The sequence below is a fragment of the Pelmatolapia mariae genome, linkage group LG17, assembly GCF_036321145.2.
Source record: "Pelmatolapia mariae isolate MD_Pm_ZW linkage group LG17, Pm_UMD_F_2, whole genome shotgun sequence".
NCBI lineage: Eukaryota > Metazoa > Chordata > Actinopteri > Cichliformes > Cichlidae > Pelmatolapia > Pelmatolapia mariae.
In genome coordinates, this window is record NC_086242.1 from 24,927,161 (window position 1) to 25,047,500 (window position 120,340).

General features: G+C 41.0%; 6 protein-coding genes across 11 annotated transcripts in view; 4 read left to right on the forward strand and 2 right to left on the reverse strand.

Annotated features, from left to right (window-relative positions):
• Positions 1-23,172: 23,172 nt before the first annotated feature.
• On the forward strand, positions 23,173-29,192 carry s1pr1 (sphingosine-1-phosphate receptor 1). Its single transcript, XM_063460181.1, has 2 exons — positions 23,173-23,550; positions 25,054-29,192. The coding sequence occupies exon 2, from the start codon at positions 25,164-25,166 to the stop codon at positions 26,292-26,294; it is 1,131 nt and encodes a 376-aa protein (XP_063316251.1). The 5' UTR covers positions 23,173-23,550; positions 25,054-25,163; the 3' UTR covers positions 26,295-29,192.
• Positions 29,193-36,593: 7,401 nt separating this feature from the next.
• Positions 36,594-53,925, forward strand: zbtb37 (zinc finger and BTB domain containing 37). Its single transcript, XM_063500833.1, has 4 exons — positions 36,594-36,938; positions 42,808-43,746; positions 43,876-43,975; positions 46,219-53,925. The coding sequence occupies exons 2-4, from the start codon at positions 42,827-42,829 to the stop codon at positions 46,738-46,740; spliced, it is 1,542 nt and encodes a 513-aa protein (XP_063356903.1). The 5' UTR covers positions 36,594-36,938; positions 42,808-42,826; the 3' UTR covers positions 46,741-53,925.
• A 959-nt stretch (positions 53,926-54,884) lies between these two features.
• On the reverse strand, positions 54,885-65,099 carry serpinc1 (serpin peptidase inhibitor, clade C (antithrombin), member 1). Its single transcript, XM_063460293.1, has 8 exons — positions 65,033-65,099; positions 62,186-62,552; positions 59,304-59,519; positions 58,487-58,624; positions 57,432-57,650; positions 56,653-56,827; positions 55,640-55,704; positions 54,885-55,061 (listed from the first exon to the last, which is right to left on the reverse strand). Exons 2-8 carry the CDS (start codon positions 62,549-62,551, stop codon positions 54,885-54,887), a joined length of 1,356 nt encoding a protein of 451 aa, XP_063316363.1. The 5' UTR covers position 62,552; positions 65,033-65,099.
• Positions 65,100-67,313: 2,214 nt separating this feature from the next.
• On the reverse strand, positions 67,314-76,634 carry stil (STIL centriolar assembly protein). The gene is made up of 16 exons (XM_063500527.1): positions 76,570-76,634; positions 75,676-75,783; positions 75,221-75,336; positions 74,930-75,105; positions 73,312-73,559; positions 73,153-73,236; positions 72,740-72,826; positions 72,527-72,668; positions 72,364-72,444; positions 72,141-72,287; positions 70,789-71,517; positions 70,464-70,566; positions 70,159-70,378; positions 69,830-69,905; positions 69,062-69,342; positions 67,314-68,175 (listed from the first exon to the last, which is right to left on the reverse strand). Exons 1-16 carry the CDS (start codon positions 76,632-76,634, stop codon positions 67,599-67,601), a joined length of 3,240 nt encoding a protein of 1,079 aa, XP_063356597.1. The 3' UTR covers positions 67,314-67,598.
• Positions 76,635-78,542: 1,908 nt separating this feature from the next.
• LOC134646869 (polypyrimidine tract-binding protein 1-like) lies at positions 78,543-106,749 on the forward strand. 5 transcript variants are annotated; one of them, XM_063500866.1, is made up of 15 exons: positions 78,543-78,599; positions 82,479-82,512; positions 93,370-93,430; positions 93,948-94,120; positions 94,336-94,482; positions 94,565-94,693; positions 95,194-95,304; positions 95,385-95,562; positions 96,116-96,193; positions 96,634-96,776; positions 98,669-98,702; positions 101,508-101,600; positions 102,901-103,117; positions 103,213-103,290; positions 103,733-106,749. In XM_063500866.1, exons 1-15 carry the CDS (start codon positions 78,592-78,594, stop codon positions 103,863-103,865), a joined length of 1,617 nt encoding a protein of 538 aa, XP_063356936.1. In that variant the 5' UTR covers positions 78,543-78,591; the 3' UTR covers positions 103,866-106,749. The 5 variants fall into 5 exon arrangements, with proteins under 5 accessions (XP_063356936.1, XP_063356938.1, XP_063356940.1 ...); XM_063500868.1 differs by having other exon boundaries at positions 96,652-96,776; XM_063500867.1 differs by having other exon boundaries at positions 78,551-78,599; positions 82,482-82,512.
• Positions 106,750-115,489: 8,740 nt separating this feature from the next.
• Positions 115,490-120,340, forward strand: part of b4galt6 (UDP-Gal:betaGlcNAc beta 1,4- galactosyltransferase, polypeptide 6) — a 27,733-nt gene continuing 22,882 nt past the window's right edge. Inside the window, exon 1 of one of the 2 annotated variants that reach the window (XM_063501324.1) lies at positions 115,490-116,226. In XM_063501324.1, coding sequence (XP_063357394.1) covers positions 116,112-116,226 — 115 coding nt within the window. In that variant the 5' untranslated portion in view covers positions 115,490-116,111. Of the gene's footprint in view, positions 116,227-118,533; positions 119,073-120,340 lie in introns of those variants that run through there. The other variant, XM_063501326.1, reaches the window with a different exon arrangement.

The window sequence follows — 120,340 nt, forward strand, 5'->3', positions numbered from 1 at the left end:
AACAGCCATCCAAGTGAACAACACTCCCCAGGGAGTATATGTATCCATATCCAAATCTACCATAAAGAGAAGACTGCATGAAAGTAAATACAGAAGGTTCACTGCAAGGTGCAAACAACTCATAGCCCTCAATCAGAGTAGCTGGAGAGAACCCACGCAAACTGCACACAGAAAGGCCCTGGCCAGATGGTGGGGTCAAACTGAAGACCTTCTTCCTGTGAGACAACAGCGTTAATCACTGCGCCACCATTTTTATATACATTGCTATATAGACCCCAGTTAAACCTAATCCTGTAGCATGGGTGTTCTGCAAGAAACTGATCTGAAAGTGTTTTTGCAAAATTATCTGCTTTTGCAACTTTTTTCATCCATTCACCCAAAAGAACGAAAGCATTAGCAGATACTCAGATCAGCAAATACACTGGCCACTGACTACTTGTTGGAATTTTGAAAACATGCCATTTGTGAATGCTGTTTGGAAGAAATGTGTGGATGTCAAAGACTGTCTGCATAAAACAGTCTTTGAGATCCACATGTCTGGACCAAAATGGGATGGGAACATTACTATACATAAAGCTTATGGCTATTTCCATGTATCTGGATGGATAATAAATTTGTATAGTGTTGTAGTTTTGATCTAATGCCAGTGGTTGATAAAGCAGATGCAATAGCACATAAGAAGAAGACTGGAAAAAACAATAGTGTAATGTGCAATCAAAATTTGGCCAGGTGCAAATAAAGGTAAACTAGAAACTAACCTGGGGTATTGGGCCCGGTATCAAGTCTCTGTACTATTGTAGTGAGAGCTTGGTTCGAGTTTTCCCAGAATTCCTCTCTCTCTCTTCTGATGGATATCCAACCTGTGGGGCATACACACTGACCACATTTCATCACATATTCAATTTTCAGCTTCAAACTCGTGATCCTGTCTGACACTTGCTTCACCTCCACAGTACTGTTCACATCCTCTTCTTAAAGATGACCCCTACTCTATTTTTTTTCCTATCTACACCATGATAGAATAATTTGAATCAACATTCAGTACTCCTGGCCCTGCTTTCACTATATCTTGTCTCTTGCACATACAATATTCCTACCTTCTTTCTCTCCATCAACCAGCTGTCTTTCTTTACCAGTCATAGTTTCTACTTTCAAAGTCCCTACACTACTCCACCTCCACACTACACACACTGCCTTCCCTTCTCTCTCACTGCCTCCAAACTTTTGTCTTTGCCCAGCAGTAGCACACTTTCCACTGGAACCATGTTGACCAGTTAACCTAGGCCCCGACCAGTTCTTGATGATTTACGTGTTTGATTTAGTAAAGATCTTCTTGGCACTAGGATTAGATGGGCTTGTGGCCCAGCAAAAACCTTCTGGTGTGTGTTTTGTTCTGGTTTTGTACCCACAAAAATAATCCATAAAGCAGAGCGGTCTTATATGCTCTGAAGCCTCTTATTGCTGTGTTTTACTATGCTGCTGTCAGCAAAAACTATGAACTTCAAATAAAGAAATTCAGAGTTTAAGTATATAACTACACTGTTTTCAAGAATTTGACACATTTTTAATGAAATTAATATGTAAAATATTTTCAGTTTCATGCTTTGATCCTCAGACAAAGGTGATCTTATCAAATATAACAATACAAATCTCGCTTCCACTTAGCAGCATTTGTCCATACGTGTACATTGCATAGGAAATAATATCAGAATGAATGAATTTTATTCAAAATGAATGCTCATTTGTGCTGTTAAAAAGATGTGGTGTCTGCCATCTGCAGGTTCACAGGTGAGAACGTCAGAGTTACTTTAAATATCACAGACTTGACCTGTGATGCTTGGTTGCTTCTCTACTTTTGAGATTTTACTTGGATCATTTCCTGGAAACTGAATCTTTGTGCCACAAGTTACACAACAAAGTGAGGAGGAAGGACAGGATGGATCAGAGAAAAGTGGAGCGGGTGAGGAGGCCCTGCTCTCTTTGTGGCTCCCACAGAACCATCTCCAATTACAGGACAAAGGCAACTCATTCAGGCTTCAAGCGCCAACTCTGCAGCTTTGCATGTCTAATGAGTGTTTTGCTGAATACTAAGCGGACCCCTGGGTGCTGCAGAGGCCTCACCCTCCCTCCCCCATGCAGCACCTACATCACAAAGTTGCTCCTGTACCGCTCTGCATCGGGACATCTCAGCTTCACCTCCTCTCTCTGAAGACAACAGTCCCAGTTCTTTCCATAACAGAGTAAAAACATAGGCAAACAAAACTATGAGATGCAAAATAGGGTCGTAGTACAAAGACTAAGGAATAGTGGATGCTAATGTTGCTTAAGCTGGCTGGATATTTAGAAACTGTGGGCGGGGTTTAAAACGAATATAAAGGGCCCACCTACAATACAACGATTCACAACATGATGGAGTGAGTGTCTCCACATTACAGTGAAAATATAACAGTTGTTCACATCACAGACGCGTGTAGGTTGTTCCAAGTTAAATAGAACAATGCAATCTGAAATGAATACAGGTCTTCTGGTTTTGTTGCTTTAGCTTTTAGCCATACTGCAAAACAGCCAGAAGCAACAAATTTCTTCATGGGAACTCCCACTTCATGGACTTCCTGGTTCCTAGGATGCATATTGTAAAGAAAGGTGGGCACAGAGGACTGGAGAAAGTAGATTTGACTTGGGAGACATGAAACATGTTGTGGAGCTTCATGTTACAGGGCAATTTTAACTGGACGGAAACAGGATGGACCAGAGACTCGAATTCAAAAAGACTGATATAGCCGGGGTTGAGTTTTTTAGGTTCTGACTTGAAAGGAATGTGCTTTGTGGACAGCCAGACCTTCTGGCCAGGGTAATAGCAGGGCACAGAGGTAAAACAAAGGTCAGTGAAGTGCTTATTTTATTCCTTTATCCGTAAAAAGGCTGCCTGGGTGACCCTCCAGATCCTGCGACAACGGCAGACAGATGGAACAAAAATCTCACCTTCCAACGCTGGAAGATGAAAAAAAACAGTGCAAAAACAAACAATTGACACTGAAGTCAACAATTTGATGAGTTGATGAAGAGTTTGCTATGCATACAAACTCCTTAAACACAGACTAGTGAAGTTGATTCAAGAGATGTAGTTGAATGACAAACCCAGATAGATCTGGAAACATGTGATGTCGATACACATGGGAAGAGATTAGAATCCCCCATAGACACCGGTGAGTGACATTCTGGCAGGGCAGGAAGAAAACTGTCAAACCATACGCCATCCCCAGAGAGACCGAAAAAGCCCACAGTACCTGAAGGACTACGAGTGCAAAGTGAATTGTGGGGATGATACAGCAATACATGTTGACCACCGCTACAGAGCAAATTTTAAGATGAAAGGCTTTGGAAGAGTTAAACATTTCCTCGCCATTGACTTTAGACAGAGAACGAGAAGTGAGAATGAACCAAGATACTGGAGAGGTTTGAAATGTCTGACTGCAAGGGTAGATCAACTCCATGTGAACAAAAACCAAACTGTAATGGTGATTGAGAACCTGCTAACCCAAAGAAATATTGGGAGATGATAGGCAGCTTGATTTATGCAATGACATGTACAAGACCTGATTTCAGTTGGATTGTCAGGAAACAATCACAATACCTATCAGGACCAAGGTACTTAAACGGAAATATGAAACAAGATTTGTGTTATGAGGAAAGGGAAGAAAAACGTGCATATAGTGATGCTGATTTGACCACAGACCTAAATGACAGACGAAGCACAACAGGATACTGTTTTAGTCTGACTGAAAGTGGTCCTATCATTTCATGGATGTTTGAAAAGCAGCCAACCTTAGCTTTATCTACATACAGTGACTTGCAAAAGTATTTGGCCCCCTTGAACTTTTCCACATTTTGTCACATTACAGCCACAAACATGAATCAATGTTATTGGAATTCCACGTGAAAGACCAATACAAAGTAGTGTACACGTGAGGAGTGGAACGAAAATCATACATAATTCCAAACATTTTTTACAAATAAATAACTGAAAAGTGGGGTGTGCGTAACTATTCAGCCCCCTGAGTCAATACGTTGTAGAACCACCTTTTGCTGCAATTACAGCTGCCAGTCTTTTAGGGTATGTCTCTACCAGCTTTGCACATCTAGAGACTGAAATTCTTGCCCATTCTTCTTTGCAAAACAGCTCTAGCTCAGTCAGATTAGATGGACAGCGTTTGTGAACAGCAGTTGTCAGATCTTGGCACAGATTCTCGATTGGATTTAGACACCAGACAGGTCAGGGATAAAGTTATTGAGAAATTTAAAGCAGGCTTAGGCTACAAAAAGGATTTCCCAAGCCTTGAACATCCCACGGAGCACTGTTCAAGCGATCATTCAGAAATGGAAGGAGTATGGCACAACTGTAAACCTACCAAGACAAGGCCGTCCACCTAAACTCACAGGTTGAACAAGGAGAGCGCTGATCAGAAATGCAGCCAAGAGGCCCATGGTGACTCTGGACGAGCTGCAGAGATCTACAGCTCAGGTGGGGGAATCTGTCTTATTAGTCGTGCACTGCACAAAGTTGGCTTTAATTGAAGAGTGGCAAGAAGAAAGCCATTGTTAACAGAAAACCATAAGAAGTCCCGTTTGTAGTTTGCCACAAGCCATGTGGGGGACACAGCAAACATGTGGAAGAAGGTGCTCTGGTCAGATGAGACCAAAATGGAACTTTTTGGCCAAAATGCAAAACGCTATGTGTGGTGGAAAACTAACACTGCACATCACTCTGAACACACCATCCCCACTGTCAAATATGGTGGTGGCAGCATCATGCTCTGGGGGTGCTTCTCTTCAGCAGGTACAGGGAAGCTGGTCAGAGTTGATGGGAAGATGGATGGAGCCAAATACAGGGCAATCTTGGAAGAAAACCTCTTGGAGTCTGCAAAAGACTTGAGACTGGGGCGGAGGTTCACCTTCCAGCAGGACAACGACCATAAACATAAAGCCAGGGCAACAATGGAATGGTTTAAAACAAAACATATCCATGTGTTAGAATGGCCCAGTCAGAGTCCAGATCTAAATCCAATCGAGAATCTGTGGCAAGATCTGAAAACTGCTGTTCACAAACGCTGTCCATCTAATCTGACTGAGCTGGAGCTGTTTTGCAAAGAAGAATGGGCAAGGATTTCAGTCTCTAGATGTGCAAAGCTGGTAGAGACATACCCTAAAAGACTGGCAGCTGTAATTGCAGCAAAAGGTGGTTCTACAACGTATTGACTCAGGGGGCTGAATAATTACGCACACCCCACTTTTCAGTTATTTATTTGTAAAAAAAAGTTTGGAATTATGTATGATTTTCGTTCCACTTCTCACATGTACACCACTTTGTATTGGTCTTTCACGTGGAATTCCAATAAAATTGATTCATGTTTGTGGCTGTAATGTGACAAAATATGGAAAAGTTCAAGGGGGCCGAATACTTTTGCAAGCCACTGTATGAAGCAGAGTATATGGCATCGGCTGCCAATACACGAGAAAGTTTATATCTTTCACAGTTACTGACTGAGATGTACAACGGGGGTCAATATACTCCTGTAAAGATCTTTGAAGACAACCAAAATGCAATTGCTTTGTCAAAGAAACCAGTTGTTGTCAGAGATGTAAACATGTCGACATCAGATATCATTATATAAGCTCTGCTGTCAGTGACAGAAAGGTAGTCATTGAATATTGTCCAACAGCAGATATGGTTGCAGAGGTTTTGACTAAGCCTGTGAAAGAGTATAAAGTTGAAAAATTTGCAGCTTATACAAAGGATGTATGTTTAGTGACACTCTGAAATTAATGCACGGATGAAGGGACTCGTCCTTCTTCTCAACCAGAAAAGAACCCTGCACCCAGAGGAGAGGAGGATGGACGAATGATGCCTGCAGAGAGAGATTCGGTAATCTATGTTTACATTGTATCGAGTTCAGGTTTGAGTACCACCTCATTGTGCTTGGGGTTATTATGGCAAATTGATTGAAAGCCCCATGAGATCATTTGTATGCCACACAAACAACACAACAATGGATGACATCAAGGCAATGGTACAGTATACCTGCTGCTAAAGTGATGGGTCTGCACCTCACTTTCGGTTGTTGCCAGGTTTCAAAAATGTGTTAGACTTTTGTGAAGGAGTCGCTGTCATTATTATTCATCAATTAACACCAGCGACTGGCCAGTTGGTGGTAAGAAGTTACATATAACACATCATGGCATGTCAAGTTAGAAAAAGATAGTCTTAGTCCACCCACCCTGTCCTCCTGGTGTCAACATGTTCCTTAATGCTCCTCCACAGACAATATGCATATGAGTATAGCCCTACCTTTCTTACCTATCTACACTCACTGTTTAAGTCCTGGTCCCACCCCCATCTTTTCTTTTGTGTCCGTTTCCCTGTTTTCAGTTATTGCGCTGCATTTAATTAACTCCTTTTGTCTTAATTTTTTATAGCTGCATCTCATCACCCTGCTGTGGTCATTACATGAATATCTAAACTATGAAATCATGACTGACACAATGAAAAAAAAGTTAGATTTAATATCATTAGTCAGATAAACTGTTTGTTTTTGGTTTTTTTTGTTTTTTTTAATTTCTTTATTATGAAAGCAGGACATGGTTTTACAGCAGGACATTAGTGATCAGAAAGGTTTATTGCCAAATGTTGAGCAGGTTTACAACATTAGGAAATTGCTGCGGTACTTAGTGCAAACATACTGTTATACAACTCTTAAATAGACATAAAATAAGAATTAAAAGTGCTAAGTAGTTAGATATGTACATGAGTGCAGGTGGTGATCAGTGCCAAACATGGAATGATGCAGTGAACACAGTGTAGGGTCATGTGTTAGTGGTGGGAACAGTCATATGGTTATAGTTCATGAGTCCAACAGCAGAGGGGAAGAAACTGTTCTTGTGGCGAGAGGTTCTGGTGCGAATGGACCGGAGCCTCCTGCCTGAGGGGAGCAGGTCAAGCAGACTGTGTCCAGGGTGAGAAGGGTCAGCTGTGATCCGAGCTGCACGCCCCAGTGTCCTGGAGGTGTACAGGTCCTGCAGAGATGGGAGTTTGCAGCCAATCACCTTCTCAGCAGAGCGCACAACACGCTGCAGTCTCTGTTTGTCCCTGATAGTGGCTCCAGCGTACCACACGGTGATGGAGGAGGTGAGGATGGACTCGATGATTGCAGTGTAGAATTGAATCATTGTCCGTGTTGGCAGGTTGAATTTCTTCAGCTGCCTCAGGAAGTACATCCTCTGCTGGGCTTTCTTTATGACGGAGGTGATGGTGGGCTCCCACTTCAGGTCCTGGGTGATGGTGGTACCCAGGAAGCGGAATGAGTCCACAGAGGTGATGAGGGTGTCAGTCAGGATGATGGGGGGGAGTGGGGCTGTGTGCTTCCTGAAGTCCACAATAATCTCCACTGTCTTCTGGGCATTCAGCACCAGGTTGTTGTGGCTGCACCAGGACACCAGACGTTCAACCTCCCTTCTGTAGGCAGACTCATCCCCGTCGGAAATGAGTCCAATAACGGTGGTGTCATCTGCAAACTTGATTAGCTTGACAGACTGGTGGGTGGAGGTGCAGCAGTTGGTGTACAGGGAGAAGAGCAGAGGAGAAAGAACACAGCCCTGAGGGGAGCCGGTGCTGATGGTCCGGGAGTCCGAGACATTCTTTCCCAGCCTCACATGCTGCTTCCTGTCCGTCAGGAAGTCAGTGATCCACCGGCAGATGGGATCAGGCACATTCATCTGGGAAAGCTTGCCTTGGAGATGGTCTGGAAGGATGGTGTTGAAGGCAGAGCTGAAGTCCACAAACAGGATCCTGGTGTAGGTTCCTGGGGAGTCCAGATGCTGCAGGATGAAGTGTAGAGCCATGTTGATCGCGTCGTCTACAGACCTGTTGGCTCTGTATGCAAACTGCAGGGGGTCCAGGAGGGGGGCCGTGAGGGTCTTGAGGTAGGAGAGAACCAGGCGCTCAAATGACTTCATGACCACAGATGTCAGAGCCACAGGTCTGTAGTCATAGTGTGTATGGAAGCAAACTCTGTTTATTGTCAGAATTAGAAACTGATGATAGGATCAAAAGATCCCGAATGGCAGATGGTTTTGGAGCATTTCCTCTGTGGTGTTTGTTGTGAACACAAGATTTTTTGAAAAGATCACACAGATCACCTACATAGATTTTATTTCGTGTTGAAGGACATGGGAGTCTGAAAGAACAGCAACAATTATACAACACTCTATGAGCAAGCACTTTGCAATGGTTTTAAAGAAAACTTTTCACTCACAGGAAGATATGTCCCTTTTTTGTAATCTTGTCCTTTCTGGCAACTTTTGCAATCAGAATTGTGATCTGAATGCAAGGTGGTGCCGAACACGTTATGCTTTGCAAGAACTGCTATGTAAAATTTCTACAGGCTCATCTTGTATATGTCAATCTTTTATCTGTTGATTTATTAATTTCTTTTGTGTTATTTCAGATATTACATTATATTATATTTCAGATAGTACATTATATGTACTATCTGAAATAACTTGCTTGCTTAGACATCATATTACATGATGATGTCTAAGGTAAGACAGACAAGAGAAAAAAAAGAGGAGGTGGGTAGAAATGGGTGATAGAAACAAACAGAAATACACAATGTATCACCAACTGCTGCATCTGTAAGAGACAAAAAAACAAAACAAAGCAAAACAAACATATCACACCAGGACGGCAAAAATTGAGAAAATACACAGATATATAAATCAACAATCTTCCTATAGTGTGTGTGAGAGACAGAGAGAGAGAGAGTGAGTTTGAGTGTGAGAATGCCTGTGTCTTGTGGGGCAAAGATTTATTTGCTGCTTTGTATATTGTTTGTGCAGTTCTGAGGTCAACCAAATCCCTAAATGTAAGAATATTAACTCCTCAGTCTTTCTGGGAAAGTCTATACCAGGGTGCTGGAAAGGAGGGTCCATCCGTTATTTGAACCTCGGATACAGGAGGAACAATGTGGTTTTCGTCCTGGTCGTGAAACACTGGGCCAGCTCTTTATCCTCTCAAGGATACTTGAGGGTGCATGGCAGTTTGCCCAACCAGTCTACATGTGTCTTGTGGCCTTGGAGAAGGCATTCAACCGTGTCCCTTGGAGTGTCCTGTCGGAGGTGCATAGGGAGTATGGGGTGTCCAGCCCATTGCTACAGGCCATTTGATCCATATACAACTGTTGCATGAGCCTGACCTGCATAGCCGGCAAGAAGTCAGACTCATTTCCAGTGGGTAATAGACTCCACCAGGGCTGCCCTTTGTCACAGATTCTGTTCGTAATCTTTATGGACAGAATTTCTAGGCATGGCCATGTGGTGGAAGGCTTTCACTTGGGTAGTCTCAGAATCTCATCTCTGCTTTTCGCAGATGATGTGGTTATGTTAGATTCATCAGGTGATGGCCTCCAGCTCGCACTGGAACGGTTCAGAGCCGAGTGTGAAGCAGTGGGAATGAGAATCAGCACCTCCAAATCTGAGGCTGGAAAAGGGTGGAGTGCTCACCCAGGGTCAGGGACGAGTTTCTGTCCCAAGTGGAGAGGTTTAAGTATCTTGGGGTCTTGTTCACTAGTGATGGGAGAAGGGAGCATCAGATCGACAGACGGATTGGTGCTGCTGCTGCTGCAGTGATGCGGATGCTGTACCGGCCTGTCATGGTGAAGAGAGAGCTGAGTGTAAAAGCAAAACTCTCAATTTACCGGTCAAGCTACGTCTCTACTCTCACCTATGGTCACGAGCTGTTGGTAGTGACCGAAAGAACGAGATCGCGGATTCAAGCGGCAGAAATGAGCTTCCTCAGAAGGATGGCTTATCTCTCCCTTAGAGATAGGGTGAAAAGTTCCGCCATCTGGGAGGGGCTCAGAGTAGAGCCGCTGCTCCTCCACATCGAAAGGAACCAGCTGAGGTGGTTCGGGCATCTGATAAGGATGCCTGTTGGGCACCTCCTAGTTGAGGTGTTCTGGGCATGTCCCACTGGGAGGAGGCCCCGAGGCAGAACGAGGACATGCTAGAGAGATTATATCTCTCAGCTTGCCTGGGAACGTCTTGGTGTTCCCCCTGACAAGCTGGAGGAGCTGGCCGAGGAGAGGGAGGCCTGGGCTTCTCTGCTTAGGCTGCTGCCCCAGTGACCCAGCCCTGGATAAGTGGAAGAAGATGGATGAATGGATGGATAAATTTAATAAAAAGTGAATTCTCCTGAAGTGGTTTTATTTATGATCCTTATTGCTCTTTTTTGCAGAATGTATAATGGATAGGTGTGTCTACATGTTTCCCCACACTTCCACACAATATATCATGTAAGGGAGTATAATAGAACAATACAGAGAATATAACGGTGTTTGATTTCTAAGATCCTTAAACTTGTAGAGAATTGCGAGAGACTTTGATATTTTGCCTTTAATATAAGTAATGTGGGGAATCCAGGATAGTTTGTGATGTATTATCACAGCAAGGAATTTTATTTTAGATACGCTGTCTAATTCAATGTTATTTATTTTGAGTTTACTATTGGTAGAATATATGCGATTCCCAATTATGAATTGTGTTTTACTCAGGTTCAACGTAAATTTACTATAGTCAAACCAGGTCTTTTGATTATTTAATTCATTTTATGGTTCATTCAGAAGTTATTCCAAGTTACTTCCACAGCACAGTAAGTTTGTATCGTCTGCAAATAATATTCTTTTTAAAGACTTTGAAATTGCACATACCGTATGTCATTAATGTACAATATGAAAAACACTGGTCCCAAAACTGATCCTTGGGGAACCCCACAAACAACAGGTTTCAATTGTGACTTTATGGCATTTATTTTGATAAATTGTTTCTGGTTTTTAAGGTAACTGTTAACCAGTGATAACACCACCCCTCTGGCCCCATATGTGCACAGTTTGTTAAGTAAAAGGTTGTGCTTGACTGTATTTAATGCTTTTTTTTTTTTTAATCTAAAAAAACTCTGACATCCATGTGTGGTGGTTCTTTTTGGGCCTAAATCCATACTGATGTCCATATAGTGCATTATTTTTGTGATAAAGTCATACAATCTATTATAAAATATTTTTTCCAGTATCTTAGAGAACTGCAGTAAAGTAAAGAGATGGACAGATAGTCTGTGGGAAGATGTTTATCTCCAGCGTTATATATTGGAACTGCCTTTGCAATTTTCATCTTGTCAGGGATTAAACCATTTTGTAATGACAGATTCCACATCTAGGTAAATGGTTTCACAATACATCCAATAATATTTTAAATTAAATCCATATCAATGCCATCACAGTAGGTAGATTTCTTGGAGTTAAAGGATGTAACTACAACAATATTTTCCTCTTCATCTACTCCCATCATAAACACTGAGTTTGCTAGATTAATATTTTTAGTTTTAGGAGGGTGTGCAGTTTTTACAATTTCTTTCAGGGTCCTGGGTCTTGTGACCCAGTCTTTTGAGTTTTCTGGTATTTTGATATTCATTGCTTATGTTTCACTGTCATTTAGTTTTCCAAAGCTCATTCTAGGTTTCCATGTTAGTTATTTTGTTGATGAGGTTCCCCTTGTGTTTTCACCCGTGTTAAGTGTCCCTCACCCTTCAGGTGCTTAGTTATGTCCTTGCCTGATTTTCAGTTTCCCTTTTCCCTCTGTATGTTTCTACAGTGTTCGTGCTCCTCGTTAGACCACCATGTTAAGTCCACGTCATTACCTGTCTTGTGTTTTATGTTGTCTAGCTCATGTCATGTCTGTGCCTTACTATGGTTCCTGTTTTACTTTGAAGGGGTCTTGTGTTTCATGTCAGGGCTCTAGACTAACTTTTTGCCACGGTTGCACTGGCAAAAAGTTAGTCTAGAATTTGAAGAACTAAAGAACTAAATTTTTTTCTTAGGCGCACCAGCACAAAAGTTAGGCGCACCCAAATTTTTCAACCGCATCGCTTAACACCGCAGTTTTACATGTGCACGTTTTGGGGGGGAATTGCTGTCCATACAGACAATATTGATTTGTAAATGATTAACTAACAATCTTGTGCTTCTACTTAAAGTGCTTTGGCACTCTTTGGCAATATTGTAGACAATGTTAAACTTAATCATCATCTCGGCCTCCTCTGACGACCTGTTTGCTGCTGCCTGCCGCTGAAAGGCAGTGGGGAGAGGGGACACTTGGGCAGTGCATTTATGACAACATATAATGTGTTTTCTGGATATACTGTGCTTTTTCAGCGTTCAGAGATTGATGGCTCCGTGTCAGAGCACTGGCTATGAATTTCAGACGGATCAGGCCTTAACTTAACAAAAAAGTTATCAATCGTTATTTTCATTTTTTCTTATTACCCACAGCTATATCCACATCTATCGGGCCTAGGCTGCTCACTAGGGCTGGGCATCATCACTGATTTCTATAATCCATTCGATTCTGATTCACAAGGTCCCAATTCGATTCAATTTTGCCTCAGACAGTCAGAAATATTATAATTCTGATCATTTATCAGTACTGATACATGTGAGACTTCATCAGAATTGTGAACATCACAGCAGTTGCCTTTGTGTCAAAGCAACTGAGGATAAAACACAGAAAAACATGAAGGAGATTTTCCTGGCCTGGCTTTTTATAGCAGATAACCTTAAAAATATTCTGCAATATTGTGCAATTTTGCATAGTTTTAAAAAGTTTTAATGTCTTAAGTATTGAAAGCAGAAATTAGCCTTTCTTGTCGGAGGAAAAAAAGAAAAAAAAAAAGACAGACAGCGACTGTAAACAATGGTAGACTGGTGGGTAATAAGCGAATGAATAATGCAGAAAACAGATTTGAGATGGGAAACTGTTCTTGAAGTACACAGAGAGCGAGAGAGAGCTGTGCATGAAGTGTGATTTTTATCGTGGTGGAGGCAAAACAGCAAAAGTCAGAGGGAATTAATGACCATGTTTATCAAATGTGAAGTGTAGTTTGCTGTTGGTTCAGTGAATTTTGGTTGGAGAGAGACAAAACCTGCAGCTCAGAATCTAGCGCAAAAAAGACGTAAACACAGCGCGGACCCGACGCATCAGAATCGGCGAGCTGTCGGCTTTCAGCCCCGACAGTGTGTCCGTGTCCGGGCCGTCGGGTGAGAAAGCCGAGAAAGAGAAAGCTGTGTCTGATGCGTCGGGTCCGCTCTGCGTTTACGTCTTTGTGTGGAGTCCGTGTACCTGCTCTCATTTGTTGTTTGGTGGTTGTTGAAATAGTTTTGTGAGCTTTAACCTGAGATTCTGGCATTTCTGGCAAAATACATTTATATTTAAAAGTCGTTTCAGGATTTAACTAATTGATATCGCTTTATTCAAGCTACTCACATCTCTCTCTCCGCCCGCCCTGCACTTTCAAACGTACACACGGACTACACGAATATCTGGACCACGACCAATCAGAGAGGTCCCGCCCCTGACTATCTCTGATTGGTTTAGACCACGATAGGGGCACAATGTGCGTCTGCTGTTGACCACATGGAGACTTCCAGAGTTTTTTTTGTTACTGAACAGTTGGTCGCACCATTGCGACCTAAGATTTTGTTTTAGTCGCACCCTTAAAAAATTTGGTCTCATTGGTCGCACTCTAGAGCCCTACATGTTCATTGTTTTAGTTTCGCTTTCACTGTGGCTTCATTATGTTCATTCTAGTCAGCTGTTCCCTCATGTGTTTCCAATTCTGCTGATCACTCCTTATGTGTATTTAATCTGTGTGTTTCCATTTGGTCATCCTCAGGTCATCCGTTGTACTTCCCCTATGTCATGTCAGTGTTTCTAGCGTTTTTCACATGATTGTGTTCAGGGCACGTTCATGTCTTAAGTTTTGGTTTTCCTCACAGTTTCTATCACGCTCCTGCTCACTATCATGTTCAGGTCAGGTATCATTGTTGTCACAGTTTTGTCATAGTTAATTCATGGTTGCTATAGTCTAGTCTCGCCCAGTTTAGGTTTAGTTTTAGTTCTCACCACTGTTGATTTTGCCTTGTATGTTCTGTTTTTCATCAGCTACAATAAATGGCTCGCTTTTAGTTTACCACAGTTTTGTCTTCCTCCGTGTCCTGCTTTTGTGTCCACTTCCTTATCACCGGCGTATCCTGCCTTGACAATTTCTTCAGCCAAGCCAGGACCAACATAGAGAAAAAAATCATTAAAACTATTTGCAATTTGTTTTATGTCACTGATCATTGTATTTTGTATTTGGAAATTATTTGCATATTCCAATCCTTTAGTTCCTTAATTTGAAACATTATTTAGTATTGTCCATGTGTTCTTTTTAATATTATTTTTTATTTTCATCTAAAAGTTTACTGTAGTAATTTCTTTTTCTGATCTTATAATTCTTATCAATTTATTCTTATTCTGTGTTCTGTTCTTAAAAAAAATATACGACAGATTCTTTTTCTTACATACGTTCAGTATCCGCCTTGTTAGCCATGTTTTCTTTTTTTTCACAGTTAGGTTAAACAAATCTATATTGAAAACACCACAAATAAATGTCATTTTCTTGTTGTTAACAGGATTATACATCTTCAGCATTTCCTCTGTGAACACTTTTATACATGATCCAGGGGTCCTATAAATGCAGCTGATTTGCAGATTCTTTGACTTTTCAGCTTCTGTTTCAATAGTTATGCACTCCATTATGTTATCCTCTGCTAGTGACAGGTTCACTGATGATTCTACTTTTTTAATTATTGTCAGTATACAAGTCAACCCCCCCTTTTTTATTTCTGTTGATGCAAAATGTGTCATAGCCATCAAGCTTTACACATTTTTTTGATCCCCATCTAACCAATCTCTGAAACTGCAATGACAGTGAATTTCTTAGAAAACTGTGCTAGATAGCCTAGGATTTTTAAATGATTTGAATTGAGGTTTCTACTATTAAAATGTATGATTGATATTACATTATCCATTATTATATTTTGATTAAACTGCTCATTTGATCATGTTTATGGGTATAAAAATTATTTTCAGGGTCTATATCGTTTTCCAAGTCCCAGGGTCTGTCCGTATACTCAGAGGGTTTTAGCCCCACATCCATTGATTTTCTATTCACAAAGCGTATGATTATAGATGGTTTTCCATTATTATTATTTTTGGCAGAGAATGGCAAGCCTTAACATCTTTACTATTAATAGTAATTCCCTTGCCTCTGAAGAAATTTACAATTTGTTGCTCCAAAGAGTCGATATACTGCTCTAGCTCTGCCACTCATGACTCATGAAGCTTTTGCAGTTCTTTAATCTGTCCCATCATATCCAATAGCAACTTCTGTTGTTTGGAGATATTAGAAAGCTCTCCTGACATTTAATTTAGAGGCTTCTCAGTCTCCTTAGAGACTTTGGTGGCATTTTGTATGCAGTGTTGGGAAGGTTACTTTTAAAATGTATTCCATTACAGAATACAGAATACATGCCCCAAAATGTATTCTGTAAGTATTCCGTTACGTTACTCAATGAGAGTAACGTATTCTGAATACTTTGGATTACTTAATATATTATCATGCTTTTTACAACTACGTGAATGTACTATTGCTGTGATTTATTACTGTTACTGAAGGTCCGCGGCTCCGAACCGTAGTAAAGGGACCTCTGACTAATACGGTGGGTTCCATGTCGAGCTCGTAGCCGAAAAATAGCTTTACTTTGTTGTCTGGGTCAACTTTGCTAGAGACAGAGAGAGGCGTTGAAAGGCTGCTCCAACGGAACTTATTGTTTCGGAGGAAAACACGAACACAGCGTACAGTCGAGTCTTAATAGCTTACTTACAACTGGGCTCGTCAGGCACTCTTCTTGGCTGCAGTGGTTATTATTATATTTACATGCTTCCAGCTCCCGTTTTTGCTCGATGACAACTCGTACTTTTCCACTCGCCTTTTTCTCCCTCCTCGGGCTCACAGACACATAACGAGTATGGCAGTCCATTCTCCCTGCAGCACGGACTACACTGCCCATGATGCTACATTCTTTAGGGCGATGCCTGTAGCATTCTGCAGCTTAGCACAACAACAACAAAAAAGCGCTCTCTCACCCAGGAAACACGCAGAGAGAGAGCGTCACCCTGTAACCATGGCAACCGTAACGCTGCCGCCTGGAACAACAGAACATAGCTGTCAAACAAACCCAAACAGTCCTGACCTGCGAGAATATGAATCAGGAAAGTACCGCCGTGTAATCCATTTATTTCAACGAAGTAACTGTATTCTAAATACCACCTTTTTAAACGGTAACTGTACCAGAATACAGTTACTCATATTTTGTATTTTAAATACGTAACGGCGGTACATGTATTCCGTTACTCCCCAACACTGTTTGTATGTAGCCCGACTAATATGTAAAAGAGTTAACCTTTTTAGTTGTTGGTGGCCGTTGGAGCCTGGTCGTGGTGTCTGCTGGAGGATCCTGGGCCTAGAGAAAGATCCCACCCAACATTAAAGTGGTGGGTGGGTTCTTTTACATTTTGAAAGAAGCCTTTTTTTCTCAGAATTCTGACTCTTTTTTCCCCTCAAAATTCTGACTTTTTTCCTCAGAATTCTTAGATTAAAGTCAGAATTCTGTCTTTTTTCTCAGAATTCTCACTTTTTGTCAGAATTCTGATTTTAACCTCATAATTCTTTATTTCTCAGAATTCTGACTGTTTTTTTTTCTCAGAATGCTCACATTTTCACAGAATTTTGAGATTAAAGTCAGAATTCTGACTCTTTTCTCAGAATTCTGACTTTTTTTCTCAAAATTCTGACTTTTTTCTCAGAATTCTGAGTTTTTTCTCAGAATTCTGAGTTTTTTCCTCATAGTTTTGGCTTTAATCTCAGAGTTTTCACTTTTTTTCAGAATTCTTTTTCTCACAATTCCAACTTTAATCTCAGAATTCTGACTTTTTTCTCAGAAATCTGGAAAAGAAGAAAAAAAAGACTTTTTTTCCGCCTTAATCCTCTTCCATGGGTTTGGGAGTAGACAAAGTCTCTAGACGGATTTAGGTGGGATAACCAGAAGAGAGAAGTTGTAGAGAGGTGCATATGACTGCAACTCTGCTTCCTGGTACCAACCCTGGATTGTTACATTTTTTTGGGGGGGATGACGGCTGCACCATCCAAAGTCTTCTTTGGACACCACTCAAACAGCCAGCAATTTAAGGTGAACATGCAGCTAAACATGTCACTCCTGGTCCGTTTGGGGAGGTGATGAGAGAAAACCACAGAATTCAGCAAGCTAAACAGCATACACACTACCCCAAAAACTCTAAAACCAAGTCTAGCCAAGAAGGCACAAATGGAAATGGACTTTTAGACTACTATGACCTGGAGGACTGAGAACCTACAGAAAATGCAACACTGACTACTGACTATTAAAATTCCTTAAATACCAACAGGCAGAGTAAGATCATGTTGGACCATAGCGAAGAAAAGAAAAGATGGACAAGCAGTACTGAAGAAACAGCGGGACTTGATGCAAAAAAGGACAAGGTGCAGGGCTTACACAATAGAGAAAATAGAGAAAAACGCAAACATGAGAACCAGTAGAACAAGGTGTAAAAGGGACCTAAAGGGGCCCAAGACCACAACCAAAATCAGGAGCAGTATTTTGCTGTTAATGTTTCAGAACCAAGCCCACTCACTGCTAAACAGACAGACAGGCAGGCAGACAGACAGACAGACACACACACACACACACACACACACACACACACACACAATCACACGCGCACACGCACACACACACACACACACACACACACATGTCTGGTTTGCTATCCTCGTGGGGACATCCCATTGACATAATGCTTTCCCTAGCCCCTTACCCTAACCCTAACCATTAAAAATAAATGCCTAACCCTAACCCTTACCCTAAACCTAACCATAACCTAATTGTAACCCTGACAGTAAAACCGCATTTTGAGTGTGAAAATTGCTTTCAACCCCGAGGGGACCTGGATTTTGGTCCCCACGGTGCAGAAAGTCCCCACCAGGATAGTAAAAGTCAGATTTTGGTCCCCACCAGGATAGTACGAACCCGTACACACACACACACACACACACACACACACACACACACACACACACACACACACACACACCAGAAGGTCAGTCTGTCAAAACCATAATTGCAGGCTGTAGATGAAGACCAGTTAAAATTTCACTGGAGCAGAATGTTAGAGCCCTAACAGGGCCAGCACACTGGAGCTAAGAGCACTCTGTTTTTCATTACTCATCAAAAATTTGAAATCCATTTAAAAAAAAAAAGTCCATATCCAACAAAAGGATCACGATTTGCTGTAAAATCTCAAATTTCATGTTCAGCCCCTTTGATCCACTGCATTTGAAATTAATTTATTTCGTTTGGACTGTATTTTTATTTTTTTTTGTTTGAGGGCTTGTTGGTGATTTCTCTTCCACAGTTTCAGAGTGCTCCTTCTCAGTTCCCGTTTCCCTCTAGCTGTCGTCATGGTGATGCTCAGCTATGCAGAGCCTGAATACAGTTAGCAGCTTTGAGGAAAGAGGCCTTTGTTACCCTCAACCCCCATTACCTCCTATTCTGTCCTCCCCTTTTCTCCCCCTTGAACACTTTCTGTTAATGTCAGCTTCGTCTTCAGCAAAATAAAATCGAACCTCGGTCATATGTCCAGCAGCAGCATTTACCAAATACACCAATACAGCCCCAGTATGGTCCAAAAACATATATCCAGTAACATTCCTCTTTTCATGAGATAAGTAGTATGATTTCTTAGGTTCAACATTCAATTTGATGTTTTTGGACTATTTTATATTAAATGAAATGAAGGCTTTAAATTATTTCCAAATGATTGCATTCTGTTTTTTTGTACATTTTTTTATTCATTTCTTGTTTGTTGCCAAACAAGAAATGCGTTGAAGCCATACTGGAATTTAATTTGTAATAAACAGTCATTAGAAAGGAGTCCAATCTAATTTTAAAGCCAGAGAGCTGGATTTACTCTAAATTCTCAGAAGCTCATCCTTTACATGTACTCAGTTTTCTAGGACATCAATCAAGTATCTTACAAAAGTGCTAAGTTGGGTCGAGATCTGGTACCTGTGGAGGCAACACCATTTCATTCACATCATTTTCAGTTCAGTGAGAAGTACACTACACACTGCCTCAAGATAGAAGTTTTTTATCATATGATAAAGTCTAAATTCTGTTTCAACATGCTGTGCTCCTTCATTCTAGTACAAAATGTATGCTATCAGGATTTTATCTATGGAGAGGGTTTTCAGCCATGCTGCTCCCATGCAGTACTCCAACATCCTAACTGCAAATTGCTTAATGTATAAGACACTGTGCATTGGTCAACTGTTTAACCAGTGGATGAGCACATTGAAGGGAAGCAACAGTGCAGGTCACCAGAAAATAATGTCAAAAATAAAAAAAATATGGTATGAAAAGCACAGATAATCTCTGCAGTGGTCATTGTTTTTAACACTCATTTTTCATGTCAGCTCTTCATAAGAACTTTATGTTTCCCCACAGCTGACTGACGTTCCAATAACAGCACAAACAAGAGCACAGACTGTCTGTACCACATATTTTAGACACTGTCTGAAAAGAGATGTTCTCTGCAGGGAGACAGACAGTCTGCCGTCTACCTGGAACACGGTACCACTGCTGTCCCTTTAAGGGGGCACCTGGAACCAAAGCATGCTAGCAAAATGCGTCATTCAGCATAACAGAGCTACTAGATAGACCTACTGTAGGGTCCCAAGGTTTCATGCATTTTATATAATTTGTCATTATCTTAATATTCTTATAATGCCCCCAGTTTAGTAAGCTGTATTGGCATACACTTGGTGCCAATACAGCTCCTCTAGAGCCTCAGTAGTATTATCCTATTATTACATGTCTATTTTTTTTACTTAATATAATATATGTATGTCATCTGTAAGTATATCTTACTTTGTATTTATAGTCATTTGAATCTCAGTATATAGTGTATCCTTCAGTGTGTCTCTGATACAGTCTCAGCATTCCCAGTTTTTCATTAAGACATTAGCAAAAAAAAAAAAATCTAAATCTATCTCAGAGGGGATTTTGACCTCACTCTAATTACACTTATCAACAGTTTCTGTATGACCGGTTGACCTGCAGATCTCAAACAATGGCAGTGCCTGGACAGGAAGTAAGGTCATCATGCAGGCATCTCACAGAAATGATCCCAATGATGGCGCCTTTCAGAGCTATTGTCAGTGTCTTTCTTGGTAAAAAAGATAAAATCTTCACTATTCTTAAGAGGGGTAAGGTTTTTGATGTCATCGTGTCCTTTTGTGATGTAACTTTGTGTTCTGAATCATCAAGGTTTCTTAAAAATATCTACAGTCCCAAGAACATTGCCGGGAAAACATGAACAATCAGACAATCCCCCCATGACCAAGTACTTAGTCACGGTGAGAAGGAAAAAAATCCCTTTTAAAAAGAAAAAAACATCCAATAGAACCAGGATCAGGAAGGGGAAGTCATTTGGTGTGACTCATTGGGGACTGGAAAAAGACAGACCACCCATCCATCCATCCATCCATCCATCCTGCTTATCCAGCGCCAGTGGGCAGCAGCCTAATCAGAGAAGCCCAGACCTCTCTCTCTGCCACCTCCAGCTTATCCGGGGAAACACCAAGGTGTAGGCCAGCTGAGAAATATAATCTCTCCAGCATGACCTTGGCCTGCCTCGGGGCCTCCTCCTCGTGGGACATGCCCGAAACACCTCACCCAGGAGATGCCCAGGAGGCATCCTTTTCAGATGCCCGAACCAGCCCAACTGGCTCCTTTCGATGTGGAGGAGCAGCGGCTACACTCTGAGCCCCTCCCAGATGGCCAAATTCCTCACCCCATCTCTAAGAGACAGGCCAGCACCCTTCAGCTCATTTCCACTGCTTGTAACTGCAATATCATTCTTTCGGTCACTACCCAAAGCTCGTGACCATAGGTGAGGGTAGGAACTGTCTCAAGGGGCTCTCTCTTCACCATAACGGACTCGTACAGCGTCCACATCACTGCAGCACCAATCTATCTGTTGATCTCTTGTTCCCTTTTCCCCTCACTCGTGAACAAGACACCAAGATATTTCTCCACTTGGGGCAGTAACTCATCCCTGACCCAGAATGGGCATTCCACCCTTTTCCAACTGAGGACCTGATATTTGGAGGTGCGATTCTCATTCCAGCTGCTTCAAACTTGGCTGTGAACTGCTCCGATGCAAGCTGGAGGCCACCACCCAATGAAGCCAACAGAACCACATCATCTGCGAAAGCCAGAGACGAACTTCTGAGACCACCCAAGTGGAAGCCCTCATGCCATGGTTTGCTGTGACGCAGGCAGTGGCAGGAGTTGGACTCAAATGCAGGGCTCAAACACACTAGATACAGGAAAACACAACCTGAAACTAAAAACTTAGAACAGACTAGAAATAACAAGGAAACCGAGGGGCACAAGGAAACACACAGCAACATGGGACGACATGACATCAAGCAGAGGAAGACAGAGGACTAAATACACCCAGGAAAACGAAGGGATGGGAAACAAGAGGGAAACACAGCTGGAATCAATCAGACTAACAAGAAAGGGAAACAAAACTGAACACAATGCACACAGGACAGGAGATTTTCAAAATAAAACAGGAAACATGAAACACACAGTAAGATACAAGAGAGACACAACTAGGAAACAGATGAATAAACATGGAGACAAAACTTGGCACACATGATAGACATGGCAGACTACACAGGGAAGCACAAACGGGAACAGACTAAAATGAACAAAAGCCTAAGAACTAGAAACTAAACTGAAACTAAATGCCACATGAGAACATAAGAAACATAGAAACACTGGGTCATGAAACCAGTACAATGACACTTCTGCCAGCTGGCTACACCTAGAAATTATGTCCATAAAAATACTGAACAGAATCAATGACAAAGGGCAAGTCTGGGAGAGTCCAACACTGACCAGGAATGAGTCCGGACCAAGCTCTTACAACGATTGTATAAGGATCGAATGGCCGAATGGAGAAAGATAGGAGGAAAAAAAAATGTAAAAAGCCATCACTTGTACCCAGCTGTCTTACCCTTACTCCTATCCCAAACTAAGATTATTGTACTCGGAACAAAAAAATTAAAAAATATAGTGTCTAACCAGATGCTTACTTTAGATGGCATTACCCATCTCCCCAAGATATGTTCGGTGATCATATTAAACAAATCTCTAAAACTAGAAACATCCTGTTCATGCATTTATTATTTCTAGGATGGACTATTGTAATTCTGTATTATGTGCTATGATTCACTTTAAATCCTTACTAAAACTCTTCAAATAAACCATTCTTTTGCAAGTGATCATATAACTGCTTGACAACTACTCTAAGAATTTTGAAATAAAAGGAAAACAAATTAGGATGATGAAGAGAGATCTTTCCACAAACCCAGCAACAGACAGAAGAAAAGATATACATAATGTCTCAGGAAATATCTAACAACAAAGTGTTTAATGCAATTGGTTAGACAGATATAAAATCTACTCACTCAGTTAAGTGTGTCAGTGTGTCTTATACAGTATCTGCTATATAGAAATTTTAAAGCTATGACACAATACAAGCACAATATCAAAATAAGGCGTCAATAAGAGATCTTACACCCACATCCCGTTACTATGTTATGTGTAAGAAAACTCCTAAAAAGTGCTATGCTAGTGCTAAGTGCTAAAAAAGTGTCTTCATTGTTAGATGCAGGAAACATAATTAATATAATTTGACCGTTAACTGAAAGTGTATGAATCCATGATGAATCCATGACAGCCCCCCCTCTACACACACTCACACACACCATGACATGAAAGATATGATGTAGGTCACAGAGGCTACAGACTCATCATGGGGCAAACCAAGTCTGGATTGAGGGGGGATATGGTATAGGGAGTGCATATGGTTGATTCCCACATGCTGTATATGATAACTAAAATGCTATTATATTTTTCAGAATGTTGTTTCTGCATCTAATTAATTTTTACTCTTTTATTTAATCTAAACTTTGTTTACTTGAATTACATCTCAGATCAATTTTATGTTTGTTTTGTGTTCACTCTAATGTTATTTACTCTCAGGTCTCTGTTAATAATAATCTTTATAAGAGTTTTATTCATTTATTTGTTTGATTAACGATAATAAGAAGGCAGAAAAACGACGAAAAAAGAAGCGAGGATCCGAAGGAGGGAAGTATCGTCATCATACCATCCTCACCTTCAGTGTGTGTTTCGGATAGAGTGTGCGTGTGTTTCATTGTGTTTGTGCGTCTCTGGTGTCTTTCACTCCGATGCGGGCTGTTTTGCTTGGGACTCTGACTGAAGATGTAAAAAGAAAAAGGGGGAAAAGTGTCTGTGTTATCAACCTTGTCTTCAAGCAATAGAAACTTTGTTTAGCTGTTTTAGCTGAAATTAAACCGAAGCGGATCGTCGTGAAGTCGTTTTGCGTTCATTTGGTGTGAAGAGGAGAACTCCGTTCATCTGAACTCAGGTCAGTTTGATCAAATAAATGGAATTTTAGAGATTTAAAAAATCGCAGACAGTTTTTATGAAAATCCTCAAAAGGCAGTCGTGCAGTAACTTAAGTACTTTATAATATGAACAAGGACTAACCAACCGATTTCACCAAACAGGGAATCACCGAGAAAATATTTCATTAATAATTTGAAACCTTTTCTATAAGTAGTCTTGTAAGGCGCGACCGTTAGAAATGCGAGGACTTCTCTTAAGACGAGCATCTCTTTAACACTGACAAAACACATCTGAGAGACGAGTTTCTGAACCAAAACCAATTTCTGGGCTTTAAAGTGTTTTTTAAAAGGATGTTTGTTCGCTTTTGAGCTACAAGACACCAACATTTTTTCCATTTCCTTTATTAAAGCTATGCGTTCAGTTTGCAAACAAAATCACCGTTTGCAAATAAATGATCCGTCTAAACACAAATCCGGACGAATGTAAAAATCCTCAGTTTATGATTCTGAACAAAAAATAGGAAAAACATATCACCATGCCTCAGTGCATTTAGAGCGTTCAAATCACCAAAATGCTAGTTAGGTTACAGTTATAATTCCAATAATTAAACAACATGTGACCTATAATATATATATTGTCATATGTTGTGATATGCTGCTGTTTGTTTGTTTGTTTGTTTGTTTGTTTGTTTGTTTTTAAGCTTTTTTGGGGGGTGGGGGGGGGCGGTGATGACACAGCAGAAAAAAGGTAAAGTATTAGTTGTAAAGTAAGTTGTAAACAAAAAAAAAAAATCTTTTGACACATCAGGAATGACAGATTACTCATTTGGTGGTTTCTTTTATTTGGTGTTCCATATATTTTTGGTTAAATTAAAATCAAATCTCAGACTCAAGAAAGCAAAGTTTATACAAAGCTGCACAATTCAACATTTCTTTTTTATTTAATGATTAAAAGGTAAATATAACAAAATATACTGTAATGTTGTGTTGTACTGTATTTTAGGCATCTTTCTCTTAACACATCAGACTGAAGAAAGACTTGAGATTTGCTGTTCATTTTTGTTTTCATTTGTTGCATTTTTTTTAACTCTAAAATGAAAGATTTTCTTACAATATATATTAAAAGTAGTTTAGTTTTTTTCTGATCTTTGCTCTCAAACCAGCTGATTAGGAGCAGCTAGGTTGATGAAGCAAGCTTTGTATGTCATCTGAGGTTTCATTAGCTTATGATTCTAAAGGATACTTTTAGTTGAGTATTTGTATGGACTTACAGTTTAAATGACTTGAATTTAAGTTGCTTACTAAAGATTAGTCTCTGTTTTGCTGGATCACTATTTCATCACAAACTGAAGTGACATTTTTTTTTTTTGTTCTGGCTCTCAGTGAACAGTTTATAATCAAAGTGCATGAGAAGGGTTCTGTAGAAGAATATTTCTGTAGTGTAGACTCTGCTTTAAGACTATTTGTTGTCTAATATGCTGATGTGAGACCAGTTATTTATGTTTTTTTGTTTCTCTCTGTAGGGCCATGTCACCATTCAGCTGGACTCTCTCTGCTGTTCTTCACAGTTACTACCAAACATGAAGGACTAAAGTCTGAGGACGCGGTGCCCCCTGCTGGACTAGTGCTGCAGATGGAGGCCATGGCTGAGCCCAGCTACTCTGATCTGATTGCCAAACACTACAATTACACCGGCAAGTTCCGGAAGACGGAGCAGGACTCAGGTCTGAAGGCTGATTCTGTGATCTTCATCATTGTGTGCTGCTTCATCATCCTAGAGAACATCCTGGTCCTGACTACAATCTGGAGGACCAAGAAGTTCCACAAGCCCATGTATTACTTCATTGGGAACCTCGCACTGTCTGATCTTCTGGCTGGTGTCGTCTACACTGCCAACATCCTACTGTCGGGTGCCAATACCTACAAGTTGACACCCACCCAGTGGTTCTTCAGGGAAGGCAGCATGTTTGTGGCACTGGCGGCCTCTGTCTTCAGCCTACTTGCCATTGCCATTGAGCGCCACCTCACCATGCTGAAGATGAAGCTGCACAACAATGGGAACACCTTCCGCGTCTTTCTACTCATCAGCACTGTGTGGATGATCGCAGCCGTTCTAGGCGGTCTGCCGGTGATGGGCTGGAACTGCATCCAGAGTATGACACAGTGCTCCACCGTGCTACCACTCTACCACAAAGCCTACATCCTGTTCTGCACCACTGTCTTCAGTATCATTCTTATGGCCATTGTGGTGCTCTATGCCAGGATCTATGCATTGGTCCGCACTCGTAGCCGCAAACTGGTCTTCCGCAAAGTGTCCAATGGTCGCAGCAATGCCAGTGCAAACAGTAAGAGTTCAGAGAAGTCAATGGCACTCCTGAAGACAGTCATCATCGTTCTCAGCTGCTTCATTGCCTGCTGGGCACCACTCTTTATCCTCTTGCTGCTAGATGTGGCCTGTGAGACGCTAAGCTGCCCAATCCTCTACAAGGCAGAGTGGTTCCTGGCGCTTGCAGTCCTAAACTCTGCCATGAACCCACTCATCTACACGCTGACCAGCAACGAGATGCGGCGTGCATTCCTAAAGACACTGTTGTGCTGTACTGCCTTCATTCGACCAGGCACCAAGCTCACAGGACCAATAATGGGGGCGGAGTTTAGCCGCAGCAAGTCTGATAACTCCTCTCATCCCAACAAGGAGGAAGTGGAGTACTCACCAAGGGAGACAACCGTAGTGTCTTCGGGGAATGTCACCTCATCATCTTAAACATGCAGGACAAACAAGCAGATGTACAGGGTCAGATGAGGAGTACGTGTTTGTACACAAAATACATGTGAACTCTGCCATGTAGCCAAGTCACGAAACCTCCAGCTGACCAAGACTCACAGACTTTCAGACTGATTGGAAAGTAAAAGAGGTCCAGACACTGTTTGTAGTTCAAAACCGTCATGTCACAGCACCTACTGGAGAGTCAGTGGCTGTAACTCCTGTATGCTGGGATGGATTGTGTTTCATCTCATCTGCTTAATGTGGATCATTGTGGTCCTGCGTCATTCAAGACCTGGTCAGAACATAAAGTGCTTCTTCAGATTTTATACAGATATCCAGACATGCTGATACACAGCATTTCGCTGCAAAATACACTTTACCAGACAGTCAAAGCATGATAAAATAGTGACTTATTGATGTGTTTTGATGCATCAAGGTTAATTTTACTGAATAACACTTACAAAATACATAGAAAGTGATCCACATAGAGGAATCAGACTTTATACTCACCTTCTAAGAACAACTAGAACATGTAGCACTTACTATCAGATGTTTAAAATATGAAAATGAATGAAAGAAAACTGTCCTCTATCCCCTTTTACCTTCCCATACAGGGACACACTTATGAATGCAGAGCTCAGCTGCTTTAAACAACAGTTCATTTTTCTTTAATCATCATGAATAAATCTTTCACCAATGCTTTATTATTGTTCCACATATGAAGTCTACTCTGCTCAAAAAGAAAAATAATATTGAGGCAAACTTTACTTACCTATTAAAAAAATCACATAAGTCATGATTATAAATAAAATCAGTTTGTTACTTAAACAAACTATTTTTAACCCCAATTTTCAATTAAACTGTAATTGTATTTTCCTGTTAATCATAAGTAACTTGCCTTCCATGTATTTTAAATTCAATTTTAAAAACCTCAATAAGGTGGAAATGTTCAGATAAAGGGTCAAATATAATTCATTTGTCAACTCTTTGAATTTATTTACTTAAAAAAAAAAACACACATTTTGATCATTTTTGATCTTGTCAAATTTTCTTTTCCCAAAATGATGCGATTCTGTCAGAATTTTGTTTCTATTTTTAGAATTTTGTTTAATTTTAATATTGTTATAGAAATGAAATGGTCTTAAAACCACAATAGAGCCTTACCAGAAAATGGCTCGAAAGGCAAATAACTAAATAAACAAATAATCAAATAAAGAAGTCAGAAGTCTTAAAAAGTCCAAATTTGTTCAATCTATAATAACAATAATAATAATTAATAAAGACAAAGCACAGAAATGTGAAACTTAGAGTTTTGTCTTGGTCATTATAAAAAATACTTCTTTAAACCATCACCAATATTGTTATTTAGACTATTGAGTTTATTGTAGTATAAAACAAACAAAACATTTGGAACATTAAATATTTGACAAAATATTGTTATAAAAATTATATTAAAAATACTAGCCTCATCTAAAACCCTTCAATAAACACTATCTATTAAAAAAAACCTCAATTAGTTAAAAATCTATTTTCTGTCCAAGAAGCAACTGAACTCTGAATTCATGAATATTTTTGATGTGACAAGAATTAACTGTGCAAAAGTTGTAGAAAACTTTGGGTCAGAATGTATTTTCTGCTTTCCGTCTGTGTTCCCATTGTTATTAGTAGTGATGTCAGTGTATTTTAATTATTTTAAAGCTGAAAGGAAAAAATGTAATTTCCACATTTCCTGTAAATTTGTCGGGTAACTATCTTCAAAAGAACATATAATCTTATTGAAAGCTATGAGTAGGATGCAAACTGGTCTCTGTGATGAGACGATTTTTGCAATTTTAGGATTTTTCTTTTAAATTTGCTGCTAAAATGCTTACAGAGAAATGTGCCATTTTTATCATAATGATTGTGTTTAGTTATTGACAGGAATGGGCGTTCATGCCAGTCGTTCTCTGTTACCAAGATCAACGGTCCCTTCCAACTTCTCTCATCCTTTATCAGGAGCAGATGAATTAATTAATTAATTAAATTTTGTTTTATCAAGAACATTGACACAGTCCAAGCTGACCTGTGCATTCTTTAACTCCCAAATGTTGAGTTGATGGGTTTTTTTTTGGTTTTGTTTTGTTTTTTTAGCAATTAATAAAGACAGAAATAGAAACATGCTGTTTTTGTTCTTAACAAATAACATCTGAAAGGCTGCAAACTGATGTTACAATTTCCAAAAGAAATTCATATACAGACAATACAAAGATTAGGGGTTAGGGGAGGAAGACAGGACAAAAATATGATGTAGAAGAAAGCCAGAGATGATCAATAACTAATAATTAAATGCAGTGAGTGAAAAGAGGTGGGAGAAGAAGGAATGCTCACTGCAACAAGGGAAGCCCCCCAGCAGCTTAACTCCCATTCTACTTTTAAACATCCTGGGAACCACAAGGAAGCCAGCAGTCTGAGGGTTAATTGGGGTGATATGGTACTATGAGGTCTTTCAGATAAGATGGGGCCTGATTATTCAAGACCTTTTATGTGATGAGAACAATGAAAGAAAGGAGAAGGAAGAATTATTTACACGAATGTGATTGAAATTTTAACCAGTTGTTCAGTGATAGCTTTTTTTTCTGTAACAGCTGTACTATACTGTGTTGTCAATGTAGCCACCACTCTCTCTTTTTTTAATCATTCATTTTAGAATGAAAAGGGTATTCCTAATTTATCAGTTTCCTTTTTATCATGAACCACCAACATTTCCACTTTTCTTGAGCCATTAATTTGAGGTTGTTAATTAGTTTTTACCAGTTAACAGCTATCCTTATTTTAACAAACAGTTACAACCCTTTGTTCACACACCAGTTTTAGTCATGTAAACCATTTATAATTAAACTTTGAATTGTTGTTTTATCCATGATTGTTGCAGTCCTCTTGCCTGAGAAGTCTAGGGGAGCAATGGAGCGTAAAACAGTGTCAGTAACACAGTAACAGTAAGTGTTAACAGACCAAACCATAGACTTAGCCTCCAAACGAATTAGCCATTGTGTCAAAAGATTTTTTTAAATTTTATTATTATTATTATTATTATTATTAATATTTTTATTTATTTATTTTACAATTTTACAATTAACTATTTACAATTAACTTACACAATGAAAATGAATAGGAGAAGAAAAGGGAAGCAAATTAACACCAGGGTCTCCTAGGCCAAAATCTCCGACTGTTAATAGAAAGTACACAAACACTATTCTCAAGATTGAAACCAAAGATATATTGCCTGAGGTCCTTGGGTGGCCTCAAAACAGGAGAAAAAAGTACATAAATAATAATGTCAGACAGCCCCTAACAAGCTTCCGCTAATAAATAAATGAACCACTTTACCAAACCAGCTGAACAAACAGGTCCCACAAATGTGCTGCCTTTATCTTGTAATATCACTTTAAGTAAAAGCAGAACTACTACAACTACTATTACTACTACATGCACGTAGTGGGGGACAAGCAGAGGAAGACAGCCGTAGTGGTAGACGTAGTGATACCGAATGACAGCAGCATCAGGAAGAAGGAAGACGAGAAGCTGGAGAAGTACCAGGGCCTCAGAGAAGAGCTCGAGACGAGAAGATAACAGGTAACATGGGTGCCAGTGGTAATTGAAGTGCTATATATATATATATATATGATGGATTGATAGATTTTTGATCCCTTTCGCTCTGTCTAGAGAGACAGAGCGAAAGAGAGAAAGGGAGGTAGAGAGATGGATAAAAATCAATTACACTTGATGTATAGTCTGGTTCTCAGCTTGTCTTTTGCTTCAGAGTGTCATTGTTAATGAGATTCACTGACTATCCCAGCTGCTGATCCCTGACTTCTAAGAAGGGGGTTGTCTCTGTGAGCCTACAGGGAGAGATAAATATAACTAAAACCTTTTCCTCTGATTGGAGGCCCAGTCGATGGTCAGCTGGTGCCCTGCATCTAATCCAGACTGATCTGAAGTCTGTTAGGTCAATACTTAATGTTATTTTTCATCCATAAAAGCAATCATGACACAGAACATTACAAAGCATTTATTTTCTCAATCACCCAGGAATGGGCCAAATAAGGTTTCACAAACATCTAAGATTAGGGTATAATATGGGCTGAAATGATATTGAGGAAGTGCTTTGCTAGTCTCTAAAAAAGAAGTTTTACCTCCATCATGGAACCACAAACCATCACATTTCATCATCATGTTAGCACATCTATAGAAATTTGACAGTATTATTGAACCTTAAAAGGTTAATGGTCCAGAAACTAAAACATGTTAATATTTCTTGAGCAGAAAAACACTTTTTGAAACCAGACCTATTTCAGTGATAAGCTATCATTAATTCTTTCAAGAATAAGTCTAAAACTATTTAAAGCAGATGTAGGCCTTATAACACTAACACTGATTAAAAATTACAACCACTATCTGAAAAACCTTTCATTTTAAATTGTGACTTCATTCATCTTTTCTACATCCATTTTGGGTCTTCTAACTAAAATAGGAGAGTAGGAACATAAATGCCATCATTGCCAGACCTGACCCACATCTGGCTGACATACACCCTGCCATGACACCAGTCAGTCAGAAGTGCCAGTATGATGCCGGATCTGGGCCAGACCTGTTTTCTGTGAGCCTGGGCCACATAAACCAAACCACAATTGGGCCAGATGTGGTATGCCATCACATAAACAGAGCCATCTACGGCAGGCCTGGCCCATATCTGGATGACATACCACTTACCATGCCAGAAGTCAGCCAGCAGTGCCGGCTTGACACCAGATCGGCCCAGACCTGTCTGCTATGTGGGTTACCTCTCATTACATCTGAGAAAAGGTAAAAAGACTTAACATCCAGCCTTTTATGTTTAAAGCAATACGGAGTGCTTAACAGAGTTTATCTAAATGTGCTTTTGCTAATAGTAAATCATTTCTGTTCTTAATAAAAGATATAATCAAAGTATAGTTTGAATTAATATTATGAATGAGAAATGCAGTTTAAGTGATGAAAATGTCTTTTCTAATGTCTTGATTTTGTTTGTGTAGACCTGATTCATAGACCGCGGAAGATTAGTGTCTGTGTGTGGCTGCAGGAATGTGAAAAGATAAGAAATGTGTCTGCGGCCATCATTATACATGATTCTGAATGAGAGAAATGGTATTAAGTGTGTTGTAATTGTTAAACACAGAATCATAAGTTGTATGTCATTTTGCTGATAGTTAGTCATGTCCAGAATCAAAGACTGACTGACCCAATATAGACAATATCTGCACTATCCAGTGTCCAGTGTTTAGTGGGTGAATATCAAACACTTGTGCTATTTAACTCACCAGATCAAAGTCAGAAAGTTTAATTGTCTGGATGCTTTAAGATGATTAAAAGGGGAGGGGGAGTATTTCTGATATCTGTTACATCATTCATCACTTCTGACAGTAATTTTGAATCTTAGCAAGGTCAGATGACTTTGAATGAATTAATCTGTTGTCAGAGGAAAATATGTTGCTTATTATATTCAGTTTAATCTGCCTTTATTTCCAAAAACAAAGAAGAAGAAGAAGAAGCAGGAGAACTAAAAGATAAAACCAATTTTTTGTGACCTTTCATGTCCAAATACATGAACTACATGGTGGGTACTGGATGTACGTTAGGGGCTGAAAGCACTCAAGGGGCCAACCACCCCTACATGAAGGCGAATAAGCAGAAACTCTGCCTGATACCCTGTCACAGAATTCTCCTCTCTAGACACAATGTAGATCACATTCTTCTCTTGCATAAGAACACAAAGCCTTAATCTGGTTTTCCCATCATATCCTGATTATGAAGACTATATGCCTTTTTGCACCTCCCTATCTTTATGTGTTCAATACTTTTTCCCTGTGTCATTTCACATTATTACGCATAGTTAAATTTATGGACATCTATGGTTTCATTTGTTTGTATGTTTGGATTTGAAAGTCTGATAAGAAGGACCCAACACACAGGCATTTTTTTGCCAGGCATTTTACAACACAGTCTGCTCATGCAGCTTTCCAGCTGCACACTACACTGCTCTCCCACTAGGCTCTAGGGTCCTACTTGAAAGGGAAGGCATGATCAGATGATGGAGGTCAGCTTTGTAGGTCAGCCTCCCCTGATACCACACCCTGAATCACTGCTCCACCAATCACCTCCAGCTGAGGCACAAACTACACCTGCCACAGAAGAGTTGTTACCTATGGATGATCATGCCATTGAGATAGCCATCAGCATATGGAGCATGCAGACCCAGCACCCAGTCCAAGAGGCCCTGGAAAGTGGCTGGCTCTAGACAAGCCGAACTGAAGTGTCACAAACTGCTACAAACCATACCCCACATAGCAGACGGGTCTGGCCCAGATAAGGTGTCAAGCTGGCACTGCTGGCTGACTTCTGGCATGGTAACTGCTATGTCATCCAGATATGGGCCAGCCCTGGTGTAGATGGCTCTATTTATGTGATGGCATACCACATCTGGCCTGATTATGGTTTGGTTTATGTGGCCCAGGCTCATAGAAAACAGGTCTGGCCTGGATCCGGCATCAAGCTGGCACTTCTGACTGACTGGTGTCATGGCAGGGCGTATGTCAACCAGATGTGGGCCAGGTCTGGCAATGATGGCACTATTTATGTTCCTATTTTAGTTAGAAGACCCAAATACCATGTTGCAATACTATACTGCTATGGTAGCCAACATTTCAAATGCAGGTTTGACGGGTTTGTGAGTGTACACTTATTTGTGAGAGTTTACTCATGTTTGTGTTTGTTAGTGGTTTGATCCCTGGCTCTTCCAGTCTGCATGTCAAGTATCCTTGGGCACGATACTAACCCAAGCTGCTCTCCGATGCATTCATCGGAGTGTGAATGTGCCTGAATGTAGTTAGGAAGCACTCAGTTTAGAGAAAGTGATTGGGCGACTGTGGATGTTGTATAGAGCGCTTTGAGAGTAGAAACGGCGTTATATAAGAATCAGTCCATTCACTGTCCGAACAGTTCCAGCAGCAGTATTAATTGATATATTGTTAATTATAAATTATTAAAATTATTCAATTCAAAATAAATTTGCTGCATTACCTTTGTTGAGACATTTTTAATCTGTGCTAAATACGGTACATGTTGTTATTACATGGCTTGATTAAGGTACACATTAGGCTGACATCTGGAGCCACAGCTGAAACTGTTCTGGGCCAGTACAGGACCACCAGTATGTCTGCAACTGACCTTGTGCTGGCCCACCTCTGGCAAACCTGATCTGGGCCACCAAAAGGCCGTCATTCTTTGCGGTATGTGGACCATGTGTAAGCACATTGTGTGGGCCAGATCTGGGCCATACCAATTTTGCTATGTGGGACAGAGTGGAGAAGGCCATTTTTTCCTTTTTTTTTCTGCCAGTAGCCTTTGGTTTATCCAACTTATCACTAGCGTCAGAAATGGTTTTTGCGACGTTTTTTGTTTTTTTTCAACATCTGTAACTCCTGTAACTTCTGAACCATTTGCTCAGTTGAAAACATTCCAGCGGTTCCTGAAAGCAGCAGCTCTACGCTTTTCTGTGATATTTCTGTAATTATGTGTTCGCTTTTTCTGTGATATTAGGGTCATTACGGTAAATTCAGGTCTCGCAGCAGCCCAACGAAGGCAAAGGTCACTTGAGAGAAGAGAGAGTGAGTGTGAAGAAAAGAGAAAACGGACATTTTATCAGGCATTTGTCTGTTTTAAATTGTTTTTGTTTTGTTTCGTTTTTGCTGTTTGCTATGTTGTCTTGTTTTATTTGCAGACATTTGGATGTTGCACCCCGCCTAGGATTACTGTAATGACCCTAATATCACTGAAAAAGGACGGAGTTGATGGCTTCAGGAGCAATTGGAATTTTTTTTAATTGTGCCAGTGGTTCAAGGGGTCCTGAAGTCATCATCACAGCAGGGGCCTTGGTGCTCTATGAGAATAGTAGAGCCAGGCGGGGGGAGAACACATCCACAAGATGCAGCAACATCTGCTCTCTGGACCTGTGTGAGATGGTTATCACAATGGAGGGAGGAGAGAATTGTGGAAATTGTGCACCTCTGGCCTTCAGCCTCTCTCCATGCTTTTGTCAGGTTGAGGTGAAATATCTCTGTGACTCCTCCCCTGTCCAAAAATACCATCGCATGAAGTGTCCTTGCCACTTGGCGAGTAACTTGAGTTAGAAGAAGGAAGTAATACAAGTACTATGTCTCTCAGTGAAAATTGCCTGAGCCTAGTGCCTCTATTGTACAGGTGCCGCTAACATTCCTAGGCCTTGGGCAAATTTCCTCCTGATATAATCTGCTCAATGTGTGCAGCTTTGCTCTCAGGTCCAGAACATATTGAATCTCATGTTTAGGTGTTGATTGATGCTGGCAGCTGCAGCCCGCAATGCGGATGCTCAGCAGTCGGCCTTCTCTTCCTCAGGGCCAGGGTGCAAGCCATAGAAGAAGGGTCAGTCTTCTGGTCCCATCTGCCCCTCCCTGAAGAGGCAGTGATGGTCCTCCCTGGAGAGGCCCAGCCTGTCCAACATTGTTCGCCCTACATCAGGGCCATCACCTTTTACACTCACTATGTGAGTGCATTTAATTATTTGTTATTATTATATGTCTTTCTCCCCTCACTCCAACCTGTCATGGCTCGAGGTTTCTTCCTGTTAAAGAGTTTTTCCTTCACACTGTCGCCAAAGCTCTTGCTCATAGGCGGTCATATGATTGTTGGGGTTTTCTCTGTTCTCTTTGTATTATTGCAGGGTCTTTACCTTACAATATAAAGCACCTTGAGGCAACTGTTGTTGTGATTTGGCCCTATATACATAAAATTTAATTGAAATGAACTGAATGACATGGTTGCTGCTGCAGGGAGGCTGAGGTCCTCCTCTGATAATAATGGCAGCAACCTCAGGACCCATTCTTCAACTGGATTGGAATGCCTAGGGGTCGACCTCTTCCCCCATCCGATGGAGTGTCACTGCCAGGGCAGGGGTTAGTAGAGGGGTGTCGGCGACGAGCCAGACTGAGCAACCAGGTCCTCCAGCACATTTGTCCGGTGCTCAGCCTGGTTCTACAGCCAGACTGTCCAGTCTGCTACATCTGACTGACTGTTTACATCATACCTTTTCCTCTTTTCCAGATAGTGGTGAGTTCTGTTTTATCTACCAGTTCCACTTACAGGTTTCACTAACTGAGTACTCTGCTTTGCCCTCGTATGTTCACACCTGCTCCTCCCATTCCTTATGCTCAGTCATTCTCATTGCCCATTTTCTCAATTATTAAGCCAAAATTTAAGATAAAATGACCTGGTTATGATAGCTCACCAACCTCATATTTTACTGATACTACAGTTTAACCTATCACTGTAATAATGGGCACAAAATTAATAGTCTTATTATTTTTTTTAAATCAAATTTCTAAATCCAGAATTAATCATGTTATTTATGTGCTCTGTGAAACCGCCAAAACCTGACAGTTCAGCAGTTATTTCCCTTCTTAGCTTCAGGTCCTTGTCCAGTAAATTACTTTTTTATCTCTCAGAAATCAGACATTTTTGTACCATTGATACTTTAACCAGGGCACCGCTGCCCCTTGTGCCCCCCTTAACTGCTCCACACTCTTATTTTGAAACCACAGGAGATCGCGCTTTCACTTTGTAATGGCCAAACGTCAAAACTGCCTTCATCAGCCATCAGGTGTGCTAAATCTGTGGTTCGTTTCAAAAAAAACAATTTCTGTAGGTTAGCTTTTCTTAAATCTGTTGCCCATTATCTGTGCTTTTTGTTCTCCTAAAATTCCTGCATGCAGGGATGAATATTATATTATTTATTATTATTATATTATTGTAGACTCACTACGGGTGTCAACAAAAATGTAAAAATAACTTTCAAGTCTTCATACCTTGCCATAATACATTTTCATTATGATGATCTGGTGTTTATAAGTTGTACATTTGACTTCCCATGTCTGAAAAAGTTGTTGAAATGTACAAATGTAGAACTTTGAATACCTAAAAGGCTTTTTATCACATGCCGGGGTTTATGAAGTTTCATATCTTATGAAAGCAGAAACAGCTTTTCTGAATCCAGCTGTGAGCATGTCCGGTTGTTTTACTTTAGGTCTGCTGAAGTCAAACTCCAAATACCAGGAGATGGTCTCTGGGCGAATGCACGCAGGGAACCGTAGTGTTTAGGCTGCACTGAAAACAGCGCTCTGCCCTGCTAGGACTACATTTCCCATCGCGCCGCGCGCTTTTTCTTCCCCCTTTCCTTCCTTCCTGCAGTCTCGGCCCTTCTGCCGTGAAAAGGAGGCTGTGAAGTCTGGGCTGTCCGCCGTCACTGAGCCGATCCTGAACCATCTCGCAGGTACAGTGGAATGGCAGCAGAGCGCCTGCTGACGGACCGGAGCCCGCGCTCAGCTGTCGTTCCGGGGTCTTGAACAGCTCGCTACCGCCGCTGGAGCCTCGGAGCCTGGAGGAGCCGCGGGTGGAGCTGCAGCCTGTCAGGCCGAGCCGAGCCGAGCTGCTGTCATCTCCCGTCCTGTTAATGATGCTCAGCAAGCTGCAGAACTGAAGTATCGGCAACCCGAAAGCAGACCAGAGCATTTTTCACTGCTCCCTCCCCCTCAGGTGAGAATCCGGCTGCACACCTGGAGGTTCACCTGCCCCCCCGAGACACACCGACTCACATCGGTTTGGTAGTTGTCCTGTGAGCAGGCTGGACCTGATCAGAGTACAGGTGATCTACCCTGTGACCTGTCATTTCAACGCGATTCCTCCATTTTGATCGGTTAATCAGTTTGAATCAGGTCTTGATGTAACTTGAGGTCCTCTGTGTCTGTCAGCCTTTTGTACAGGCAGGTTTGGGGGGGACTGTGGTGCAACATGACCCTGACTGAAGCACACTTTGTGTGATTTTGGTGCCTGGACTAAATTTTCCTTGCACATCGCAATGAGCCAGTGCAGTGAGTGTCAACACACTGTACAGATTCATACAAATTAAAAGCGTGTGAGGCTGCTTTAGGCAAAGCCTGGCAGCAGATAGAGTACTTGAGTTTCTATTGAGGAGGTGGCGTAAATAGACTTCTCACTGGAAGTGCTCCTGATCACAGAAAGTGCTGAACAGAGGGGTCACACCAAACTGAACATCCTGTACAAACAAAACTCCTTTTCCAAAAAGAAGAAATATGAAGAATGACTGCAAAACAACTCCAGAGAGGCAAAACAACAGATGGAGGATGAAACTCAAACCCAAACTTAAAACCACACAGACATGCAGTAACAACCATGCAGACACAACACTACACAAAAACGCAAATCAACCACCAAGGATCTGGGTCCCTGTGTGGTAGAGGTAGGCCTTTCACATGTCTGTACCTATGAGCATGTTGGTCTATGACCCTTCATACCTACAGAACACAGCATCACTGAATGCGACAGGAAACACAGAGAAAAACTGCAGTTATTTAGTGAATAGTAATTGTTGATTAGTGTAATATGTGTAAAGTATATCTAACATGAGAAAACTTTGATGGGATAACTCGATAGTTAACTGAGTGCTGCGGGGCAGTTTAACACAGCCAAGCCTTCTTTCTTTCTCTGCATTAGCTCAACTGACAAAACCTAAAAGCCCAGCCAGCGATAATGGTTATCAGCATCCTTTGTTATCCAGGGCTTTCAGGTCCAGGCTCTGTGCATGCTCACAGAAAACAGGGAAAAGAAAACGTATCTTTTGACTCTTCTTCCTCAGCAGCTGAGCACTGCTTATTCCAATAGGTTTCATCAGCAGACAAACAGGCGATAAAGGTTACAAGAAATATATTAAAGTATATAACAATGAACTGCAACACTGGCTCTGCAAATAAGAGAGAAATGTTTAGGAGGACTGTTAATTTTGTGAACTTATAATCACCTAAAACTTGCCATGTATTTTTGGTGACAGCTGCACATTAGAGCTCTGAAACATTGAATGTTAGTGTGTTTGCGTCTGACACTCCTCCATCGCCTATTGTACAGGAGACATGGAAATCACTTAAGTTTATCACCAGATCAGAGCAAAATTAACCTTACTAATTGAAAAGTATTGGCCTACAAATGTAGATGATGACTTTTCTAGCCTTAGCTCTGTTGACTGTAATTCCAGCAGTGTAAAAAACACTAAACATGTATACGTTTTCACATCACTAACTGAATGCATTCAGATTTCAGTGACCGTTTGTGCTGCTGTAACTTCACAGTTGGGCTTCATTTGATGATGTTAGTAAGGCATGGCTATTCCCTACTCCCCAACATTGAATCGCTGAAAACATGCTGTAAGTAAAAGAATAAAACTGTGGAGGGCCCGGCTGATTTTAAATTGAAAGTTGGAACATAACCTGCTCCATAACCAGGTTTTGTGTTCAGCAGAAGTTGCCATGGTAAAAAGAGACCTCTTGATGACACTAAAAACTCTGACTTTAAACTTAACATAGCTTCTTCCCGTTAATCTCACTTTGTGGTACAGCCCTCTGATCTTCCCCGGACCTGATTCAGCAAACAACACTCCAGTGCACCATAAAATAAACCAGAGGGTTCTTATTCTGCTGCTCATCCGCACACTCTTCTCCTCATTCTCTTCATTGTGACGATGATGACAATGCACCATGAGAACTTTCGAAACTTGCTGACACTGAAAATAATCTGTACCTAGACTGACCCAGGGACATTTAGTTTTTACAGAAACTTCTAGAAACAATAGTTTGTCTTTCTTACACACCTTCACATCAGGTTTTAAATAAGTGCATCTCAATAGAATTTAGCTTTCTGACATGAATAAAATCAGAGTTTTGTCAAATCAGCATGTCATTATCCTCATGAAGATTGAAAATCATCTGATGAATAGGAATAGTCATAGATTAGACTTGCTGGAGGAGCTCTGCTGTTTGGATTACTTCTGGCTGTATCTGATTAAACCCTTCCCTGACCATTAGGTAGCCACGGGCATACTAGGCAAAGACAAACACAAGACTGGTCAGAGACAAAAGTGAGAGACTTGGCACTCAGAGAATCGTGAAATAGAAATCTTTGGAAATAGCAAATATGAAGCAGAATGCTGTTAATAGATGCAGTGCCTGATGACTATAATCTAGTCTAGGGCTGGGTATCGTCACTGATTTCTAGAATCGATTCGTTTCCGATTCACAAGGTCCCGAATCGATTCGATCCACGATTCGATTCAATTCGATTCGATTAAATTAAATTCGATTTGAAACTGGGAAATTTTGACAGTCAGAAATATTATAATTCAGATCAGTACATTTACATATTTTTGTATCTATAAAAAGGAAGCTGACACACGCAAGACTTTATCAAAGGTGTAAGCGTCACAGCAGATGCCTTCGTGTCAAAGTAGCTGAAGATAAAACACAGAAAAACATGAAGGTGGTTTTCCTGGCCTGGGATTTTATAAAAATATTCTGCAGTACATCGAAAACGAAAGAAAACCATTAATCAACATATGAACGTTACCTCTGACGTTACAGCGGTTTTATTAGAGACACGGCTAAGCGTTTTGCATTTTGCATAATTTTAAAAAGTTTAAATTTGTTCAGTATTGAAAGCAGAAATTATGTTTTCTTTTCGGAAGTATGTAAAACGAAAAAAAAAAAACAGCGGCCGACAGCGCTGTAAACAACGGTAGACTTGTGCGTAACAAGCAAGCGAATAATGCAGAAAACAGATTTTTAGACGGGAAACTGTTCTTGAAGTACAGAGAGAGAGAGCTGTGCATGAAGTGTGATTTTATCGTGGTGGAAGCAAAACAGTAAAAGTCAGAGTGATTTCATGACGATGTTTATGTGAAGCGTAGTTTGGATCTTCTTTTGCTGCTGGTTTGGTCAATATTGTTTGGAGAGAGATAAAACTAACAGCTTTAGAATCAGCGCAAAAAGGGCGTGAACACAAAGCGCGGACCCGCCGACAGATCAGAATCAGCGAGCTGTCGGCTTTCAGCCCCGACCGTGTCCGTGCAGTTGTTGTGCCAAAAAGTGATTGTCTGCCAGAAAGTGATTGCCGTCCGCGGGAGCGCGCGCAGCCGCTTAAAGCTGCAGCGCCCGTCGGGTGAGAAAGGCGACATCTCACTGATTCTGATCCGCGGGTCCGCGCTGTGTGTTTACGTCCTTGTGCAGAATCCGTGTACCTGCTCTCATTTACTGTCTTAGCTGTTTGGTGGTTGTTGAAATTTTGTGAGGTTTCACCTGAGATTCTGGCGTTTCGGGCAAAATAAATTTATATTAAAAAATCGATTCAGGATTTTAATGATTCGATTTCACGTTATCCAAGCCAGAATCGATTTTAATCGATGAATCGATTATTAAAACCCACCCCTAATCTAGTCCTACTGATACCATAGTATGTTCCTGTTTTTAAATTAAACCTGTGTCTATGGGAGTTGTCAGCAGGTGGATGGATGAGGCTGTGGAGGCATAGCAGTATGGGTTTTAAGAGTTTGACTGGCTAAAGAATAGAATATGTCAAATTTTGTGAACACACCATCATACCAGCCAGCACTGTGCTTTGTGAACAGTAAGCCTTCGATCACTAGTAACCTGAAAGAACAAAGAGACGAAAAGGTCCAGGAACAAAAGAGCTGAGGAGAGTGCCGTACGACCTAAGGGTGAAGCTAAGGATATGCAAGAGCTCGTACAGGAGGAAGCTGGAGACCAAATTCAAGAAGAACAACACAAGGGATGGGTAGAGGGAGGAGGAGCTGAGGTTTAGGTTCTGAGGGTTGATGGTCCTCGGGAAGTAGAAAGATTTCAAGTAGGGATGTTCCTGGCGACTGATTTAATAGTCCACTAATGGTGGAAAAAATTCGACTAACTCACTAGCCTAAAACTAAGAAATACTCACGTATTAAGGTAGATTTGAGAACTGTTTAATTGAAAATTGTCAAACTCTTATAACATTTATATTCTTCAATAATGAATCATGCCTTAAATGTGCGGCACCTCGAATGGTGCATTATCAGCATTACACGTTATAGCCCAGACAGACAAGGGGTTCCACTATGAACCTCTCCTGAATGACTGAACTCCTCACTCTATCGCTAAGGGAAAGCCCTTGTCCGCCACTTGTATCTACTATCATTAACAAAAAGATGAGACCAAGATTAACAGATTTATGGCATTTCTCTACAACAATGCGCCAACTGGTGACAGATGGGTGCAAACATTTAGGACACAATAATTTACCTTCATTGGGTAATTAACATTTTAACAATTGGATTAAATGACTAGTCTGTATCGACCAGTGAGAAGGCATCAGCATTTAGTCGGCTAAGTCCCTACTTTGAAGTATTCACTGGGCAGTTATGCAGGATGATGGGGTCTGTGCGCTCTACTACAAAGTGAGTGTAACATATCCAGGGTATCTTTCCATTTTCTGGATTCACTTACCCTAACATTGGTTGGTAATCAGGTTACACAAAGCTGGTTATCAATTCGATAAGTTAACCCAGAGTTTCCACAGAGACATTATCAAAGCATTAATGGGAGAACTTCTTTGAGCAGTCTTATTAGAATGGGGCGTAATCGACACTTTGAAGGAAGTGATTGTTGAAGTTAACTCAGAAAAATTAATTGGAGAGAAAAAAGTCTAATTGAATATCAATGAAAGTAGCTGTAAATAGTAATACGTCTATGACATGGTTATTATTGATTTATAATGGTAACAATTTTATTTGTCAAGAAATTCACAAAGTCATTACAAGTTAAGGTTAAAGCGATTCTTGGCTCAGCAGAGCTCTGGCCCTTTGTCAGCCTGGCTACAGTGCTGAAGAGAAATCTTGGGCTGTTCATCTTTTTGTCAATCAGTGATGAATAGCACGATGTTCTAGCGTTACAGGGGGGCTTTATTTTGTAGAACTACCAACTTTAGGCTAATCGATCTTCTAAATTTCTGCCATTTCCTCTCCAACTTATGGGCTATTTACTTTAAGGTGTGCCTTTGAGAGTTACACCAGGGAGTTTAGTACTTCTGATTTGAGGCTTTCTTGTCAGAGGAGCTACAGTATGTTGAGTTATACGCAGCAGGGGTGTAACACTATTAACAAGATAATCGACTCTGTAGGGGCAGAGTTTACTTGCTGTCTTTGCACTACTTTAGCACATGACATTGAAAAAGATAACAGTGGAAGAACTTGAACTTAATTATGCACTGCAAATTCCATATGGCTGTAACTTGTTTTTGCTTTTTACGGATTTGCTTTCCATGATAAGGTAGCATTAGTCACAACACCCCCAATCAGTAATGTCACTGTTTCATTGAAGATTGATGAAAAAAAAATCCTGTTTTATTAATCTGGAATCAGATTAATAAAACAGGGTGGTGCTGATGATTTTCACGTTACTGGCATGACAAGGAGCTCCCATATTATTAATCTGGAATCACTTGCCAGTTTTAAGCAAAAAGCAAAAAGGTCCTGGTGTGGGTCAGCACTGATGTGTTGCTGTGTTTTCAGTGTCCCTGCAGGCTGCAGCATGGAGCGTACCGGCAGCATACAGCTGGACATCCCAGACTTCAGTAACTCTGTTCTTTCTCACCTGAACCAGCTGCGTGTTCAAGGCCGTCTCTGTGACATTGTGGTCAATGTTCAGGGCCAAAGCTTTCGTGCACACAAGGTCGTACTAGCTGCCAGCTCGCCATACTTTCGGGACCACATGTCTCTGAGTCAGATGAGCACTGTGTCACTGACAGTGATCCGTAATCCGTCAGTGTTCGAGCAACTGCTGTCCTTTTGCTACACGGGCCGTCTCTGCTTGCAGCTTGCAGACATCATCAGCTACCTGACAGCTGCCAGCTTCCTGCAGATGCAGCACATTATTGACCGCTGCACCCAAATTCTTGAGGGTATCCACCTTAAGATCAGTCTGGCTGACCTGGACGAAGAGTCCAGGGATGAGGAGGGGGCACGGGGCTCCAGGAATAGTAGGACATTGGAGGCTGTGGTGCGAGGAGGGGGTCACAGTGGTCTGCGGCTGCTTGGCCCACGGGGAGGTGCAGAGCCATGTGAAGCAGTCAGTCCAGCAGAAGAGCCACTTAGCCCAGCTCCAGCGGTGGAGCACAGTGGGCTAGAAGGGCCAGGGACCACCAGTGGAAGAGCAGGGAAAGAACCGATACTACGCATCAACCGAGCTGGTCAGTGGTATGTGGAGACCAGCAGTGAACCAGAACGGACCGGCAGCGCTGAGGAGGGCAGCATGGATGGGATCAGGATAAAAACAGAGAGGATGGAGGAATGGATTGGAACAGAAGAGAACCAGGAGGAGGGAGGGCCAGTGGAAGAGGGGGCCACGGTGATGATTGACACATCAGGACGCAGTACACTGGTGACTGGACCGGTAGGAGCGCTGGGGACCCGTAGTATCCAGCCATCCTCCAGCTTCAGCGAGACAGACAGGTGAGTCATAGCTAAGATATTCCTCCATGGTTCACTGACTGGTCTGCAGACACCTGATGATGATGATGATTTGTGTGTGGTTTTTGTTCCCCTTTCCTTTTAAATTAATTAACTGATTTTTGATGTCAGGTTTAGTCCCACTGGCAGCGTGGTCGTCCTCACAGAACGTCAGAGAGCAAAGAGCGAGTCTCCTAGCAGGGCAGATGAGTTGCGGCAGCCAAGCTCACAGGTACAAACACAAACTGTCATAGTTAGTAAGCCAGTAGAGACCAACCTTTTTTTTTTTTTTACAGACAACTGAAATTATAAAAACACCATGTTTCTTATCCACTAGCATGGATAAGAAACATAGAGGAAGTTACCAGGAAAGAATCAGCAATATGGAGATCTGTCACATTTGTCCCTGTCACTCTCTTTCACCTTTTCTTGCTCTCTTATGTTACGTTTGACACCTTATTGGGAATGTTTTGTTACACTCATGGCCAAATGAGGAAGTGAGGCGTTCACACTGAAAGTGAGAGCAATGTGGACTCTTCTAGGGTGGACATAAATCACAGAGAAACACAGTAAAGAAATTTAGATATATGAAGTGAATAGTAAATACTTTCTTTTTATTTATATGCGTCCTGTTGGTATATGTTATTTAATTATTAACTACAACTTCACTAAGTTTATATAGTAATATGTAATAATTTACAAAGAAACTGAAAACCCAGTGGCTCGTGGTTACTGGCTTACAAAGTGGTTCTTAAATAGATACAGAGTCTATTTAGTGATTACCAGCCTAGTCATGATAAAGGATCACCAGACTCTTCCTGTAGATATTCAACAACCTAAAAGAAAAGGACTGTTTTTTTTCTGAATCCCATAACAACAAAAATTAAAGTACTGCGTGATCATTTTGTACATCATTGAAAAATGGCAAAAAGTCATATTTTGGTCAAATCTTAACAAGGTCCCAAGTAGAGCTTAAACATTCAACTAGAAGAAATGGGAGTGAGACAAAACATTTTTATTGAAAACGCTTAGTTTTTACTAAGCTGTTTTACAGCTGATCAAAAGTTTAAGACTGCCAAAAACCAGAACCCCCCCCCCCAAAAAAAAAAAACAGAAATCAACATTCCAAACATGAACTCAGTAATGAGTAGCTCCACCGTTATTGTTGATCACTTCAAAAATTTGTTGCGGCATGCTTGATGCAAACGTTTCCATGAGGTGAGTGGGAAGATTTCTCCAAGCGGTGAAGACGGCTGCACAAAGGGCATCTACTGTCTGGAACTGTTGTCCATTTTTTTAAACTTCCCCTGCCATCGATCTCCAAAGGTTCTCAGTTGGATTTAGATCAGGGGAACATGCAGGATGGTCCAAAAGAGTGATGTTATTCTCCTGAAAGAAGTCCCTTGCCCTGTGGGCATATGTACTGTAGCGTTGTCCTGTTGAAAAACCCAGTCGTTACCACACAGCCGAGGGCCCTCAGTCATGAGTGATGGTCTCTGCAACATCTGGACATAGCCAGCGGCCGTTTGATGCCCGTGCACCTCCTGAAGCTCCATTGTTCCATTTAAGGAAAAAGCACCCCAGACAATTATGGCGCCCCCTCCACTGTGGTGCGTAGAAAACATCTCAGGTGGGATCTGCTTATCATTCCAGTAACATTGGAAACCATCAAAAACGCTTTGTCTCTCTCCCATTTCTTCTTGTTGTATGTTGAAGCTCTACTTGGAAGCTTGCTGAGATCCAACCATGCAAAATATGTTTGGTTTTTTTGCCATTTTTCAAGTGGTCTTAAACTTTTGATTGGACCTTTCCTGCTGAATAACCCTTCTAACCTTTTAAAGGACTTTTAAAATCTCCTTATTGTGAAGTAATACAAAAAAATAAGGGTACATTTAAATCACATATTGAATTAAATTAAGTTGAAAGTCTTTACTGATATACGTTATCATAAATGATACAACTGTCAGTGTGAATGGAAAAACTGATCCACCCTTTGAGGGCTTGACGCACTAAAAATAAAAGATAAAAAATATCATCACAGGCTTGCGTCATAATGCGGGTTAGTAGTGTGTATGGCCTCATTGTACCCATATGCACTGCTAACAACATCTGGTCTTTATCTTGATGAGATGATGGATGTCCCGGGGAATCTATTATAGTTTGAATTTTCAATTCAGTTTTATTTATATAGCACCAAATCATAACAACAGTTGTTTCAAGGTGCTTTATATTGTAACATAAAGACACTACAATAATACTTTTTTTTTAAAAAGAGAAAACTGTTGGCAATTTCTTACGGACATTAACATACTCAGGTGACACAAATTTGACCGACAACAGAGAGCGTGATGAAGGAGGACAGTACAATTTGTTCAGGGCACGTTTATTTAAAATGATCTAAAGTCTTATTTGATTCATTCTGTCATGGTGTCCACTATGTTAACGTTTAATTTTGCATTTCATTCTACCCATCAGGGAGAGGAGCATACAACGTTTGATATGGGCGGTTATGAGGACTACTTGAGGGAGCAGGTAGGAGATCGCTGGTTCCGCTACAATCCACGCCTCACCTGCATCTACTGCTGCAAATCCTTCAACCAGAAAGGGAGCCTAGACCGTCACATGCGCCTACATATGGGTATAACACCATTTGTCTGCCGCATCTGTGGGAAGAAGTACACCCGTAAAGACCAGCTGGAGTACCATATCCGCAAGCACACTGGCAACAAACCCTTCCACTGCCACGTTTGTGGGAAGAGCTTCCCCTTCCAGGCCATCCTCAACCAGCATTTTCGCAAGAACCACCCAGGCTGTGCACCCCAGGAAGCCCACAGCGCCTCCCCTGAGACCACCACCGCTTCAGTTACATCCAGGGGTGGTCCCAGTGATGAGGCCTCCCCTAGTCAGGAGGAATCTGAAGGTGGAGGAGGTAATAGTGCTGGAGGGCAATATGGAGAGGGTCCCCAAGCCTCTGTTTCTACAACAGGACCAGACTGACCCCAGTGAAGGAAGGAACATGGGGTGGGGGGTGAGTGGGGCAGCATGATCCTGTTGTAACCAAAGCTAACAGGATGTTAAACCCGCTGAAGTCAAAGGACCCCTCAGAGTCTGAAATGAGATTTATCCGCTTTAAACCGCATCTACCTTCACCTACTAAACCGAACAGATTAAGCTAAAATGAAGAAATTCCACACACTCCAACAACCTCATATGCCACAAAATTCAGTGGTTCTCGTTTGCCTCCGTCTAGTTTATGTTACAGATTTCTACTTTTATATTTACAGGTATTACTGGTCCACAATGCAGCATCACAACAGTATGTCTGGTTTGCCAAACTACTCAGTGCCAGTTAAACAATTCAAATCCTTCATATTTGCCTTGAGACAATCTGGAGCCGTTGGATGATGATGATAATAATAATAGTAGTAGTAATAATAATCTTATGCGTTTTATAAGTGCCATAATGGCGTTAAAAGGTATAGTTGCACAAAAAGGTTCAATGAGAAACTTAAAACTATTTAGCTGACGGTGCATCCCAGTGTGATTGGAGTTTCTGGTCTTTCCCCATTTTCCTGCATTTGGCACGATTCAGGATAGATAAAGGTATTACACTACACACTTTGACACTACGTACATACCTCACTGTACAGCACAAAAAACTGCAGGCACAATCTTCTGTTTCACAATATGACCATCCATCAAAAATTGTAAAATGCATTGCGAGACGGTAGAACGACGATGTAAGTGGACTGGTTCTTATGTAGCGCTTTTCTACTCTGAGCATTCAAAGCGTTTTATACAACTTGCCTCATTCACGAATTCACAAAAACACTTTGCTGTGTGCTTTCTGTCTAACAGTCACACACATTTGAGCAACTTGGGGTTAATGTCTTGCCCAAGGATATCTGGATTGGAGATTAGAGCAGCCATGGATGGAACCACCGACCTTCCAATTAGAGGGTGACTTGCTCTACCTCTTCAGTCATAGCCACCTGTGTGTGCCCAATGGAAGAATTGCAGGTGTAGATGAATATATACTTGGCCGATAAATATCTGCAAATGTTTAATGTTATTATTTTTGATCGAGAATAGTCAAAAACCCAAATACCTGCATTTTAAAAGAGAGAAGATTTGCCTTCGTCACTGTGAACTAAATTTTTCTTTGGGGAGTATTTTGGGGTTTTGAACTGCTGTTCACAAAGTTTTTAACTATTAGTGCATCTCACAAAAATAGAATATGGAGAAAAAGTGTGGCTCTGCTAAGATGCTATTGAAGCTGCTCTGATGCCAACTTCGTGTGGATTTTTGGATCAGGTTTTCACATCCTCCTCGAAAATACTCCGTAGAGTGTCTGTGGGGTTTAGGTCATGTGACTTGGCTTGCCCATTAAGTAGAGTAATAGCATTGTTGGTAACCATTTGGTAGTAGTTTTGGAGCTGTAGTCGGGTCAGTCCTGTTGGCAAAGGAAATTTGCACCGGCATCACTAGATAGAAACATGAAGTCTGTTAATGCAGATGTCTTCCTGGAAGTTTATCCTTTGACATATTAAAAACTCTCCACTCAGCCGACCTTTCCAGCAGTGACCTGTGGCTTACCCTCCTTGTGGTTGATATTAATGATCGTCATGTGGAGAGCCGTCAGGTCAGCAGTCTTCCCCATGACTGTGATTGTGTACGAGTCTGAGACAGATGGTGTGGTTTGAATAGAAATTTCCTAAAATGATAAAGACCTCAGTGCAGTGTCTCGGACAGTTTGAAATGCTCCTTTTCTAATTTTCTTGAGCTATAAGCGATCTTCAAAAATGCTTGAAAATATTGACTTTGTGTGTAATTAATATAGAATATATGAAAATCTACCATTGTGAATGAAATTGCCAAAATAATCACTTTTTCACTGTAATTTTTTGAGATGCACTAGTATATCCCATTGCCTTCAACAGAGAATGCAACATAGGTCATGTGACTTATTTGTGTCACATGAAAACTATTACATGCTTTCATGTGACCCTGTGATAAAGTCACAAGTATGCCCCTGAGAATTCAAATGTGGACAGCTCCATCAGCTTTCCGCTTCTGTGGATGTGCACGGGATGTGTCGTAGAACAGATATTGGGAGGGATTCTCACGCTTCATGAAGGCAAAATGGATGGAAAAATGTCTGTGGGGACTCCAGTCACACTGGGTTAATGAATTTGGCATGAATTGAATAGAACTTCCTTACAATAGTGTTTTTATTGTGGCAGTTGAACTCCGTTTCTACAGCAGGTTTTAGATCACACTTGACCACCAACAAACTCACAGCAGGAAAACTGGACATTGTCCAGCCTCAGATAAGCTACACAGCTCAATTACCTCTCATCACTACGCAATACAGCTGCAGCACAGCACCACCAGGAAGCGCTCTGCTCCACTCCCACAGAGATCTCAGTCACTTTTCTCAGATATTTTTATAAACAAACATGTATTTATTGTTTTTCTTCAGTTTTCTTGGACACTTTCTTGCTCTGACAACGGGTGTGATGGAAGACAGCTTGTTGTTTGAGGAGAACAAGATATTTGGGAAGACCCGATCAGTATCTTGTGTGACAGTTAGTGACGCATTTAATCTACTGCACTTACCAACAAGCCTGCGGGAAAAAAATCAGACTGAAACTAAGAGTGAAAAACAGGTGAAGCACAGGTATTCAAGACACCGACACAGTAGAAAGGTCTGCTGAAGTGACTCCAATTATAGTCAGCGCACCGATCAAGTCTAATCAAAATTTATTGCCATTGCCACTGTAAACACAGTGTACAGAGAGACGAGACGACGTGGCTCCAACAGCTGTAGTGCAACAAAAAACTACAAATATGACTCGTAGATTAAAAAAACAATATAAATGGGTAGAAAGTCTTATATATAAGGGGGCCAGACCCCACTGACATAGCTAAACAAATGCATTATTATATTTAAAAAAAAAAACCTCTCACCATAAAGTGTCAGGAAAAGGGAAACGATCTCTTCTTGTCTCTTTGGGGAATACCTCGCCTTAGAACAGGGGTGGGAAACTCCAGGCCTCGAGGGCCTGCAGATTTTAGATGTGTCCTTGATCCAACACAGCTGATTTAAATGGCTAAATTACCTCCTCAACATGTCTTGAAGTTCTCCAGAGGCTGGTAATGAACTAATCATTTGATTTCAGACACTGTTGAGGATAAATGTCTCTCCATTCAGAAATGGAGTCTTCACATAAAAAGGTAGACCACAAAATATATACATTTGAATACATAAACAGAACACGTGTTACCCAACCTTGGCTTCGTTTTTGTGTATAGAGTGCAGTAGAGGTAATGCGTCACTGACAATAGATGGTTCTGATCTGGATGAGCGTTGATTGGATATTGACAAGCCAAACCCTGATAGACCAGATGGATGTAGTGGCCAGGCCATGGAGCTGAACTTCAGAAGCCTCCTGTGATCAGAGTTGACCTGTTGGAGGGCGGGAGCAGGTCGGACTATCTGGCAACCAAAGGAAAGATGGCGTGGCCGTGTGGGCCCCTCAAAACGCCAAAACAACTAAACCTCTTATCAATGAGGGAGAACGAGAAGGTCACAAAGTTTTTGTAACAAGAGAACAATAAGAAATCTACACACATTATAAGACAAATGTATTTAAACTACTAAGATGTTTTTGTTTCGTTTTTTAAATATGATTAATGTAAACAAGCTAGGAGTAGGCAGGTAGCACACAGATGGACTGTTACTGTTTTCTTCTACAGAGCTGTGAAACAGATTCTCAGTGGATGGTCAATTTTTTTATGCAAGTGAAGCCAGCGGCTCTGTCCTCAATCGAGTGATTGGAGATTTTGTCCCAGATGCCACTGCAGCCACTGCCGCTAGGCTCACACTTCAGGCTAACCAGGATATCAGGTATACAAACTCTTTTCTTTTATTGAAAGAATTGGATGTTTACCTTTCCCACGTAGCAGTATGCTAACAGCTAAACCTCAGTGCAGTATGCACGCTGCAGAAATAAAACTTACCTGTAAACAAAAAAAAAAGCAGCAGGGAAGGCATCCTCACGAGTCGCCGTAGAGGTCGGCAAAACCAAGACTGGGAAATATGAAACAGAAATGAGCATGGTGACCTCAAGACCTCTTTCCACAGAATGTGTGGATGTCTCCCACAGTCTGGGTCGGTGTATAAGTATGTGGTGATCTTGCCTCTAACAGATGTTTAAGTTTTGTCTGCTGTGTTGGGCTGGAACGTGACTTTGAGCAGGTGTTTTGAGAGAAATCGCGACTTTTAGAAGCAACCAAAAGGGGCTGAATACAATGACTCGTGCAGGAAATATTGTGTAAAATTAAGCAAACATTATTCAATTAAGTTCCATTCAACAGTCACCCCAAGATGCTGTGTATTGTAAGTTAAAGACCCTACAGAATAACGGGGAAAAGCACATTTATAAAATATTTCATGTTCCATAAAGTGACAATCAAATGATTTTAGCTGCTAATTGATAATGAAATTCTTTGAACAAAATCCCCTAAATGGACATTACTTTAGGAAGGTATTTAGTATTTCATCATGGCTCGAGCATTCAAATCAGGAGCTGATTAAAAACTATTTAAAACCTGCCGTGATTATACAGATTAAACAGAGCAACGTGCTGGGAGGTATGTGACATGACAAAGAGCAGCTCGAGTCATTTGCCTGAACCCGCATCTAGCAGGAGCCAACACGTGACTTTACAGTACATTTGTGTATTCGTGTTATTTTCTGCATCATTTTTTCAGGTCAAATGTATCCATTGTAATGTAGACTAAGTCTCAATTTCAATTCGGTTTATTTATACAGCGCCGAATCGCAACAACAGTCGCCTCAAGGCACTTTATATTGTAAGGTAGACCCTACAGTAATCCATACTCAGTAGGTATTATAGCAGTTGAGGACTTTTAAGTGTGGAACTCTTTAGTTTTGTTGATATAAGGCTAAAAAGAAGACGTTGGCTGTTACCTGCTATTTCTTCTTGTATTTAAACGTGAATTAAAAATCCACAGGTACAGGGCTTTCCTGCCACAGAGTGGGCCTTTTCGGGGTAACAACTAGATTGGTCTGCATGGAGTTATATAGTATAGACTGTTTCAGCATTGTATTGCTGTTTCTGGCCATTGGCCAACAAAAATGCCTTTTATTTCTGAGAAACCCCACCCCCCAAAAAATGAAAAGAAATGGGTGTGCCACCATTTTTGTAAAATCCCAGATGCATATACTTGTTTTATCATATATAAGGTCGAGTACCAGAAAGCATAGCCCAAAACACTTTTTCAGCTTCAATAATATTTTCTGCACAGGTCGGGATTCAGCCCCTCTATTGATTCAATTACCGACATCATGTAGATGATTTAAGACCCGAGCGTTTCTTCATATGTTTCATAAGAAATCTGGTTCATTTTGGTTCACTTTGTGTTTTACATTTATCAGGAATTATCCAATGTATAGAAAATTTTTTAGAGCAGTGACCATGAGAAGTACTTCAAAGAGACATTTCTGACAAAGAACAAAAGATTCGAGTTGCACATGTTGACCTGTTCCAGCATAAAGACATTAACTTGGGGTTTCCAGCCACCATAGATCCAGGAACAAATAGATTGGCCTTCTTTTCTGTGTTTCACATTCTGTTTCTGCTTCCTCCTCCTTGCTCTGAGTTGTAGGAAAGCAGGGAAGACTTCATGTTTTCAGTCAGCAATAGATCATTTCAAGTTATTGTTGGTAACAAGCTGCTCCCTTCTGGTTCAGTGTGGTCCTACTTGAGAAATCTACAGAAGGAAAAGTTGGCTTAGAGCTGCATTCAGAAACAACTGCATTTCAAACTTGATCATAAGAGAATTGCTCAGTCAAGTCTTTCTCTGCTCAAACATGCAGCATTGGGTTGTTGTTGGTGCCTTATAGGCAAACTGTCAATCTTCATGAATCTGTCCAGTGGAAATAGATGTGACAGATTTCATTCAAATTATCATTCTGTTGCACATCAGACTTGTATAGCTATACGCAAAAATATTAAGAAAAACTTGGTAAAGCAAGCAAATGTGTCTCAATTCACCCAAAATGGGTTGTGAAGTGTAGTGAACACTGAACTGTAAGAGGGAAGGTGCTCAACTGAACCAACCTCTGTGCAGTGAAATGGCCTCGCCTAGCATTCTTAAATGTTGTTCACTCGTTAGTTTTTGAAGTAAACTGGCCTGTATCTGCTGTTTGCCCAATCCCTTGGAGTCACAGACATGACAGTCTCTGTCATTATGCTCAAAAACACGAGCGATGCAGTAATGAGTCAGACATGAGTAAATGTTAAGGCTCATCGCAGTGTTCACCGTTACTTCAGCTGCGTTTGCTTTAAACACAGACGGCCCAAATCAGACTTTTCCTCCTCAATGATTTCTCATGTTCTGATCCGCTTTCATCCTCAAACTGTGAAAAACAGCGGAACCTCCTCATGATCATCACGTCTTTGTGTCAGTCAAGGTTCCAGCTCATTTGCTTTATTCAGAATGCTAAACTTTACTTCAATTTTCTTGTAATAGGCGCAGTCTAAATTTTCTTTTTCCTTCCTGGATAAATCCAGTGTTTAGCACATGAATATCCAGTAACATTGACCACAACATGCCTAACCATAAATCAGATCATTTAACTATATTCACGTAATAACTCTTTAATGTTGATTCCTCAGAGTATATCCTAATATATCAATGCAGAAAATAAGTCAAAGTAAACAAATTTTAGATAGTAAATTAACTTTTAATACTGTACTTTTTTTTTCTTGAAGAGGAAGTACTTATGTTCTGTAGTAGATGAACCTAAAAGGTTTTATGTGAACATCTTTTATGTTGCATGTCTATTGCTAAATCATGTTGGTGGAGGGTGTGGGAGGGTGGGGGGATGTGAGGCCAAAGGTCAGTTAGTTTAGATAAATGTGAAGATGCTTACTTTCACTATGACCACTAGATCACTCACAGGTTGCATCTCCTTCAAAGGAAATAAAGCACTTTAAGTGACAAATGCCACCGACTCGCCTCTGTCTCCAACAGCATTCACAAACGTGCGCGTGTGAACGTGACACACACATCTGGAATTCAGCGCTACTCGCTCACCTGTTTTCCATGAACATGTTTAGAAGTGCCTCAAACTGAATACTGCAACTACTCCTACTACTACTAAAAATAAAAAAAATTGTATAAAAAAAGTTTGTTGTTATTGCAGCAAAACACCTTCATCCAAAACGCTCAGAATTAAAGTATTTTAATGCGTTAAGATTTTCTGCTCTTTAATATCTTAAGTTATTGGATGTAAATCCTCTCGTTTCTTGGAACTGTGTCAGGTGTGGATAGGGTTTTTTTTCCGGTTCTTGTGGAGAATCTGGATGGTTTTCAGTGACCTGAGTTCGGGCTGACAGGGCAGATGCTCCTTGTCCTTCATGTGGTCTCTTTTCATGTTCAGTTCTTTTTCTTTTTCATCTGAAGCCACGGTGAGTATCTCAAGGCGGAGATATTCAGCAACACTGTTATTTCATTTGTTTTGCATCAATTACTGTGGAAACACTTTTGAAAGCTGCATCTTTTCTAAGTCACCCTGATCGCTGATTTGAGACCGGGAAGAGGAGACATGAACCCATCCTCAGGGGTGATCAGCTAGTGGATTCCCGGCGCCGGTCCCAAGCTTGGATAAATCTAACTGCTGTGACGTGTTGTTGGGAAATGAGGGAGAAGCACCAAGGCACCATACGCCAGCGGGCTGGCCTGGGAACGCCTTGGTGTTCCCCCGGACAAGCTGGAGGAAGTGGCTGATGAGAGGGAGGTCTAGGCTTCTCTGCTTAGGCTGCTGCCCCGACCCGGCCCCGGATAAGCGGAAGAAGATGGATGGATGGATTTAAATGAAATGAAGTTGAAGTACAGAACAAATGTCTAAAACTTTGGTTAAAAATCAAACGCCACTCTTGAGTGCGTGTGTAGTGTATAATGTTGCAAAATGAAGTTTGCATTAGCTCCACATCATACAGCACAGTGCTGAATTGTTATGCAGTATATTTACATTTTGAAATATTTATTACTATATTTTTACGATTTGCGGCTTTTAATACAGCAGTGATCGCTTCATGTGTAGGGTTTTATTCGTTGCAGGGATCAGCCACACGGCCAGTGAATAGCAGTGTGTTGATGGTGGTCTCTCTGATGAGCAGCAGAAACGGCCGGTCGGCTGTAAAAACCTCCCTGTACGGATTGAAGGAGCGTCCAACGGCCACCACAGCGGTGGCTGCTGCCGCCTCACTGCCCTCCTCATTCACCTGCAAACAGCACACACAGTTGCTTATTAACTAAAATTAAAACCTGTGTCTGAGAGATGAACTCGTATAAATGCATCTCTCTGAATTTATATCAACTGTCAACATACCAATATGGATTTAGACGTTTATGTTTTAATACCAAACGAAATGATATACAAAAAAAGGTCCAAAATAACATTTAAGGGAAAAACATTTTTTCCAAAATTTTTTCTGGAAATTGAAGACAAATTGTTCAAAAACCATTTAAAATGGAAACACTACCACTCAAATGTGATCATTCATTACAGAAGCATCCCCTCACCCCTTAGTCCTGATCATAGGGTGTTTGTAGAAATGTATGTAGCCATTACCCACCAGTTTGTCATGTTTTTTACCATCTCAGGACTGAAATAACCAAGAAAACCTGCAAGCTCATAGGAAAACAATTTCTTTTCCTACTTCTGCATTGGCTTTGCTTCTCAGACCTGGAAGCCACGCTGATCATTCAAATACAGTCAATGGTCCTGACCCACACTTGGAAAAAAGGACTTGTATAATGTAAAACATACTCTAAGTGATGTGGATAGTATTTGACTGACCTCCAGGAAAGCTTTATGGAAGGCATCTGAGATGTAGAGGCCAAAGTTGCTATCCTCCAGCATCCCTGAAACACAGACAGAAGGAATTTTGTGGGTTTTTTCTTAACTGTTCATTTATAACTGCCATAATCAAAACCAACAACAGGTCAAGTTGACTTTTTCTGCTTCCCTTCTATATTCAGAATAAAAACGCAGACCACTTAATAGAAGCCATCAAAACACACCATGCTGCAGGGTCTCCTCCATTTATGTTTGCATCAAAACTTGATTTAAATGACATGAATCTTCAGTAAATAATATAATTTGGTCTTTGGACAGTTACTCTCTACAAAGTGTCCTGTGGTAAAAAAAAAAATCAAAATTAAAACTTCCTTTTTTTCTTGATGCATGCTCAATCATCCAGGTAAGTAAATCCCCCAAAGTTGATTCTGTTCATCTGGACGAAGCGTTTTCAGTGGGAGAAACGTTTCGTCACTCATCCAAGTGACTTCTACAGTCTCTGCTGACTGCAGGTTTCCCCAATCTTATAAACAGCACATTTGCATAAGGACTGAAACTAGCACCACTGAGGGAACAATGGACTGGGAGGTCAGTTCCTTGATCATTAATATGCAAATTCTCATGACCATTGATCAACAACCACTGATCAGAGCTCATTGATCAAATGACTGATCAATGAGCTCTGATCAGTGGCCATGAGTACCACACACAGAAAGTTGGGGAATGGCTGCAATCACAGCATCGTAAGATGGTGAAAGATGTACATAAGGTTGCATCTTACGATGCTGTGATTGTAACTTCCTTTCATTAATTATAAATTCCAAAAATGTTCAGACTGTTAAATGTTTGGACAAAATGTATCGTGTTTGACCAGACTGACTAAATATAATTGAATAACATGTATATAATTATATTTGATTATGTAATGGTATAATCAAAAATAATACTCAAATTCACTTTTAATTCAGTTGATGTGGACTTTGGACTGAGATCCAAAGTTCAGGTTTAAGTACCTGGCAGGCTGGCCTTGTCAGAGCTGAATAGGTCAGTCAATCCCATTTCCTTAAGCTTCTCCTTCAAGCTGAAGCTGTGCTCCACCTTAAAGCGAGGGACCTCAACAGATACAGTTGTTTCCTTCATCTGATCCAACCAACTGTTCAGTTTTGCCAGGTCCAGACTCTCCTCCACCTCAACAAACAAGTACACATAGCACAGAGGTGAAGTACAACAGCAATGTAATATGCACCAGTCAACATTTGACTCTTAAATTACAACATATCTTTAAAAATGCTTTTTTTTTTTCTGTAGCTCAAAAATAAATAAAAAGTAGCAGGACAAAAGACCAAAAGTTTGTATTTGTTATTTACATTCTGCATTTCTGTTTAATGTAATAATAATTCCTTATTAATTAGTCTGGTATGGCCAATTTAAGTGTAAAATAACTAGTAGGAGTAGCAGGGGCCCTAGTTCAATTCTGACCTGAGGCCACTAATTGTGTGTCTTTCCCCATCTGCTTTCTCCCTGCTTTCCTGTGTGTCTTCACTGTACTATTCAATAAAGGCAAAAGAGCCCAAAAGTTTCATTAAAAACAATAATAAGCAGCATCAATGTAGGTCTGATAGCAATTATAATTATCTTATCATTTTTAAACTGCTCTTTTCCATGTTGTGTGAAAGGGACAGAAAATGTTATGGTTGTATTTTTCTAAGTCATTTATAACTGATACATAATTATAAACAGTAGACAAGATGAGCTGAAAACACAGAAGAATGAACCTGCTGGTCAGGGTTACCTGACTGAGTGTTGTTTCTCTGCTTGGCAGGATGATCACCATGGTGATGTCGTCTCCACGATATGGCATCTCCAGCAGCTGCACATGGTCATCAGGGAAATACTTGTACCTGAACTTGGTCTGCTGGTACATCATGTTGACGGAGCAGGTGCGACTCTCACTGACATGGAAGTCTGCGATGAACACCTGGTCTTTATCAAACTTGTTCTTCCACTGACCCTAAGAGGCAGAAAGTGTGCTCAGTTTCTTATATTATATAAGCTCCCTGTTAGCTCACTCCAAGTCTGACAATTCTGACGTTCCCACCTGACCCCTGACCCATGTTTAATGAATGCATATCCCTTGATACTGATACTCAGAGTTTAGAGAAAGCAATTATGCTGCGTGTTTTCCTCCATACCATCACCCCCAACGATTTAGCGTTCTGTGCCTGTAGCTGAAAATGTATGTGGCTGTACTGAAAACATTAGGAGGGTTCAAAAATTCTAGAAAAATAAGACCACTTAAAAGGCTTCGTAACTTCACTAAATCAAATAAAGTAAATGTCCAAAAAGAAAAAGCCGGTTCATAGACTGGTCTGGAGCGTGCCTTATCCTCACTACATGAAATTTACTCACTGAGACATAAGCAGACTCAAGAAAGTGGAAGCTATAACGCGCCCATCAACCACTAATCCAAGCACTGCACCAATGTGCTGCCCAGAGATTAAATTCCTCAGTTATTTTATGTCTTTAAAAATCTTATTTCAATCTCAGATCTTAATCTTAAAATACAAAGTTTCAATGGGTAAGGTGTTTTAGAGTGAGAAAAAAATGTAATATGGATTTTAGGAAATGCAGCGATATTTCCATTAGAATTCCATGTTTTGAGATGATGGTCCTGACTAACATATAAATATTCCCTTCTGGTTACTTTCTATAAGGATATTAGAAAGTGTAAAAACAAGGAAGAACTTTTTACATTTTGATCAAATTGCAGCATTCATATAGCACCAAATCACAATGACAGCTGCCTCAAGGCACTTTACAGGTACAAACCCTGCAATAATGATGTACCTTAAAGTAGATGGTGTTCACAAGCACCAGGACTGTGGTGCGATCCAGTGACCCAGCTGGCAGCGTGTCCTGTATTCGGTTCTCTGTCTTGTTGGAAATCCAGTTATTGATGGTGACCCGGGCGCTCTCTGGGTTCTCCTACACCACAAACACAAGGTTATCAGTATAACTGGTGTAAGACAGATCAATGTCCTTTTGTGAATAATGCTAAATTGGCAATCTCAGCCTCCCTAGACATTTAAGGAAAATGGGATTTTAATGTTAACTATTTAAAGGTGCAGTATACCTTAAACTGAGCGAGGCAGTTTCTGTTTCACACCACTCCCAATCCTAATCAGTACAAAGTTTTTTTCTAAGCCTGACTTTCCTGAATATTAAAGCATCCAGATGTTCAAACTAAATAGTTTACATACATACTATATATTGATACAATATAAAGGTCCACCCACTATCTTTATAAGCTTACAGTGTGAATACTTTTGCTACACTGGGGGATCTGCATCCAGGCTTATTGGCTGGTTCATTTAATCATCTCATCAGTGTAAACTGTTTGTATGTGTGCGACTGGCTTTCTGGAAACTCGACAGCTGTCGTAAGTTGTAAATCGGTGTGCTCGAAGTCAAACCTAAAAGTGTTTGACCTCTCAAAAATCAACCTGAAGAAAAGACAAAGGCCATAACCACCAACCACTCTAGTCTGGGCTATTGTAGGATGGCGATTCTTTGACTATTATTATTATTATTCATATTTGGCAGCACCATAAATTCTAGGCTCCAGAGTTCAAAGTTGCCTCAAATTGAGTTCTTTTCATTATTACCTTGAAGTTGAGAGGCAGCAGTTTGGCTCCATACACTGTCTCGCTAATGTTCTGGTATGTCTCGTTGAAGGTTAATGATTTGTCTCCAAACAGTCGGTTGGCAGATATTAGTTCAGTGGTTTCATCCTTCTTTCTGTACAGACGGCAGTTGAGTTTGGCAAAGAAGAAATGGACCTGATCCGATGTCTTTTCTTTGATGGTATCAAACTGGAATACCTGCAGAAAATAAAAAGTTTATTTTGAGCTACAAAATTGGGATAGCTGTGGCTCTGGAGGTAGAGGGAGTTATCTACTAACAAGAAAGTGATTTGATCCCTGGCTCCTCCAGCCTGAATGGCAAAATATCCTTGGGCATGATACTGAACCTCAAGTGGTCCCCAGTGCATCCATCAGAGTGTAAGTGTGTGAACGTTGGGTTAAAAGTGCTTAGGTATAGAAAAAAATGAGTTTTCTCTGAAGGTTGGCTGGCCTTTCTCTTACAGATAGCATGAGTAGTTCAGAAAGTTTGGAGGGACTCAGAGTACAGCTGCTATTCTCCCACATTAAAAGGAGCTAGGTGAGGTAGTTTGGGTATCTGACTAGGATGCATCTCCTGCGTGAGGTGCTTCAGCTTCGGTCTACCAGGCCATGTACAACCCTTTTAAATCAACAATCAAGATATGATTGTAGTGCAGACTTTCAGCTTTAATTCAAGGAGATCAACAAAAGCATTGAATTAACTGTTTGTGAATTACAACCATTTTTATGCATACTCTCCCAATTTTTACAGGCTCAAAACTTATTGGACAGTTTAATGAAAAGCATTTTCATGGCCCAGCAAGACCTCTTCCCCTGGTATTTCATGACAAAACTAGGCAGATTTTTAAAATCTGGAGTTGATACCCAGTGCTAAACTTCCATTTCATAGTTTTAAACTGAAACTTTCAATATGTGGTCTGAAAGATATCTGAAAGATAGCAAAAGCTCTACAGGTTGCCAAACAAACAGTCATGTGCTTAAAAAGGAATGCTCTGGCCAGCTCAGTAATACCAAAAAACCTAGAAGACCACGAAAACCCAAGAGTCAAGAATACTTTTTGGTATCTACCCTGGTTAAGTGTGGGACCCTGGGTTTGATTAAACCCCCAGACCATTTCCTACATTCACACTCGCTATCGCCACACTTTTCATACTCTCTAGTATGTAAGTAAGTATCCTGGGGTCTTGTTCACGTGTGAGTTAAGAGGGCGATTGAGGACGGTCCTCTCTACGGTACTCTCCCATAAAGGCAGACAGAAGAAACCAGGATGAACTGGTACCAGAATGATGGAAAGAAAACATTATAAAGAAGGAGAGAAACAGCTCATGATCTGAAGCAGACTGTCCCCTAATGGCATGGGTATGTGGTGCCAATGGTAAATGGACTGGTACTTATATTGCTCCTTTCTACTCAATTGTGACCCCTCAAAGGATATTCTAATACAAGTCTCATTCACTCAATCACATACACACATTCATGCAGTGCTTTTATCTATACTTAAGCACTTTTATCTAAACTTCAGAGACACACTCCAATGAATAGGGGAACTGAGGGGTATCTTGCCCAAGGACACTTCAACACATGGACTGTAGAATAAAGGACTGATTCACCGACGTTCTGATTGGTAGACAATCCACCTGAACCACTCCAAACAGAAACTGCTATCACTGGTAAGATTACAGTTTCTATTCAAAGACTGAATTCAGGCAAATATAGTGGCTCACTGAATGTGTGAGTCTGTCTGCTGCAAAGATTTCACTGATGATGTGTCTGCTGTTTTGACTCGTCAACACATATATTGTGTGAAACATATTGCTTCTTGTAGCTGTTTAGATTTTTGTTCTTATCTTCAGTCCTGTGTAAAAATGGACAGACTAACTTTCAAAACTAAAACAGATGAAAACAGAATTATTAGTCACCCTACAAAAATGTAATAAAAAAAAAGTATTTCCCAAGTGTCCTTTTAACAGAGCAGATGATAACATTTCCAACATACTAGTTTCCTTCAGAAAGCATAAATTATTTCTATTTGCACACAATAACATCATTATTTCAAAGAAAACAAAAGTTTATTATTGCAGTGCTAAAAGTCAACGTGTATCTATTTTTGCTGGATAACAGCCTGCAGTTTTTGTTGTACTTTTTAGCAAGTCTCACACACATCTTCTTACCAATCCCAGCCCATTGTTCTTCAGCAAATCTCCAGCTCCTCCATATTTGATAATCTTCTTGCACTGACCTTGGTCTTCAGTTCACCCCAGAGATTTTCAGTCAGAATCAAGTCACAGCTTTGTGCAGGCCAGTTAATAACATTGGAGGTAGTTCTTCACCAGAAGCGGCGTATGTTTTGGGTTGTTGTTGTGTTGGAAGGCAATGCAATGACTGAGACCCAGTTTTGATGCGGATTCTTTGATGTTTTCTTTCAAAATCTTCATATATCCTTTCTTCATAATTGCCCCCATCTTGATGAGATTCCCAGTTCAAGACACAGAGAAGCATCCCCGCAGCATAACACACCCACTATTGTTTCACTTTGCAGGTGGTGTTAAATTAAAGTTATATTTTGATTTATCTTTGAAATGCTTCATATTAGAAAATAGGGAAAAGCTCTGTTTTAGCACGCTGATCATTTTAATTCACATAAAGCTGGATGTTAAGACCTACCAATACTGGTAAATTTTGTTTTTTTCTGAAATTATCTTATTATTGTGTGCAAACAGAAATGATTTATGATTCAAAATGCTATATTGAAAATCCCTTTGTCTGTTAAAAAAGCACATGGGAACATATTGACAAAAGCTTTGGGGTGGGGGTGCGGTTATCTTCATCTACAACTAAAGAATCACAATGATGCAGCATTTCACCTTCATGATCTGCTTCAGCGTTTCATTGCAAGCTCCGAGTTTGGTCATGGCGAATGCGGTGGAGACGCTGATGGGGGACATGAAGATGTTAGACTCGGGGCTCCTACCAAGAGCCAGCTGTTTGTACAGTGACAGAGCAAAGCGTCCATTGGCCTTTGACAGTTCCCATACTCGGGGATTGGTGAAATTAGGGACTGCCTCAGGCTCCAGCGCTGGGCCCTCAGAGAGCTCAGCTTCAGGGCTGCGATAGACACAGTATGGCTCCAGAGAGAGGTCTTTGGGTTTGGCAGAGCAGATGTCTATAGCGATGGCAACAGAGAGGAATGGCAGGAACACCAGAACCAACAGGCAATCGGCAAACCTCATCCTGGAAAAAGGACGAGCAAGAAGTGAGCTTATAATATTGCAGCTCAGTCCATTTGACTTCAGTTTTCTAAGTTTTCATTGGAAGTCTGTCAATTTCAAGCATAAGACCTTTTTAATACTACATACAATTGAGTGCATTTTTCATAAACACTTAAGTCAGAATGAAATCAACACTGGAGAACTCTCTTGAAAGAGTAGTTGCAAAACAGCTAACTGATCATACGCATAGGAATGTTTTATTTGAAGAGTTTCAGTTCAGGAAGGTTACAGATGATCTTCTTATGGCCTCTGACAGTGGGGGTCATCTCTGTGCTTGTCCTGCTAGACCTCAGTGCAGCGTTCAATACTGTTGACCATAATATTTTATCACAGAGATTAGAGCACGCTGCAGGTATTACAGGTACTGCGTTGCAGTTTGTACCATATCTATCTAATAGACTCCAATTTGTTCATGTAAATGGAGAGCCTTATTCACACACCGAGGTGAATTATGGAGTTCCACAGGGTTGAGTGCTAGGACCAATTCTGTACACATTAAACATGCTTCCCTTAGGCAGTATCATTAACGGTATAGCATAGCATAGCATTTTCACTGCTATGCAGATGACAAACAACTGTATCTATCCATGAACCCAGATAACACACACCAATTAGTTCAATTGCAGGAATATCCTAAAGACATAAAAACCTGGATGAACTCTAATTTCCTGCTTCTAAATTCAGACAAAACCCCTAAACGTCTAACCAGTGTCTAACCAGATACTTACTTTGGATGGCATTATCTTGGCCTCCAGTAACACTCTGTGGAACCTTGGAGTTGTTTTTGACCAAGACATGTCCTTCAATGCACATATTAAACAAATATGTAGGACTGCTTTCTTCCATTTGCGCAACATCTTTAAAATTAGGAATATCCTGTTTCATGGTGATGCTGCAAAATTAGTTTGTGCATTTAATCCTTCTAAGCTAGACATTTGTCATTATTATCAGGGTGTCCTAAAAACTCTGTGAAAAGCCTTCAGTTGATCCAAAATGTTGCAGCAAGAGTCCTGACAGGGACTACAAAGAGAGAGCATATTTCTCCCATACTGGGTTCTCTTGTTGGCTCCCTGTTAAATCCAAAATCAAATTTAAAATCCTTATCCTTACAAGGTCTTAAATAATCAGTCCCATCTTTTCTAAAAGACCTCATATTACATACAACCCCAACAGAGCATTTCACTCTCAGACTGCAGGGTTACTTGTGGTTCCTATGGGATTTAAAAGTAGAATGGGAGGCAGAGCCTTCAGCTTTTAGCCCTCTCTTCTCTAAAACTAGCTCCCAGTTTGGATTCAGGAGACAGACAGCCTCTCTACTTTTAAGATTGGGTTAAAATGTTCCTTTTTTGATAAAGCATATAGCTAGGGCTCAATCAGGTGACCCCGAATCCTCCCATAGTTAGGCTGCAATATGCCTAGGTTGCTGGGGGAGTGTTTCTTTTTCACTCACTGTGTGTTTATACACAACTTTGCTTTTAGTCATTAGTTATTATTCATCTCTGGCCCTTTTCCACAGCATGGCTTTGTCCTGTCTCCCTCCCTTCACTCCCAACGGGTCGCAGCAGATGGCTGCCCCTCTCTGAGCCTGGTTCTGGCAGAGATTTCTTCCTGTTAAAAGGGAGTTTTTCCTTCCCAGCGTCACTAAGTGGTTGTTTATATGGGATCATTTAATTGTTGGGATTTTCTCTTTTTTCTCTGTATTTTTGTAGAGTCTTCACCTTACAAGAGAAAGCGCCTTGAGACAACTATTGTTGTGATTTGGTGCTATATAAACAAAATTGAATTGAATTGTAGTTTTGGACTCTGTGATTGGAATATAGTTTTTGATGTACTGTATGTACATATATGGATGTATATACCAACTTATCCACTGATCTATTATTTTGTATGAACATACACTATTGGAATAACAACAAGACAAATAGAATAGAGTTCCTTCCATCTCTGTCATCTTCAACTGCTCATTTGTACAAAGCTGGATCTTCTATCCACCATCAGCTCTTTTAGCCAAACTTTCCAAACACTGCTAGCACAGAGCTAGCACAGAGACAAAAAGCAATCTAAGAGAGAACTAAAATAATCTCAAAGCCAATGAACTTCATATAACACAAAACACCAGGAACATATTCTTACACATGTTGAGCATTAACTTTGCTAAAAACAGCAGCCAGGATCAACAAAAATACAATATACTCTTTAAACATCAATACTGAATACAAGGCTAGCATAAACGTAATCAGATTCAAGTCACAAGCGTGTAAAGTTCAAAACAACCAGAAACATTTTCCCTATCAAGCACCAGATCATCAACATTTTTAAAATAAGACATTTCCTTCACTAAAGCATGTTTGCTGTATGGCATCACAAACACAATATTCTAGTCTAGTCTACCAGTCTTACTGTTATAGAAGAAAAAGAATAAAATTAAGCAGTGGGTCTTACTTGACCAGGTAGAGCCGTGAGTGTTCACACAGGCAGATTTGTGCAGTTTGAGCTGAACTCAGGTCAGTGTCCTGCAGAGCACACAAACAACAAATCAACCTTTGAGACATTGATCCACTGTTAGTTAGAACAATCTGCAGCCATCAACAGAAAGACGCATTCGCCCACACACTGATGACTGGAGCAGTCATCCCACAACAAAACATCCTTAGAAAAACAAATTCTTTACCACTACTGGAACAAAATGTCTTCTTATGATCACAAATCACATATTTAAATATTAGATTTTATGAAAAATGTTTAAGAAACAATTCTTGGAAAATGTTACATTTGAATTAAAACAGGCTTGACTTGGTGAGGTACCTCAGTTCATCCTCTGTCTGATAAATGATCTTTAAACTCAACTCCACAATCTCTTTGAAGCAGCCTTCTTCTCCAAATACTTTGGGACTCTTTTAGTCTTTACCTTAACAGCAAAGCTGTGTGAGAGAGAGCAGGAGGACAACACAACAAAAGGCAACACAGGGCAGATTTAAACCCGCGCCACTTCGACAGCAAATGGGCCAACTGCTCAACCTGGTGAGTTAAACCATTGCCCGAAAACCCGATTACTTCTGACTGTCTGTATGTGAAAACAGATTTCAACAGCAGGTGGTTGGACAGTCGGTGTTCAAGGTCAGAGCTGTGTACTATGAAAAGGCCATGTTAGAGATGTACTCTGAGCTTCAAGGATTACTTGTAAAAACATTGGCTCTCATTTCCTGTAGTGGGTGTCATTTACGAACAGTTCATAGGCACAAATGTCTGCATAAATTATGCATACAAACATTTCACGGAAAAAACAGTTATTAATCTGTTATATTTTCATACCTGGATTCATTTGAACTTAGCAAAGAAATCAGCAGCCTGGCTGCCTTAGAAATCTATACACAAGCCTTTAAATTTACTACCACTACTACAATAAGCAGTAATAATTATATTTATTATTGCCTTTCAGTCATTATTTACAGTTTTCCAAAGTACCATAAGCCACAAAATGCTCAGAATTAAAGTTAAAAACAATGAAGCCTGCAAATGAAGCTAACTAACCTGGAGGGCATACAAGAAGGTTTGGAAGGAAACAACATCCAGCACCATATAGACAACTTTATTAAAAGGAGCTGGTGCCCCAAGATGAAGTGAAACTCAAAATACAACAATGCCACAGAGCTCTCAGGCCAGAGTAGTGTAGCCTCAGTCAATGGTTTGTATGCTTTCAAGAATTTCAAACCAAAGAGCGATGCTCCTCACTGCATGGAAAAAGAAGGGGATACTCTGTGGTGACTGGAGGACACATTTTGAACATGATTAACCCACAGAAACTCTGGCAAAGAGAGAGCCTTAGGCACCAAAAAGGAGAACGTTGTGGGAGAGGGAAAACCGCCTCCTGCCAAACTACATGTGTACAACAGCAGGCTGGTAATGTACAGCAGCGCAAGCAAGGCAGCAGAGGATTTAAAGGGGATCCTGATTAGTCTGGAGAAACCAAATGGACCTGCTGCACAGGATACCGCAGAGGTGAGACAGAAGAGGGGTTGGCTGCAAGCAGGGAGATGACAGCCAACAGTCACCAGGAGACGATCAGAGAGACTGCAAAGCTTCACGGGGCACCACTAAGTGACAAGATTGTTACTGAAGGCAGCAGGTTGAACTAAATGCATTACAGTAACGAGAACTTTGTAAAAGATGAAGCTAGGAGTTAGAAAACTTTATCAAGTAACGAACATGCTGACTACTATTTATGTGGAGTAATGCCATAGCTAATATGTTTACTAGGTGATGGTTAGTTTAAAAAACAAACAAACAAAAAACTTTTCTAGAATGATCACGTTTCCTTGGCTCCGGCACGGGCAGAGTTCTGGTTCTGAAGCTCTGGTGGGTGTGGAAACACTCATTTCTAACACAGCACATTTCCAGATGACGTCTGAAGTAAGCAACACCATCAGCTGCAGTTTTAATAGAATTTCCTGGGAAAACTTTATTTGTGGATTCATAAATACTAAAACAAATTGTTCATGAGACATTTTACAGAAGAGGAAAATATGACACAAAAAGTCCATCAAACACACAAATCTGATCAACTCAATAGACTATTAGTTCATTAACACACTGAGCACACCATTCAAACTTTAATGGTTTTTAAAAAGAAACCAGGTTTCCAGTAAAAAAAAAAAAAAAAAAAAAAAAAAAAAAAAAAAAAAAATCGTATTAGCAACAGTCCTGAGCTCCTTGAGCAAAGCAAATTCCACTTAAAGTTTAAGAGGTTTGTTTAGTCTGGTATACACGGTGTCATAAGAATTTGAGCAGCTATCTTAAATAGTTTAGCCTCCAGCATTTTTCTGCATCCCAGAGAATTGCTAGGACTAAAGACGGCAAATTTCCAGTGACAGCCAGTGTCCATGGAAACCAGGACACTGGTTTATCAGACCAGCTGAGAGTACCTAGGACACACCAGGCTTCAACTATTTATAAAGGCTTAGTGCATATTAGAGTTCAATATGGGGTTGCTTTACTGGTAATGTGGGCATCAGAAGAGTTTGGGCAGCTGTCTCAGGCGGCTCAGGTCCAGGATATTTCCCAGTGATCCCTCTGTCTGACGGAGGTTTGTGCTGACAAAAGATGGCTGCCTGTTGGAATGGTTCTTTTTGTCACTGGTATGTGGTTCAGTGTGGTTGGCTAATAGCTGCATTTTGGGGCGCAGATCCTGGATCAGCTGACTCTGTGGGAGGAACCTGGCATTCACAGCTTCTGTCAGGGGCTCACGATCTGATGTCTCCTGAACTCCCACCTCCTTTTGCTCCTCCTCATCTTCACCATCCTCTTCCTCGATCAACCCATACTTTCTCATGTACTTTCTGGTGGCCAGAGACATGTTACTAGGTGATGGCAGAGAATCACTGGTGGAGGAGGGAGTGAGACTAGAATGAGGAATGTGGCCTCCCAAGGACAGCCTGCTGAGCTGAGAGTCACTCAAGTAGTGCAGGGCAATGGCGTTGGCCTCCAGGCTCAGATCCACGCTGCCTCCTGGACACAGAGTGCTGGCTGTCGGCTCAGAAACACTCAGTCTAGAAAGTACGGCTGCCGGGTTGATGCTGGCCAGAGTGCTGACAGTACACAGAGAGAAAAACAGTCATAACATCGGCTATGAACTTGTTGTGCAGATGCATTACATTCCAACACTGACAGGATAAAGTGTAGCAGCATAGTTAAGATAAAGCAGACCTTTCATCTACCTTAGTGAAATGCAAATTCCTTGTGTCTTATCTGATTTAGGCTGTGCATTTGAGAGTTACACAGGGGAGTCAGGCATCTCTGATTTGTTGCCTTCAATTCCAGAGTACACAGAGTATCCAGAGTTGAATGCAGTGATAAATGTAACACTGTCAAAAAGCCAATTAACCTTTGTGGGAGTATAGTTTAGGTAGCTGTTCTGCGCTGACTTGGCACATGGCGTTTAAGAACATAACAGTAAAAACGTAATCATATCCCTAAAATGACACAGGGCTTTCAGAAAGATATCTACTGCGATTCAATTTATTCCCCACTGCTTTGTAATGCATTACTGTAAAATTCAATTTGACTAGAAAATCTTTAGAAGAAAAATTAAACAGCTCTTTTCAAGGACTGTTAAATATTCAGTTTCCATGCCATACGTCAGAAAAAGATGCACCATGTGATTCAAGTGGTGAGATCACTTAAATTTTGAAACTTCCCAATTATCTGTTAAGAAGACATTTTTTCCATACACCACTCAGAGAGTTAGCAATTTCAGGAGAACATGCGGCTAAACATGTCACTCCTGGTCTGATTGGGGAGGGGACCAGAGAAAGCTTCACTGAAATCTGGATTCATGAACCTGTACCCAAGTTCAAGCGGCAGTCTGTAGTACAGTTGAGCAGGCTGCAGTAGGAGCCTGCAGCTCTAGATGAGTATTACTTTCATGTTTAAGGGTGGCGCACACAGAAATCCGTGTGTGAGGCGTTTCAGTACCTGGCAGTTTCCACAGCTTTCCGATGGTTTTTGCCAGACTCTGTCAGAACTTCTTCGTCCACGTGGACTCCGAGCTGCTGCAGCTGCCGCAGTGTAGCACTGACCACCGGGTCTTCTACTGGACTCTGCTGCTGCTGCTTCTTCTTGCTGGATGAAGAGGACGACATGGATGGGAAGGACTGAGAACAATCAGAAACTGCTGACAGACTCCTCGTCCTCCTGGATTCGTCCTCCACTTCCTGTTTGCTAGGTGACTCCTGAAGACGACTGGTGAGTTGAGTCTGAGACACAGAGCAAAAGTAATTATCTTTATATGACATGCACAGTTCTGTCCTTTGTACACAGAGAACAAATGAACCCAGTGTTAATTCATACTGACCAATGGAAAGGGAAAAAAAAGTAGTTCAATTTGGAATTAAAATGTAAAGATACACAATCTTTGTGTTTTAGGTTACTTTTACTGAACAGTGATGTCATTGCTCCTTTGACTGATCCTTGTGGGTTTTTTCTGTTAATGTTTGACATATTATGTTTTCATCAGGAGGAGGAGGAAAAAAAAATCAAGCAATTCTGTACAATAAATCCTCCAAAATGCTGTCCTACATCAATGACTGGCAACACTTCCCCAGCAGTGGGCAGTGCCAAGAGATTCATGCAGTGCTTTCTGGAAAGGAAGGGTCTATTCCTATCATTCTGACTGCAGATTCAAACTGTTGTGTTTTATTAGACCTGGCATCAAACAAGTTTGCAGATACTATTTTGTCTCACCATGAGGTTGTGGTAGAAGGTGTGCTGTTCCTCTGTAGGTTTGTACATGCTGAGACTTTCTCCCAGAACTGGACTGCTGATGTTGAAAAGAGCAAAGGCACTGGTGAGATAGCTCCACAACAGTGGTTTAACTTTTTGCTAAGCTTCAGCAGCACCACAGCTTTATTCAGTGTCACTTCAAATTAAACCATCAATTTACAAAAAGAAAACCATGAAAGCAGAAGTTAAGACCCATTAACTGAGTGGATTTATCTCATGTCAGTACTTCTGCAGTACAGAGAAATTTGAGCTAAAAATAATTACTTTCTTTAAATGGCACCTGGTCTCACCTGTGCACACCAGGTGGGGAGCAGGGAGCTGAATGACCTCTGTCACTGTCAGCACTACCCGCAAGCCTGATGAGTGATGATGAAGAGTTTGAGGGGCTAGAGGAGGAAGATGAAGGTGGAGGCTTGGGTGTAGATGGGGGCCCAGTAGAGGAGGGAGGGTGCACCTGCTCTTCCTGATGTGAGGTGGGCTGTGCAGGACTCCCCCAGAACAGACTAGCACCTGGAAAAAAAGTGATGGGAAAAAATGGTGATGATGTGAGCTATAAGCCTCTTCCTGGTGATTTGACTGCTCAGTAAACACTCACCTGTCTCTACGGCGATGCTGGCCACACTCGTGGGTGTGTGTATGTCACCTGGGGACTGGTTAGAGGACTGAAGCTTCTTCTGAGCCTCCAGGAGCATCTGGACCTGCCCGATTATCAGAAAATATTAACTGCAGCAAGGATGCAACCACGTTAAACAGTACTTGTTGAAAATAGCCAGCACTGCTATCCACAGAAGCCTTTAAATACAGCCACAGTGCCCGTTTCAGGCCTCTTCCTGGTTCCCTGTGTGCCAATGACGAGTCCTTGTTCTTGTTAATGACGTATATATTCTGGTTGTGTTGTGTGGAAAGATTACAACTGTTACCTGAGCCTGCAGCAGGCGCAGCTGGTGCTCCTGATGGAGGAGGAGCTGGTAGGTGTCTGGCGGTACAACTCTACCCGCCTGATAACAGCACTGATTCATACAGGAGGGTTGGGAAAGCCAGGGCGAGGACACAGGGTCTGCTGCTGCATGGGAGTGTGGGAAGGAGGCTGGGGGTCTGCACGGGAAGGAAGGAGTAGGAGGGCGGACAAGTGTGCAGGGAGGAGAGTGGTGGTAGGTGGAGAGAGGAGTAGAGGCATCAGGGTTGAGGGGAGCTGGGTGGCTGGAGGAGTGTGGAGGTGAAACATGTTGATGAGATGGAGAGGGGGCAGGGCAAGTGAATGATGGAGGAACAGACTGAGTGGTGGAGGCAGGAGGTACAGAAAGAGATGGATGGTTGCTAGGAGGAGGAGGAGGAGGAGCAGGGATGAGACTAGAAGGAGAAGGATCATTATGATGGGACACAGGTGAAGCAGCAGGAGGGAGACCTGGGGAGGCAATAATGGCGGTACAGTTGTAGGGATGGTTAGAGCAGCAGTTGCAGGGCTGCTGTGGGTTGGAGTTGGGGTTGGGGGTGCTTTGAAGATAAGGAGGAGTTCTAGGGGCTGAAGAGGAGTTTCCACGTGGATGAGCTGGAGGCTTGCAGGCAGAGGCAGGATTGGGCTGAGTGCAGGTGAAGCTGGAGTCAATCAGCAGAGAGAGCTCAGGAACAGATGGCTCCACCCGCCGAGCCTGAAAGGAACAACAGATTACTGCAGAGAGAGAGACACAGAGAGACAGAGACACACACACACACATACTTTTGACTTTTAACACAACTTTATTTACACCACATTAAAAACAAAGACCACAAAAAAAACCCACCTAGCACAAAGTTGCTACTACATAATCAGCAACATCAACATGCACTAACCATTTACTAACCCCAACCAGAGAGAGAGAGAGAAGAAGAGGAGGAAGAGGAGGAGGAGGAGGAAAGGAGGAAAGAAGATGACGAATGTTGTTTTGTCAGCAAGCAGGAGTGGGCACCAAAAAAGTATCATATAAAGTGCACACCCACATTTGAATCAAATGTTGTGGATTTCTATTAACAAGGCTAGGAAAAAGGAGATGAACATGAAATATTGGATTTGCAAGTTGCGTGACGCACAAAAGTAAAATATTCCCAACACCTGAGCCTGAGATATCCTAAGGGCTGGGAAAACTAATGTTAAATCAGCACAGCCGCAGAACGGTCAGACCTCACATCTCACACACATAACATTTTCCACATCTGAGAAACATCTCCACACCACCCAAACCACCCCCACAGTGTGTTAACGGAAGCGTTGACCCGAGCCCATTCTGTGACTGACCTGGTGAGCTGGAGTATGAGGGCTCGGGGACGGCCGTGGAGAAAGATCATCATCCTCAACTCCAGAGTCCTGATCAGTGACAGAAAGGGCAGCAGAGGGTGGAGGCGCTCTGAGGGCACAAACAATCAGCACACGAGCATTAACACACTTTTTAGTCACCACTGCTAATTGTCTGACAAGTTCTAACTAGTTCATTGGCCTGCCTGCTGAAGGAGATCTGAGCTTCTCTGAAAACCTCCAACTTTCTGCTGTGATCCTCTGAAGTCAGCTCCACCTGCAGAGTCTTCCCATCCACCTGCACTGCCTGCTGAGCATACACAGCACAGCTGATCATGAGTGAATGACTGAGGAGGAGGAGCAATAGTTTAAAACAGGTGCTGTGTTACCTGGTAGAGAGTGGCTGTGTGTGAAGCCGTCAGCAGCTGGCAGTCCAGCTGTGGTCCTGAGCCTCGACAGCGGAAGAACTGAGGAGCTCTGCGAGCGCAACCGAACACAACGAGGAGGAAGAAGCCACCGTCGGACAGCACTCTGAAACACAGCACAGCCAATCAGAGACGCGTACACGTCCAATCCACTACTTTCTGCCACCGTCACCTCACCTGTCCTGGAGGGTGGAGCTGAACATGAATCTCAGACACCAGGCCCACACCTGAGGGTTGTAGATGTGTGTGACTCCACTCAGCCAGCTGTCGCGAGACAGGAAGCAGAAAGAAATACCCCCACTTAAGAGAAGCAAAAACATCTGGGCTCACATCTGGACTGTTAGAATTCATCTAAAAAATCTTTCACATCATTTTTTCTCGGTACTCCTACTCGGAGTAGAACATTTCATAAAAAATACAAGTGCCTCTCATTAATAATTCTAAAATTAAAATCTGAATTTCTTAAAATGTGAACAATTTTTAAAAGTAGAACTCATACATCAGTGCTAATCACATCCCAAAAGAACTACCAGGTGATAATTTGGACTTTTTTCCCCCCCCAGGGTTGTCTGATGAAAGGCGAAGCTTACAGTCCGACCAGCGGCAGGCTGGAGGCTTTCGGATCAGACTCAAGCAGCAGGAGCAACTTCCTGGTCTGGTCCATGGTCAGAAACCTGAAAAGAGAACTAAGACGTCAGCAAACGTGATTAGAGGCCGAGACGTGTGGTGATGAACTCTCGCTCTCTCACCCTCTCTGTCGGCTGCTGTCACGCCCCAGCGGTCTGCTTACGTTGGTCAGACTCCTGAACAGAGCAGTCGGGATGATGGGGACACTTCTGACCGGCTCCACTTCCACGCTGACAGACGGACTGATGATTGACCAGCTGAGGGTAAACGTTGCAGCATCACTCTGCTCACAGCAGGCCACATGCCCTTTGACCTTTAGCAGCTGAGACAGATCTAGAGTCTGTCGGCTGCTCACAAACTGCTGCAACACCTAATACACCAACACACAGTCAACACAGTTTTGTATTATTGTTGAGTCTTTACCTTACAATATAAAGTGTCTTAAGGCAACTGTTCTTGTGATTCAGCCAAATCACAAGAACAGCTGAGTTGAACACCAGCAGCTGCTGTGCTCCACCTAAAACCACATCTGTGTCAGTCTAAGCATGCATATGCCAAGACCATTGTAGTAAGAAGAGTTGATCATGTGCTGCATTCGCTGGGAAATGTTTCGTCTGTGTAATCTTTAGGCAGTTTCAAGTGGCCACTAGAGGAAGTGGAAGGGCTGAAGTAGAGCTGGGCGATATAAGATTTTTTCATGTCACAATATGTTTTTTTCATTTCAGGCGATAACGATATATATCACGATATAAGCCAAATAACTATATTTGTAAGATTTAAATGTGCCGTTGCTCACAAGTAAAATGTGAAATAATCAGCAGCTTGTTTTGATTTAAATATTTATTTCCCATAATAAGTTCAACAGGGTAGATGTACTTAAGGAACATAAGACTTTTTCAGATAAATAGGCAAATATTGCAAACTACACAAAAGGCAGCCGCTAAAGCGTTTAAGTTTCAAAATAGAACAAACAAAACAGACTACTAAATTGTCAATTCCACTTAGAAACAAAATATTAATTCTAAAAATAAATCTTAGCTTGTTTTACAGAAGAACAGACAAACTTTTGTCAATATCAAACTGAGAACTAAAAGGAAATTCTCAATCTCTCCTTGTTGTATAGCTTAGCTTTTCAAACAGTTTTAAAATAAAGATGCTAACTGAACATTCTTCATATACACACACATACATATATATATATATATATACATATATATATACATATACATATACATATATATATATACATATACATATATATATATACATATATATATATATATATACATATATATATATGTATGTGTGTGTGTGTGTGTGTGTGTGTGTGTGTGTGTGTGTGTGTGTGTATGTATATATATATATATATATATATATATATATATATATATATATATATATACACACACATATATATACACACATATACATACGATTTTTCTCTAGTCGGCACACTCATTTCCTCCATTTCCCAGGCGGCACAGAGGCTGGCTGCTTCCCAAACAAATACACATGTGCGGCTTGGCACTTGTGCTGTACGTAACAAGTCACGTGATGTGACGCTGCGGCTGTGATTGGTTCGGCTCTGCACTACTTAATTTGGATTGGCTGTTCTTTTTTTTCTTTTTAAGAAAGCAAGAGAGATGAGGTCTATCGCAATAGTTTAATTTTAAGTTATTTTGCAATACATATCGTTATCGTTCTATCACCCAGCTCTAGGCTGAAGGGTAACAAACTCACCTTGAAGCAGTGATGGAGCTCGGCCTCTGATTGGACGACAGTCTCAGTCTGAGAGGAGAATAAACAAAGAACCAGGACGTCTCCAGGCAGAGGAGCAGAGGGAACCTGACCCAAGGCTCCGGCCTGATCCCGACCCGGGTCGAAGCGATCTAGGGTGATTGTGATGCCCTCCTCATCTGAACCACAGCAACACACAGAGGACGGACAGCTGGACTAAGGTGCTCGATGCCACAGACACATTTATAAAAGAGCTGAATCAGCATTCAGGATGAGCTGAAGTTAACCTCTGACCTGAATCGACAGAAACCGTTCCCAATAAGAAACAGTGGAGGCGGGGCTTGTTACTGCGACGGGCGTGACGATGCGCCAGACGAAGAGTTTTCTCTAATAGCACCAACCGAGGCTTCCTGCAGAGACACATACCTCATCTGTTGTCACTTAAATATGACAAGATTATAGTAGGTTAAATTTGTTATTGATTCAGTGAATAAAATATAAAGTGTAAAAGTCTGTCATGTTTTTATTGCTCTATGTGGTTTAAAAAAGCATCTTATTTTCCTTGATATCAAATGTGAAAAGTATCCATTCTTAATAACCATCTTAATAACTTAGTATGCAGTCTTTTCCTTCAGCAGGCTTTAGCACACATTAGCAGACCGCAAGCAGTGAGTCTAGATCTCAACTACAATGTGCTCTCACTACAACAGTGCACAACCAGTTCTATTGATCAGCAAGGAAGCAGTTACCTGTGTGAGCTGAGGTGAAGGCAGAGCTTCTCGCCCATGGGGCTGCTGTCCCACAGAGCTGATCTGGATTTAGGGAAACTCAGTGGTGTCCGAGGGTTCACTGAGTTCCTGTACAGCACAAGAGATAAGATGGGGACACTCCAAAAACAGCTTTTGTTATATTTCATAACAAAATAATTCACATTTAAATTAAGTCACAAAAATGTAATTATTAAACAATGACAAGAAATTTTATTTTTTGTATTCAGAGTCCAAGTCTCAAAGTATATTCTGGTCTTCTTCAGCAATGTTGACATAAGGTTTTTAAAGAGCTTATTCAATTCACTGTTAAATCTAGGCTAGCTATAGCTCACAGAAACTCACAGACCAGTTCAGTTTATACATAGATATCTAGATGGCAAATTATATAGCGCTTTTCTACTCTGAGTACTTGCCTCAATCACCTAAGTGCTTTCTATTTAACATTCATACTCCTAGAGTTGCCCAAATGGGAATGGGAGAATGGCATCCATGCTGATTGAGGCTAGGGGAAAAGAGGTCCAGAGGAAACTAGAGACTGACTATAGTAAGTGTGGGTTTTCAGCAGTGTTTTGGCCTGGAAGGAAGATTATTTGTTGACGTTACCAAGTCAAGTCAACACGAAAGTTACAACTTTCTTCCAGCTTAGAATCTGATCACCTCCTTCGCTGCTGCCATAAAGGGGAACACGCGAGGCTCACAGCCTGTGATATAATCCATAACAGATCAAACCACTGCTGAATAGACAGCTTTCATTTCTCTTGTCGTTTTTGGGAGATGGGGGGTGGGTTATTAAACTATTACCTGCTGTCAAAGGAACGGGCCCCGTAACGGAGCAGCTTAATGACGACTAGCTGTGTGCTAACATTAACTCACCGTGCTCTCGCAGTCTCCTGGAACATTTCACACGGCAGACCCTGGAGGCTTCGCGGGTAGTTCATCGCTGTTGTCGCTGAAAGAAGAGACTGTGAGCGCTAAATTGAGCCTGCTGTTACCGACTGCTGGGGTATTTACGTTAGCCTAACGATCGGGCCATATTAGCGCCCTTGCTACCTGCCTAAACGTAACAAAACTTAACTCTTTGGGAAGGTCACTGAAAGATTAATAAAGTTCCAACCTTCCTGGAACAAATTTCTTGTCTGTTACTATCTTAGTAAATCAGGCCGCAAACAATCCGCAGAAAACACAGGTCGGCTACAGTTTAATTATGGCGCTGTTTCCCGACTCGACTGGCGGGGCAACAGAATCAGCCAATAGCAAGTTCCGCTGCAGCCACTCTGGCCAATGGCGTGCCGCTTCTTCTTCTTCTTCTTCTTCTAATTCTAACCCTGTCCATCCTGCTCACTCGTAATGAAGATCTGAAAGTCTTCAGCTCTGCCTCCTGTATTTGTGACAGTGCCACCATGTCCAAACAATACATCATTGCAGGTCTCACTACCATCTTGTAAACCTTCCCTTTCTTTCTTGCTGCTATTCCTCTGTCACAAATCAACACTGACACTCGTCTCCACCCACTCCACCTGCCTGCAGTCTCTTCTTCACCTCGCTTGTGCGCTGTTTCTTTAAATGGCCAGCGCGAGGTATCCACCTTCACTACCTCTGCTCCTTCATTCACACACGTATTTTTTTCTGTCTTCCATTCCTCTGCTACGAAAGAGTATTAGGGCCACATAAGGAAAAAATATTATTGAACATTTCGAGGTTAAGGTCGTAACTCTATTTTGAAAAAAAAAAGAAAAAAGAAAGCTGAAATGTGGAGATTACAGTTCTTAACACCCGCTTTAAAATGTCTGGTGTAGATGAGTTAGTGAATTTTGTTTTTTTTCTGTCAACCTCTTTAAGTTTACCTTGACCAGCAAAAAGCATGGGCTACAAGAGAAAAGTCTGAGCCAGCCAGGTGGTCTCCCTTTAAAAACACATGATCTATGTATGAGAATCTGTTGAATTATTTGTGTGTTCAGCTGTATCATTTTCAAGCACACAAGTAGTTTCCTGGAAAGCAGCACATGGAGGAATTATTTATCAACCTGTTATATGACACCAGTCCAACAGGCTCCTGTGTGAAGCGCAGAAATAGGTTGATTAAAGCTGGATACCACCACGTTCCTGCACTTCTGGGCTTTGTTATCATGTCTTGGGGACAGTGAAACACATTATTCCACACAATTTAAAAATACAAACTGGACCAAATTAAAATATATATTTCCATGACTTTGTGCTTCCTGTCTTTTATTGTTATTTTTTCTTTTAATCGTCTTGATCTTGGACTCTGGTACTTTGTAATTGATGTATTTTCAGATTTCACAGGGCAAGCACTGCTAGCCTTGCTTGCACGGAAAAAAACAGGGTTACTACTATACAAAGCATCCCCCTTTTCCCCAGGTTTAAAGGTAAGAGGTTTTATTGTCGAATGCACAGAATGAACTGTGATTTACACCACACAATAAAATTCACTGTCACATACAAGCTAAATCTTCTAAATCCCCCCCGTTTTCTGGTCAGTATACGCAAAGTGTTTTTTAATGTTTTGTCATTGATGTTGCAGATTCAAAATCAAATATTAAAGTGTTCAGGTGCCCTTTCAGACATATAATCAGTTTGTTTTGTCGGGACAACGCCCACTTTCACAGAGTAAAATGTGTATCCGCTTTTTCCCGAGAATGCGTGTATCTTACTCATAGCAAATCTTCGCAGGAATAGCTCTTCTTTATTGTTGTAGTTTGGGTCCAACCAGCCAATCAACGTACGATTTTGCCCATGAACGCCCACCAGTTTTGCGAGCTGTCCAATCAGCGAGTCCTCACGACGGACGCCATCTTGTCCGTTTAAAGCGGCGGTGCTCGGGAGTCCCTGCTGTCTGCTGTTGGGACCTGTTGCTCTGTAGTTCCGTGTTGTGCAATGGACGGGTGAGTTATTCCACAGTCTCACGGTGACACTCCGCTTAAATGTCATTTCTGCTCTTTCATGGAAACCCGGGAGCACCGGGGTTTGTCGGAGGTGCTGTAGTGTGCAGGGAGCGCTCCTGCTGTCGCGGAGTAGTCGCAGAAGTGGGTTTTGTGCTGGGAGCAGGAAGCGAGGCTAGCACAGTTAGCTGTGCTGTTAGCTCACGGTGGGCCGTGCTCTGCGGGCACCTACCTCTCTTCTCCAAAGTCCCACATCACGGCCGCACTGAAGCGCGAGCCGGTTACCCGCTGAGGCTCTGCTCGGGGACGTTTTGGAAGGTTGTTGGTGATATGTATAGGATACATGAGCGGTGAGAAGTAACCAGAGCACACAGGTTAGAGGCTCACGCCCATTCTGGTTTATTTTGCCAGGCAGTCGTTCACGTGAAACAGTTAAAATTTAAAAAACGAATAAAAGCATAAATTAATAAAGTAGATTCACTTGTGTCGTGTGTCCCGAAATGTGGAGCTGGCCCTCTGATCCTTTAAATGCGGAAACTGTACTGTAAAGTGTGTGAGCGAGAGAGGACTGCAGTGAAACTCCTAATTGTCATGTTTCATCTGGAGTGCATTTTTAGAAGCGGTAACACACTCGTAGAAGTCGCCATCAGGAGTGTGCGTGTTTTGTTTTCTGGGGGTGATTTTGTTTTGAGTGTGGGCTCAGGTTTAGATGTAAAGTAGATGGTGTCTTGCTTTAGTCTGCTGGATTAGGGAAAGGGCCTAAAAGTGGCTGTTTTTCACAGAGTTCAGTTGCAGTGATGGTGAATAGGAGAAAGCAGCTTTGTTGGTGAAGGGAGGGAATGTGAGGCCTGTAAGCCTGCTGCTGTTAAACTGTGTGGACTGACGGGGAAAAATAGCAGCGTTATTGGCGTTGATCACACTGGTAGCTGTGTCCACTCATAATATAATGCGTGTCATTTCAGCTTCAGTCAGGGGGCTGTGGAGCATTCACGGTCCTGATGGAATATTTGTGTTTCGTCAGGACTCATCCCTGCCCTGAGGGCTCCTCTTCCAGCTGCTCTTCAGTGAACACAGTGGTGTGGGCCTCAGCCAGACCAGCCGGTTTTCACTTGCTCTGGGCCATACCTTAGTGTGTAAAACGCGTTTCGGGTTTTTTTGGTTTTTCCAAGCTCTTTGTGTCATTTATTCATTTTCATATCGAGGCGTCTTTGGGTGGGTTTGTTCACCAAACCTTTATTTTTGAGACTGACCCATTGTTTGTACATTTCCTCCAAAAAGCTGTGGGGTTAAAAAGGGCAGGTGTCCTTTGACTTGCATCCGATGAATCAGTTCCACAATTACGTGACACTCACCTCTGTCTACAGGCAAACGTACACTTTAAGGGGAAAGTGAAGAACTCGAGCATACTGGATGGAAGTTTGTGTGTTTGTGGGGAGGGGGGTGAACAACACCAACAAGTCATGTTTGGAGTATAGCCTGCAGTCCATGTTGATAAGTCAAAGCGGCAGCAGAAAGGATGTAGATATAGTACCTGTGTGTGAGAAAGTTAAACTGCTGTTAAGTGGACTTGTGCACTGTGTGCTTATAGTAGTGTTTTTTTTTTTAAAAAAAAACATGTTTATTTTTTACACAAAGGAATTTCTTGAATTGGAATATAATTTATCGAGTAATTCGAAAAATTCTCCAAAAAAGTCTTTGCTTCGATTAATGCACGGCTCTGTAGCGCGCCGTTGTTACCATGGAAACAAGAACACGAGCGTTTCACCCCCATCTGCGATTAAAAACAGACCTGCAATACAAACGCATTTAAGAGCAGCGTGTGAAAATAAAGTCTGAAAACATTAAGCCTCCAGTTTTAAACAGAAACAGACACACACAAGAGGCGGGGCCGTTACCGAGACGGGAGCTCACGATGAGTAAAAGAAAACTTATTTGTAGCATCCAAAACAGCAGCGCTGTTCCTGTAACCACCATTAAAACCTTTACTGGGAAAAAGCTCACAGGAGCCCTTCATCAAAGCACCCGATCAACAAACTCCAATGTAAAGACTGTTTTACACAGAGATAAATCTGCAGTATACCTACAGAAGTTGTATTAAAATATGCAGATGAACTATTAATTCAGTCTGATACATGTTTAAACGATACAGCCTGCTGAAGGCTGTTGTCAGCCGTCCTGTTTTACATATAGCCATACCGCAGCAAACAGGGGTGAGTCTAAAGGGGGGCATGGGGTGTACTAGACCATATTTATTTCAAGGCTTTTGTAACATGTAACTTTTTTCAGATTAAAAGTGAAATAGTGTAAAATATTTTATTAATTCAGTTACATTAATATTTAAAAATATATAAATAATTTTTTTTCACAAGCCAATAAATGTATTTTCTTTAAAAAATAAAATGTATTTTCTTTGCAAAGACCTTCCAGAGCCCTCTAATAGTTTGTTAGCATTGCTTGACTTTCACGGCAATATCCGTGTATTCAAATGCATTGTAGTGCAATGCTGATGTCTCCACACGGATTTGGGATAAATGTCTGTGCGTTTTATTTTGTTTTTTGTTAGGAGCAGCTGTTCTGATAACTGTGACTCTACAGACTGTGTAACAGAGACCGTCGGGATGCCACCATGTTCCCGACAGACAGGAACTAGAATTGAAGTCAAAGCTTAGTGTTGATGGGCAGAAAGACACCAGCACTCCTGTTACCGAAGGAGCATTGGCTTTCTGTCCCACACATTTGAGAGAGAGAGAGAGAGAGAGTGTGTGTGTGTGTGTGTGTGTGTGTGTGTGTGTGTGTGTGTGTGTGTGGAGAAGCTGACTGTGTTCATACCACGGGTCAGTACACTCTGTCAGTTCTCTACACATCCCCGGCTTATCAAAGCCTGGTCATCTGATGATTTGCTGATAAGAGCTGATGGTTTGCTTTGGCAGTGAAAAAATGTCTTTATCTGTTCACTGTGAATCCTTTAGCATCACTCAGCTTTTTACTGATTTAGTTTTAGTTGAACTTGGTCTAGGATTTCAGTCATATCCATAGTTGATAAAGCAGCTGTGGAGCACATTCGCATCCTGTATCTCCTGTACTGAGTGACCATATCCCATGTGACTGGCAAGACGCTTCAGCTGCTCCGTGTTCACAGCCGCCTTTACTGGTTGGTTGCTGGAACTTTGTTGCAATGATTTGGTCTGAATGAGAAATTATGATAGTGAATAAGCAATAAACACAAGGTTCGGGTCTTAAGTGCCTCAAGTGTTCTAATGTCCAACTGCAAAAATTGTTTTCAAAAACAGCAGAACTTCTCAAGCTTTTGGGTTGAGCGGCCGCTCCTGTGACCTCTGACCTAAGGAAACAGGTTGGTGATGGAAAAGAGGGTGCAGGGTTCCTTGACCTGAGAGTTCAGTGAGGTGCGAGTGGCTCTGACTGGCTTCAAAAAGCTGCGTCTCAATATGCAGCACCTCCACCGTCACCAAACTATTATAGCAGTCAGAGCACTTGGAGGCTGTGTGGAGCCAGTATCCATGTGCTGCTTGTGGAAAAGGTCTGCTTCAGACCTGCCTCTGCTTCATTCTCTTACCACCGTTTGGATCTTGTGTGAAAAACACTTGAGGTTGCCATGAGGTTTTTATGGAAAAGGTGAGGTGCACACTGAGGCAAGCAGGTGCTGAATAGAGATGTCCCATCTGCAGGGCAAACCAACCTGCCGAGCCATCGGTCCCTTGCCGATCGCTGCTGCCTGCTCGGCCTCTCTCGGCTTCTGTCCACCTGCTCCCGCACAGTCTTCAACATCATCACCTTTCTTTTTCTTTTTTGATACCTCAGTGAGACTCATTCTGTGTTTGAGTTTTCCCTGGCTGCCTCTAACACGCTGTCTTTTCTTCACAGCAGTGTCCACCACGATATAACAGTTGGCACCAAGGTAGGCACCTCCGCTTCCTCCTCCTCTTCCTCTCTGTCTGGTTTCTTGCTTTGTTTGCTGCTGTGTCATCACTGAGTGTCTGAATAGATGGAGATGCTGCCATCTGGAACAGTGCAGAGCTTTCTCCTTTAATCGTTGTGGAGGTGGCTCCCTTGTCTGTCTGTTGAATGCCCAAAGCCCAGCAGTAATTTGACCTTAGGCACAGTCCAAAACTGGTCTGTGGATAATCAGTTTATTCAACAGCAACATGCACATGCATGCATACACTCTTAAGCAGCATGCTACTGCTGTTGCACAAATCAGCCACTCAGCAAAGATCCTGTGGATGTTTGCTGTCATTCCTGTGGACTGTTGAAAAGTCCATCACATCAGAACTTTCACTTTGAAAGTAGTCTCCTGCAGTGAGTGCTTTTCAGGTTCTAGATGGGCTGCAGAGTGTTTTTGTAACTCCTAATCAAGTCTACTCTGAGTCCACTCAGAGATGCTGTTGATTGCTAAAAAGCACTGACTAAACCAACTGTACTCAGAACACTCTCACAGCTGGGTAAAGGTCATGTGGTCCAGTTATGTCTAAGAAATGTGTTGAACTTCTTGAACTTTAAACTCCCAGATTTAACCTATGTACAGTCTGATGGGAAAAATGGACAATGATGAAGTGTCATGTTGAAATGTCCGATATTTCCCTGTATTTCCTAACTGCTAAAAGATCTCATCAGAGCCGCCCTCCAGCATGAGGGATAAGAACTAGGAATCCATATTAAAATAGTCCAAGTACCAAATCACTAATACACAAACAGCAGACTGTTTTTCATTCTTAATTTGATGGCAGAGGTGATTCTCACAGGTGATTTTGTGTCCACGTTCTATGCTCTGCTTCTCCGACGATGAGGTCAGACACAGTGCAAGGACTCAAAAAGTCCAGAGTTAAAATCTGTAGGAGTGTGGTGCTGTGGCAGAAATGGTGCTGTGACATACCTGCTGTACTACATTTGAAGTGCAGCCGAGCTCACTGACTAAAATGGTGTGAAAGTGTAAATGAGGCAACACGAATGTTGATCTGCAAATTACTGGATGTTGTTTGAAGGGAACGGCATCATCAACATAGCCTTGAAGCTCCAGTGCAAACACCAAACTAAAAGAGTGGTTTTCTTAGATGAATAATTTTAAAAAATAGAGTAACAGTTTGAAGCTCTTCCTTCAGTCGTCCTTACCGATGTTTGCACAAATGACAGATTTTCTAGTAGCTAGCTGGCAGACGCCTATATCAAACTCATACCTGCTGGCTTTCATGTTAAGATGAAGATGTTGTTGGTGAGCTTACCAGTGTGTGAAAAGTGGCTACAACCACTATTTTGTTCTTACCAGTGTTTGGAGAGTAGTATCAATATAGCCACACGTGATTGTAAGTGGTTCTTGTATAGTGCTTTTTTACTTGAGCACTCAAAGCACTTTATACAACATGCCTCAGTCAGCCATACAAGCACTTTTTCTATGCTCAAGTTCTTTCTATGTAATAATTTTCACTATTAATATTGGTGTTAATAAAATACTCCCCATATTCTTCATAACCCAGCAGTGTCAATAAGTTACTATAAGATGATTCACAAATTTATTAAGAATCTTCCTTTAGCTTATTAAAACCTAAACATTGTCTGGGTTTAAAAATAAGTTGGTCTGAAGTGAAGTGCCTCCCTCGGCTTTAGTGATTGGCTAGTACACTATAAGCACAAATGTCGTAAACAGTGACTCCCTGCTGTTCAGCAGGTCTGTATTCAGTCATTAAACTGGAATGCTGCTTGATCTCTCTGACTTTTCTGGCATTGAAGCCGTGTGTCAGATTACAACAAGTCCTCAGGTACATGACTGCTGCTTTTCATTCTTCAGGAGCACAATGAATAATAGAACATGATATTATAGCGGCATCAGAGACGTTTATTTGTAAGCAGTAGATGTGAAGTACTCATCCTTATTGTGCATAATAACAGGCAGGTTTTTATTCAGCTGCCTTGAACATGCAAACCTGGAAAATAAGTCAGTGTTGTAAGAAATGCAGATGGGGTGTGGACCTGTGACAGTGCCCTGTGGGGATTTAACATGTACTTATTAAATGGACTGGTTCTTATATAGCGCTTTTCTACTCCTGAGCACTCAAAGGCTTTATACATCTTGCTTCATTCATCGATTCATACAGGTACCACCACCTAATAGAACACCCTAAAAATAGAGTCAACCCGTGCCAACCCGATCCGAATTGGTACTAATGGAAAAGGCCCCCTTGACAGCATCAGCACTAGTTCCCCTCATCAACACTACTTTCTACATAAACGCATCCTTATTCTTATTCAGGCCATTCAAGGTACTAATCAAAACTAATCAAGGTGCTAATTAAACATTGCATTCATTTTCTATTTTACACATTTTTTTAAAGCTGCATCTGTCTATTATTTTATTGAGTAATCTACCGATTATTCCATCAATTAATCAGGTAAGAAATACTTTTATCTTATTAATGAGCAATAATAAATATTCATGATTGAGAATGCATCAAGATGCCATATTAAAGTTAAAATTTTTAAAGAAACAATTTTCTTAAATGCAAAAATATATAAATGATGTCAAGTACAGTCAAATAAAAATAAGACGTATATGAAATCTACACTAAGGCATAAAAATTAACCTTTACTCTGTGTTCTTGGAAGAGTTTCTGGCATTAATAGGAGACAGGTTTTTGTGCTGCTGAAAACGGACTTTATGATGGTGTAGATGTTGATCAAAATTAATAATAATAATAATCAGTGGCTCAGTTTTACTAGCCAATGTACATTTTTTATTGGCTTGTGAAAAAAAAACATTTATTTCTATATTTTTAAATATTAATGTAAATGAATTAATAAAGTATTTCACACTATTTCACTTTTAATCTGAAGAATGTTTCAAAAGCCTTGAAGTAAATGTGGTCTAGTACACCCCATGCCCCCCTTTAGACTCACCCCTGTTTGCTGCAGGTATGGCTATATGTATAGGAATGGCTGCTGTCAGCCGTCAGTTGATCTGCATATTTTAATACAGCTTCTGGAGGCATACTGCTGATTTGTCTCTATGTAAAACAAATAGTCTTTATTAGATTTAAATTGGAGTTTGTTGACCAGGTGCTTTGATGAAGGGCTCCTGTCAGCTTTTTCCCAGTAAAGGTTTTAATGGTGGTTACAGGAACACCGCTGCTGTTTTTGGGCACCAGAAACACATTTTCTTTCACTCATCTTGAGCTCCCGTCTCGGTAACGGCTCTGCCTCTTTACTCTTCTGCATGTGTGTGTTTAAAACTTTAGGCTTAATGTTTTCAGACTTTATTTTCACAAGCTGCTCTTAAATACGTTTGTATTGCAGGTCTGTTTTTAATCGCAGATGGGGGTGAAACGCTTGCATTCGTGTTTCCATGGTGACTACAGAGCTACAGAGCAAAGAATTTGTGCCAAATTTTTATTTGTATTTTTTTTTTAAATATTAGAATTACTTAATGAATCGTTGCAGCCCTATTATTATTTTTATTTATTTATTTATTTATTTATTTATTTTTAAAATAAATTCAGATTCTTTGGACCACTATTTGCACGGTCCTACCAAAATAAAGTCGCAGCTTGAGCTGAATCCCGGCAGTTCATGCGAATCTAGTTGTGTTTTATTAAGGTTTCTGTTGCTGAAAAAGTAATGCTCACAGTTGTGAATGTGTGTGACATCTCAGCAGCCAATACTCACATTCCTCAGGTCACTCTTTGGCAGTCACGTTCAGTGTGTTTGTCGATACAAGCCAGAATCTAAGCCAAAATCACATGAAGGTAACAAATAGCTGCGATCTAAGAGCAGGAGGAGATCTGAGAAGGAGGGATGTTCTTTGATGATTACAGCTCTCCTGTTTCTTTCTCTGGCTTCAGCCAAGTCATTTAAAACCATTCTGAGCTGGTATTGCATGTATTCCGCTAGAATACGTGCAACACCTTCGTACTGCTGGAATTGCAGCAAAGCAACTTAATCATGGTATTTATCGTCAATCAATCACATTTCTTTAATTTTGATCTGTGTCAAACAATTACCATGTCTCCTTTATTAGGCCGTGAGGCATCAAGCTGTAATGTTTAAATGCATCTAGTCAGAGCTCTAATGGCTGCATTCATAGGGATCATTTTGTGCAGAGTTGCGTGGTATGTGAAATACCCCATTTTATATGAACACTCAGAGCCTGAAGGAGAAAACATGGCAGATGGGTTCAGCTTTCTTAATGAAGAAAGCTGAGAACCACTGTGGTGATACCTTCTATCTCCAAAGCCCTTTTTCCATTAGTGCCTACTTGGACCGACTGGTTTCCCATTACAATCTTGTACCACCGATTGTGCGTGGTCATTGTTATAGCAGCATGTCTGAGTTTGATGTCATTATTTTGCAACACGAATTCTACAACAAAGGTGGATGTCGAGGCGATGATGTACCTGCTGCTTGGTCTGTGACTTTTCATCAGACTCAGGACCATGGCATTTTTTTTGTGGCCATTTCCCTGAGAAAAATGCTGGTACTATTTTAGTACCAGGTACTATGACCTAATGAAAAACCCTGAAAACCATGGCGAGTCGATCTGAGTAGGTACTAATGGAAAAGGGGCTCAGCTGGGGTGTTAGGTTTTATCAAGCCAGCCACCACAAAGCCAACACTGGCTGTGTTTGTATTGAACTTCCACTACGATCAGAGGGGACTACTACATTGGGATCCTTGTTTTGGAATGCTGTAATTCTGGGACGATCAAGATCTTTCCCAGATGTGGGAAACTTCCTGACATTTGGCTGATATCTGATTATCTGCGTTCTGGGATGTTTGAGCACTCGTCGACTGTGAAGAAGAACACCCTTTAACACGAAGCGACTTCCTTACGAGCACCTTGGCGGGAGAGTCAGCTATTTGTCCTACCTGGTTACAGGCAGTTTCTAGTGCTTCTATGACTTTGTCATCAACTCTCGGTCCATTCTAACCACATTCCATCATGGAGCAAAATGTACTTTTCCTAATGACTCACTGTAGAGTAATGTGCTTTACCTGAATTTGAGTGATGGATGAGTGGAAGACCTATGGCTTTAACGTTGTCTTAATGTGTTGTCTTCATCCCCTTTGTCTTTGTTGTCTGCGTTGTCTTTGTCACCTTCTTTCTTCTCTTGTACTTCATCCTCCTCTTCTCAAAGTGTTTTTGGGGTGAGTCAGCCATTGCGTTAATCACTGGCAGGCACATAACTAAGACAAAAACAACTCCCCCCTCAGTCTAAATGGATTACAGGTGGGCACATAATGATCATCCAAAATCTGGTCTGTACATTAGTGATGAGCTTTCCCTGAGTTTATTCCATTTGCAGTATGGCTCCAGAGGAAGCAGCAGGTCCTCTGTAATTACATGTGGATAAACAGAGTTGTGGTTTGACTGTAACGGTCTGTCAAAACCAGATGTCTGTGTGGATGCGAACAGCTATGGCTCTTTTGTTTTGCTCCTCAGTTATGGGTCAGGCTGGCAGTCGGCATCTGTCAGACAACAGATGGAGATGGCGATAGAGGGGCTGGATGGGGTGGCACAGGAGACAGAGCAGGGCTCAGGTTTCTGCAGCTTTTTATTATTCATCTGATCACGAAGTTGACAACAAATTTGTGAACATAAAACCTCCTGCTTGGGCTCATGTATGAGGAAAGATTCTGGCAATATCAGAAACATATTTTGGGGGGCGGTAAATCTGCTCACATATTGACACTGCTCATGCTCAGTGTCAATGTGTGTGTGAATGATAGAAAGTGCTTGTATAAATGGATGTGAATGAGGCAAGTTGTGTAAAGCGCTATATAAGAACCAGTCCATTTAATAAGTACATGTTAAATCCCCACAGGTCATGCTCCACACCCAATCTGCATTTCTTACAACACCGACAAACTTATTTTCTAGGTTTGTGTGTTTGAGGCAGCTGAATAAAAACCTGCCTGTTATAAGCAGTCACAAAAATACAGTTTACAAAACTGTAGGCAACTGAAAAGCTCAGGAGTTTGAGTGCTTCAGATGTTTTGTGATAAAGCTAACTTGTAACTGTGCTAATGTGTTAATTGTAATTACATAAACTTTGTGCAAATTAAAGGTTCTTTAAAGAATTTAAAGTGACGACTTTAGCCTGAAGTTTGGTGCACAGTAGAATATGTAGGACATGAATCGTGGCGTTTTAGTAGTTTTGACTTTTGAAAATCTACTCTCAGTACTAACATTTAATATTGAATTAAGGTCCTGATTTGGAACAACATCTATACCAGCAGTTGTCTTTACCTCTTCCAGTTGAAACACAACTTCACAGAGACAGACACACAGCTCGTCCTCACTAACAGCTGGAGTAGTTAACGTTCATAACACTGAACAGGACTTAAGGAGAAAGTTCAGAGGTCAGTAAAGGTCCTGTTTCATTAACACTGAAGTATTAAAGGGTCTTCATAAATGTTAACCTGGCTGACACATATGGTAACATTAGCTGTTTACTATTAGCAATTACATGATAGCTACATTGGGGCGACCGTGGTTCGATCCCCAGCTCTGTCTGTCCTGGTCGTTGTGTCTTTGGGCAAGACACTTCACCCTACCGCCTACTGGTGATGGCCAGAGGGGCCGATGGCGCGATATGGCAGCCTTGCTTCTGTCAGTCTGCCCCAGGGCAGCTGTGGCTACAACTGTAGCTTGCCTCCACCAGTGTGTGAATGTGAGAGTAAATGAATAGTGGAATTGTAAAGCACATGGAGTGTCTCGAAAAGCGCTATATAAATGCAATTTATTATTATTATTATTATTATTATTATTATTTATTAGCCATCTGTTATCATTAGTACAGTGGCTAGCAGGCTGTAGTTGGATAAAAGAATCATTATTGCAGGCTGAACAGGTCACAGATGGAATATTGAGCGTTGATGGTGGATTAGTGGATTAGATGCATTTAGAGGCTGTCAGGCTGCTGACTGTACAGAGCAGTGGGATCTGTAGCTGAAGTAAGGAGAGAGCCCAGAGTGTGAAGAACTCATCCAAGCAAATAAAGAGTGAAATTTGGAGCAGAGGTTTCAGAACTGAGCAGTGTGACCTCACGGTTGTAGCCAACTGTGGGGTCACTTTTAAATTGCAGGCAGTGAGCAGTTAAATCTGTCCCAGTGAGTGCAATTTTTTTTTTTAAATATTGGCTCTATTTTAGCATAACTAATACCACACTCCACAAAGTTGGTACTTATGGTTTTTGGAGCTGCAACCAGCTTTCAGTGTTGGTTTTTCTGGCTTAAAGTTCAAGTCAAGTTGACAGTATTTATATAACACGTTTTAAACAACGAAGTTGACCAAAGTGCTGTACATTAAAAAGTATATAGGAGCTTCTTGCTGTGAGGCAACAGTGCTTGCCACTGTGCTGCCCCTGAAATGAAATGAAATAAAATAAGATAAGATGAAAAAAAATAAATAAATTAATAGAAATAAAAATAAAATCGGAAAATAAAATACAATCGTGTATGGGGATGTCAAACTGCTGCCAAATGCCAACAATGATAATTTAAATGTGTGTACTGTCTGAACTGCGTGGATATGGAGAGGAAGGTTGTTTCTATAGATCTGGTGCTATTGCTGTAAAAGCTCCATCACATCTGTTTTAATCTGGTTTTAGGTTTGCGTAAGAGCACCTGGTTAGATGACCTGAGAGCTCTTACAGCGGTGTGAATGTGAAGCAGCTCAAACAGATACCCAGGTGCCAAGCTTTAAAAGTAGGCAATAAAATCTTAAAATCAATACTAAAACGTAGGAAGGAAGCCAGTGAAGGGACGACAGGACCGGGGGTGATGTGTTCATGCATTTGAACACCTGTTAAGGGCCGAGCTGCTGCATTCTGGAGTAACTGCAAGTGGAGAAAAGATCACTGTTAATACCAAAGTATAGGGAGTTACAGTAGTCCAGGCAGCAAGTGATAATAGCATGAAAGCATTGTGTATTAGAAAGGGCAACGATTGAGCTTAGCATGTCTTTTATTGTGTGTTAGAAAGTGTTTAGGCATAGTTAATGGTGCTGTATGATTGTGTGTGACTGGGTGAATAAGACCTACAGCAGAAAGGTGCGTTTACCATTCATCTTGTTTTGCTTTCTAAGACTAAGGCACGGTCACTATAGACTGTTTCTTTATTGACATCTAGTGGCAGCAGCATTACTGTGTGCCCCTCAAACTCTGCTTATTTTCTACAAGTTGTGTAGTTTTCTTCCCTTTGCCTTTTGCTGTAAATGTTGTACCCACTGTGACCTGGAAAAAAAACAATCAAACTGTTAATCGATCAATCAGTTACACGGCAGGGGGACTAAACGACTTTTGGATCAGACTCTGAGCCTGTCAGCAGAGCTTAATGTCACGGTGTAGAGTTGGTGCAAAGGATAAAGTAGTAGCTGTCTGATCACATTGTTTAAACATAAAACAGGAAGTCAGTGAAAGTGCAGCCCAGAACCTGCCCCAGGCTGGATGATGTCAGGTACAGCTCAGGCTCAGGGTTCTGCAGAGGAAAGCAGGTTTTAACAAACCTGGATGTGGACTTCACTGAGCCAGCTTGGGTCACATGTTAGCAAATAGTTTTACATCCTGCGTATTAGTGCTGGGCGATATGACGATATATATCGTGTGGACGATAGAAAAGTGTCTATCGTGCCATTTGTCTTCTATCGTTTATATCGTACTAACCCAAATTTTATAAATTATTACATAAAATATATAATTAACCCTTTACAACCGATCGGAGCAGGCACACTCCGTTTTACCTAACTATTTTTAAATCCCTGTAGAACTGGAACCACGTAAGGTAGCGCAATATTTTTTTTTTTTTTTTTTTTGCATGTGAAACCGGAGGAGTTGTACTTACATCTTATGCCATTAGCTTGTCCAAGGTCACGGTTTCCTTCCACATATAACTTTGCAAAAATTGCATAAGAAGCACTTGCAGCAACAAAAACATAATATTCCAAACTTGCAGCAACAAAAAGATAATATTCCAGAAACACGCTTTGCCCACGTTCATAAGACTTCCTACGTTGGCATATACGTCAGCGCGAACTATCGCATGTCCGCCATTACCTGCCCGAAACCGGAAGTGACGTCATTTTCGCGAAAGGGCCTTATAAGCCTATGTTGGTGTTTTTAAAAGACATGTTTGACTTTATGCTTTTCTGTATCGTTTCTGGGATGCTTAGAACTCAAATTACACTGTTGGAAATAGTTTATTTTGATGCATTATAATATTTATTTTCATTTTTCCTGCAGTATATAAAAATTAGTGTATCTCAAAAATAAAACTATGAAGACACTCAAAATATATTTCTCGTGGTTGGAAACTTTTGTATTTACAGTTTTGAGGGATACACCTCTTAATTTTTTTTTTAAACTAGAAATATATGTAACAAAACAAAAACAATTTTCAATTTTTTTTGTAGTTTATTGCACTACAAGTTTTTTGCAATTTATGTAGTTACTATGGACTTAATGCATACATATTATTAAAATTTGGGCTATAACGGTTGTATTGATATATGGAAACTTGAAATACTCCCACAAGTGGTACTACAGCATGTAAAAACATAAAGATAAGCTCTGGCGGACTTGGTTCTATGGTAGGTCTTAAAGGGTTAAATAGCCTGTGGCAAATATATTAGTGTTGTCTTCTCACTATACATGCTCTTAACTTTATGCAAGAAAAAATAAAGTATAAAAAAATAATATTTTTCGCAAAGAAACTCCGTCTCGTGGTTTGCGAGCTGGTGCTGCTGTACGTGCACCCGGATTTTCGACATACTTTACGGTAACTCAAAACAAAGACTGCACCCTCGGCACTCGCTGTTTACAGACTGCGTACTTTCTAGATGACCACAGGTCAGGTCGTATAGCGTGATATATATCGTTATCGTGATATAAAATAATTCATATCGTGATAAATATTTTTCCCATATCGCCCAGCACTACTGCGTATGTTCGTTTGTATTTAGGCAGTTTTACAAAGGGGAAAACAAATATGTCATTACTTTCTATAATACGCTGTAGCCATCTGCCAAATACGATGACTATTATTTTTTGATATATTTGTAATATTTTTATGTATATTTTCATTTATTTTATTATTTTTATTGCAACTGTTGTAACAAAAGTATTTTCCACCATCATCATCATCATCATAAAGGAGATATTTGTAAATGAAGCCCTGGTACCAGGACTCTCAGAAGATTTAGGTTTTTGCACATGAATGCACTGATAATGATTTATCCCAAAAGTCGGTGCATGGCTGTTTTGCAGAGCAGGTAGACGGAAGAGGAAGTGCATAAATTAAATGCAGCAGCTGGGGTCTGTGTGCTCTTGTGCTAACCAGCTGTTGTCCAGGAAGGCTTGGATTACATCTAAGAGATGCACCACTTAGTTTAACTTGAGATGTATGAAAATCCCAACAGTTGTAAACATACTGCGTGTTTGTATCCTCAAATTGTTTGGTTTGATGGCGAGATGTCTTTATAATTAAAGCTGTTAGACCTCACTTGTGTGGAACTGCAGTTTAATCACAGAACTGTTCTAAAGTTCGGCTAATGAAGAGCAAAAACTGGATCTCATGCAGGCGAGAGCTTTTCACATGTTTGGGACAGATTCATTCACTGCTCTTCATGAAATCTTCTTCTCTCGTCTGTCCCTGTCAAAAATGCAAAGGCATCACTGCTTGTTTGGTATCCTAATTCTGTCCTGTCATTTATAAATGAGGTGCACGCTGACTGAGGAGAAGAGGTCAAACTCACGTGCTTCTGTTGTTTCAGAGAGGATCTGACGAACTTTTCTCCAGCGTCTCCAACAGCCCTTATATCATGAGCACCACAGGTCAGAACCCACTCTGCACACGCGAAGGTGTTTGTGTCAATGCACCACTTTTAATGGAAAATATTAGCTTATTGAGTTCTGAGTTATACCTTTTTTTCCAGACATGGGATGAAGTAAGGGGTTCATAGTGTAAGATGACTTAAGATTCCTAACTATGAATGACGCAAAGCTCCTTTAGAGTCCAAGAGTGAAAATATGTTTTTTAAAACGATCAGAAAAATAATTATTATTCAGATTTTCAGACAAACTGTCTGCACTCTGAAAGAACAGATGGAAATATCCATTAATCTCACATAAATACTATTTAAAACAAACAAACAAAAAAAAAAACGTAAAAAAAATATTGGACAGAAATGGTTTCATGCCGGTTTACAGGCGGATGATAAAGACAGAAAGAATCAGCAGTGTTAACACAATAAGTTTGAAACACCACAAACTGATGGGAGTGTTCAGCACCAGGACTCCTGTCTCTGCTTTGATTCATTCAATAAAAAACTCTGTTTCCTCTCCTCTGTAGCCAATGGCAACGACAGCAAAAAGTTCAAAGGTGACATAAGAGGTCCCAGCGTGCCATCCAGGGTCATCCACATCCGCAAGCTTCCCAGCGACATCACAGAGGCGGAGGTGATCAGCCTCGGCGTGCCTTTTGGAGACGTCACCAACCTGCTGATGCTCAAAGCCAAGAACCAGGTACACACTACAGCCTCCTGTGAAAGTGTTTTTCTTTTCCATCCACAGTTCACAGGATCCAGATAACATAACTTAGCTTGGTCACATCTCAAATTGAGATGTACGAAGAGACACTGATCAAAACTAAGACTCTCGGGTCGACAGATCTGTGTGTTGAGGAACTGTATCATGAGCAGCTGCTTCTTACATGTTCTGTGTCTCTTGTCTCTTCTTAGGCCTTTTTAGAGATGAACTCAGAGGAAGCAGCTCAGAACCTGGTGGGTTATTACTCCACCATGGTGCCGATCATCAGGCACCATCCAGTATATGTACAGTTTTCCAACCACAAGGAGCTCAAGACTGACAACTCCCCAAACCAGGAGGTAACACATACTACTGTTAGTGCCTTAACAGCTCCGTCCCTCTGTTAGCACCTTGTTAAACCCCCCCCCCCTTCTCTTTCAGAGGGCTCAGGCGGCTCTTCGGGCTCTGAGTTCATCTCACGTGGACACGGCGGCGGTGGCTCCGAGCACAGTACTGAGGGTGGTGGTGGAGAACCTCATCTATCCCGTTACCCTGGATGCCCTGTGCCAGGTATCCGTAGTGCACCACAGCAGTGTGCGTGCATGTATGTAGATCACTGCTTAGAACCGACTGTTCTAAAGTTCATCTATAATAAAACAGCAGTTAAACACGCACCTTTTCTGTGCTTCGCTCTACCTGTTTTACTCCAGCATCAGGTGTTAGCACTAATGACATGCTGTCAGTTCTGCTAAGAAGTAGTTAAGTAACAAATTACTTGAGCAGGAAAAGAGAAGATAACCCGAGCAACACTCGGCACAAAACAGAGCAGCAACACAAACAGACCAGATGCAGCATAAAATGATGACCTGCAGTACAGGTTGGTTAGCAAGAGGCTTGCAGATGTGCAGCAACTCTTGGCAGGCTAAAACAACATAAATGAGATTTGGCAGTTTGGTGTGCAGACGGTATGGTGATCAGCTGATCTGTGGGGAAGAGCTGAGCATGACGTTGTCCTGCCTGTTGGATTTGGTTTATTTAGTGACTAAACTAAGCTGCTGTTTGGTCCTCAGATCTTCTCAAAGTTTGGCACCGTGTTGAGGATCATCATCTTCACAAAAAACAATCAGTTCCAGGCTCTGCTGCAGTATCCGGACGGCGCGTCAGCCCAGGCGGCCAAACTGGTGAGCATGATGGTTCCCAGTGCTTTTGTCGCTTCTACTAAATGGTAGAAGTAACGAGTGTTACTGCTGCGCTGTTTCAGTCTCTGGACGGTCAAAACATCTATAATGGCTGCTGTACTCTGAGGATCAGCTTCTCCAAACTCACCAGTCTCAACGTCAAATACAACAACGAGAAGAGCCGAGACTTCACCAGACCAGACCTTCCCACTGGAGACGGCCAGCCCACCATGGAGCATACGGCCATGGCTACAGCCTTTAGTAAGATCCCACCATACTAATGTAACATCACTACAGCTGTGCTCAGCTGAGGCAGAAGGAAAAAAAAAAAAAAAGTAGTACACCAATGGAACTGAGGAAGGGACAGATTTAGTATGGAAGTTGTTTTGAGAGGCTGTCCCCTGTTCTCTGACACACACAGAGACACTGCAGACATGACATGTAAGTCAAAAGGGCATCAGAATGCTCTCAGTGCGAAGCTCGTTTCAGTCAGTGAAATGAGCAGAAACTCAAAAGAAGATCAATTACCAAACTGAATCATGCAATGCTACTCTAGATGGCAAGAATAAAAATACTGAGTTGAAATTATCATTCTAGTTGTCTGTAATAACCTAAACTGATTTAAAATCCAGTAAATCAATTCAATTCAGTTTTATTTAGAGATACTGCTCAAATGGGGGAAAAAAGCAGTCCTACATATTTGTTTAATATGTGCATTGAAGGACATATCCTGGTTAAAAATTGTATGATTGATTTGTGGTGGAATCTCGCTACTTTGCTGAGTTAAAATCCAGCTGGTGTTTCTTGTCTGCAGCTCCAGGCATCATCTCTGCTGCACCGTACGCTGGAGCCACTCACGCTTTCCCACCAGCCTTCACCCTGCAGCCTGCTGGTGAGTGTCAGTGCTAAGAGAGAAGGATGTCTGTTAGATGACACACACTTTGAAAAGTGATCACCTTGTTTTCTGAGAATGACCTTTGCAGCTGCAAACAGACCCAGCAGCTGAGTTATTGTGATGAAGCCTTTAGAGGGTTTTTAGTTGCTTATCCTTAAGGAACGTGTAGACTCCTCCCTATCAGTGTGGAAATAATGGTTAGGTCTAGGATCACTGTGCATGGGAAACCTGGTGCATTCCCTCCTTCCTCTGCACCCGAGGAAGTTAGGTCTCATGATTTAATTCAGGGATGCAAATATTTTCCATATCAGTTCATCTGCAATTATCATTTGTTCTCCACATACCAGAAGTGTTGAAGCCTTAGTCTATGAATGTGTGTTGTGTGACGCATCTCTGGCAGTTTGCAGATTTTTGTTTACTTGTCTCAACTCTCCCAGTGTCCTCCCCCTATCCAGGCCTTGCGGTCCCCGCTCTGCCCGGAGCCCTGGCCTCTCTGTCCCTCCCTGGGGCCACCAGATTGGGATTCCATCCAATCCCTGCTGGGCACTCTGTCTTGCTGGTCAGCAATCTCAACCCTGAGGTTAGTGATAGTCTCCCTACAGGCTGTTAATTCATGCATCTGATTGTATCTAACCTGCACTGATGTAACCAGTCTTGCTACAGCTTTGGACTAGCCTGCATGTTTTTTTTAGAGGGTTTTGTTTTCTAAAGCTTCAGTTGGTCTGAACATTCAGTATTTTGGACATGGAGTGAGATGTAAAGTGTTTTCAGTGCTCTGTTCCACCTGGATTTTAAAGTTCTTCATGTTTGAATCAGTGAGTGGAAGTGGAGCAGAAGTGTTTGAGTGCACAGGAGTTAAAAAAATAAAAAAAGGCAGCTTGGATCACAGCTCAGCTGCAACGTGCACAGCGGTGATCCTCAGAACCGCCTCTCTCTGACACGACTTGATGTCATCTGTGGTTTCTTCCACCACTGCGGTTTATTTCTAAACCCTACCACATAATCCACAGCTGTGAGCAGCATACAGACCTCTGCACCCCCACTGTGATCAGTATGACGCTGATGGAATGCTGAACCACAACATTAAACCTACCTGCCCAGTGCTGTACATGCACCAGTCTGCAGTGTTGGGATACCAGTGACTAACTCATCAGGATGCTGATGGTGGGTCTGCCTCCCACTCCAGTCCATTTTTGATCAGATTAGGATCTTGGGCATGTGGAGCCCACACCCTCTGGTTCATATGCCCAAATAGAAAACATGTGACTATTGTCAAGCAAGTTCTTAACAGTCCAACATCCCCAACAGAGTGTCACTGTTAGGGATGTTCCCAATCTAATGGAAGGGGTTAAGCGTTGTCTATACAGACACTCTGTCTTTAAAATCCATTTAAAAGCATTCATCACATTCTTAAATGTGTGTGGCAGCAGTCACGTGCCTGTGTACACACTGCGGTGATCCAGTAATTATGTCCCTCTGCTGTGACTCAGCCAGCTGTTCATCTCCTACATCAAAGTACTGCAAGGAGGAATCCATGGTACTGAATAGGCCAATCACTGTCCTGACCTGACATTTAGTGGCATTGCAGGGAGCTGCAGGTCAGATACCCCCTGCACTTTGTAACAGTCACAATGGTGTGGTGTCTCTTTTAAGACAACCTAAGTCAAGGGTTAATGTTGTCATCGGTATGCGCCACTGCAATCTCTGTGATTGTGTGGACATGTGCTTGCACGCTAGTGCATGAGGAGGGACGGATTTTATGTTTTACCTCTCCAGACACTTTTTTTTTTGTTTTTTGTTTTTGCAACGCTATGGGTTGTACGAACACTGTGTGCTATGTTTGTTAAGCTGCAGCCGTTCAACTGGGCTTATATGGTTGACGAAGAGAAGGTGTATTAAAGAACAGGCTGTGGAATTCCCAATGCCAGTGTGAGTGTGTATTCTTTTGACTATCCTGCTAAGTGTTTTTGCCGCCTCCTCTCAAACACTAAACACAACCCGACGTTACAACTTACAGCACAGCAATGTTGTAGATTTGCCACTGCAGCAGAAATCTCCAGTAACAGAGCGGTGCACCCCAGTCTGGTTGTTAAATGATGGGAAATCTTTCTGAATTCTCATCATTAAACAGTTTGACTTCATGTTTGTTCGTCTCCTCTGACACTGATGTTTTGCTCACAGATGGGTTTTGCCTTTGATTTGGGAATTTTTTTCATATTAAACTCTGTCATGACCCCTCCCCTACCACACACACGCACACGCCTGTGCACTCATGTAAAAATGTTGTTCTCATGTTGACATTATCTGTATGTGATCCCTCCTCCAAAGGTAATTAACCTTCTGATTGACCCTGCACCTGTCTTTTTTCCCCTTTAATTTGTTGCCATGGAAACACCTCGGACCCTGCACCTGTCCTGCCCTCCCACCTTTACCTGTCCTGTCCCTCCGCTGCCTTCTCTGCTGTCTTTAAAGAGAGTTACGCCCCACTGCCTCTTTATTCTCTTCGGTATGTTATTACTAGCTTCTTATTTTGAATTATCAGTACCACATGGTTGTTCTGATTTAATTTTTATTAAAATTCTGGTTTCTGTTTGGTTTTTTTCCCTCTTTTTCATTATTTTTGGTTTAATGAAAAATGGTGTGTACTGGTCTTGTCAGATTTTGTGTGTTGAATTGAAATTTTCACAATATTTGCAGCTTTTCCTCAGTGGTTTTCTTGCCAAAAAAAGGTCATGTTTGTACAGAACCCTTCATTTCTTACCAAGTAGAAACTAAATAGCAGTAGAGGCTTTTAAAGCCTCTTCTAATTTTCAGGAAGTGCATCCTTTGGTCAGATGAGATGAGACTACACACTGCTTATGTTTGGAAAAACAACGTATACAACCTGAAGAACACTGTCCCCACGATGAAACCGTGGGGGGAGTATTATGATGTGGAGACGCTTCAGTGCATCTGGAATTGAAAATCTCATCCATAAAGAAGGATATTTGAAAATTTTGAAAGAATCTCAATCTGTTTTGTTAATTTGTCTTCCAACATGACAACAACCCAAAACATACGTCACTCTCGGTGAAGAGCCAAAGTAAAGTTTTTGACTGGCCTACACAAAGCCCTGACTTTACCCCAAAACTTTTAAATGGGATTAAACTGAAGACCAGCGTCGATGCAAATAGACCACCAAATGTGAAGGATCGTGAGACTCTTTATTGTGGTACAGCACCCTCTTTGTAACTGACTTTACCTGGCAGTAGTCTACAGCTTCTAGCAATAACTCACCAACTGGGCCGACTCAATCTGAGCTCTCAAAGCACTTTATTTCTTTGTATGAAAGGAGCTATACAATCAATATACATACCAGTCCGTTCAAAATGGAGTCTTCAGTGTGGCAGCTCAATCCTGGGGATTTGAATCAGGGGTGTGCAGTAGTTTTCTGTTATACATACACTACCAGTCAAAAGTTTGGACACACCTTCTCATTTAATTGTTTTTCTTTATTTTCATACATATTGATTCATGCTTTGCACACTCTTGGGATTCTCTCGATGAGCTTCATGAGGAAGTCACCTAAAATGTTTTTCCAGCAGTCTTGAAGGAGTTCACAGAGATGCCGAGCACTTGATGGCCCTTTTGTCTTCACTCTGCAGTCCATCTCGATTGGGTTTAGGTCAGGTGACTGGTGCAGCACTCCAACACTCTCCTTCTTGGTCAAATAGCCCTTACACAGCCTGGAAGTGTGTTTAAGGTCATTGTCCTGTTGAAAAAATAAATGATGGTCCAACTAAACGCAAACTGGATGGGATGGCATGTCACTGCACTGAACTTCAGTTCTTAAAGTAATGATGAACTGTTGTTTCTCTTTACATAGCTGAATGGTTCTTGCCATAATATGAGTTCTAACAGTTGTCAAATAGGGCTGTCAGCTGTGTACCAACCTGACTTCTGCAGAACACAACTGATGGTTCCAACCCGATTAAGAAGGCAAGAAATTCCACAAATGGACCCTGACAAGGCACACTTGTGAAGTGAAAACCATTTCAGGTGACTACATCATGAAGCTTATTGAGAGAAGGCCAAGGGTTTGCAGCACTGTCAACAAAGCAAAGGGTGGCTTCTTTGAGGAATCTAAGACATGTTTAGAGTTATTTATCAAGTTTTTCTTTGCTACATGATTCCATATATTTGACGTCTTCAGTATGTATCTACTATGTAGATAGTAGCTAAAATAAAGAAAATCATTGAAAGAGAAGGTGTGTCCAAACTTTTGATGGTTAGTGTATATGTGACTAAGTTGTGGTCTGAATGCTTAAAGCATTGAAATAGATATGAAGCCAATGAAAGACAGAACTGAACGCTGAAAAGAAGTCTGTGGTAATAAGAGTTGGAACATTACTAATGCAGCGCTGCATTACTGCACTATTTATCTGCAGAGAGTAGTTTTACTCTGCAGATAAATAATCATTTTTTAGCCAGAACACTCTGCAAAGAACTTTTGTCATATTTTTGAGATTTGCAACATTTTTACAGTTTCATAAGAAAATCGCTCAAGAGACAGTCATCAGCTGAGGGCACTCTTCTGTTTTCTAGGACATTTTGGCAGTAATGGGAATTTTCAACACAACAGGAAACACTTTGCGTTAATGTGTCGTGTTGTTCTCGAGTTCAGGGTCCAACTCTTAGACGAGTGCTGCCTTTCAAACTTTATGTGCTCTGAGTACACAGTTATCATTCAGTTGGAGTCAGAAAGTTTGAAAGCAAATATTTGCTTTAATTCTTTAAAAAAAAATGTCATTTTTAGTTTGGGTCTAACACTCTGAGGAGCTGCATTTATTGTGTCTTGTCATTTGATTGTCTGTTTTTAATTTTGCATGCTGGGGTTTCTTACATTTTGCATGTCCTCAGTGCTCAATCAGTGCTTTTGTTTTATTATTTTATTTATTTAGTTTTTGTCCCATAATTCATAGCTCCTACATGTTTTTGTTTGTTTGTTTTTGTTTTGTTTTGGGTTTTTTCCCCTCTGACCCTTAATTTTCCTCACTTGAATTTTCCTGTATTTAACCATTCAGGAATTCCTGCTGAGTTCACGCATTTGTAAGTTCCTTTAGTCAAGTTTGCTACTGCTCCCCTCACTTCTGGGGTTTGTATGCAGCCCTTCAAACACAAAAGCCATATTTGAGCATTGAGACAGAGGGTCAGTCGCCTGGCAGGCTGCAGTCAGTCCAATATAATACACATCTTCCTGTAGGGCTTGGTGGCGGGGAGGGTTGCTTTCCTATTTCTTGTGTGCCAAATAACCTGGTCCTCTTTATTTAAGGTGTCTATGGAGATGTCATGAGAGTGAAGATTCTGTTCAACAAGAAAGAAAACGCTCTGGTTCAGATGTCTGACAGCACACAGGCTCAGCTAGGTAACACTCTGCACATGTGTGGTTCTCAGGTGTTCAAAATCCGAGTATTAAAAGAGTTAGAGTGCTGCTGCATGAGTGTTGCAGAAATGTCTAAAAAGGTGTTGTTTCTGCATCTTCTGAGTTTAAATGACTGTGATGAGCCCAGATTGTCACAGTGGTCTTTCATCTACCATAAAAAACATTCTTAGTCTGGAGTCTACAAAACTAATACCCCTCATACCTCTGCTGGTGCACCATTGACTGGGAGCACCTCATGGGTTGTTGCTATTTTGTTGACGTTACTCTCAGCCATTAATTAGGCCCTCTGCTGAGTCTTTTTACCTGCCCAATTTTAACATATTAAAGAAGAACTGACTATGGCTGACAGTCAAATAAACTGGTACTGATACAAGTTGATAACTGTTGTGATCAACTTGTGATCTGTGATCACGACTCTCAACCTCAGCTTGGCAGCAAAACACATTCCCAAATTGAAGCGTAAAGTTTATTCAACATCTGAAATGTTGTGTCGTGAGCATTGGGTTAAGCAAACGTGTTTCATTAAAAAGTCAAAGTTTTTGTATTGTATTGTATCTTTATTTCAGACATATACAGAAAAAAAACGATATATACAAGTACACATACTTGCATTTAAATGTACAAATACGAATATATATGTAAATACACACACGTATGTGCTCAGACAAAACAAAAAAAAGAAAATGAATAAAATAAAATGGAGTCTAAATGACATGAAATTAAAATTATTAAGTCTGAAATGAAGTAGGAAGAAGTATAACATACTTATTAGTCCCTACCCCATGCTCAACATTCTATTGAATCCCACTATTCATTGTTACCCCTAATTCCCATCATCACTTACCCCACACAGTAAACAAGGAATGAAGGACATTATTAACATAGCTACAGTGATAGATACAATTTAGTATAGTTACATATACAATGGGTGATCAACTTTATCAGTTTCATATTCTTCCAAAAGCAGTTTTCGAAACATCTTTATGAACTGACTAATGATTGAACATTGCTGTAGGTCCACAGGAAAACTGTTCCACAGTTTTACCCCACAAATGGTAACACAAAAGGTTAAAACCTTTATCTGTGCTTTAAGAGTCTTCAGATTTAATTTTCCCCTCAGTTCATCACAAATGCTCTTGACTCCAGACTAAAACAATAGGAAGAGATGAGGAGTGTTCATTTTCTAAGAGCTTGCTAAAAATCTGCATTGGAACAGTGTCTCTAAAAGGAGACCAGAAGAACTCGACTCAGGCTGTAAAAGGCTGTGTTTGTATTTGTACAGCCATGAGCCACCTGAATGGCCAGCGGCTGCACGGGAAGCCTCTGCGCATCACTCTGTCCAAACACACGAGCGTTCAGCTTCCTCGCGAAGGGCACGAGGACCAGGGCCTGACCAAAGACTACAGCAACTCCCCCTTGCACCGCTTCAAGAAGCCTGGCTCCAAGAATTATTCCAACATCTTCCCGCCTTCTGCCACCTTACACCTTTCCAACATTCCGTAAGTCCTTCAGCTTACTCCAAACTGAGAGGTGCGGCTGACCCCAAAATGGGGAAAAACTGCATTCCTCAAATCTACTTTGCTTGTGTTTGTAGCCCCTCTGTGGTTGAAGATGATCTGAAGATGCTGTTTGCCAGCTCAGGAGCCGTGGTCAAAGCCTTCAAATTCTTCCAGTAAGTCGCTCCTTTACTGTCTCAGCTTCTTAAACTCATGGCTATTGATTCGTGTCATCCATTTAAAAAAAAAAAAAAAAGCCCTGCACCCCCTTCTGTCTGTTTGTCTGTCTCGCCGTGTTAATCTGTTTGATTAGCATATGTACAAGTCCTTGTTTTCAGGAACATGTTGTGAAAACACATTGTGGCGGCTGATGTTTGCTCCTATTTATTTCTTAAATGGCCTGTAATTGCTGGCCAGTCAGTAAATGGGTTTGGTAGTGGACTTTGTGCCCCCCTTGCAGTAAAAGACCAAAATCTCCTTCAGTCTTTTAGGCTCCTCTTGGAGTGTCCAAGCAGCTTGTTCAGTGTGTTCGGTACTATTCATCCTTTCCCTGAATGTCCTGTTGTTGCTTTGCCTCAAAACAGTCTGAATGGAAGCTCTTGTTCATTTCTCATACAGGAAGGACCATAAAATGGCTCTAATCCAGGTGGGCTCTGTGGAGGAGGCCATCGAGTCCCTCATAGAATTCCACAACCATGATTTGGGAGAGAACCACCACCTGCGAGTCTCCTTCTCCAAATCCTCAATCTGAGCCACCATCTGAATCCTGAGAGTCAGCACGACAGTATCTACCACACTCCAATCATTCCACCACATGTCTGTAGAAAACACAGTAGAGTCTGGATTAATGTTAAATTATTATTATTATTATTATTATTATTATTATTATTATTATTATTATTATGCTTTTTTTTTTTTTTTTTTTTTTTTTTTAAGTTTTTCGATTCTTTGCCTTCTGACAGAATTAAGGTCTCTTGAGGAGAAATCTGACTTTATTCTCTCAAATTTTATAAACTAGAGAATAAAGTTGTAGTTCTGACCTGTTCAGGCTTTCTGGAATAAAGCCGGAGTTCTTCGGTTAGTCTGAATTCAGACAGCAAAGTACTTTTTTATCTTGCCTTTGGGCTTTGTTTCCACACCGAGGCATTAAAGTCGGCCTTCTTATCCAAAGATGTTACGTTTTTCAGATTCAGACTTTTACTTTGATCTTAAATTAGCCCAAGTTTTACAGGTGGCCCTGTTCCTTTTTAGCTCTCCCTTTAAAAGTTCCAGCTCTGCTTGTAAACGATCAGAGGTCAGATGTCCGCTCAGGCCTGCTGGTCCAAGTCTGGCCCCGTAAAGAGAAGCCTGGCTAGACCTTCACATGATCCCTGTGCCTTATTCCTGGAGTGTGAATGACCGTGATTATGTCATGTTTAAGAGAAAGAGGAAAAAAAAAGAGAGCAGGTTTACAGTTGAAAAGGTTTACTGTTAATGAGCTGTATTACAGATATATCTGCGTTTTCTGTCTCTAGTGTTTTGTACCACTGTGTTACTGTAGTGTGAAACATGAACTGATTGTCTTTTAGCAGGTTTGCTGGGTCTTTAGTCCTAAATGCATTGTTTTTCTTTTTGATTTCTGTGTTTGCAATCATGTGTTAATCAAATGTTGTAGCAATATTTTAATCATTCCTGATATAACTGTTTTTGTGTTAGGTTTTTTTTTGGGTGCCTCTGTGAGCTCGGCCTTTCACGGCGTGCAGACGAATGTTTTGTCTAGTTGGTGAATCTGGTCAGGTTGTCTTGTGTGTCGCCTTTCTGGATGGTTTTATTTATAAGTTTGTGATCCACTACAGCTGAAACCAAAAATGGCCTTCAGGATGCAAACAAATATGTCTGCCTCAGGTTTCTGGTTTTATGGACTACAGAAAGACTGCAAGCTGGTTTCAGCTTTCTTATTTTCCTGTGAGAATGCGGAATGTTTTTATTCATTTCTTAATTGCAAAACCAGATGTTTGGAGTGCCTTTGACGCAGCACTGAGTTGTAATCAGGCATTAATTTATCTGTATACTGATGTGACAGTTTGGCAGGGAGGAAGACCACAGTCCTCCAAAACCACAAAATGCTGGTTTGATCTGTTTGTGTCTTAATATGAATATTGTTATTTTGTCATTCCAGCTGCTCAGATGTTCAACTGAACTTCAAAAAGACAAAGATTCTTCACTGACCATGGTTCATTTAAACAGGTTCATTGTGGTGCCTTCAGTAGAGCTGGGAGGGATTGTGTGTTCACTTTGTCACTAGGTGAGGAGAAAATGGTGATTGTGTCCCAGTTTACTCCCTCCCTACATACCCAGACCAAAGGTCCAGGTGGGCGGGTCATTTCAGAGTCAAACAAATAAACTGTAGCCGCGTTGCACCTGAATTTAGACATGACAAAAGCCCCTTCTCCATTAGTACCTACTCGAGGCAACGATATACCTGCTGGTCAGTCTGTGGCCTTTTGTCAGACTCGGAACCACGACATTGTTTTTTTTTTTTTTTTTTTTTGTAGCCATGTCACTCGTTGCTGGGTTTCAAAAGTGGCGGTTTAGATTTTTGTGAATGAGACGGTCTCATGACTCATCAAATGAAATGACGGCACTGACCAGCCAGTCGGTGGCTCGCAGCCTGACATAACATTTAGTACCTGTTTGGATCCCATGGAATCCCTGCCAAGTAGGTACTATTTTAGTACCTGGTATTAGGAACTATCACCTAATGGAAAACCCTGGCAAGTCGATCTAATGGAAAAGGGGCTAAAGGTACATCTTACGAGGTCTCTGCACATTGTGATTTCAGAGTTTGTATGGATGTGCGAGGAATTTGAGACAGTTTCTAAAATTCACAGCTATACGTAACAGGTAGGCACATGTGTCCATCAGGACTCTGAGACATGTCAACGATAACAACCAAACCCTCATGTACTGAAACTTTTTACCATCTTCTTTCATTTAACTTTTCAATTGGCTTTAATTCTTACTGCGGGATTAAAGTACTCATGTTCGTATTGTTGGCAAGAGAAGTCTGAGCTCCTAAACACATATGTTAAAAAAACAAAACAACTCCGATAATGAAGACACATGTTCACTGAACAGAGGGTGTTTGTATTGGCGATTGATCAACTTAAACTGTCCATTTTCTTCCACTATCAGACTGTGATGTGCAGTTCAGGGTTGTGATAAACCAGCTCATTGCAGTTCACACAATGTAAAGCTAAAACCTTTCTGATTATGTGAGGTGCAAGTCTGACCTGAACCTGACTGCTGTTACCACAGTGTCAGGGATGTTCATCTGTCAAACTGATAGACGTGCTGCATGCTGTTCATCACTACATAGAGGCTGGGAGACATATTAGGACACAGTTCCCTTTAATCTGAAACCGCAGCCTTTCCGTTGGGACAGATCCCACAGGTGACTGGAATGCATCACAAAACCTGGTCAGGTGAGGTGGGAATGGGACCAGTCAGTCAGTAACAGGAGGGAGGGGCATTCAGCTGTACATACACGTTTTATACCACAGTTCAGTGTCTAAAAGGCGATTGTCAGTTTTCTATCTGATGAAATCTGTATATTTTGATTAAAGTGTGAAATCGGTTCTGAGCCTTACATTGTTTGTGTCTAAAAGAAAGATTAAATCACTTTTTAATCTAAACCTCTAAGCCTTTGTTATCTGTCATCAGTGCGGTTTATATCAAAGTCTTTCACAAGTCTTGTGTGCGTAGAGTTGTTTGTTCATGTTAATCACTTTGTTTGATGACATTGATCAGTCATGGCTAACAGAGCTTTTTAATGAGTGTTTATTGATGATATGACTTCTGATAGAAGTACCTGAGGCTTGTACTGCCAACCAGAATTTAGTCTGATCCAAGGTGACTTTTGGCTTTACACTGGGTGTTTCTAATTTTTTTCTTAAACAGGCAGGAGGTTACTGGGTTACACTGGATCAATGCAGTAAAATATAAGAAAATAAGTTGTATTTTACTTATTCTATGACTATAAGTCATAGAATATAAGGGGGATTTGGGGAAATTACTGCAATGTCGCCATTAATAATACACTTGAATTCATATACAAAGATTCAGCCAGTTCACTTCGGTAAAAACAACCATTATGCCAAGAGCAGAACATTAGGGACTCAAAAACAAAGTGTTAGAGCAGGTTTCTCTGAAACCTGCTAATAATTAACCTGCTCTCTGAAATCAGTGTGGTAATTCAAATAAATGAGAGGACGCTGAAGAAAAATAAATATGCTTTTGATATAAGAAATGACTGATAGGAATTATAGAGCAGTGTGCACATTATTCTGATTAAGACTTGGGTGCAGTGGAAGATTTATGCAAAGGAAACCTGCATTACAATAGTGCAAACTATTCCTCCATACAAACCTTAAACAGCTGACCTTTATTTTTACTGCTTTCTACATAGTAGATACATATTGAAGACAAAGATGTGAAGCAAGATACATGGAATTATGCAGCACAGAAAAAAAAATCTAAATACAAATACATATCAGAAAACGTTGGAACAGTATGGTAAACACAAATTTTTCTTAAAGTTTTTGCCTGGTCAACTTAATTTCATTTGTAAATGTACAGGGTGGGCCATTTATATGGATACACCGTAATAAAATGGGAATGGTTGGTGATATTAAAGTCCTGTTTGTGGCATATTAGTATATGTGAGGGGGCAAACTCCTCAAGATGGGTGGTGACCATGGTGGCCATTTAGAAGTCGGCCATCTTGGATACAACTTTTGTTTTTTCAATAGGAAGAGGGCCATGTGACACATCAAACTTATTGGTAATGTCACAAGAAAAACAATGGTGTGCTTGGTTTCAATGTAACTTTATTCTTTCATGAGTTATTTACAAGTTTCTGACCACTTATAAAATGTGTTCAATGTGCTGCCCATTGTGTTGGATTGTCAATGCAACCCTCTTCTCCCACTCTTCACACACTGATAGCAACACCGCAGGAGAAATGCCAGCACAGGCATCCAGTATCCGTAGTTTCAGGTGCTGCACATCTCGTATCTTCACACCATAGACAATTGCCTTCAGATGACCCCAAAGATAAAAGTCTAAGGGGGTCAGATCGGGAGACCTTGGGGGCCATTCAACTGGCCCACGACGACCAATCCACTTTCCAGGAAACTGTTCATCTAGGAATGCTCGGACCTGGCACCCATAATGTGGTGGTGCACCATCTTGCTGGAAAAACTCAGGGAACGTGCCAGCTTCAGTGCATAAAGAGGGAAACACATCATCATGTAGCAATTTCAAATATCCAGTGGCCTTGAGGTTTCCATTGATGAAGAATGGACCCACTATCATTGTACCCCATATACCACACCAAACCATCACTTTTGTTGTTCCAACAGTCTTGGAGGGATCCATCCAATGTGGGTTAGTGTCAGACCCATAGCGGTGGTTTTGTTTGTTAACTTCACCATTCACATAAAAGTTTGCCTCATCACTGAACAAAATCTTCTGCGTGAACTGAGGGTCCTGTTCCAATTTTTGTTTTGCCCATTCTGCAAATTCTGTGCGCCGATCTGGGCCATCCTCGTTGAGATGCTGCAGTAGCTGGAGTTTGTAAGGGTGCCATTTGTGAGTAGCTAATATCCGCCGAAGGGATGTTCGACTAATGCCACTCTCCAGTGACATGCGGCGAGTGCTACGCTGTGGGCTCTTGCTGAATGAAGCTAGGACAGCCACTGATGTTTCTTCATTAGTGACAGTTTTCTTGCGTCCACATTTTGGCAAATCCAACACTGAACCAGTTTCACGAAACTTAGCAAGCAGTTTGCTAACTGTAGCATGGGAGATGGGTGGTCTCGTAGGGTGTCTTGCATTGAAATCTGCTGCAATGACCCGGTTACTGCGTTCACCAGATATCAACACAATTTCGATCCGCTCCTCACGTGTTAACCTCTTCGACATGTCAATGGCTGTGAACAAAGAGAAACTTGTAAATAATTCATGAAAGAATAAAGTTACATTGAAACCAAGCACACCATTGTTTTTCTTGTGACATTACCAATAAGTTTGATGTGTCACATGGCCCTCTTCCTATTGAAAAAACAAAAGTTGTATCCAAGATGGCCGACTTCTAAATGGCCACCATGGTCACCACCCATCTTGGGGAGTTTGCCCCCTCACATATACTAATGTGCCACAAACAGGACTTTAATATCACCAACATTCCCATTTTATTACAATGTATCCATATAAATGGCCCACCCTGTACATCCTTTCCTGTCATTCAGACCTGCAACACATTCTAAAAGAGGTTGGGACGGCAGCAATTTACATCTAGTAATCAGGTGAACTGGTTAATGTAGTGATTTGAAACAGGTGATGTTAACAGGTGATTGAAACTATGATTTGGTACAAAAGTAGCATTCAAGAAACATCTAGCCCTTTAGGAGCAAAGATGGACCGAGCATCGCCAACAAATACGTGAGGAAAATTATTGAAATGTGTAAAAACAATGTTCCTCAAAGAAAGATAGGAAGAGATTTGGATATTTCACCTTCAACAGTGCATAACATAATTAAAAGATTCAAGGAATCTGGAGGAATTCCAGTGTGTAAAGGACAAGGGCGCAAGCCTAAGCTGAACAACTTATCTCCGATCCCTCAGGCAGCACTGCGTCAAGAATTGTCATTCATCTATAAGCGATATCACCACATGGGCTCAGGTCTACTTTGGCAAACTGTTGTCAAGTACCACAATACGTAATTGCATCCATAAATGCCAGTTAAAACTGTACCGTGCCAAAAGGAAGCCGTATGACAAGTGTCCAGAAACGCCGTCGACTTCTCTGGGCTTGGAGGCATCTGGGATGGACCATCATACAGTGGTCAGATGAAGCAGTATTTCAGGTATTTTGGGGGGAGAAATGGATCAAACTACTCCATACCCACATACTGATGGGCCAGCTAGTAAATGATATGTGAAATAATCTTGCAGGCAGGATATGTCCTGTGGGCCGTATGTTTGACACCCCTGGTTTAGAGTAATTGGGGTGGCTGTGGCTCAGGAAGTAGAGCAGGTCACCTACTAATTGGAAGGTTGGTGGTTTGGTCCCCACCTGCTCCAGTGTGTATGGCAAATATCCTTGAGCAAGATACTAAACCCAAGTTGGTCTTCTATATGTGTGTGATTGCTAGAAAGTACTGTCATAAGATAAGCATAGAAAAAAAGTTCTTGTATGAATGGGTGAACGAGACAAGTTGTATAAAGTGCTCAGAGTAGAAGAGTGTTATATTTAAGAATCGCCCCATTTACCATAATTGCTACTGGTGGCAGTCAAAATGTCCTAACGTTTCCTTTCTCATTTGTGTTAGAAATAAGTTCTTTATACAGTTTCTTTATAACATTAATTGCAGTGTATGCTCATAATAGAGTTCATCCACTCCTTGTTAGAAGGATACAAGCAGAAGCCCCACGGTGTGAAGGGTTATCTAAGAGGCAGGAGAGTTGCTACACACTTGCACAACAGAGTTTCAGATAGGAGGCTCCCTTGGCCTTGTGTGGGGGTATAACACAATGTTCTAGTCAACAAGAAATACAAACTTTATTGTGTTGGTTAAAGCTGACATCAGCATAAAAATAAAACATCCCTGGTAACAACTGTAAGGTAGGGGGGAGTTTTCTCACACAGGACAGGATCCCTGACTGGAGGTCAAAGACTGTTACCATGCAGAAGGACCCTGAGGAGAAAACATCAGGGAGTGCTTTGTTTAAACCACGGCATCTCCCCATCAATAGCTAATCACAAATATTTCTAGTTTCCATGTGTCTAATATATACTTTGACTTATGAACTGTACTTCACTTCTCTGTGTGCAGACTGACATAGAGACATCCACAGCTGTGCAACCCGAATCTTTAACTGCCTGATTTAAAAAAAAAAAAAAATAGTGTGAAATGCCAGATTGTCGCCTGAACTTCTCTCAGTGAAGAAGAATGCCACAGTTGCTCAGTGTAGGCCTGTGTTGATAACAGCACCAATTATTATAAACCCATCTAAGCTGGATTTCAGGAAAGTAAATGACTGCACAGTAAGATAGTCTTACCCTATTCCCACAATCCAAGAAATTCTGGATAACCTAGCTGCCGCTGCTGTATTTTCTTTGCTAGACCTGAATACCTGGCTATTGGCAGGTGGAAATGTATCTCGTAGTACAAGATGCATTCATCTGCCCCTTGGGTCTCTAACAGTTTATGGTTATGCCATAAACTGTTAACATTGTAATGTTACCAGAGGCTAATGGAAAGAGCTCTGGGGGATCTGAAAGGTGTTATCTGCTTTGTGTATCTGGATGACATCATCACCTTCTCCAGGTGCTGGGAACAACAATTCCAGGACATCCAAGCTGTTCTGGACAAACCGGAGAGGCTAGCCTAACTGTAAATATGAAAGAATCTCTCAAATTTCTAGATCGTGTAACAACTCCAGTGCAAGTGAGAGTTAAAATGTCCCAATGACTACAGAATTTAATCTACTGGCCAAAACTAACCCTCCCCTGCTGCAGAGGCACAGATCACACCCTGCCACTGTTTTTAATTAAATTGACGACACAGATAAGCTACACAAAACACCACTGTGCAATTTAACAAGAACAGGAAATGATACTCTACTACATAGAGAGCCAACACCCGGTTGGAGCTTTTACTTCTCTGAGAACAGTTACAACCTGCACTTCATATGGAATCACTGCTAGCATTAGCAAATAAACGAGCTTCAGTTATTTAGCACTGTAACAGATGAGTTTCCTCTTGCTTACCACCCTTGGTCAGTATGTGTGATGTAGAGAAGATGTGGTTTGAAAAAGTAATGTACACTCCATTACATTGTACATGTAAATCCATAAAAAAATGTACACGGTAATTTCTTGGTAGATATAAACTGCTGAAAGTTTCTTTCTCTAGCATTTTTAAAGTGCTAGTAAGTCTTGTTGCTGTCTTTAGCTATATGCTGCCTATGTGGGGTCTATACACCTGGATGCCACTGTCTTTGGCAAGGCTCTTTGCTACCTCTACAAGCTACATGATCCCATGCTTCAGCATGTTTATGATATTAACAACAGGTGCACCAGGAATCAGGAATGGCTTCATAGGTGGACCTCACTGACATCTTTTTTTACCTCTTCATCTTTTCTGATTTCTTTTAATTTATTATATCTGCATATGTATATATTATTTTCATTTTTCCTTGTTGATATCTGATGTCTTTTCAAAGGGTTATTTGAATTTTTTGAGCAGTGTATAAAACAACGTGGGTTTGTCATCATTTGTGTCTGCATTTGGTCAAAATTGATGGAATTATGAATCCAAAATGGGAGATTTTGATCTACCAATCACTGATCTCAAGCCCACCGCTAATGCAGTAAAACACCTCACACAGAGGCACAGTATTACTAATGGACTGGACTTCCACAGCTCTGACATCTTCATTATTAAAGCAGCGTGGGATCATCTTGACAATACACAGAACAAAAGGTGGTCAGCCTCCAAAGATCAGCTTTTCAATAACCTTCAAGGAGTCTGGAGAATTATTCCTGAACACTACTTAAAGAAAGCACAACAAAGTAGCCAATAGTCAATTCACTCTGTATATGACGGAGGTGGCAAAAAAAAAGGTAAACGGCCTGTATTTGTATAGTGCTTTACTTAGTCCCTATGGACCCCAAAGCACTTTACACCACATTCAGTCATCCACCCATTCACACTGGTGGCAGCCACAGCTGCCCTGGGGCGCACTGACAGAGGCAAGGCTGCCAGACACTGGCGCCACCGGGCCCTCTGACCACCACCAGTAGGCAACGGGTAAAGTGTCTTGCCCAAGGACACAACGACCAAGACTATCAGAGCCGGTGCTCGAACCGGCAACCTTCCAATTGACAAGACGAACTGCCAACTCTTGATCCACGATCGCCCCAGACTTTCTTTAAGTAGAAGTACTGATAGCTGTTTTAAAAAAATACTCCAGTAAAAAGTTGAAATACTGAAGCAACTTCTTTGCTCAAAAAAAGTGAGAAGTACAGGCTCTGAAATGTACTCACAGTAAGAAAGTAAAAAGTAGCTTCTTGAAGGACAATTCTACTAAACATCTCTGTAAAAATGTAACTTTGTGCTATATTAATATAATAAAACAATATTAGATAGAACATGATACTACAAATGTTATTCAAATCTAAAGTCTAACTCTAAGGACTGTACTCAGCTTGAATCTGTAATGTAGCACACAAGCAGTGGAAGGGAATTTTAAAAAATAACAATTTTCTGTTGCCTACATTGTATAGGGTGACTTTGCATCCACACCTTAAAAGTAAAATGAGTACAGTCAAGGGCTACAGTGGAATTCAGCAGGTAGGGGAACCCTAAGATCTGTGTAGTAGTTCAAAATAAGGAAAAGAATCACAACTCCCAATAATTTCTTATAAGAGCTTCAGCAGATTTTCTTAGTGTACAGGCTGTGATCAGGTTACCTGCTCCCCTTTTTTCTGCTACACTTGATGTAACCTAAATCTGACCATGAGGACCACAGCCACTGAGCACCAGTCAAACACACAGCATTACCGTGAATTCACCACAGGACTGCATATATTTTTGAATAACACAAAGCTGGTATAGCTTAGTTTGTTTTGCAGAATTTTTTACAGCATGAAAATACATAATTTATCAAAACACACCATATACAGATCCAGTACATGGTTAAATTGATGGTTTTACATGCAAGCTTAACATATGCAGTTTATCAAGCATCACTGAGCAGTCCTTACCATTAAATCTAACCTCTCTTCTTTCACTCCTGTCCTCTCTGTCTGCAATCATTCTGGTGCTGTGCAAGAAAAAAGTAAACACAACCCTCTTTAACCCCTGACTATAGCACATGATTGTGCCTCTTTGATCTCTTTTTATGTGAAGTCCCCTGGTGATTAATACACGAACAGGATTGACTTTCACGTGTTACTGTTCAGGCTTAAATCAGTTTGATGTTTGAAGGCCCGCAGTGACGTGAAATAATGGCTTCTCCCATATCCCTTAAACCAAAAATAATGAGCCTCTTTTGAAAATGTAAGCAGTAGAAAGTACAGCTATTTGTTTAGAAATGTAGAGAGAAAAGTAAAAGTAAAAGCTGTCAGAAAAACTCAAGTAAAGTAAAGATACCTGAAAATTCTACTTAAGTACGGTAACAGATACTTTGTTACTTCCCTCCTCCAAGTGGCAAGGGGGTATACTTTTAGTGGAGTATTGTTTAACAGTAGTATCTGTACTTCTACTTAAGTACAGAATGTCTGTACTCTGGCCACCACTGTGGAGAACATCCTGTATTGTGCCAGTACAAAAAGTCTCCAGCTGAACTGAACGACTACGGACCAGTAGTCAAGAAAACCTTAAAGCGGCAAAATATGACACCAACTGAAACTCGAGGTAAAAGCCAAACTTCCCCTGCAATCTGCATACAAACAACACATTGAAGTGAATGATGCAGTTCTCTACATGCTTCATCATGTCCTAGCTCATCTGGAGGAATCTAGCACTTTTATGAGAGTTCATTTTTCAAACGCTTTCAATACTATTCAACCAAATATACTCAAAGACGAGCTCACAGAGATGGGAACAGATTCTTCCTTTGTTTTCTAAGTCACAGACTACCTGACAGAAAGGCCACAGTTTGTGAGACTGGGGAACTTTGTTTCTGGAATGTTAATAAGCAGTACGGGGGCGCCACAGGGGACTGTTCCAGGTCTATTTCTTTTTCACATTTTATACAGCACACTCCTGCCACATCCAGAAATACTCAGATGATGCTGCCATTAGTGGCATGCATCAGGAATAGACCGAATCTAAATACAGGGATCTTGTAAAAGCTTCCAGTGACTGGAGTCACAAAAACTGCTATTATATTGAACACATCAAAGACGAAGGAAATGATAGTTCTGAGCAGTAACAAGTATAAATATCTACGTTTACACCTAGATAACAAACTAGACAGTTGATGCCATCCTGAACAACTCCAATAACCCAATTTATAACATCTTCATAGACGAAAAAACCCCCAAACAAAAAACCCCCCAATCCAACCCTGGAAGTCTCCTTTCTTTTTGTTGTCAAACGGAGAAATACAGAAGATTATTCGCCCCCACAGCCATCAGGCTTTTCAATTCTCATACAATTAGCAGAAATATGATTTTTCCCTCTGGGATCAATAGTTATTCTTATTATTTCTTATTCTTATGGCCTGGATAATTGAGAACCGACACAGACACGTCACGCTCACTGGTTTTCATGGAAATGTGGAGGAGTACACCCCCCGGAAACAGTGCAGTGCCAGCAGAAAATGAATCGGAAGTATTACTTTTCTTTTTTCGTGAGTTTATTTTTCAAATCATTCTGCACTTAGTAGTGTTGAATGCCCCAGCCGTGCGAAATCACAGTGTCGACAGTTTGTGGAATGACTAGGCTTATCAGCTTCATTTGATGAAACAGTGTGCCGACTGTGTGGAAAACGTTGCACCGGCTGAGAGCAGACTGATGGAGAAGGCAGAGCGGTCCTGCCCCCCTCAATGACCATCTTCAGCTGCTAGCGATAAAAGTTCTCGCTGGCGACACTCTAACTATGGGCCAGTACCATGAAATCCCTTAACTACTGCTGCCACTAAGTCGGTCGTGGAACTCTTTCACAATGCCCGGCTGCTGGTACAGCTGGAAGCTCACAGTAGCCTGATAGTAACGTTACAGGCCTGCTTTTACCATCTCGAAATTTCTTGGCAGGTGAGAGCAGGCCAGCTAGCACTGCTAGCGTTAGCCTTTTCCGCACTGCACCTGTAGGTTTTGATAGTGCAGTTTTTTCCTCTGGCCACACCTTTGCATTGACATCTACCAACTGGAGGAACATTTAACTTCAAAAAGTATTTTTATGGGATTCTTATCGGCGAAGAGAGAAGCGGGCATAAGCTAAAATGGTGAACTGGAGGCGGCTGCTGCGAATGTCCAACCGATCATTTTTGGCCTTCATATTCATCTTCTCCATGTCCACCACTTGTCTCTACTTCATTTACGTGGCTCCCGGAATAGGTTAGTAATCAGCAGTTTACGCTAACTACCTAAGACGGTAACAGTTAATTTAATTACGTCTGAATTATCCTCTGCTGTTGTAGTTGATACTAACGGTAAACAAGGTCGCTAACAGGCACACTGTTTCAAGTGTGATACCAGGCTCTTAGGTTTATTTGGACTAAGTTATTTTGCTATGTTAATCAGTCAAATGTGTCTATTGACTATTGAATTAAAACATTGCAATGAAATAATAAAATCCGCACAAGGGGGTTATGTTTTGACACTAATTGTCACTACATTGCTGGTTTATGAATGGGATGGAATGATTATTATTTTAATTGTATTATTTTATCTATTTATTTTTAGTTAACGTTAGTCTGTATGTTGCACATAGTGTTATTTTGGTGAAATTGAAAAAAGTATTGTTAGGTATGGGCGCTGAAGTCTGGAACTGTGTTGTAATGTTTGTTAAACTGATCATATTTTATCCCAGCATTTGAGCAATTATGGCTTAAGACTTTCCAAAACTGCCTTACCTGAAACAACTTATTTCAATATCCTGTTTAGATCTACTTTTGAATGAAGGCAGATTCCAGACTTAATCAATTTAGTAGCATATTTCCAGTCCTTTTATGTATCTGACTGGTTGTATAGTACCAGCACCACCCCTTTCATGCTAACATGCTCACACCTAGATTGAGAAACCCAGACTTAACTTACTAAGTTGGCAACCCACTTTGCGGACAAGTTGATAATCACTTCTGTTGGCATAGCTGAAGCCAGTTAAGGAAAAGAGATCCTGGATACTTTGAACTTGCTCTGTAGTAAGGCTACATCTATTGATTATTTTAGTAATATAGTATTCTATCAATTATGCAGTTGATTGAGTAATCTGATAAGAAATACTTTTGTGTTATTTGTGAGCAATAATAAATATTCAAAGAGAAAGAACACGGGTGTTTGAATTTAAGAAATTTCAGTGCATACATTAGGGTGTGTGTGTGTGTGTGTGTGTGTGTGTGTGTGTGTGTGTGTGTGTGTGTGTGTGTATATATATATATATATATATATATATATATATATATATATATATATATATATATATATATATATATATATATATATATGTATATATATATATATATGTATATGTGTGTAAATGTGTTTTTACTCTTTGCTGACATGTTTTGTTGTGGTTTTTATTGAGGGGAACAAATTCTATTTTTCCCTCGCTTTAATTGTTTTTAACTACAGCTTGCTTTAAATACAACTACTGTGTTGACTAGGGAATGGGCTAAATTATTGAAGACCCAAAGTATCAATAACCAACATTACATTGAAAGCGCTGCTTTTGTTAGTGGAGAAATTAAGAAAACGCATTTGTTATCTCTACATAAAAGTTGTCAGCATAAAAGAGCCTGCATGTGAGGGGCGGGTGTGGCACAGCTCTGTCTCACACACACCCGCAGACCCTGGTCTTTGTGAGGATGGTGGAGAGAATTAAATGTTCAAAAGTGTGGTTGTGCTTAGCTGGAGTCAGTGCTGACAGTGCTTATTGCCTCAAATGCAACAGGTCGTTTGTTTGTAAAGGCAGAAACACAAGTATTCTGTGGAAACGTTTAGTGAATGTCCATCATATTCCGTCTGAGAATTGTCGTTTTTGACTGCCTACCTTGTAGTCCATCTGGCATTGCTCCAGGTATGTTATGCTAGCCACCTAGAGCACATGTGCACAATTAACTATATTACTGGTTATTTTATCTAAAATATAAATGTGGTTTATGGTTTAAAAGTAACTACTAGTAGGTTGATTCTTATGAATACGTATATTCAGTATGAGATGGTCAAAATGTCACCTGGACTGAAGTTCCATACCCAATGCCAGTTTCAGATCACTCAGTGATTTGGAGGCTGCAAAGTATGACAACATTAAGCCAATGCAGCCCTCTGTTTTTTGTTTTTTTGTTTGTTTTTGACAACACAATGAAGATGATGTCATAGTTTAACATGTCGGATTGTGTCTACACACATACACATCATGAAAAGTAAAGAGGTGAAGCAGGTATTGAGACGTTGAGCTCAGGTGGAGTGAAATAAAACATTTTTTAGGGTCCAAAACAGTGGCACTGTAATCACCATTAAAGTTTACTGAAGACAGCTAGTGGTAGGCCTTAATCAAATGTAAAATTTAAAAAAGCGAACTTTGTAGCTGCTCCTGTCCACCACGTTTAGTTTTACACAGGGAAGATCTACAGTAAAGCTACAAAAGTTGGATTAAAATATGCAGATCAACTGATACCGATTCATCTGATACCATGTTTAAACTAGCTGAAGGCTAACGACAGCTGCAATGACACCTGCTGACAGTCATACACATGAACACGCACCAGTTTTATCCAGGATATAAAATATTGTTTATTTTAAAAGATCTGTTTTTTCTCTTTTGAATATTTGTTCACGCTCATCAATAAGACAAAGGTCTTTCATGTCCGATTATATCAGACTCAAATCTTCATGCTTGAAGCATGAACAGGCTCTCAATGCATCTAACCTGGTGGCAAACGACATTGCAAAGTTAAAGAAGCCCCATTTGTGCGCCAGTATCACAAGTGATGGTGATGCCTCCATAACAGAAAAAGTCTTGGGGTCATAAGGAGAATCCTTGAGGAAGGTCCAAATGCAACTTGGAACCATTGTTTTCTGCATCAGCAGGCCCTGCCAACAAAGGATATGGTTCCCGAGCTTCCAGAGACATTAAAAGATGTCATCCAAGTGGACTACATTAAATGGAGTTTAAGATGTCTTTTTTAAAACTGTGCCAAGATGTTGGCAGTGAGCATGTGCAGCTCTTGTATCATGCAGAGGTATGCTGACTTTGGTGGGGAAAGGTGCTGTCTCGTTTTTATGAACTACGATCGGAAATAGCGGTCTTTCTGGTGAAGTTCGCCTCTTGCAGATCTGTTTGGTAATACTGTGCAGTTCAAACTGCACAATATTGTCATTCAAAAATTTTGATGTTGGAAAATCTGGGGTCCTAGTTTGTCATATGAAGGTAATGGTTGGTCCCAAAGCCAGGTTGAGAACCACTGATCTATAGAATACGAACTTTATTAATCGATAGCTACTACCCTAAATTGTTTACTTTTAATGTTACATGTTTAATTCTGACTCTGCTGATATCTTACATTAGAACTTGTTGTTGTTGTTGTTGTTGTTGAACAAGGAGGCACTCCTTGTCTATTGCATAAAAATAGCATTAAATTTTTTTTGATGATTTTGGGTTATTATTCATGCAAATCAGAAATCCAATATCTCAGAATATTATTATTATTGTTGTTGTTGTTATTAATAGAATATTTTATTTCAAATTTGAATACATTTCTAGATTTTATAAATTCTGTGTATTACTCTAATAATTGTTCAATAGAAAAAAGCAAAATCATAGGTAAGACTTTTGACACCAACTTCTGATTGAGTGAAAGGTGATCTTCTCACTCATTTCTCTGCATTCAAACGTCTTCAGGAAAGGGGCTTCAGTTGTCACACTGTTAATATCAAGCCACTCCTGAAACAGATGATATCAGAAGTATCTCACTAACAAAGTGGACTGTTGCTCAGTGATCCAAAGTCCTTTTTTAAGATAAAAGTGTATTTTGTGTTTGATTTGGAAATCAAGGTAATGGAATCTGGAAGAAAAGTAGAGCTATCAGGAGATTTTAGACTTCATGTGTCCATCTGCTGACAAATTTTATTAAGATGGTGATTTCCTTTTTCAGCAGGACTTGACCAGAACTACCATGACTACCCAAAGGTTTACTTACTATATTATTACTGTGCTTGATTGGGCAGCCAACTGACCTGACCTGATCCCCTCATCCTTTGACGCATTGTCAAGAGGAAGATAAGAAATACCAAACCGTGAAGACATTAACACATACCCCGCAGTTCCACAAGCTGACTGCCTCCATGCCACACCCCATTGATGCAGTAATTTGTTGTAAAGGAGCACCTTGAGACTCTATTGTAAATCTCTAGGTGTTAATGCATAGTTTAATAATTTGTAGTAATGGATTTCCAATCTTCATGAGCTACGAGGCATAGACAGCAAAGTGAAAACCAAAACTGTGACGTC

Bases quoted from the DNA above. Each gene is read 5' to 3' on its own strand.
- s1pr1 (XM_063460181.1), top strand. From the start codon at position 25,164: ATGGAGGCCATGGCTGAGCCCAGCTACTCTGATCTGATTGCCAAACAC.
- zbtb37 (XM_063500833.1), top strand. From the start codon at position 42,827: ATGGAGCGTACCGGCAGCATACAGCTGGACATCCCAGACTTCAGTAAC. The intron at 43,747-43,875 runs GTGAGTCATAGC...TTTTGATGTCAG, and splicing joins AGCTTCAGCGAGACAGACAG to GTTTAGTCCCACTGGCAGCG. The intron at 43,976-46,218 runs GTACAAACACAA...TCTACCCATCAG, and splicing joins TGCGGCAGCCAAGCTCACAG to GGAGAGGAGCATACAACGTT.
- serpinc1 (XM_063460293.1), bottom strand. From the start codon at position 62,551: ATGAGGTTTGCCGATTGCCTGTTGGTTCTGGTGTTCCTGCCATTCCTC. The intron at 59,520-62,185 runs GTGAAATGCTGC...TATTTTCTGCAG, and splicing joins CGCTGAAGCAGATCATGAAG to GTATTCCAGTTTGATACCAT. The intron at 56,828-57,431 runs GTAACCCTGACC...TTGTTTGTTGAG, and splicing joins GAGAAACAACACTCAGTCAG to GTGGAGGAGAGTCTGGACCT.
- stil (XM_063500527.1), bottom strand. From the start codon at position 76,634: ATGAACTACCCGCGAAGCCTCCAGGGTCTGCCGTGTGAAATGTTCCAG. The intron at 75,337-75,675 runs GTAACTGCTTCC...GTGTCTCTGCAG, and splicing joins CTTCACCTCAGCTCACACAG to GAAGCCTCGGTTGGTGCTAT. The intron at 69,906-70,158 runs GTGAGACCAGGT...TTTCAACATCAG, and splicing joins TCCCCACCTGGTGTGCACAG to CAGTCCAGTTCTGGGAGAAA.
- LOC134646869 (XM_063500866.1), top strand. The intron at 96,194-96,633 runs GTGAGTGTCAGT...CAACTCTCCCAG, and splicing joins CTTCACCCTGCAGCCTGCTG to TGTCCTCCCCCTATCCAGGC. The intron at 101,601-102,900 runs GTAACACTCTGC...GTATTTGTACAG, and splicing joins CAGCACACAGGCTCAGCTAG to CCATGAGCCACCTGAATGGC.